Source organism: Simochromis diagramma, unplaced genomic scaffold (genome assembly GCF_900408965.1).
Source record: "Simochromis diagramma unplaced genomic scaffold, fSimDia1.1 OVJJ01000603.1, whole genome shotgun sequence".
Classification (NCBI taxonomy): domain Eukaryota; kingdom Metazoa; phylum Chordata; class Actinopteri; order Cichliformes; family Cichlidae; genus Simochromis; species Simochromis diagramma.
This window is the reverse complement of record NW_024387414.1, coordinates 9278902-9423080: the sequence shown is the minus strand read 5'-3', so window position 1 is coordinate 9423080 and position 144179 is coordinate 9278902. Positions and strand designations below refer to the sequence as shown.

General features: G+C 40.1%; 1 protein-coding gene and 2 long non-coding RNA genes across 3 annotated transcripts; 2 read left to right on the top strand and 1 right to left on the bottom strand.

Annotated features, from left to right (window-relative positions):
* The first annotated feature begins 30723 nt into the window (after positions 1 to 30723).
* Positions 30724 to 67184, top strand: LOC120721124. The gene is made up of 4 exons (XR_005693117.1): positions 30724 to 32290; positions 51843 to 51989; positions 57452 to 57528; positions 66101 to 67184. It is a non-coding gene; the product is annotated as an uncharacterized LOC120721124 (long non-coding RNA).
* On the bottom strand, positions 66966 to 70562 carry irx5a (iroquois homeobox 5a). Its single transcript, XM_040011210.1, has 3 exons — positions 69955 to 70562; positions 68615 to 69020; positions 66966 to 67979 (listed from the first exon to the last, which is right to left on the bottom strand). The coding sequence occupies exons 1-3, from the start codon at positions 70195 to 70197 to the stop codon at positions 67273 to 67275; spliced, it is 1356 nt and encodes a 451-aa protein (XP_039867144.1). The 5' UTR covers positions 70198 to 70562; the 3' UTR covers positions 66966 to 67272.
* Positions 70563 to 70770: 208 nt separating this feature from the next.
* Positions 70771 to 83863, top strand: LOC120721122. The gene is made up of 2 exons (XR_005693115.1): positions 70771 to 76694; positions 77239 to 83863. It is a non-coding gene; the product is annotated as an uncharacterized LOC120721122 (long non-coding RNA).
* Positions 83864 to 144179: the final 60316 nt, after the last annotated feature.

The window sequence follows — 144179 nt, the reverse complement described above, 5'->3', positions numbered from 1 at the left end:
AACCACTTTAACTCATATGCTCAAACCAACTTTAAGATGCTATAGTTCAGTGTCTGACTTCTGTGGTCTGCTACAGTTTTTCAGTTTTTGATTTTATATACTCGGGTCCTCCTTTGTTTTAGTCACTGCATCTTCTTTTAAAAAGTGATATTTATAGAAAAGCAAAGGAAAAAAATAAGTATTTTCTTAGTCTTTATTGAAAATAAAGATTTGTTTTTCATTCCAAAATCAAAAGTGTAAAACTTAAAAAAAAAAAAAAATGAAAAAAATAAGATAATGGGCCACTGACCACATTTAATTTTTATATTTTTATTTGAGTTGTAACACCAAAAACCAGGTGACATATTTGTGTGCTTTTGCTTTGGAGGCTTGTAGCAAATACAAACTTATACAAGCTTAGACATAAATAATTTCAAAAGTTACTGATTATTTTTTTTACATTTGTAATCAGTGAAGAAAAAGCATTTGAAAATGTCACAGTAAAAGTCTTTGGGGAGGGGTAATGTCCACATGCTTATGGTTTAGACTGTTCGCAAGAACATGAGCCTCATAGTAACATGGAACATTTTGGAAAATAGTTTTTTGTATTCTTGAAATATTAACATTTCCTGTATTTATTGAAATAAAATATTTGGAATTAAAAGATCCAGATGGACTCGTCTGTGTCTCATCCTGAGAGTGATATAGTTTTCTCATAATTAGGAGATCACCTTTAATAGACTGATGGAGCACAGATTGAAATACTTGCCTCAAAGTGTCAATGAAATTCTCACCAAGGAGACTTTCAGCATCCAACACTGATGTTTACCAAAATACATGAACATAGAAAAAAAGGTCTATAGCTTCCTTGTCACGCAAACTAAACAAATTAAATATCATATTTGAATTTGTGTCATTTTATTTTTTTGTTGGACAAAATTAAAATTACAGGAAACATCATTATCGTATTTCCATCTTATTTATAAATATAGTACATAGTAGCCACTTTTTTTTTTAAAGAAAATTGAATGACATGCAGCAATTGTAATTAGTGTTTTATTTTATTTTATTTTAATATTATTTTATTTTTAATTTTGTCTGGAAAACCAACAACAAACAATGTTTTCACAACAAAGAGATAACTGTACTTGATCTCTACGTGAAAGTTTACTTAATTAGTGCTGTAATCTGCTGTGTTAGTGGAGCCAGATAAATGCAGCCCCCATATCCTCATTAAAAAAGTACAAACCTACTTTTGAACAGTAAGTTAAAGAATTGATTAGAAAGCCTCATGCCTGTTGTGATATCCATTTCTTTCATTGTTCTTTGCTGGCTCAATACTGCAGGCATTTTCACTGTGCATTCCAATTACCTTGATGCAGACCAAGAAAGGTGCCAGATTAACTAGAGAAGCCTTGCTAACACAAAGAGAATTCCTAACTTAACAAGATGTCATTTCTCATTGATAAGCCCTGTCAGAATTTCCGTGGCTTCCCTTTCTGAATAATTAGGAGGTTTGGATTTGAATACATATACAGAAACTTCAGAAATTGTTAGATACAGTGTGCAATGCTCTGTTTAATATTTCACAAATGTCCTTTTTTTAAGCCCATGGATATGTGTAATGGGTTGCTTCAACATTCTTTTTTGAGCTCTTGCTCAAAAACATGTGCAGCTGAAGTGAAGGTTTATCTAGTTTTGATATAATATATAGGGTGTTTTAACTGGCAGAAGTCTTCATCACATGCAAGTTTATAATTAAGCCTTTTTTCCAAATGTCTCTGCTGTCCACTTATTTATAATACATTGAAATATTGTTGTTAATATTATTGATTTTGTTCATAAAGTTGCACAAAGTTTCTGCACACTGCACTACCTCTCATAGCCCCCTTTGTGTTAATCATTATACAGCACTTATTTCCTTAGTGGCAGCTAGTTTTGTCAGCTGAGTTTAGACCATTAATGGGCATCACAAGCCTGGAGAAGCAACGATCCATCTTTTTAGGTGTGACTTTCATAGCATTACATCCGCCAGGTTATGTTTTTCATAGTGTGTGTATGTCCTATTCTTTCTGTCTGGAAACATGATACTTTGAAAAGTTTTGAATTGATTTTAATAAAACTTTGTAGGGGTGTAGACTGGGGTCACGTTAACAATCCATTAAAATATTGCTTACATCCACCAAGGTCTTAAAGTTTAACTTGATGATTTATTGATAAAAAACCTTACAGCTTAGAAGCTATGATTTCTTACAAGTGTGGTGTGCATTGTCAACATATAGAAAGTACCTTATAAAGAATGTAAATATCATGTCTGACCTCTTTGTCAAGGTCAATAGATTGATCTGAACGGAAAAGTGATAATAATGCAATATAAATCTCTTTAAATCTCTTATTGCCTGTTCTAAAAACTGTTTCTTGTTGCCATTTTTGTTTTGTATTGAAAACCTGACGGCATATATGCAATGATGTATTGGGATTCTAAATACCACTTTATTTTGGACCTGTTATATAATATTACATAACAAGCTAAAAGCCGTTAATTTGCATATATTTAAAAATCAATTCCGTATTATACACTACATAATGTTTGCGTAATCAAAGTAAACACCTGACATGCTACCCTTATCCCATTTTTACTGCATGACAAATTTCATAAAGTATGTTTAAAGGCAACAAAGAAAACAAGATCAGTATGTACAAAATCGGCCTGCAGTACTATTCCCTTTAAAATAAGTACTGTCCACAGAGTGAGCTGCCTTGGCTGAGTTGTGCGCTTTCTAAATGTTTCTTCTGTGCCATATATTTGTAGGCATAGCAAATTTGGTTTCACACGGCAACTAAGTTCTATACAATTTCTGTTAGCATAATTTTTTACGGGGCTCTGGGGGCATTTTGCATGTTAACATTTAGAATTTAGAAACTTCATTTGAAATGAGGAGGGCCCTTATGATAATGACCATCACTTTTCCTGTAGGCTAAACGACATTACATATTTTCCCCTCAGTTTGAGATTTAAAAATAGATTAGTTTCGCCAAGTAATGTCTTTAGTAATGGAAACTCTTCAGAGGCTGGGCTGAAAATACACATTCACACATAAGGCCACACACACACACACATATATCATATTATTATTGCACTTCAGGGGAAGTCTTATTAATCTTCACAGATTTTTTTTTTTTTTTTTTTGCGCCCTTCTTCCTCATTTGGAGGCAGCTCATGAACAATTCAGCCACTGCCTGCTAATGGTGTTTCACAAGGCTCTGTGGGATATCTTTTATACATCAATAAGGGCAATTATCAGCTTAACTGAGAAAGGAGTGTCGCCAGCTCAGCCATGCCCTTCTCTCGTGTGCTCTACACCAATTTACTGTCTTGACACGCTTTAGTAAAGCTATGCGCTGGCACTGCAAGAATTAAATGTGAATAAATATCATAGTACAGTTTGATACCAGCAGTTAAAATGTGTAACAAATAGCAGACAATCTAAACATTTATGGAATTTGGACATTTGTACTATTTAGTTGATTTTTATTGTGGATAATCTTTGAAGTTTTTAATTATAACTTTATTTTTTTGGGTTTTTTTTAATTGATTATCTTATGCTTAAATGATATAAAAGGCCACTCTAACGTTGGCTTTGGTATTGGCGCAAGATGGCACTACAACCAAACGTACCCCCTAGGGGCTACTGCCCCACCCCAACTGTAGTGCCCCCATGCTGTTTTATTGTTCAAAGAGGATTGGTGTGCAGGGGGCAGCTATGCACAGCTGGCAGCATTAGCGGCTTAACCCTTGATGCTAATGCTAATATAGGATTGTGCAGGGACTGGGCATTTTTAGCCATGTGACTCCTGGCAGGCAGGGGTTGAAAAGGATAGGGAGTTGGTGGTGAGTTGGCCTAAGCTCTGACTAGTAGACAGCACGATAGAAATACTTCATTAGAAAGTTGTACTGGCTAGTCACTGCTGTTTTCATGCTAGGTTAAAAAAAAATTGATCTAAATTATCTTATAATGATTCTTAATAATCTTATTGAGTCTCAAGTAAGTAAGCCTATGAGAAGCTGTGTTTAGGTTTACATAATGCAGTGGGATCTCCCAGGTAATTCAAAGCTGTGTCCTCTGGCCTCACTTTGCTCCCTTACTCCTACCATCATATTTGTGCTACCATCGCTCCTGTGCCAACCTTTCTTTTTCTCTGCTGTTAAGTCCCCTCATTTGCTGCCCAGCTGTCCTCAGCTGGTGAGACAACACCAGCTGGCTAGACAAACCTGAGGTAGCATAGTGGCTATGGAGCTCAGTTGCCCTCAGAGGCCCACAGGCCTTTGTGCTTAGTTCCCACAGCAGCTCCAAACCTCTGTTTATGAACAAGCAGGATCAGACTTGGGCTTATATTTATAACACACCACCATGACCACCACTGCACCATCGCAGTAATCACCACTGTGCATTGAGCTTGAGTGGATCAGACACTTGGCCTGCTCCAGATGGGCACTGGCCAGCTTGGCCCCTCAGTCCAGCAGCTCTGAAATGAAATCATAGATGGGCTCTGCCCTTGCCAGCTCTCAACTGGTAAACCAGTTGTTCTGATCTAGGGAAAGGGGGGAAAAAAAGGAACATGATGATAATGTTTCAGCTTAATCATTTGAAAGGTCAGCTTTGCTTTGTTCCCTCTTGTGCTTTGTACGGTGATTTGTGAGTGCAAGGTTTCAAATTGCTGGACTAATGTTCTCATAGAGAGCAACTGTGTCATACATTTTGGCAGGCTGTATGATTTTGTTTTAGACTGATGAATTCAAACCACTGCCAAAAATGCTATTTCAAAACCAGAAAGATTTAAAGGCTTAGTGCCACTCAACTGCTTTTATTTTTTATCTCCGCCACGTACAACTACTGATCTCTTTTGTTGACTAATTCTGTTTTTTCTTACTTTCTGAAGATTATTCATCCAAGCCATATTTGAGGCAAACAAGTTGTCCTCAGACATGGGAATTGTGCAGGATCTTGGATGGATTTTTTTTCTCCTCTTAAACAGATTTCTTTTCCTGTCTTGACCCCTGGAAAGATGCACTTGTGGTTGCTAGAAGTGGAGGGAAAGTGGGGGTCAGTCTCACCACAGAGTCCCACCACAACAACCTGACAATGCTACATTTCGTTACAGTTGGTGATCTAGTAGACATATCTAGCCAAGACACACCAGCAAACACATCCCTTAAACTGTCTCTCTGCATGTCGAGGTCAGCTTCAGTGGTTCCGAGGTGCAGGAAAATACACTCCACTGTGCCAGTTTAAACTTAGCTTACACTGGCACTCCCATTTGTGGTTTTAGGTTGCGTTTCAATGGTTTTCTGTGGATGCCTTAAAAACTGCCCATGGGGAGAATTAATGGGGCTTTTGGCAGTACAGAGGAGCCACAAGTAGGTGAAAGGCAAACAGAGCTTGTGGATTTGTCATGTCAGTCAAATGGCTGTAGAGCATTAGGCATTAGTTCATTACCAGACTCTGGGATCCATAACATGCTACATGCTGGGTTTGGCTAGTGTGCATAAGTGGTGAGGAGATGTTCAGTGGTTGCTGTACAGACCATAGAAAGGAGGGAGAAAAAAAACAGTGAAAAAAATTGACTGTTTCAGTTCTTCTGGATAGTGCAGTTCATAATGATGTCATTTCATGGCTTTATTGCCTCGATTACATATATGAGTACAGTGATCTCAACTGTATTATCAATACTTAACCTTGCATTTGCTCAGAATTGGCATTTGTCCTGTTTAAAAGATGCCAGTACACAGGGTTTGATCGGCATGAGCCAGACAGTATTTCTGACTTCATGCATCTTGATGGATATGGTTCAATTTGACCACTGTGCATTTTCATGGGTGGTGCACATGTATGTAATTGTGTTCTGAAGAAAATTGGGAAGCTTGGGAATATAACTCGATTGATCTGGTATTTTGTAGGATTATTCCATTTTTAATATATATTAATAAAGGCACGTTGTTTTCTATATGCACTTGTTTTCATCTGAAGTTACATTTTGTATTCACAGTTTTCATGTGATATCAGAGCTACTGAGACATGCCCACCTGGAGGGTAAAAACAGTACCTGCAGTCCTTTGCCCTTCAGCCATCTTTTGAACATCTACAAGTTTAACTTGGTCAAAGTGCCAGATAGTTGCTGTACTATTGGATGCATTAATAATGTTTATTTACAGCTCCCAGAAGAGTGTAGAGTATGAGAGCACTTCTTCTAACCCTGCCTTACAGGCCAAATTGCACCAATCCCTGCTTCTCCGCAGCAATTCATATTTTGAAAGCTTTTGTCCTGTCAGCAGTGTAAGGTGAGCGATTCTCTACAAGATAGATAAAGATGTCCCTGAACTGGAGCTCTGGGAGTGACATCGCTACTTTCAGGGATTTAAATAAAGCTGCCAGGGCAGAAAATTCATAGTTTCTCTTCATATCTTCATTTTCCATCAATAGATGATCCAGGTACTCTTGGCTCGAGACAGGTTAAAAAAAGCAATATTTTTGTCCTGCGGTACTCTTAACTGTCCACTATTGGCCGTCACGATGGAGTGATGTTTTGCCCTGACTGAAAACAAAAGATTGGTAGTTTGTACGTTCTTACTCCTGATTATAATAACTTAAATAAAAATGTTTTACGCTTACATACGTGTGTTAGTAAACAATATTCGATGTCCGTAGTCTGCAGTTTTGAATGTACTTCATTGTTGTCTGTCTGGGAATGACAACGGCATGCACATGTATGCAGCCTAAGACCCAGTTGCCTTGTCATCTGTGTAGTGTCTGTTACGTGTGTGTGTGTGTGTGTGTGTGTGTGTGTGTGCACACGTGCATTTGTGAGTATAAGGTTTAGCAACACATGTAGTGTCAACTCCTGGATGTGTATGTGAGTTTGAATAGAAGAGAATGAGATCGGGTTACGCTAGGGATAATCCTACCAAAGCCGTTTTTTCAGGCCTAAATCAGTGGATATTACCCTGGCCATAAGTGATTTTAATTGGTTGTCTCATATAACATGCACTTCTGCCTAATGCTAATGCTACCCTGTAATTTGTTAAAAGCTGCCTCTGCCTGTTAAGTTCACTGGACAATAATGTTTTAGGTGGCAAAGTTACTGTATGTTGGAAGTGATCAAAGGATCAGACTGGTATCCATGTTATTTTTCAGTGTCTGGCTTTGTTGCTGTTTTTGGGCATAGGTCTATGCAGATAAATTAGTGTAGAAACACACACACACACACACACACACACACACACACACACACTGGGAGGTATTTTGTAGTTAAGAATAACAAGATTAGTAAGTAGTAGTTAAAATTTTAAAAAATACATCTATCAGTCTCAAGTAGGCTTCATCTACACAGGCCTAGAGATTTGTCATCAACCTCCTGCTTAATTTTTTTTTTTTTTTTAATGTATTTCTCAACCAGTTGAACTTGAAAGGAGATTTTCCATCTGGTCATTGACTAGTGATAGGGCTGTGTGAATGGGGCCTTAACAAGACTAAATATGCCAGGAAAATAAAATAGTTGCTAATAGACTTCCCATTATAAGATAATCAAAAAAAGCTTAGTCACACACTATTGGTTTTTAACACAAGTGACTTATGTTTAACAAAACCATATGGGATTTTTTTGGAATAAAGTGTTTCTTCTTTAGCATGAAAACCAGCAAAGGTCGTATCACTGAGGAAAAAAGCTGAAAAAGTTTGTGTTGGGTGATTTTTGTGGTCCCTTTATCATTCCTTCATAATGGCGTGGAATGTTTAGGAAATCGTGGTATTGTATGCATTTTTTTGCCCATACCATGTTAATAAATGGCCACAAGGTTTTCTTGAGCACACAAATGCTACCCTGCCAAACTAAGATCCAAAGTTAATTGCTTTTTATACTATAAAATATTCATTTTTTTTAAAGCTTACAGTATATCAAATCCTTCTCAGTGATTATTCTCTTGCATAGTTCATTTAGATCTCTTTGTCTGATCATATCAAGAAATATTCTGTTTGTCATTTGTTGCACACAAGTTCAGAAACATCAGATTCTTTGAACCCCCCATTTAAATGTGGTGCAGAATTTATTTTTGCAAGGTCATTTGTCCTCCACAGTAGGCTCTAAGAAGCAAGACTGTGTGTATTTTATACTGAAGCACTCACACATGCTCTCCAAGCCACCCACCCACAAAACCACCACTAACATCGGACAGGTGCATGTGTGCATGCCCTGACCTTGAGAGCAATGCAGAGCTTGTCTTTATGAGGCCTTGAGACATGGCATTTGTGGCATTTAACCCCCTCATCACTCTGTGACCCCCATTCACCCCCTCCCTCTGTTTTGTACTGTCATTCTCTTTCCACCCTCCTTCCTCTTTGCCCCTCTACCTCATATTCTACTCTTGCTGCATATTCACCCCCTTCTAACTCCTTGCTTCCTTATTAAATCTCCTTCTGTCACTGACTTCAGCCCTTTAACCTGGCAGGTAAACAGCCATGGTCCAGGTGTGTTTGTGTGTGTGTTAGGGGTAACCAGACAGCAGAATGTGCCCCCTCCCCTCATACACTGAGCTAGCTTGGAAAGGGTAGTGAGATCTTGACAAGGGCAGTGAGCTTTGTAGCTCATAATTACCCAGGCTGGGTCTACAGTAGATATGTCAGAGCAGCTCAACCGTGCAAGGTTCAGTCCAGGAAATAAACACATTGGATAAAAATGGAAAATAATTTTAGGTTTTGTTAATATTAGGGCAGTATATTGGTAATAATTTAATGTATGACATGGATTTTTCAAATACCACCATACCAGTAAACAGACATGATGCCAGCTGGGGTTTTCCAGTATTCTTTCCATCGTCCAAAGACATGCAGTTTGTGGGGATAGGTTAATTGATTAGTCTAAATTGCCCATAGGTATGAATTCTGTGTGTTAGCCCTGCGACAGACTGGCGGCCTGTCCAGGGTGTACCCCGCCTCTCGCCCTATGACAGCTGGGATAGGCTCCAGCGCCCCCCACGACCCTGAAAAGGATAAGTGGAAGCCAATGGATGGATGGAGGATGGCAGGGGTACTACCCAAAATAATCCAGTGCTAGCTTACTTCACTTAGCTCATGTCACAAATTTGTTTCTCTCCGAAGAGTAAAACAATTTAGATCAATAAAATAAGGATGAAAGAAAATCAATACGCTTTTGATATAGGAAACCTTTCTGCTAGAAATCGCTGGGCACTGTGCAAAAGGGTTCTGAGGATTAGCACTCAGGTGCAGCACAAGTATTATTCAGACCAGACCTGTATTATTATAAACTATTCCACCCTACAAACCTGAATTCTGTCTGGAACAGCTGACTTGTGCAAAGGGACACCAAATTTATTTAACATCAGACCACATGGCATCCCCAGTTACTCTGTTACTGTGGAACGTTGATAAGTTCATGCATCACTTTTTATTTTTAATACCACATTGCAACATTCAGGCGTTAATCTAAAACACTAACACAGATTCATTAATAGCTGCATTTTTACAGACATTTCAGTTTTTTTGTTGCAGATTCAAAAGAGAGAAATCACTCGCTGTGTGCGCACTGCTGAGAAAAATACAAAAAGACAAACAAGTTCAATTAATTTATGCTCTCTTGGTCATAACAATCTCAACATTGGAGAGCAGTAAGTGGAGCTTGCCTCTAAACACCCAACCTGAGTGAAGAGTTTTAGGACGAAGGCAAAGTTTTGGCAGTGCGCTCATAGCTTTGAGACATCCATGCAAAGTGCAAAGTTGGAGTTTTAAAGAAGAAGGAATATTAAAAATCAAATTAGCCTGAACAGATAATTTTTTCATAGGTCGCTCTTGTTTATATGATCTGAATAAAACAACAGGGTTAGAACATGTGGTGAAGTAAGATGCTTATTTTATAGTCTTCTGCATTGTACTTTCAACAGAACGGACATCCGACATCACAGTGTTAGGATGTTTTCCTATTAGGACTACATAATCTATAAGCATTTTCTATTACTTAAAACAAATTATCTATTGAATAAATCTAGGCCGAAACAACACTATGGGGAACAGTATTGTTTGAGTTGAAAGAACATAGTTTAGGGTTAAGTTGCCTTTTGTTGTCACTATGAAAACAATACCCAAGTTAATTGGTTTATACTTAAAAAGCATCAGCACTGTGTTCCCTACTTTGGCAATGCCTCTATAGTCCTGCTGTCATTAGATATGTCTATGATTGTGACATACACCATTACTGGCTCCTGTCTTTTGTACATTTCTGGAACTGTATTGATTATTAACATGATTTAAAATAGAGTAATTTATATTGGTTCTCATTGCCATGATAAATACATATTCCACTGTTACATTTTTTTTTTCATCCAGTTATCAATTTTTTTTATAGCATGAGAAAATGGTAGAAAGAGGATTGGTGGAGCACACAAAACAATGTAAGAGAAGGAGAGTTTAGAGAGTTTTGGGAATGCATACCTACCCTTCTCTTCTCTCCTTTTACACTGATTCCCAAGAGGCAATCTATCTCAGTTCTATGCATTCCTCTGTGGAACCTACAATTCCCAGTTGCTTCCCAACTCCAGTTCTCTTGGCTTGCCGTCCAGTTTTTACAGCAACTGCAATTATAGCTATCATCCACAGACACAACCATCAATGAGTTGTAAAACATTATTCTCATGCAGACACAATCTGACTGAATTAAAAAGCACACTAATATATTTTTATTTCATTATTGAATATACCGAGGAAACAGTTGTGGAGAAAATTGGACGTATGTGAGTGAACCTCCGCTAAAGAGTTTCAGAAGTTACCCGCCCTGTAAATAGATGCATACACCAACGAACCATGCCTTGTAGGGCTGGGCGATATATCGAGTTTTTTAAAAATATCGATATATTTTTATACGAGATATAAGATGTGACAATATCCTTTATATCGATATATACGTTATAATTATAGTTGTGGAGCCACAAGTTTGCCTCTCTTTCGTCCACTTTTGTCTCTACGCAACGTTACTCCGCCTTGCCTCTCCTTCACTGAACACAACTCCCCCTCCTCCCCCATAGCTTCACCTGCAGGCAGCGACAAGATGAACACGGCAAATCTCCGTTAACGAGTTACTGCGTATCGCTCCGTGCATGGGGCTGGACGGCCGTAGCTTACCAAAGTTAGTACAACTTTGGTAAGCTACGGAGCTGCACCGCTTGATGGATTGTCGGAGCATTACGGCTACCGAGGAGCCTCGCGTAGTAATACGCACTGTGCTTCAACGTAATATTACCGTATTGTGTGTGTATAAGGACCATAAATGGCACCTGAAGTGGATTTCAAACTCCAGGCTGTCAGTCACGCAGTAGAAGTTGGGAACAGAGCAGCTGTGAAATCTGTCTGTTATTATGCTCAGCGTCTTTTAGTTTACATTTTGACTGCACAATTGTGAGCTTTTTGTTATGGACAAAAACAACATACTTTTCTTTTATTTATGGAGCATTATTATTTAATAAATGCTGATAATTTATTTTTGAGTAGTTTTTTTTCATGTACATCTATGCTGTATGTTAATAAAAGTGCCTGTGTGACATCTGGGACACAGCTTTGACTAAGAACTCTATTTTTGTTCTTACTTTATGGCTTTAAAAAAAACATCGAGATATATATCTTATATCGCCATCCAGCTAAAAAATATCGAGATATGAATTTTGGGTCATATCGCCCAGCCCTAATGCCTTGAACCATACCTGCAACATAACACCTTTCAAATAATTTTACAAGAAGTGTTTTCAATATGTACACAGCTGAAAAATGGCTAAAAAAAAAAGGCTAAAACACTGTAACCTCACAGCAAGGAGGTCCTGGATTTGAATCCACTTGCTGACTGTGGCCTTTCTGTGTAGAGTTTCTGTGTTCTGCTTGCACTGTCTTGGGTTTTCTACAGGTACTTTAGCTTCCTCCCCCCTTCTAAATTGACCACAGGTGTGATTGCGTCTGTCAAGAGGGTGGGTGGGTCATGCTTCTTTCCCCCATGATATCCAGGTTTGCCTCCCCTGACCCTAAAAAGGGATAAGCGGTTAAGAAAATGGATGGCTATCTTTCTATGTGAACTGCAATAAAAACACAAAATATGAATGGTATTAAGGAAAAAAAAATACTAAAGCATACCTCAAGTTTGCCAAAGGCCACATGAATATATGTAACAAACGCTTTTTTCTGATGATTTGGTCATTCTATGTTCCTCAGATTGTTAACTCTAACCACTTCAAGTGAAGTAGTGGCAACTCAGGTTAGGTGAAGTCAATAAGTATAGCTGTCCCTTCTTAAGGGTTATATTAGCTGCTCCCTTGCCACAGTGGATAGCTCCACGTGTTTGTTTTGGCACAGTTTTACACCAGATGCCTTTCCTGATGCATCTCCAAAGGGATGTATTTCTTTGGCTGGAGTTAAACAAACAGCCTCTTGCTTGCCAAGAAAATGTGCTAACCGCTACACCTTCGAAGGCTAGCATTCTATCGCGATTTATGAAAATAAACTTTTATTTTATTTTTTCCAGTTGGGAGCAATCAAGGAATAGCAGTGCTCATCAGGGAAAGTCATAATTTAGATTGTCTTTCATCTAAAATGCATGCATCTAAAATTAAGATTTGATAGTGTTTGATGCTACTAAAGAAGGTTCTGTAAGTTGCTAAGGTCAGGAATGAACTTTTTTTTTCCAAGTATCCACAGTGAGTGATAACCAAAGACATGACAACTACAACCTTGGCATCTTATTAATTTAGCCAGGTTGTGTGTGTCTGTAAATGTGACTTAAATTGCATTTTATGATTAGTCAGTGTGGGACTAGCTTAGATTTCTCGTTCTACTCTGTACCTACAAAGTAATGAGCTTCTTAGTGAAGAAATGTTAATAATTTTTCATAGAAATTTTGATCTTTTGTTCATTTTTGTAGGTTTCTTTCATATATTTAATATATGACATACTTTCTGTATTTATCTGTTGGATACACCTGTATCTTTTTTTTAATCTTTGGGTATTTATAGACCTGTGTCCCCTTTGATTCTCACCTGGTCCCCACATGTTTCTATACCAGTTCTCCAGTTTTATTCCAGTCACGTTTTTTTAATATATATTATTTGGATCTTTTGGGCTCATCTATGTTTTTTAGGCTCTTGTTTCTATTTTTGTGCACATCCTGATGTTTCCAGTGTTCTGCAGATTTTGGAGACAAAATCTTCAAAGCGTGTGGAAAAAAGAAAAGGGTAAAGACCATGAAGTAATTAAAAAAACTGTTAGAGTTAGGAGTATTTATGAAGTTTAATTGCCACGGATTTTGTTTACATGTTTTAAAAATACTACTTTACATTGATTAAACTTTTCATAGCAACAGCTGCAAAGGAAAAGTTTTTTTTTTCAACTTTTTAAAAAGTAACTGCTGTTATAAATGATTTGAATGACTTTGCCCAGCATTTCTTTAGACTTCAGATTTCATGTGACAGTCCTGTAACTGTAACAGCACAATAGGGAACAGCTTGAACACGCTGACAAGAAAAAGTCTACTAACAGATGGGTGAAACAATAGAACTTTAATGACATGTGATACAGAGTATCCTGACTTCTTCTGTGATTTCACAAGATGCCACTTTTCCCATTTTCAAAGGGAATACTCAAAATGGTTATATCAGGATGAATCAAGACAAAGCTACGACATGACTCCTGTATCCACTGTGCAGTGTTCATAGACATGCCTAGTGTTTTGATCTCCACTTGTATCAATGTCTGGAAAAAATGGGAATGTGTTCTATTTCACTGTTGCTTATAGATTCGACAGACAACCCTCATTAGACCAGTCTTTTCAGTTTCAGGTCACACAGGAGTCAAGCTGCATAATTTTTTTGCAAATCCTTTGTCCTCTTTCAGGTCATCTAAAAAAAACTTTTCTTTCCCCCCAAAAAGAATATTAGAAGACAAAAAATAAAGTGATACTTAACCTGGGATGTCACATTTCCCTTTATACTTTCTTAATGATGCTCTTTGCAAAGGTAGAGCTCAGACTTGTGTGTATGTGCATTTGTGTGAGACACCAACAAAGTCATCACTCTAAGCTTCAAAATGACTTACAGCAGCAGTCGTGTCAGTCAATAGACCTGTAAAGACTTACTCACATTCCACATTTACAAGAACGGTCACTTAGTCTGTTGATGTTTCGAGTTCATTACATTGCGAGTTTCATCGTGTCACATTTCAGTAAAACAACCAGCCTTTCACACCGATGTTTAATGTTTTTGTCGCAATCTTTTTTATGGTTTATTGAAGAGACTAATAAACCGTAGAATAGATGGTCTCCTTCACCTATACTGGTAAAATGCAAACATTGAATCTCTTTGGGGGATGGGAAACCCTAAGGCTGCATCTTGTTTTGGCAGCTGTAAAGATATCTGTAAAGAGCCCTTTCTTTGCTCTTCTGGCACATTGCCTTCTGGGGGAAGAAGCTAGGGGACAGGTGGGGACCGCATGGCCCGTGCCAGCTGACCTGTCAACTCTAGACCCTGTGAGTTTGAATAAAAGCGTGGAGGTGATGGGGAGGGGGAATTTTGGTGAGGGGCCTGGTAGTGTATGGATTCTGTGTGTGTGTGTGTGTGTGTGTGTGTGTGTGTGTGTGTGTGAGAGAGAGAGAGAGAAAGAAAGGCGAAAAGAGATGGAGGAACAGATGATGACAAGACAGGGAGATAGAACAGGATGGTACTGCTGATGGAGATGAGATGTGACAGTTCTCCCTGGGATTGTGTGATTAATTGGGATCAGGTCACCTCTTCAATGTCTGGACAGTAATGCTATGCAGTCTCATATGGCTATTTACATACAGTCAGCTCTCTGGGCTCCCACCCACCCACCAACACACACACGCATGTGCTGGGGGAAACAAAACACACACTCCTCTATGTGGAATACTGTCATTATTTTTAGCTCAGATACAAGTCCAAGTTGTTGTAGTAGCAGCAGTGGAGCTTGTTGGGTTCCATGTTGTATTCAGATACAACTTTTTTCTTGTTTTTCTTTTTCATATTTCCTTGTGCTGGAACAAATATATGTACTTGACAAGAGCTCCTACTAAGAAAGTGGTTGTCGGTGCTGAAGTTCCTGTGTTACCTTTTGCAAACTCTGTCTCAAAGCACCAGCCCTTCTTTCAGAAGAAGGGATAAGATAGCAACCCAATGGAAAGCGCAGATACTAAGAAGACACATGGCACTGAATAATTTATGGCCCAGCAAAATAGAGACAGCCACTTGAAGTCCTGAGTAAGTAGGAGATATAGACAGTGGTGACATATCAAGCCACAATAAAGACACAGGGAACAGTGGGGAAGGCAGGGGGAAAACGTTCTGTGAATTTCCTGAGTTAAGAGTTTGTTTTGGTTTCCCTGCACTAGCTGCCTCTCTGTTTGAAAGTTGCATTGCTCTGCCTTGTTTACCAAGTCCTCTTGCTGCTCGCTCTGTCACACTGGGGATAGTACCCAGGTGAGCGTTGCTACATACAAGGAAGAGAGAAGCCAGTGGCCCTTTGATTCTGGGCTGCTGGTTCCCTCAGATTAGCTATTCTCTCTATACCCTGACGAATCCACTGGCAGAACAGCCAGTGTAACGGAGGGAGACACTTCCATCCCAATGGGTGGCAGAGGGATGATGGCTTTCTGGCTGGATGACTAGTAGTGTTGCTGGCTAGCTGACTGGCTGCCAGGTTGGGTGCTCACTACTTGTAGGATAGGTTTTTATTTAAAGCTTGGCCCCTGTTGGGCACTAAGGCAGACACCCTAGACGGCCACCGAAGCCTCCAGGCCCCTCCAGTCTCTCCCCATTAAGCTTCAGCAGCACTGATGATGGCAGGTCGCGGCGGAGAAGCTGTCCTCATGCTGCCCGTCACATCCTTACCACTTTCATCCCCTTGCTTACTTCAAAAGTGACATCTGTCATCTCTAAGAAGCTGGGAAGCGCTGTGTTCCTTCGATATGTTCCTTTGATGGTGATTTGGCCCCAGGCATTTGTCATACATAACTTAGGTGGAGAACAATGTGAAATCAGACTAAGATTTTAAAGGAGAAAAGGAGTCTAAGTACAATACAGACGGGTGAAATCAAAATCACTAACCACTGGAGGGAGCGAATCAAAGTGCAGCACAAGCCGGTAGAAGTATCTTTCCTTGCTTGTATCACAGTCTTGTCAGTTTTCTTCTTGTTCGCCTCGTTACTGTGTCCCCATCTGCAGCAAGAAGCAGCTGCAGATGGCAGCCTATCAGCTCGGTGGTAGAACTCCGCCATTTGGAGAACCGTTTGATTGTGGGCTTTTGGTCTACACCCGCAGCATTACAACAGCACACGACTGCAACCAACAACTATATTATCAACAACAACAACACTGCTTGTCAGCTGGGTTCATGAGGTACAGCCAGCAGTCAGACATGCCACAAGTTTATTTGTCTGGTTAAAGTGAAGTATTGGATACTTGGATCGGAATGTGGATTGTGTGCTATTGTGAGAAAGAAAGAAGGGGTTCTTGTGTAGTACTACATCATCACTGTGTTTGGTTGACGTTTTGAAGTAGTTCTGCAAATGTTTGTGGTTATTTGTGTGTGACTGTCTGAATAGGTGTGCAGCACAAAAAGGATTATGTGGCTATTGGTACAGAGGATAAATGAATGTCCCACAAGGCCTTTCTCAGCAAAGCTGTCAAATTGGCCTTTGTAACTGAACTTTTATTTGCATCAGGGATACTTGACCCCCACCCATTTTATTAGTGTTGAAATAAACCTCTGTATTGTTCATATTTGTCTGTAACCTTAAAACCCAACGTCTATCACTGTCTTTCTCAACCTCCGCCTCTCATTGTTTGCCCCATGTTTCTTGGCTGTGTGTCCTTCTCTTTCTTGCTCTTTCTCCTCCCGCCTTCTTTCCTCTCTCTAGGTTAACCCAGAGTTCAGCCATTCCTCTTTCTCACCTCTTCCTGACTGACAGGCCTGTCTTCCAGATGGTTGCCAGATTGCCAGGCTCCTTGTCAGTTCATATTAAGCTTTGTTTGATTAATGCATAATTTAAAGTCCTGTTAAGCTCTCCTCCTCAAATGTATCTGTATCCAATTAGTACTGTTATGCTACGCAACATCACCAACTAACTGTTTTTCTTTTGTTTGTTTGTTTTCTTTTTGTTCCATATTCTTTTTGTACCTATGCCTCAAATAGGGTAAAACCATTGTACTATTATGCATCACCCTTATCACCCCTTCCTGGTCTGTTAGCATAAGCTGTCAGTGGGATGGACACAGAGCAGGGTGGTTAAAATTGTTTACCTCACTTTCGATACATTTGTACACATTTTGAGAAGACTAAACATTCTGTGTGTATGTGTATTTATGTCTTCATTTGCCAAACCATAAGGAATTTGAAGAGAACGAGGGTCAAACATAGGGCTTTACTCACATCTCATAGTTTGTTTTATTTATTTATTGGGTTTTTTCTTCTTCTTTGATGTTGTTTCAGTATTGTAAAATTAATTTCTTTGGAAGTAAGAAATGCAAACTTGACTGGCTTACAAAGAAACTTTGGCAGACTTGTTCTACGTTAAGGTAAAAAGGGTTAACAAGATATGTGGTGGATGGATCAGAATCAATGTTTAATTTTTCAGCATATATACTTGATGTTAAAATTTATATTTCTAAAGGTCAGAAATGTCTTGGTTCCTCAGAGATCATTAACTTGAAAGGGTGAAAACCATAGCTTTCAAAGTTTTCATAGTCACACCCTTGTTGACATTGTGCATTTAAAATTGAAAATAAAAAAAATATCAATCTTTATTATTGATCTTTATCGTTAAAGATTGATTATTGAGTGAGCTGCTGGCAGTGTCTCGGTTTTCCAGGCTACCAACCTAGAGACACAATCGTACATTGTTTTTTTTAATCCTCCATTCACTTGTGTATCAATAGCCTGTTTTTAATTTGTATAGACTGGTCTAGCTTTATTTTTACACCGTTTAGTACTGTCAGTTATAATATAGCACATTTAAGCACTGTATCTAGTACAGTTGTGAGAATCTTGTGCTGTACTTGCATATTTCTATTTTATGGTAAGTTTCCAATTGTATTTTCCCTCAAAACATAAAGATTGTAAAAACTCTGTAAAAAGTTTATGCAGCCTTTGAAGTGTTTAAGTTGAATAATCATCAACCAATTAAGGAAAAGCTATTTACAACCAAAACCCTGCATAGATTTACAATAAAATGAGGTAAAACTTAAGTAATAGAGTTTCTGTTATTAATGTTATATAAATAACAATTGTCAGAATGTTCTTATCTGTAATCGCCACAGTTGGTTTCTTTAGTGTTGCCGAGTTTTGGTGAGAAACACCTTGTGCTTGTCTTACTCTCTCATACTGCTCAAACGAACGCGACTTTAAAAGAGTTCAGACTCTGGGTTCTCCTAACAATCAGTTTCTGCAGTTGCCAATATTTATGGTACTTTATACTTTAGTGGTATTAAAAAAATGGACTTAAAATTTGCAAAAAGATTGCATAGTACTGTGGCAAAGGCGGATTTTAGTAGGCATTATACAGAAGCTAAACGAATCTGAAATCTTTACTAGCACAGCAGCACTCAGTCCATAAAAATGACTGACCTGGCCAATACAGATTGGATTATATTTACGATGCTCTGGTAAAAAACACATTACACCTCACCAGCTTACGTAAAACCTATCCTGGGTTAGTAAGACTTTATTTTACTGTCATTAAGTGATGGTTGCCAGATGTTACTGTTGTGAAACTTCTGTTTATTTCTTTTAAAGGTATCGAAATTCAGTTCAGTCACACACAAGCCTATTTTAATTTTTAACTAACTTAGAATAACAAAACCGCTTTCCAACGGTGGAAAATAATCATAATAGTACTGTCTAAATGAAAATGTCAAATTCTCAAGTAGTAGCTCATCAACTTCAGTAAGCACAGCAGGCCACTTCAAACTGAGCCAGTCGAGTTATGATGAAAGCATCGACTCACACACGTCTATCAGTCATAAATATGTGGAGGAGGATGGAGGAGAGCAGAGAAAATGAAAGAATAACGGAGAGGAGAAAGATTGAGACCTTCACACATTTATAGCGCTGTGTGTGTGTGCTTTTGTCTTCATTAAAACAACATTACTTGTTCCTGAATCCATCAGTGTATTGCCAGTGACTGCTGCTGAGATATGACTGAGTGTAAGTTCCACATATACCCACTCTCATTCATTGCAACATTAATTTTATCATTTGTTACATGTAAAGAAATCTTCCATTCAAACATGCAAGTACACATAGGTACTCTGGCACACAATCATGGCAGCAACACAGATCAGAGTTCTGTGATTTTGATCATGCGCAGCATACATAAATCATTGTCTCGGGAGCAACATATTATTCAATGATAAAAACACACACACACATGCACACAAATCTTTTCACTAATCATCAGCACTGTTTGATCTACCTAGAGCTTTAATCTTGTCTTATGTGGACAGAGCTGTGCCTGCAGTTGAGCATGAGATGCATTGTTGTAGGTGCATCACAGCCCTCTTAGCTTTAGACAAGTTTACACTGATTGTTTCATGTATCTAGGCCTGGGCTCCTGACGCCTGCAATGCTTTTGAACCTGGCCTTTTGTGTTCTCCAACAGAGCTTTTGTTCTAGATGAAACAGACTATGTATGGTCAGCACTGAGCTCCTGTACAACCAAGTGTCAGCTCCTGCATGCACTCGCATATGTGGAGATGAATGCAAACAACCATACACAAACATCCCAGGCAAGTTCGAATGCAAAACCATACTTGTGTACAGCAACATGTATACCCATGTACACACACATGTATGTAGTATGTGAGAAAGTGTGTGCGTGTGTGTGTGTGTGTGTGGAGGGGAGTATCTAGTTTTTCTCAGCAGTACAAGATTTCTACAACAACAATTACAAAAGAGACTTTAGAATTAAAGTTTCTTCTTACTGTAACACCACGGCCTCTTCCAGGCACATCAGAGCTCTGCTGATTTCTTTTTAACAACATCAACATGTTTGTGTTCTCGAAAGATTAAGTTTACTTTTCTTAAAACGGAAATCTAAAGTAGTGAGAAACTTGCTGAATATCTACAAACAACAGAACTCAAATGTAATATTTACGGTCAAATCCTCTATTCGCATTACTGGACAAATAGTAATACAGTCCATTTTACAAAGAGTCTCAATCAAATGAGTTTTAATTCATATTTAATACAAATATGTTAGAGACACAGCAATGAGATGTGTGGGACACTAAAATAAAAGTGACTGTTAAAATATACATTTTATTTTAAGAAAGTAGAATACCTTTTTTTCACCTGTGCTTTCTGCAGCTTTGTGAAACTGGTGTACCAGTGCATGTTCATCTCAAATAGGAACACCAAGGCACAAACACTAGAGTATTTTCAGTTGTGTGTATTTCTGGATAAATCTGTGCTGTTTTAAATATGGTCAGCCTCTTATGTTTAAAATATATTCTTTATACTAGGGCTGCCGTGATTAGTCGACTAGTCACGATTACGTCGACTATCAAAATCGTCGATGACTGATTTAATAGTCGACGCGTCGTTTGAAGCAGGAATAGGTAGTAGGATTTAAGAGTGTAATAACGGACTGAAACAGAAGATGGCAGCACTGCATGTACATGGATGCCAGCTGCCGTTAAACCCCAAAGAAGAATAAGTAGCTCTGTCCCAGAATTAATAGCGCAGCCCAGCTCAGTTTCCAACAATGGCGGCAGCTACTTAGTTTTAATATTACTCTTATTATTCTTTCTGGGTCACAAAATAAACGTTTACCATATTTTCAGGCGAGAATTTAACTGTGTAAATCTCAAATATCTGTTCAGTTTATCAAGACACCACATATTTTCAAAAGCGCTCCGACATTTTCGGAGACGTCTGTTACCCACTAGCTCACTAGCTAGCCGGGGGCAAGGCTCACTAGAGCTGGTAAGAACACCGGATTCCCGGCAAATCGTTTTCAAACCCACCGCTGTCTTTCGCTACTCAGGTTAAACATGATATATAAGTCACTTAGATAACTTAAAAATGTTATTGTTTGGCTTTTTTTTTTTTTTGTATTTTATTTGTTCCTGAGTAAATCGGTTTGGCTGAGATTAAAGTTATAGTTTTTACACAGCTGAATAAACGTCAAGCAGACAACTGATTATCAGAAGTGTGAGATGCTCGAGAATATACTCCAGTGTCCTGTTATATTTTAGATAGCAAGGAGTTAATTAAACTTCACTGAAACGATCTGCAAATTTCATTAAAATTTAATAAACTATCATCTTGTCTTTATTTTTAGTTAGCACATACCTTAAACACTTAAAGCTGTAAGCTAATGATAGTTATATAAGAGCAGATGCATGCTGATGCAATAAGCTGTACGTTTCATGTCCAATGGATGATGATCTGATTAGTCGACTAATCGCAAAAATAATTGGTGACTAGTCGACTATCAAAATAATCGTTTGTGGCAGCCCTACTATATACAAATATTTAAATGACTACTTTAATATCTATTCAGGAGAAAATTCTACCATTTATTGTTTTAATACATTGAACATTGTATCGTGGAAACAGAATCGCATCTTAAACATTTGACACAGTTGCAAAACAAGGACACCTGTCGTCCTAAAAATGTGTAAAAGCAGCAATGCAAGCCTTTGGATCTTTTCACTTTAGCTGTGGCAGAATCTTGGTCTTGGTGTTCTGACGCTGGTGTAACAAAAGCTCATACCAGAAGTCTTTGTGCTGCGATGTGTTCGAAATAAAAGCAAAAAAAAAGAGGGGGTGCCAAGAGTCTATCCTCAAATATTAGGGGTGGTGCATGAAAAAGTAAATGAGCATCCTAATAACGGGGCCTCTTAATTTTTCAGTAGACGTGATGAAGTGAGGTTTGACTGATGTTTCCTGAAAGTGGCAACATGTGTCCCTCTTACCCGGCTGGCGCAGCCTTCTCGTCTACAGATGTGTCGCTTGATGTACCCATCGAATGGCACGCTGCCACTTAATAAAATATCACTCATGCTTTGACAGGGAAGCCTTAATTGAGTCCCTTGTCAGTTTTATCAAACTGTGTGTTATCATCGTTTGAAACTTTTTTTTCCTCGCTTTTCTCTAGTTCTTATGGAATGTGCTTGCAGTTGAATCCTCCTCAAGCAAAAAAGGAGAGAGAATGTGGGATCGAGAAAAAGAAATGTAATGAACAACACCATGGCTGAAAGAGAAACAAAGAACAAAAGTAAAAGTGAGAGACAGAAAGAGAGAGAGAGAGGAGAAATAGCCACGCAGTGAAAGAGCCTTTGCAGGGTATCTTGTGATTGGATTCATAATTCAGGTTCATGATTTTAATTTCCTTCTGTTCTTATCAAAGGCCTGTGGAGCAGCAGGGGGAAGTCTGGTAGTTTGCTGGATAACTGCATAAAGGATGTGCTGAAGCACTGTGCTACACTACCTGGACGACAATAGGGATAAAAATGTGCACAGTAGCCACAGTATGACTAACTCTCTAAAGAAGCAAAAGCCGCCAGCATGCGTTGTTTACACAAACCCTTCTTGACAACAGTTTATTTGATAATATTTTTGTCTAAGTCCCTAATAAAAATGTACTTCTATCAAAGTATTGCGTTGACTGCGGTGTTGGAACACAGTAAAAAAGAACAAATAAACAACAAAAAAACGGATAATTCTGTGGCAAGTGTTTCAGTTTGGTTGGACGCTTTTAGATACATACTAGGCAAACAGCTCTGTGAGATTTTTTAAGAGCGTAGTCCAGTTAGCATTTAAATAATAGAAAAGGAGTTAATTTAAGTGAAAGGTCCTTTAAGAAGCACCTAAATGCTGTAAGGTCTTTCTAAAGCACTAGAACAGACATGCACATTTGTTTTTGCTACTTTTAGTGTACTTTGTATGCTTGTATAGAAAAAGAATAATTATCAAACATCTGTGCCTCCTTGTCTTCTTAAAAATGTTGAAATTGCCATCTCACTCCAAGATAAACAAATTGATAACTAATCCGGTAAACATTACATACACATAGACATTATTAATGTGAATAAGGAGGCCTGGGATAGAGTTCTGGACTGAATTGTTTTTTCAGTCTGCTCCGTATGTTTATAGAAATTTGGTTAAAGCAGAGCTATGATCCAGCTTCTTTAAACCATTATAAAGTAGCATGGTAAGTGTACCTCTATTTTGTGCATAATTTACAAACTAGAGGGCACTATAGCTGTCCCTACTTCTTACTATTCATCTTTCTTTGAAAACATACACTCCACACTCTCCATTGAAGATGTTTTTGATGTCAGTTTCTTTTTTCTTTTTTTTCCCCTATTTTTTCTTACACTCTAATTTTCATATTTCCTACTTTGGTATTCTTCCTCGCCTCCTTTTTTTCTTTTGTCTCTCTATCTTTTTTCTCTTTATGTCTTCTCTTTTTCTTTCTTACTCATTCTTTCTGTCATTTTCACACCCTTTCCTTTTCACTCCATCTTTATTTCTATGGCTTTGGTGCATACAGGACTTGGTAATGTCACTGCACTTCTCAGTGAGTCATTTGATCATTAATTTATCACAGTTCCAGCAGTTTGTTTGACAGGTGCAAGGGCTTTCATCTGCCTAGCGCTAGGCATTGCTGAATTAACAAGCTAACCCAGACTTATATGTTGCGCGAACAGGTGAGCTTGGATTTGAACAAGGCAATGGGTCTGTTCACACAGAATGATCATGGAGCAACATACAAGGTGGCCACTGGCTAGCTCTTGCATCTGCCCTCTGAGCAGTTCACAATAAAGTGGAAATACTGCCGTCTTGACGACTGGTAAAAAATCCAAAACAAGTAACCAATAGGAGGCCACTCAGAGTCTCTTATCCTTAATCGTGTCATTTATCCTTTTATTCTCATCACCTCATCACAAACTTTACTAAGTGCACATGGTTGCATGCTGCAGGCTTACGAGAGGAAGACAAACCTTACATCTACATAACATGCACAATGTATAGCTGAGGAGTGTGCCATTTGGGGGGTTTCATATTCAAAGTAGAAAAAGTATTCAGAAAAACTACCTGGATTATTCCTACTACTACTCCGGTTCAACTAAATATATTCTCTGGATGTTGGTACCCGGTTATGTTGTTGGACTCTTCTTCTCTCTGCTCTCCCATTTTCATGTGTGACTTTTCTTAAAAAGCAGATTTCATCAGCTGGATAGTCAGCTATTTTAAATTCTAAATGTGCATGTGATATGCATTGCCTCATTTAAAAGCTAGTTTAAACCTCATACCCACTGTTTGTAATAAAGTTGGTGAATGTATAGAGAGGTAAATGTGTAATGTTTCTTTGCAAGTCTAGAATTGGATTTTACATGCCCTTAAGCTTTCACTCTGTCTCTCAGACCGTTCCTTCATCTCTCTCTCTCTCTCTCTCTCTCCACTGTCTGATTATTTCTTTCCGTCATCCCACTCTCTCTCACTTCAGCTGCGGATCATTAAAAACAGACCCTGTCCTCTCCAATATTCAACATTTCCTCGGCTCTATAAAATCACCACCAGTTCTATTATTAAAGCATTCTTTTCATTCAGATGTTATGAATAACATTGTTTATGTATTATTTAATAAATGTGGATGCTCTGAAATCTTTGGAAGCCAAGAGCCTCAGAGGAGAGCAGTGTTACTCTCCTGTAGGGGCCTTTCACACCTTTCTACTTCATCCAGGCCCCCAGTGACAAATCTATGGGAATTCTTTTAATGCAAACGCTGGTCAGACTGAATAGTATTACTTCTGTGTTTTGCAGTGCACTGCGATGTTGAGCAATCAAATATTTTTTTCTTTCTTTTTGTTTTCTTTCATTTCTTTCTTCTGGTAATACTGTAGTTCTCTTGTGTTTTCTCTCTTTCCAACCTCTTTCTTTCTTTTCCCTCCCTCTATCCCCAGAATCAAGGTCTGCTGGGGCATTTTTAAGACAGAGGCTTCCTGGACTATTTTGGTATCAAAGCTTTGAGGCAGCAAGAGGCATGCTGTCTGAAGTTGACATGTAAAGAGAGGCGGGCCTTCCTCTCTCACTGGTTCGCAGGGGCAATGGGATGGGGGTGGAGGGTGCTCAGTAGCCCTGCCAGGAGCAGCATCTACTGGGGATATGAGCCTCAAACACTCCCCTTCAAGTTCAGATGCTCCCCAGTCATTGGGGAGAGTTATGTTTCATATGTTTGGTACTGAGGTATCTAAATGTATGGATGTGGACAAGTCCTTATATACGTTTAAGTGTTCAGTGAATTGTTGCATTGGATGTACAGCTGTACAGTACAGCTGTGGTAGTACCACGTTTTCACCTGTGACAGTTGTTTCCATGTTTTATATTTTTTAACTTAAATTTCTTTAAAGTTCACTTAAGACTGAGAATGGGAGAACAGTTGAGAATAGAAGTTCAATTTTTCGGGTGATTAGATCGTACTATCACATAAAAATCTTTCCTGCAGCTTTGATGTGAATTTAACCAGATCCAGCCCTATGTGGTTCTATGGACTGTTGTCCAGATGACCTCCTCATTTTTTTTATTTTTTTTTTCGCTCCCTGCTGAGGAAGTCCAGCCTACAGAGGATCTGACTGTGAATCCATCTGACCTGGCTAGTCTGTCTACCAACACACTGCTCCCTGATTCATCTGCTGCCAAGCCCTTCAAGTTATTCATCTGGAAGAAATATGCATTCATCATTGTATTTTTAATCACACCAAATAGATAGACAAAGAGAATGCCTTGGGGAGTGAGGGAGCAATCTACAATTCCCACTGCTTAGATGATATTCCTGCCCTGCATCACCAAACATTCCCCAAATTGACTCTGAATGAATTTATTTTTAATGTGTGGAAGATGCTCTACCACAGAGAATAGAGATGGCGTGTGTGTGAGTTTGTGTGTGTTCTTATCTATCGTCACTGTTATAGAGTATTTATATGCCTGTTTGGCTGTAAACCGACATATCTGTTGGTTTCAGTAATGTGTCTGTGTTACATGTGCAGTTGATTTGTGAGATTACTAAGACAAAAAGAAGGCAAGACTACATAGTAGACTAAACAAAACACTTAATATACTATATTTTATATATATATATATATATATATATATATATATATATATATATATATAATTAAAGATCATTGTTTATGGAGTTGTTCCTCTCACAGAACCATCACAAAGCTATTAAAGGCTCCGTTGCATAATCCCGGTTTGACCTATCTCCTTCCCAATCAAAGCCTGGTATTGTAGTGGAGCTGTTTGGCCTAGCCAGCCCTGAACAAATGAGCAAGCTCATCCCTTCATCCTTCATTCCATTGTGTTCATTAATAAATTAATTTATCAGCTCGTCTTGGTTCCAGCCTAATTGAGTCCCATTGCAGCTTTCTAAGTAGGACACGTACATATCCGACAAATGGAATGGTATCCGGTCTTCTGTCCTTTGGGCTATGCCTTGGCTCTGTACTTTGGAACTCACTGCTTTGTTAGCTGTTCCGTGTGTGTGAGAGAGGTTGAGTGTAGCTAGATCTGATACCTCTTTCATTTGCTTTGAGCTATCTGTTGATTATATCAGTGCAGTGTGGTTGTGTTCTGTGTTAGCTGGGACAGATTGGAAGGTGGGGGTTGCTCTATGGAGATGGAATGAGAGAGAGGAGCAGTGGGAGGAAGGGGTCTTCCTGTCACCCCCATCAGAGATGAGTCCCCACAGTGTCTCTCTAAATACACATACAGAGATGCGCAAGTTTGTGCACATACGCACACAGTGCAAACAGATGTGGGCTCACAGAAAAGGGAGGGTGTTCAATAGCTTAATGCCATTACATTAAATTTTAAATAATGTTATGCAAATCAGAAATGACAGGAGATTATCTCCTTGGGACCTTGAAAGGGATTCGTCAGTTCTTATTCCAATAGCCTTGGAAAATAGCCCAGACGTCCTGAGTGGAGAAATATGGCAGGGCGTGACGGAGCCTGCCGCTGCTGAAAGAGGAGGCCGTGAGAAAAAGCCCCAAGTGTTGGCTATTAAAATCAATTTACCCAGGAAGTCAATGAAGAGAAATCCCTCAGTAAAGGCACCTCCCAGGACAGCTCAGGGGTCCTTAAAGATGTGTGCGGGTAATATATTTGATGCAGTTTCCACATGCCAAGGTGAAAGTATCACATACCATAAGGAGGAGACATGGTGGGTGAGGATCAAGAGTGAAGTGGTATATTCTTAAATCAGTGTCACAATGTTTTTAGGCATGCAATAAATGCAAAAATTCTGAATAAAAATCATACTAGCCTAACAATAGAGCTGTGGCTATGTGAAACATTGGCTGTGGGTTTCAGTTGTTAAAATATCACTTGTCAACATGCTTAGACTTGTTATAGGTGTTGTGGTAAAGGATTCATATCCCTATACTTAGAATGATGTAACCTAGCTGTTTTTATCAAATCAAGAAAATAATTCTTTCACTTCATCTTTCTTCACGGCTCATCGCCACCTGAGACAGAGGAGAATTGCTCCAACTTGACCTTAAATGAATCCCAAACACAGTAGAAAACAGTCAGCATAGTCGTGACACAATTATAAAGCTTCTACACTGTAATTATTATAATACAACAAAAAAATTCCATCTTAAATTTGATGAAGAAAAATTCCAGTATGGCTTACTCTTTACTTGACTTTAGTCAAGTATTGTAGACTTCACATTTAGTGAAGACTTAGTTCTTGTTTCCCCCTTTTGTGTGTGTGCAACAGTTTTGGTTGGAATTTGTTGTGTTGTTGTACTTGGGCACAGTGACATCCTTTGTTGTTATTGGTGGATGTGGATAAGAAACTATGGATAAAAATAAATTAAAAGATAATAGAATCATTAAAGGTTTTTTGATTTTTCTGTCCTTTTGCAAACTACAAAAATATACGGTATGCACTTAATATTGGATGATGTAATGGGTGTTCACTTGACTACATCACTTTTCTGCTTCTCCCTCTCCTTTTTCTACTTTCACTGCAGGCCACGAGTGTGTCAGACGTGCTTGCAAAACAGCCAGTCTCAATATTGTGTTAGGGACAGAGCCATCCATTACTGAGCAAACATGGTCTTGTCTGTCTCCAGTGCTTTGGGCCAGCAATTAAAGACATCACGCCAGCACAGAGGCACTGAAGGCGGGGGAGGCGGGGGCAAGTAGACCTTATCAGAGTCATTCCATCAAATATTGATGAACCTAATTGAGGTTTTTAGGCACTACAAAGCTTCCTGAAGAGTATATCTGTTTTTATAGAAAGACACAGTCTTGGTCTACTGGAGCACACAGTTAGAAGAGTGCAGTCTTGTGTGTAAATTGCATGTTATGTAGACTAACAGCAGGCAATTGCATGTTATTGAGGTGGAAGATGAAGGAGAAACTTGTACCAATCAGATTCTTCTCCCATGGATGGAAAGTATGTCAACACCAAGTCATTGTAATAGACACTATATAGTGCTATAACTCAAAGAGCAATGTACAAGGAACATTTGAAATTATGATCATGTTATGATATTTTTATTCATCTCTTCCTTTGAATATTATTTTCTATGTTGTCAAAAAACAGAAATAGAATCCAGCTCCCTTTTGGTGTATGTGTTTTCCTGTTTCTCTCTAACTTTCACTCATTTTGAGAGAAAGCAGGATTGCATTTCAATCTTTTTTTTTTTTTTTTTGCCTGAAATATAAAACTTTACTGCTGCAGTTCTTATTCCTCTCTTTTTCTCAGTGCTGGTCCCCCGTGACATCAGCCTGAGAATGGCAGCTTTAATTTGCAGGAAAACAAGTCAAGAATATTGATTTCAAAAAGTGCTTTCCCCCCCTTGGAAAAAAAACGAGAAAAAAAACTGTCTGCTATGTGAAAACCTGTAGCCTTCAATTAAGTGAGGCTTGTAGGTGTGTGTGTTTTCATTTGGGCCCTGTGTTCACTTGAAATGATACATTAAAGGCTGTGTTTTACTTCAATCAGACTGTGAAAATATACACACAGACCTAAGTGTCTCTTGAAGGGCTCCGAAGTTGGCATATACACACCGCCACCATACAGCACCAGACAGATGGGCGGTATTTATCTTAGAACAAGAACCATGTTCTCCTGCTCCAAAATGGAAAAACATTGCTTTTCCCACTTCTGAAGATGACACGTGTCCAGTAATTCGTGTCGGTTGATATTCACAGGTCTCAAATCTCACTTTCCCTCCCTAAGACTATTTTGTAAAGCACAATAATGTTTTAGAGCCTGTTTTTCCCTGGGCACAGAACAGAAGTTGGAGACATGCTCCTTGGCTTTGTCCACACACTCGACTGTTGAAGCATTCTTTTGACTCAGAGTAAACGTAGAGATTAATTTGATTGTATTTGGAGAATAGTCAGCCCCTGCGGTGAAGCTTCCACTTTAATGCAAGGCCTGAACTGAAGGTTCTGAACTGGTGCTCAGTGCCAGGCAGAGTTTGGATATCAACATAGGGACTGAGTACAGCTAGCGGTTGTAACACTCCATCCCAGAGGCTTTAGAAGTCATCCTGCTAATACAGACATGACTAAAGCTCCCTATCATCCCCCACAGAATGACACGGTACGGCTCCAAGACTTAACTCTTACAAAGAGCTTAAATATCTTAGATGTGTAATGCATAATGGAGGTGTGTTCTGTACTTTGGTGCACAGAGTATTCCCATTGCTATACTAGGCTTTACTACAATAGCATGCTGGTTTGTGCAACATGTCACAATGCCTTGTCAACTGTAAGAAGTACATGCAGATGGCTGGATACTAAAAGGCACAGTGATAATTACATTAGAAAACGAGAGAACATTATTCATTTTTATGGTAAAGTCCTTCTCTGTTGACTAAGAGGATCGCTTTCTTCATCTCCTCTGTTCCCCCTTTGTCTCATCCAATATCTGTGCATGAATGTATGTGCACGTTTCTCTGTGTTTGCATACACTGTGTGTTCATATTTGCTCAAAAGGAGGCTGGAAGCTCCCCTAGTGGCTCCTCTTGAGAATTACCTTAGAGAGTACAACTGTGCTCAGTAGCAAACCCAGTAATGGCAAGAAAAATAGCAAACACATTACTTTTTTGTTTCCATATCAGCAGTCCAACTGTTTTTTCTATTTTTGTTTGCTTACATACATATGTGGAGACAAAGGCTTGTTTGTGAAACATAGCGTAAGCTCAAAAAGTGTGTAGGTATTTAGTGTTTGCAATTCAAGTACAATGTTCTCATCAGCTACTACTAAATAAAATTGTTAAGGGAGGGAGTTGTTTATTTTCATTTACATGGTCTTCAACTTGAAAGATGTGTTTGTGTGCCACAGCTACCAATATAATTCAACCTAATATATTCGCTTTTGTACTGAGAAAAGTAGGCTGCAGGAAAATGGCTTGAGAGTTGCAAATAATAATGTGAAATACACTTTTTTAAACTTAATTTTTTACTGATTCTATATAGTTCTTATGTGAATGAAAAATACTAAAATCTAAGGTATGCAAAACTAATTACATACTCAGTAGGTGCTTAATTATTGACTTGTCTTTTAGGTTAAAGTACTGCAAACAATCATAACGACACATATGCCTGTTTGATCTTTAGTGGGACAGAGATATATATGCAGATAATATATGTATGCTGAAACACATAGGAGTGTGTGTGTCTGCTGCTGTGTTTTTTATGTGCAGCATTAAATGTATAAATGTGTTTTCTATGGGTGTGTGCATATAATATGCATGATTACTCCGCCTTCACTTAAATGCAAAGTGTCTAACATCTCTACCATTCATGTCATGAATAAGACACACCTTTGCAGGACACAGCTGATAAGTCCATGATGAGATCTACACTTCACCTTTCATTTGTTTTGATCTCTGTGTAGACCCAACATCCTGTGATGTTTGTGTGTATCTGAGAGGGCAGAGAGAGAATAGAACAGTGTGGGACATGCTGCCCTTATGTGTTTGTTCTAAATTGATTACCTGCTTCCTGTGTTTTTGTCATCTTGTTCTTCCTCTCTGCATGTGCTGTGCTGCTGGCTGACTGATTGTATCAGGACGCGGTCAGCAGCCCAGGATATTTCAATTTCATTGGATTTAAAGAGGACTTGCAGGAGGTGTGCACATTAGCGCCTCAATAAAATCGCATTTGTCAGCATGATCCTTTTTAAGTGCATTTCAATTAAGCTGTGATTCTTTGATTATATTATGCCCTGGCCTTGCCGGCAAAAGCTCACTGCTGGTTGAACAAGGCTCTCTCTGTCTAATGTACACAATTTAATTTTCTTAATTGAGCTAACATGCTTTTCATATCCTAATTCCTGGAATAATCTTTAATTCCTATCCGCAGCAGCAGACTTTTAATGAAAAAGGGCAGCCTAAAAACATCTGTTAGACCAGTGATTAAATCATTCGCATAACATCTGCATTTATGAGGGTGTTAGCGTGCTGCATGGCCCTTTATCTATTTGGGGCAATTATCTCGTGTCACTTTAGTAATACTAGATATTAATATAGATGTGATTGTGTGGTCCCCTTTGCACTGACAACTGTCATCCTGCTTTGTCTCCAGAGTGAGCTCTGGCTATTGATATAACATACCAGAAGTCTCCTTTAAGCAAAAGGAGGGAAAGATTGTTCTTTGTCTGAGCTGTGAGAATAAGCTATTTGTGTATCCTCTTATTTGAGAATGGTGGGAGACGTGATAAGCAAATCCTGTTTCCTTTATGGCAAGTGGTTAAGTAATTGATCAAGCTGTTAAATACACACACACAGGCACGCACACAATGCTCACACGGATCCTCGATCACACTAACACACCGATGTGTTACACAGTGTTTCCATACCTGCTGGCTTCGCACAGTGTCGCTGGAGTACCAGCAGAGAGCCCACTGCAGTGTAAAACACAGTAACTGCTCTTTCTGGTTTGTCCCTCATTCCCTCCCTTGCCACCTCCCATCAGACCCACTTTTATCAAGAATCACACAAAATGGAGTATCAGATGAAAGCCATTGCTCTGCCTCCTTAATCTCATCTACCTTTGCCTTCTCTTCTTCTGCCTTTTTTCTCCCCCCCTGCGTCTTCCTTGTGGCATGGTCATCTGTCCATTAAGAGTGGGTGAGTCAGTCACCTGCCGTTTGGCCCCCTCATCATATGACACACGGTGGCACAGCACGGCTGTCATCGACTCCGCGGAGCTTGGATCAGGTGACCAGATTATCTTCCTGCCAGCTTTCATTTACCACTTTCTCATGTGTTACAGTGACAACAGATCACACACAATCAGGATGAAACTAATCAAATGACCAACCTGTTTGCTGCCTGCAGTATCTACAATGTGTCAGAGAAATGCTTTGGTCAAACCTTTAAGTTGAAAGTCTGATAGACAATATTGTTATCAAGCATGCACTTCTCTAAACTGGAAAAAAAATGTAGTTTAAGATTTTAGCTATGTAACAATTTTACAAATTGTAATAAATTTGTTTATACAATATTTTATACAATATTCTTTATCTGCAGAACTTCTAATAATATTGAGTTGTATTTTATGCACTTTAGAATAAATCATACCCACACAAAATACATTTTAGAAAGATATTCTTGCACATTAGTAATAATTGTCTGTCACTGGCCAAAAGTAAATCGTGCTGCATATCATTAACTTAGTACTGTCACAAAGGCAAAGTAATGTTACACACAAAAGTCAGATTATGTACACAAAGATATATATATATATATATATATATATATATATATATATATATATATATAATGCATGTAATGCAAAATAATCCGTAAACAGTATGTTAGGAAGAATTCTTGAAACCATACACTGAAATGAGAAAATGTATTTTGTGCATTTTTGACAATTCCTGTTTGAAAAAACAATGAGTATATGAAAATCAACAGGTAACACTGACTTGGCACTTGACTGTGCTGATAAAATAAAACATGGTTTGACAACATTAACCTCCTAAGACCCGAACTCTTCCATGACATGCATTTTTAATTTCTCTTTGATATTTGGGCATATTGGGGCCCGATGAATGTAAAAACAAAGAATTACCAGATTATTTTTTTTTCCTTATTTTTGTTTTTAAGAAAAATGAGAGCCACATATGAGGATATTCGTTTAAAATTCTGATAGAACAGTAGCAGTATAATGTCCTCGTAAGTGGATATCAGGCCCATGTAGAGCAAAATTTAGTATTTTAGTCTAAATAACCCAAAATGTGATGTCCACACATGTGGATGCCAGGTCCTAGGAGGTTAATAGCAAAAAAAAGACAAGTTCTTTTTTCCTTTTTTAAATCAAACTTTACCAACTGTGATACCTACAGACCCAAGAAGTAATCTTTTTTTTGTCTTTTTTCATATAATATATAAATCAATTTTCTATCATTCTGATTTCTCACTACATCGGTTTGTACCTGATTACATCATAAGACTTTTTCCTCTGTTAAACCTTTTTAAGTAATAATTTTTCGTTCAAATTACTGAAAGCTACATTACCGGTATCAGAGATTGATAAGTAAGCTACTGATGATCTCATTTAAGGCAGATTTTGCATTTTGTAAAGGACATTATACTTTTAAATATAAATTGCATTTAACACATGCAAATGCATGCAAAACAACTACAAAGTACAGTTATGGGAAAAAGATATACTCTCAGTCAATTCTAGGCAGAGCTGATTTTTCTGTCTGTGTTCAGACAGCAGTATGTTGTCAATGCTTTATATTACTGTGATACATCGAATATCTCTGTAACATTTTCTTCTCCTCTTTCCAAACCATTTGAATTTTGTCTTTAGCACAAACTGCAACAGAGTTAAGGTCCCAAGAAGTTGATTCTGTTCATGTGGATGTAGTGTTTTCAGTGAGAGAAACGTTCCATCACTCATGTGGTAGGTTAAGGTCCAACCACAATGTTTCAGTGGAGTTGAGGCCCGGATGTGAGTGGGACATTGAACACATTTATTCTTTTCTTTTTCAGCTATTCTGTTGTTATTTGATGGTGTCCATGGAATTATCTTGACGTTTTCCACATGTGAATAATCTTTTATACCATAGAATGATGAACTCTTCCCAGGTTGATGGGCACCAGCAATTGTTTTTTCATATCTGAACATTGTGTTAGCACATATCTGAATGCTCCAGATAAACAAAGTGACAGAACTTGTTTTTTTTTTTTTTTCTCAATCGATTGATCAATGAATCCAGTCCTTTTTACCAGAGGTTCCAGCCTCCTGCTTAATTCCTATTGAAGAGGTAAGGCTGTACTTTGCGTGCACAGCTTCTGCATTTTGACTTTTTTTTTGTTCAGTCAATGACACTGTGTAATTGTCTGTGGTTCATCTGAGGTTTACCTAATTTTACGACATTCTAGGGACCAAATTATTTCATTATGGCCTGATGTATAAAGCTTAAGAGTTTAAAGAGGGTATACTTTCTTTTTTCCATGACTGTACCTATAACAATAATAATAATTATATTAATACTAAATTTAAAACAATAAGAATATTTAATACGACATTAATACGACAGTGTTTCACTGTTGAGGTTCTCTGAATTTTCCCATCCATCCATCCATCCATCCATCTTCAACCGCTTTATCCGGGGCCGGGTCGCGGGGGCAACAGCCTAAGCAGAGAAGCCCAGACCTCCCTCTCCCCAGCCACCTCCTCCAGCTTATCCGGGGGAACACCAAGGCGTTCCCAGGCCAGCCGAGAGATATAATCTCTCCAGCATGTCCTGGGTCTGCCCCGGGGCCTCCTCCCGGTGGGACATGGGCCTGGAACACCAACCCCAGGAGGCGCCCAGGAGGCATCCTTGTCAGATGCCCGAACCACCTCAGCTGGCTCCTTTCGATGTGGACGAGCAGCGGCTCTACTCTGAGCCCCTCCCGGATGGCCGAACTTCTCACCCTATCTCTAAGAGAGAGGCCAGCCACCCTTCGGAGGAAGCTCATTTCCGCCGCTTGTATCCGCGATCTCGTTCTTTCAGTCACTACCCACAGCTCGTGGTCATAGGTGAGGGTAGGGACCAACCACGACGGACCGGTGCAGCGTCCGCATCACTGCAGCCACCGCACCAATCTGTCTGTCGATCTCCGGCTCCCTTCTCCCATCACTTGCGAACAAGACCCCGAGGTACTTGAACTCCTCCACTTGGGGCAGGAACTCATCCCCGACCCGGAGTGGGCACTCCACCCTTTTCCAGCTGAGAACCATGGCCTCAGATTTGGAGGTGCTGATCCTCATTCCCGCTGCTTCACACTCGGCTGCGAACCGTTCCAGTGCGAGCTGGAGGCCCTCACCCGATGAAGCCAACAGAACCACATCATCCGCAAAAAGTAGAGATGAGATTCTGAGGCCACCGAAGTGAAAGCCCTCCGCCACTTGGCTGTGCCTAGAAATCCTGTCCATAAAAATTATGAACATAATCGGTGACAAAGGGCAGCCCTGGCGGAGCCCATCACCCACCGGGAACGAGTCCGACTTATTGCCGGCAATGCGAACCAAGCTCTTGCAACGGTTGTATAGGGATCGAATGGCCCGTAGCAATGGACCAGACACCCCATACTCCCGCAACACCTCCCACAGGACACCCCGAGGGACACGGTCGAATGCCTTCTCCAAGTCCACAAAACACATGTAGACTGGTTGGGCAATCTCCCATGCACCCTCAAGTATCCTTGAGAGGATAAAGAGCTGGTCCAGTGTTCTGCGACGAAAACCGCATTGTTCCTCCTGTATCCGAGGTTCGACTAGCGGACGAACTCTCCTTTCCAGCACCCTGGCATAGACTTTCCCAGGGAGGCTGAGGAGTGTGATCCCCCTGTAGTTGGAACACACCCTCCGGTCCCCCTTCTTAAAGATGGGGACCACCACCCCGGTCTGCCAGTCCAGGGGTACTTCCCCTGATTTCCACGCAACATTGTAGTGGCGTGTCAACCAGGACAGCCCTACAACATCCAGAGCCTTCAGGAACTCGGGGCGGGCCTCATCAACACCAGGGGCTCTGCCACCAAGGAGTTGTTTAACTGCCTCAGTGACCTCGCCTCCGGAAATTGACGGGTCATTCCCCTCATCCCCAGACTCTGCTTCCTCCTCGGAAGACATGTCAGTGGGATTAAGGAGGTCCTCGAAGTATTCCTTCCACTGCCTGACAATTTTCTCAGTCGAAGTCAGCAGCGCTCCGCCAGCACTATACACAGTGCAGGTAGAGCACCGCTTTCCCCTCCTGAGACGCCTGACGGTTTGACAGAATCTCTTCGAGGCAGTCCAAAAGTCTTTTTCCATGGCCTCTCCGAACTCCTCCCACACCCGAGTTTTTGCTTCAGCCACTGCCCGAGCCGCATTCTGCTTGGCCTGTCGATACCTGTTGGCTGCCTCCGGAGTCCCACAGGCTAACCAAGCCCGATTGGACTCCTTCTTCAGCCTGGTGTCTCTCCTCACCTCTGGTGTCCACCATTTGGTTCGGGGATTACCACCACGGCAGGCACCAACCACCTTGCGGCCACAGCTCAATGCAGCAGCTTCGGCAATGGAGACGCTGAACATGGTCCATTCGGACTCAATGTCCCCAGTCTCCCTCGGAATGCTGTTGAAGCTCTGCCGGAGGTGTGCGTTGAAGATCTCGCGGACTGGGGCCTCTGCTAGACGTTCCCAGCACACCCTCACTACGCGTTTAGGTGTACCAGTTCTGTCCAGCGTCCTCCCCCGCCACCTGATCCAACTCACCACCAGGTGGTGATCAGTTGACAGCTCAGCCCCTCTCTTTACCCGAGTGTCCCATTAAAAAAATATATCAAAAACATATTTAAATTGGGCCAGTCTAACCTTAAAGGTCGTCCTTGTATACCTTCGATAATGGTGACTATTTTTAGATTGCTTCCTGGAAGATCCAAATGCAGTTTTGCATCTGCAATTTGAATATTTTACTACCTCAAACTAACAAAAAATTTACTTCTTTGTTAAACTTTAAAGTCATTATTCTGTTATATCCTTAGGGAGAACCATCTGTGGAAATTTTGTGCTATGTGCTTTTTGACATTGCGCCATTGTACCATTGTTTTGCCCATACCAAAATGTCCTGCTGGGCAGTTTTGGTCTTCTGTATTCTAAAAACAGCAGATGCACTGAAAGCTGTGGAAGGCTCACAAAGGAGTCTTTCTATAAAGGGCGACCACCCAAATTTCAAATTTTTTTTCCCATATAAAACTGTATTTTGGATTAAAAGTTGCTTTATTACCCATGAGAGGTCAGTGGATGATTACAGAAGAAGTGAGTTGTCCTGTTCAGCCATTTTTTGTTAGTCTTTTTTTCTTGTGTTTCTTTGTTTTGTTTTGTTTTTTGTTTTGCTTTTTTACAGCAGTAAATCATTGTTCATTTTGTGTTTCTGTCACACAGGGAGAAGACTAATTGCTGTTACAGTGACATTGTCTTTAATGTTTACTTTGTGGTTGGGGTGCTAAGTGGTGTAGCAATAAGGGGCATGAAGGCAAATTGGCAGTGCCTTCATGTAGTGGGTACTAGTTTTATTTGTGATGATGTAACATGATTTTGTTTATTCCTTCTCTCATCTTGTTTTTGTTTTTTTTGTTTTTTTTGTTTTTTTTAACCGTCTGGATTTGGTTCTCCATGGGTGGTGCTGTGTCCCGAATGGTGGTGTGTATGTTCCGCTTGCCTCATTGCTGCCCACATTACAGGAAAAAAAACAAAAAAAACCCTTTCCCTACCCACTAAACCCACTCAGAATCTTTCTGGCTTAGATTCATTTTCCCCTCCGTGCTTGACTTTAATTCAGGGCCTAGAGTAAACTCCGACCCAAGTAATAATTGAGAGCTTGAGCTTGAAATTCAAAGATAAGAATAGTACAGCAATATCACCTCAAGGTAGAATGATTGACATGTTTAAACAACAGTATATCATTCAAAAGAATTCTCATTAAATGTGTTTGGCTCAGTGTCATTAGCACTGAAGAAAAGAAATCTGTCTGGCTGTGCTTGATGGTGCATATCCCCCAGGACCAAGCCTTGTGAGAACTTCTTGTCTAGATACTCTTCACTTTAATGTGTAAAATGTTTCTGGCAGATGCTCCAGTAAAAGTCCAGTGCCATCGACTCATCCTCCTTCTCCCCATAGACAAATCTCAGAACCTGTTTGAGTAGCAAGAGCTCAAATCCTTGACCTGCCCCTTTCTTGTGACCTCTCCCGGCGGAGTGGAGAGTTGTAATCTGACCAGTGCACTCCTTACAGACACAGCCAAGTCCCCTCTGTTGTGCTGTTATCAGCTGAGTGTTATTACCCCTCTTTGCACAGGAAAATATGCCTTGATTTCCATCGACCCATGCCTGAATCAATGCTTTTAAAAATCTTAGACACCTTTTACTTAAGAGCAAAAGCATGCATTTTATGTTTTGACATGGTCATATTGATTGGTGGAAGGGGGTGTGTTGGGGTGGTAGTGGTGGTGGATGTGGGGGGTGACCTCTTTCTCGTTCGTTCGCTCCACCAATCTTCACGCTTCTTTCTTTTGCACTCTCAGTCACTGCCAGTGTCTGGTAACACTACCATCCTTAATGGCTTTTCTGTGCTCCATCTACAACCCTCCTATCCCCTTGCAACCCCCACCCTCCTTCTCTTTCTTGCATCCCCTCCAACTCGTCTCTCTCTAGAGCTCCCCTTATTCTTTGCATTTTTTCCCCCACTAATCAATACTTAGTGCCCCCCCCCCTGTCCACACCCCACGTCACTCACATTTGGCTCGCTGATAAATTATGGATGGGGGCCTCTCACATCACATCTAAAATTTCTATTGTGTTTGTCAATGTATGATCGATACTTCACCTCGCCGAATCCTCAAAGCTATCCATGCCTCTGCTCTCTGTCCACTTTCATTCCGTCTCCACTACCATTTTTTGTTTGTTTATGATTTTGGTTTGCTAGAAGTGCTTCTAGTACTGGGGTCTCAAGGGCTGTAGCTAACAAACGGGTAATCATAAAAAAAAATGCATCCACCCCTGCACTTTGCTCACCTTCTTATTCTGCTGGTTTCAGTTCCTAAGCTTGACCTTTGTCATACTTTTCTTTCTTTACAAAATGTCGTTAAAATGTGACAACACTGAATTCACAAAAAAAACTAACAAAAAAACCCAATAAAACAATCTGTGCTTGATGCAAGTTTCTGGAAGAGCATTTCTGTTTGACAAAACCTCATAGGTTTCTATCTTTCATTCTTATTGGCAGCCTTTATCCACCCCCATATCCTCAACACTGAGGTGGATTTTTGAAGTGTAAAAAGAATTTGAAGAATCAGAGGGACCATAAACTGACAGACATACTCAAAGCTGTCAATCATAACTGGACTTTAAGTATTTGCACATACATGTGCACAGTTAAGCTTTTTTAAGGCCATGATGTTACCACAAAGGAAATTTTACATGTCTTAGTCATCCATGGTTGACCACATGATCAAATGTTACTTTGACTTTTGAAAAAGATCATAAGGTCATCTGTCTCCAGCTTCAGCTTTGCCTGTCTGCTCTTCCACAATATGTTCCTCACATTTCTATGCTCTCCATGTATTTTCCTTCTCCCTCATTCTTTACAAATGCGATGTTTGGCGATCTCTCTCTGATTCTCTGTTGTACATGAATAACTTGACGTAGTAGAAAATAACCTTACAACCATAAAAACCATTTGTCAAAAACTGAATGTCATAACCACAGATAGTAAACTATTTCTTCAAATTGAAGTGTTTAGGCTTTAAAGTTTTTCATGTTACAACCGTGCAAGTATTTTGCAATAAGAGTTTTATTAAGTAATGAAGATTTTTTTTCCAGTGAAACTCCGTAGCAGTTTATTTGGAAAAGATACAGGGAATGCTTAGTTTGTATACGCAGAGGAAAGCAGTAAATTTAGCAGATTAAAAGTACCCTACTAAGTAGGAAAATTTAGACTCCTATAGTATGAATTTGAAAAGGCTTTCTTCAACATTTGAATAAAGTGGTCATAAGAATGAATGAGAAACGAAATTGTTCCCAGTTTTAGTTAACCTTTACTCTTCTGAAGAGTCTGACTGGTACATCGGTGGAGCTGATGTGTTGGCTAATATTGGCCATTCGCTAAAAAACCTATATCATCTCTTGTTTAGTTTTTACATTATAAAAATGTAAAAACTAAACAAGAGGCTAGAAAAACACCCTTTAAACATGTTATTAGTGTTGATGTTGCGTACTATGTCCACTAAAGGCTACTGTCCAACTTCCCTGCTGACACCACCTGTTTAAAAGCAGTTGACATCTGTATTGTCAGGCTCAAGTCCTAGCTAGATTGACATGTTGCTGTTTTTTTTCATGTTCCTTAGTATTTGATGGCTTACTGTATGTTTGCAGTCACCCGTTGGCTAGCAGCAACTTTTTAAGATGCAGTGTTTAAATGCATCTTAAACTCATGCAGTGTGTTACTCAATACATGAGCAATGTTGTGAATCTAATCAAAACATCTTAAATACACTATATTGCCAAAAGTATTGACTCACCCATCCTACTAAATTCAGATGTTCCAATCATATCCATCACTGCAGGTATATAAAGTCAAGCGCAAAGGCATGCTGACTGCTTTCACAAACATTTGTGAAAGAAGGAGTTGCTCTAAGGTGCTCAGTGAATTCCAGCATGGTACCCTGATAGGATGCCACCTGTGCAACAAGTCCAGTCGTGAAATTTTCTCAGTTGTAAATATTCCACAGTCAACTATTATTGGTATTAAAACAAAGTGGAAAAGATTACAAATAACACCAACTCAGCCACGAAGTGGTAGACCATGTAAAATCACAGAGCGGGGTCAGCAGGTGCTGAGGCTCATAGTGCACAGAGGTTGCCAACTTTCTGCAGAGTCAATTGCTGCAGATCTTCAAACTTCATGTGGTCTTCAGATTAGTTCAAGAAGAGTGCTAGAAAGCCTTAAGGAATGGGTTTCCATGGCCGAACAACAGCATCCAAGCCGTACATCACCAAGTGCAATGCAAAGCATTGGCTGCAGTGGTGTAAACCATGCTGCTGATGGAGTCTAGAGTAGTGGCGACATGTTCTCTGGAGTGACGAATCACGCTTCTCCATCTGGCAATCGGATGGATGCATCTGGATTTGGCGAATTGCCAGGAGAACTGCATTGTGCCAAATGTAAAGTTTGGTGGAAGGGGAATTATGTGTGGGGTTATCTTTCAGGAGTTGGGCTCAGCCCCTTAGTTCCAGTGGAAGGAAGCCTTACTGCTTCAGCATACCATGACATTTTGGACAATTTCATGTTCCCAACAATGTGGGAACAGTTTGGGGATGAAGCTTTCCTGTTCCAACATGACTGTGCACCAATGCAAGGCCCATAAACACATGGATATGGGAGTCCGGTGTGGAACAACTTGATTGGCCTTCACAGAGATCTGACCTCCGCCCGATAGAAGACCTTAGGGAGGAATTAGAGTGGAGAATGTGAGTCAGGCCTTCTCGTCCAACAGCAGTGTCTGACTTCACAAATGCACTTCTGGAAGAATGGTCAAAAATTTCTCCTGAACACACCCAAACCTTGTGGAAAGCCTTCCCAGAAAAGCTGAAGGTGGTATAGCTGCAAAGGGTGAGCTGACATCATAATAAACCCTGTAGATCAAGAAAGTTCATATGAGTGTGGAGCCAGACGTGTGAATATTTTTGGCAGTATAGTGCATCAATACCATCAGTTTGCCTTTACTGGGAGTTTTGCATGAAATTGGTTTCTGTGATGATTTCATTTCAGCTAGATTATGCTTAGTGTGAATCTTTTATTTTCTCACTTGAAAATGTTTTTATTGCTTAATCTACACCAATAAAAGAAGAAAACCCATGCATCCATATTCATGTTTATCCACATATCTCAGCTTTTATTTCTCGCAGTTGTATCCTCAACTGTCTCACTTTCTCTCTCTCACACCATACAAACCATGCAGGGTCAAAGTGGTGCTGTGGGTGTAATTTAAGTGGCAGTGGGCTTATCACAGCCTAAGGTTCAGCTGTGATCACTGGCCCAGAGCAGCACCTGCTCCGCACACCACCTCCCACCTGCTGACAAGAGAAACTATGCTGGCTAATAACTATAGCAGCGGATCTCTGCCTCCTTTTCCATGACTACTTAACCTCTGACATGGCCTTTTAAGTGAAGGTCTGGTATGCGTCTGCCAGCTTCAGCTTGGTAGCCACGCCTTTATGCCATTACCTTAAATAACATGCAGTCCCTTGTCAGCAGCAAGGTAAGAAGGTGCTTTAAACTCATACTCTTGGAAATAATAGTTGAACAATTCCAGTAGCTTTGACCTTACAGTGGATACCATTTTAACATTTTGCTTTTTTTTCTCTTTGTTTATGTGTGCAATTGTGAAGTTAAAGTAGCAAAGGCAACAGAAAATTTAATAAAGCTAAAACAATGAGTACCTACTGTGGTATTTCATGTCATAATTTTAATGATTTGAGCAAATATCTTATACCAGGTCCAGGAGTAAAGGGGCTTGTTTCATGCTTTTTTACCATGCCCTACATTTTTTGTAAATACAAGTAAGAAGGCAAAATTTCATAGGTGTTAGCTGTCACACATTGTTTACACATTTTAGATAAAGATGTCCATGTTTTACTTTTATTTTTTAGATACTTAATAAATCTGAGTGTGGTCAGAGACCTCACAGAGTAGTGTGCAAAAGTTGTGAGTCACTTCTCATTTTTTTGCTCATTCATATTTTGCTTCCAATGAGCCAGTTTTTGCTGTAAAGTGGACCTTTAAAGTGGTCTTGAGCAGTAGTTCTCCAGGCTTTCTGAAGGTCTTTCAAAGTGGTTTTTTTTGCTGCTTTCATTTAAGCGTAAAAAGGCACCTAACTCAATGGATAAACCAGCGATACATCTACATATAACACATGTCACAAAAACACAAATTTTCTCCCCATTTATTAAGTTAAATGCCAAGGATAACACATAACATGTAGTGAAGAAATGGCAGGCCTAAATTTGAGCCATGTACTGTTCATCAAAACCTTATTAGAAATAACAAAAGTATAAAAAGCCAAAAAAGATTACTGTCCCTGAAACTACAAGAAATCTTGTTTAAGACAGTTCATACTGTATTGAAGGATGAACTAATTATACCAAATATCACTTTCAAACTCATTAGAAACTGCTGTCACCTTATATACTGCAATTTCATTTATGTTTGCACATGTTTCAGCAAGTTGCTTCACCAACTTCCCATTTTCTTAGAAAAATCTAGAGGTGAGAGGTGATTAAAGACTTTTGCACAGCACTGCATTTTATTTATAGTGTGTGGAGTTACATTTCAAGGTGGTCGCTAGTTTAAATCTGGGAACAAGTTCAAGTAACCTTGTGCTCACGCAAGGTCAAAATGTTTGGACGCAGTCTCTCAGTCTCTCAGACTGTGATCTGCTTCCTCTCTGTCTGCACCTCAGCAGTATCGGCATCGGTGGAAGGGCAACAGCCCAACCCTACTCATGCCCAGTTGTCCAGCAGCTCATTCCCAAATAAGATTCTTTAAGACCAATCCCCACGTCAAGACTGTGTGAGACAGATCTTCTGCAAAGACATAAATACACAAACATGGGGAAATTATGAGTAAATTGTGTAGATTTGATCACACACTGACACACAGTCCTATTGACAGACACAGAGGACTGTGGTATGCTAGGAAGGAAGAGAACTGCCCCCTGAGCAGAGTTCAGTGGCTTTAATCTATAGTGTGTTTAGTGTGAACCTAAGGGTCACATGAGAGAAACTGCTAGCAAATGCTGAATTGTGTGTATCTATTTCTTACTATAACAAAATCAAAAGGCAAGTGGGTGAGCCAGAGATTTAAAAAAGCAAACAGAAAAAAGGTAATTTCACACATTTGTTCACCAAAACATTAGGGAAGTTCACTGCTGAACTTCATGCCCACATCCCAGTATTCCTAAGTGATTCCTAATGAGTGATTCGACTTTTTATTTAGCAAACGAACCATTTTAAACCTTTGTAATAAATACTCCATTAAACTCTTCGTCTTGTCTGTTTTCTCTTTTCTATTTCAGTTTTGCATACGCACACACACTTTCTCTCCATCTGCTTCCTTCTTAGGCTTGAGTTCTGTGGAAATGGTGGTGTCATCCTCCTCTCTCAGCCATCGGTTCAGATTTGCCTCTGAGCGCAGCGAGACTTCCTGATTTGTGTGACAAACACAAATGCCTTTAAATTCCCAGAGCCCCGGCTCCTTACCAGCCTCATACCTTGTAATGCATAATTCACATCCGCTCTTGCATCAGGAGAGGGACAGCCACACACGACTTCCCTGGCAGAAAATCCATACCCCTTTGACGTCTTTACTTCAAGTGGGCAATTAGTAGAACCACAGTCTGGATCTATTTTCTCTCATAACTGTAGTTACAGATGAGCATGTACCTTAACAATTCCATGAAATGGCAATGTTGTGGTTTTTTTTTCTTTTTTTCATTCATACTTTCTTTATTTTTGTGGGCAAAGAAGTAGCAATTATGAATTCATATCTTTGGTGAATGTGCTGACACAGTTAAGAACATGCCCCATCACTGTGGGATAGTGATGGGTTGCATGGCATATGAAATAAAATTGCATTTATTGTGTCCATGTCAGTATTTGACTTGTGGTTGAGGGTTGAAAATTTTCACTTCTCGTCTTTAAGGAGAAGGATTGCACCCTTTAACAAACTTGTGGCAGCTTGTGTTAGGGGAGGTGCAAAAGTTTTAAAAGTTTAGATGCTTATTCTTCACCATCATTCAAGAAGATTACAGAGGCATTTTATCAGTTCTTAAACATACAGGTGGAGTTGAGAAGAACTAGACTGAGTGGCCAAACAGAGCATAAAATCTTGCAAATGGATATCATGAACATCCACAACAGAATTCTGGGGCCTAATTTCTAATCACACAAAACTGGTCGTGAGAAGTGGGTATGCCACTTTGAATGCGAAAATTGAGATCTATAAAAAAATGAGAATTTAGGCATCTGTTTGGAAACTGTTAATGGAAAGCATAAACATTTTGGAGATGCACGTGGTGGGGCAGTGAATGGATGCCTGTTCATCAATACAATCTTACAATTAGGGATTGTAAGATTGTGCCAGGGAGTAGGACTCAGGGAGGAACTTGCCTTTACTTGATATTAAACATGAATACGCAGAGTTATTTTAATCTCCATACTACCAAGCCTAAATGATAACATTTTTTAAGTCATATTTTAGTTTTCATATGGTTTTTGTTTGTAACATAGCAACAATAAACATGCCTGTGATGCTAGTGATGCTGGCATTCTGTGATGCTGTGAGCAGAGTGCAGTGATTAAATTGCCTGACTGGCTTCTCCACTCACTTCTCCTGGCACATTATACCACCTATGAGGCAGGACCAAGGTGCAAAAGGAGAGGACTTTACAGGGGACTTAATCTAATTTTAAAAAAAGAAAAACATTTTTATTCAATCTCAAACAATGGAACATGTTTTTGGCATCAAAGTCAAATTGAACTTGTCCCCCCACAAAGACATAAAAAGTTTTCACTTTCAGCATTTATGTTTTGTATTTGAAGAATATCCATCCATCCATTGTTTTCCACTCATCCTTGTCAGGGTTTATGGCAATTTACATTCTTTGGATTGTGGAAGGAAGCCGGAGTACCCGCAGAGAACCCACACAAACACGGGGAGAGGAATCGAACTCAGGACCTTCTTGCTGCCCGCACTTGAAAAATACATTCTTTAAATCTTTGGAACAGTAGACACTAGTTTTCTTTATCATGGCCGTTAGACTGTCTTAACAGACTTAGTTGTACCTCAGTGGACTGTTACGTTGTGTGATTGAATATGTACATGGACAGTAGAGCCAGGTGTACTGTATGTTATGGTTTAAGTCATTATTCATTGGTGTTAATTTAGAAGAAAAAGCATAACAGTAGTTTATCTATCCATGTGTGTGTGTGTGTGTGTGTGTGTGTGTGTGTGTATATATATATATACATATACAGATAGACAGATACAGATAGACAGATCTGTTTTACTGATGTTTGAGAAGTGGTAGATATCAGGTCAAGGCAATGACAACTATGAATGCCAAGCTTCCCTGCTGAATGCTTGACATACAGTCACTATTTCTCATAAATGTCTGCTGGGTTTACAATTACTTGTACTGCTGCTACTTCTCCTATTACCCTAATAACCATGAAGGACTGAAAAAATGACACTGACTCTTATTTTTGTAGCTTTTATGTAAGTGTACCTGAATAGTCACTTTGCTGTTCTTATTAACTGAACATGTTTTCAGCCATTTATATCCAGTTTCTTCAAGCTGGAAACATTTTTAACAGCGCCCTGTATCGTGCCAATATATGAGCAAGCTAAGCACCCCATGCTGCGGCCTCGGCCTTCGCTGTAGAACCTGTCTTCCTGCCGGCTCACTTCCATGTTCTGACACCCTGCTGCAGCTGAGCAAGGGCCCGTCTGCTTCTTAATGGTGAAAAACGAGAGCTGTCATGTCGTAATCGTGTAATAACCGTGCACGGTGTCACTTTCAGCAATTAATGGAGACGCTGTGACTGGGCTGCGTAAATCCTGGCTAAGTCGTCTGTGGTTGGGTACAGCAGTGGAGGAGAATCAGAGAGGCATGCATTAGTGTGTGTAAGTGTGTTTGTCCCAGCATGTGTCTGTGTAGTTTCAAATGTTTTGGTTTGTGACTGTCAGAAATGGAAGGATTGAAAGGTGATTTTGTAGACCTATGGGTGCTTTCACATTTATGTGGCTGTATGCAAATGTCGCATGAAGAAAGAGAAACAATTTTCAGCTGCAGTGTTTATGCGTCAGACTTTTTTTGCTGACCTCACTGTGCTGGATGCCTTCACTATGTACTGTGTTATCAGTCAACAAAACGATACAATGTTATCTTTACTGGGAATTATGTTAGATATGTTTGCACTTTTATTACTGTCACTGGCATGCAGGATTTTCTTTTTTTTTTTTTTATAGAATTGGGATGTGAACTTGCTCTGCTACTTCTGTAGAAGTTCAGTCTATCTAAATAATGTCATTGCATTACAAAAGATTTACATTTTGTGTGTCCTAAAATGTGTTGACTGTTTTATAATGTAAGTTGTTTTTCAAAGTTGTGTCAAAGTCTATCACCAGCCATAGTGATTTAGGATATAAGGCATCCATAAAAAAGGGCTCTAGGTGTGTCTGAGGAAGGGTGTGAAAAGAGGTCAGGGGCGGTCTGAGTTTGTCCAGAAGGCTAGTCTTTATAGAGGCCAGACAGATGAGGTGAGCAGGGCAAGCTGTCACTGAGACCAGAGTTATGACTACAGCAGTCTACTCCTGCCAAACCCTCTGATTGTTTTAAATTTGTTTGGGTGTGGGCAGTCTCTAACTTTATGAGGTGTTGCAATAGCATTGAGTTGTGTGTGTGTGTGTGTGTGCGTGTGTATCTGGGTGAATCTATAGATACACCTCAGCCTTTGCAAAAAAAAAAAAGGTTTAGATTTTATTTATTTATTTTTTGTATATGTTCTCTCCATAAAAACACATCATGCAAGCTTAATCTGAAACGAGAGCCAGCACCTATATCCCTTTCTTGAACCTTAAAATCATGTTAGCTGTTTGAGTTTGTGAGGACCAGTCAGTGCCTCATAATTTGCAAGTAGCCTCGTGGCTTTTAATTAAAATTTGTCCACATAAATCTACATGTATATGTGCACACATCTCGTGGTTGGCTTGCAACGTTGACAAAATTCCAATATTTTTTCTAGAACAATCTTTTTTCCCCTTCCGTGTCTAGCACACTAGCACACACTGAGACATGTGCATCCTGTGTTATACCCTTCTTGAGACTTATCACAATTTCTCTTTCTTCTTCTGGCTCATCTATTTAGTTACAAAATAGATTTTGTCAGAGTTATTGATGTATAATGCATTGGCGCCAGTGAGCTTATTTTCACTTTAATAATACTGGAAACTTTTTTTTAATATTAAGTGATTTTGCAAAGATCTGTGACAGAATGAAAGCAGTATGGAGATGATCAAACAGCCGCTTGTTTCAGGTCACGTCTCTTCTGTCTATCTGTCATAGTCACACCAGAGAGGGTTAGGGAATGAGAGAGCACAATGACTAGAGGGAATTTCTCCAAAACAACGCCAAATCACTCAGTTTTCCTGCTCCTCCCCATGTACCATGGAGATGTGTCAGAATCCAGTGTCTGTCACAGTATCCCTAGGCAGCCTCTAGATCCAACAACGAACTGGCGCCTCTTGTCTTGTCACCTGTTATCTTTACCATGTCTTGGAGTTCTGCGATGGATCACTCACAGCTTTGTTAAAGAAATGTAGAGTGTGAGTTTTACAACACGGAACGTGCTATGGCATCTATTCAGCTCTATTAAAGCCCATAATAACTGGAAACATGTTTAAGTAGAAATAAATCACTCACAATCATTCTTTTTTTTTAAATTTTATGAATAATCTTGCAAAAATGATGGTTTAGAGCATGCGTTTTTAGTTAAAAACTGGACATGCACCAGCTGCTTACAAAGAATGACAGATGACACCCACACAAAGCAACAGTGTTCATGAAATTATGTTCATGTGCGACTTATTTACAGCACTGCTTACACATTACATATTCAGTGCCAATGCAGTAAGTAGTGCGATATTCAGAAGGAAATGGAAAAGTGTGGAGAAGAGGTAAGTACATGATGCATTTATACAGACAAACGGAAAACTGAACTGTGTGTTCAACATGCACCATGCCTCACTCTGATCACGTAATACACCGAACACATCCTCCCAATTTGGTGACCTATTTTCGGCTGCAAAATTGCCTATCCCTCCCTCAACACCAGCACATGTCAGTACTGGTGTTGCCCTGTGCTGCTGCCTGCTGTTTCAACATTCACATGTAGGCTCTGGGGGGATATTTACTCGTCACTCCCGACTTTCTAAAGTGATGGGCTCAGGTTCTGCCAATTTATATCAATCTGCTACCATAATGAATCAGTTCAATTTTGAGATGTTGGAATTAGTCAAGTTAGTAATCCATATATAATATAAAAACATTCATAGTGAAGATTTTTCAGGCATATGTCGAACTGTTGTGTTGTTTGATATTTAATCTAAAAGTTTTAATCCATGTGGTTTGTATTTTTTTATAAATTATAACTGTAAAAAACAAACTTATAACTTATTGTTGTTTTATTTTTAACCACTAGAACTTTAACTTTCCAGTGTTTATTGTTAAATCGCAGTTTAACAAAAACAGAAAAGTTTAATTTACAAGTTAGTTATCAAAAGCCTTTGCAGAAGTTGTTGCCTCGTCGTGTTGTAGAGGTAAAAAAAAATTAAAAAAGCCTGGGTGCTGTCAAAGTTTCCTGCAGGGAAGGAGACATCTTTGCATAAGGGGTTTGTCCATGACTCCCTCGTGCTGCTTCCTCTTTTGGCATCCTGTCTGACAGGCAGATTACATTTGCTGCACAAAATCGTTGTAGGTACAAGCATACAGTATGTACTTTGGATTAATAGGGAGTGATATATATGTGTAAAGAGCAGTGTACTCCCTAAACCCCGAAAAGTCCTGTGGTGAGTGCATGGTGCTCAAGGTAAGGATTAGCAGAAAGCTTGTGGCAACATAACATCTCCTACAGGTGTGCTGTAGCTGGATTTTGCAGGTTTGTGACATTTAAGTATTATTAAATGCTCATTTAGAGAGTATTATTTCAATAATCATTAAATAATACAGTATCAAACAATTATATGTTAAAAACATGTTTCAAACGTGTTTTTTTTTTCTTTCTCTCAACATGTCCATGCCTTGCATGCATCTGAGGCTCTCTGGCAGACTGTCAGCATTTGTTTTCAGAGTTTTACACAATGTCACATTCCTAAAGTTGTCATATTGAGTCCACTGAGGTACACAGTAAAAACCCACAGGCATACCAGTGAGCATAGACAAACCACAAATATCCAGTGTGAGATATGACACAGCCCCAAAGTCAGGAAATAAAATGTCTACAGAGAGATATGATTGTTTCTTTCTTTGCTTCTTTGTCTGTCTTTTTCCATTCTTTCTTGCTTACTTGTTTTCTTTTTCCCACCTCCTGCTTTCAGTGTTCGTGCAGATTTCCCTGCTGTCGGCTCTCGTCACATTCCCCAATCTGTTAGCCTTCTGATACCGGGGCCAGACTTGAAAGGAAGTCTTAAGGACGAGAGCTTATACACTGTGCCAGATTTTGTTAAATAACTACGAGATGTTGGTGCCAATTCATCAGTAATTGTCCCTTCTGGCACAGTCTGTTGAAAGTCCTGAAGAAGCCTAAGCTCAAGATCACTGCAAGTGTTAATCTTCTTATACTTAAGGTATCAGGTTTTCTTTTGATGTCGCTAAACATGTTGACTCCTATCTCAGCGCAGAAGGCAATCCAGACATAGCTATGAGCAAGATGGGGGTTTGTCTGCTGCTTTCTTCCAAGAATCTCATGGTTTGTGTGTTCCTCTCTGAGTATTCATTATGGTGCTAAAATAAAGCGGTAACAAAATGAGAAGAGAAAAAAATGAAATGTGAAGAAAGGGATTGATTCTATGCTAATTGTACTTTCCTTACCACAATTTGGCTCGCTCTTGTTCAGTATAAAATAGGCTTATTTATTTTTAATGAGGCAAAAACCTATTTCTCAGGCGTAGTCACCATAATAGCCTAGGGTTATTTCCGAGACCTGCTTTATCAGTGGGCTTCTTTCAAGATCAACAGAAAAGACACTTGTCTCAAATTATAAATGATTTAGTGTCTAATTAATTTTCCTTAACCCCAGGTGTGCTGTATACATTTTAGTTTGGTATGATGAAGTTGGCAGTTGTAAGTATGCATACACATAGCTGTGGTGATGACCACACAGATTCTAGGGGAATCTGCCCCAGGGAACCAGGTGGACAAGTCTAGGAAAGGTGCACCTTCTTGGGGCCTATAGTTTTTGGCACGCTGGGCCCCCCGTAGGGACTCAGGTGAGCCTCGGTGATCAATCACTGATGCTTTTTGTCAGATGAAATTCTCCCATCAGTCAGTCAGGCAGGGCCTCAGGTGGTAGGTGATAGTGCAGACACTGTGGGATCAGGGCGAGCTCCCACATGTACAACTACACTGATCCCACACACAGGTGGAGATTTGTCATGGGCTGGTAAGAGCTCATCTGTGATTGAATACGGCGCTTGAATGTGACCCACGCACACACATGCGTAAATTAAGTCCATGTGAACTTGGGTGTATGTTTGTATGCATTTCAAAATCTGTGACAGCATTCCCACATGGGCTGTTTCTACATTTACCTTTTTGTGTTACTTTGTAACTTCAGCGCACAAATGCGCATGCACTGTGTATAACACTTATGACTTGTTCATAAAAATTCACACCCAGACACAAACCGCTGTCTTTTTTTCCCTCATACTGCAATCAAAAGCAAATGTATGTCTGCCTGAAGGGACTCTTTAAACATGCGTCCTGGAAGATTTATGGCGGAGTTTAGAACTTAATTGTGTTGGTTTGTTATTGGAAAAAGACAGGTGGGGACTGAGCTGAGACCTGTTTTATCAATTTGGCTGTGTGTCTTTCAGTGTATCTTAAGGTATTGGCGTAATACAACCCGTGTTTTACTGTAATTCCACTTTTGATTTAGAGGTGTCTGTTTCTGGCAGGGTCTGTGGTGAATGCTCCCTCTACAACCACGAGCTGTGGAGAAAGTGGCTGGAGGTGATTGGGTGTTACCTTGTGTGAATCCTGTGTCAGAGACGAGTCATCAAGAACGGTCAACAAGTTCATCAAGTAAAGAAGAAAGGTGAAGGGTGAGTCCTCTTTTATCACGTGGATCCAGTGCATAGAGCCATGTATTGAAAGATCAAATCCAATATATATTCTGTCCACTTTGCTAAAGTACTCTAAGACTATTTACTTTTGGTACCAGTGTCAGTTTACGGTTACTAAATCGTTGTTTTCAAACTTTTGGTGTTTAGTCCAGACACACGTATGAAGGTCCTGCTACCAAAAGCCAGTCTAGGCCAACTGAGCTGGACAAAACCCATTACAGAGCTCAAATGACGCTTGCTGGGTAGACTGGCATCAGTCAAACCCACAGGCTGCCCTGGGGTCACAGCAAAGCTGGCACTTAGAGTTTTAACACACAGACTGCACACACATTATCCAGCTAATGATGGAATTACAGCACTGACTCACCATGTAGCTACATGTAAGCGATGGGAGGACAGCAATAGATTATCGTCTGAGAAAAGAGGCACTTTCCCAGGAAAAGCAGCTGTCATGGAGAAAGAGAGAGGGAAAGAGTAAGAAAGGTGGAGATGGACATAAACTCCCGAGAATGGAGGTTTAGATGATTGTAATTATGGCTCTCTATAAAACACTCAATACTGTCATTAACATTGAGTCATATGTCCATGCAACAGAAAGGGGTGTTTAAAGGGATGTGTCATCAGTGTCTGAGGTTGGGATCGGTAGGAAAGGTTTATACTGGAAGGGGATAAGATATACGGACTGTCCTTTAAAATTGGCAAAGTCAATAAACAAGTATAACACATCCAAGAGGATGTAATGGATTACAGTAACTGTGTATTTGTGTGTGGTATTTGTGTGTGTGTGTGTGTGGGAGTACAGATATGTGCATGGTTCCATCTGCTAGTGAATGCTTATGCACTCATGGATCTTTATTAACTTTATTAAATATTGTAGGGTTTTAATGTTTATTTGAATATGCACTCATGCAGTTGGTGTATGAGTGTGTGGAGATCCTGAGGTGTCTGCCTTAATACGAAGAAACTATAAGGACGACTATAGGCTGTTGCGGTGACTCTGTATAAACTCAATGGTCGGCCTGTTTTCTTACTCTGGTTTCTGAGCAAATGTTTGAAAAAGTTCATATTTTTAATGGCAAATCTGACAAAACCATAAATTCACAGTGCGCTGTATTTTTATCCTTTTCACATAATGAAAGTTCCAGAGGACAAAACAGTCCCAGCGAGGGTGGGGTGAATTGCGAGAAAGCAATGTAGGGGTTGGAGGGCGGGGGTAGATTGTGGTTTTGAGGACATAAGAGGAAGGCTCAACTGCACTGGACATGTAGCCATTTGGGAAAAGCAGCTCCAAGAAGTGCTTCTCAGCCTTTACGGCCTGCTCAAAAAAATTGAGCCTTTGAGCAAACAGTGTGCAGGATCTCTGTCGGCTTTTCCAAGTGAAATCTAATCGAGCTGAGTCTAACTATTCTCAAGCAAAATGGCTCCAAGTTCAATTACACATTACAAGCCGCATGACAGTTTCCATTGTGCAATACTCACTCTAACAAGACTATGCTAAATTGTCCAGGCATCCCTGTTCACACTGGAGTCAGTGTGCCGAGACAGGAGGGAAGGGCCCTTGACAAGAGGCCCTCTTAACTACTCTATTATGGTAACACATACCTGTAGAGAAGCAGACACCTGAGACCCAAAGCCAAGCAGCTAGAGGCAACTAACTAACGTTGCTTCCATCTGGTTGCACCCTCTTGTACTTGACTGTTGTCAAACTGTTGTGGGTCTAATGCTTTTGTGTTGATTGTGGGAGTCTGAGTCATGAGGAGATTATCCAGTGGCCCTACAGCCTTAGGCTTTGTTCTTGTAATGAATACAAAAACACCCTTTTCTTTATGCTCTTCTTAGAAGATTGTCTATTCTATAGGCAAATAATATGTTTGCCATCTTCATAAATGTATTGATCAACTGCAGCAGTTTACACTTTTTTGATAGCGGGCCTTAGTCTATTCGCGGGTGTAATTCACAGCTCACCTATTTTACTTTCTTTCCCTCTGGTTGGCACAGAGAAGAGAAGAGAAGAGAAGCCCCTCTTCGCAGTTAGACTGCTGTGGTGGTGGGAATGCTGGAACCAACCCTGTTAAAACTCGAAAACATTCCCCTTCAAACCACCATGACTGAGGAGATTAGGTCCTCATCCGCTGGAAAACAGTCTTATTTCCTAAAGATATTTGGGGCGTTTAATTTAGAAACAATGCTGGCTGGTGCACTGAGCCCATTTATTGCATGCTTTTTTACAGCCATTCTAGAAGTTATTCAAAAAAGGTAAATTAGTGGCTCTGTAAAACGTGTTCAGATGCACACCAAATACATTGGTGTCAGGCTTAATTATTTCCCCAGATGAGCCTTTTCTTGTTTCTACACCCATTAAAGTCAAGGGAACAGAATCAGAGAAACATGCATTCCTGCGTACCCAGTATAGTCTTTGTAGAAGCCATGTCATTGATGACACCCAGCTATATACATATTTCATTGGGACATGCATATTTTACAGTGTAATCCTTGGCACACCACTGCTTTGTTCACAGTATGTGGAGAGGCCTGAAGAGTGGGAGGTTTTCTTTTTGTGGGTCGTGTTATATCAGCAAGGGAAAAATAAGGAAACTCTAAATGTGTTCTGACAGTCAGAATCATTTCACTGATACTTTGAAGCCTTTGATGATCATACAGGAGGCTGCCAGTGGGGAAAAAAGGGACACTGCCTGAACATCCTTAGATTGTTGTCCTTTTGGTCCTTATTTGTTACCAGAAGCCGACCGTTAATAAATTCTGACTAATTATCAAGGCAGAATGGATCTTTAATTTTCTATTGTTATCCATATTTTGCATTTAATTCCATCGCCTTCAAAAAGTTTGACAGCATTGGCATTACTACACAAAAACTCATGTTATTTCATTTAAAGGCACTACGTTCGGGAATGCACGGTGAAATTTAATGGCATCCCGAAGATCGCTTACTCACAATCCAACACAAAGTTATAGGCCTCTGCAGACTATACAGGAGCTGAGCGAAGCCAAATGTGCTTGTGCAGCAAACATGATTGCATGTGGTAATTTCCTGTGCTTTCTCTGCATGGCGTTGTGGTTGAAGGAGTGATTATACTGTTCCAGAGAAATGCTAATGTATGTGTTCACAAGAGACATAACATCCAGACACAATTAAAAGCACAAACAAGTGTCAGCCAGTGTTTGTGTTAATAACCGGGTTCGGTGGAGAGGGAGTTAGAGGGAGAAAGACAGAGAGGAGAGAAAGGGAGTGTGGTCACAAGCACGTGTAGCTTGCACTCAATGGAGGAAAGAATGGCAGCACTTATAAGCGGAATCCAACTGGAAACAAGGAGGGGAGTTGTGTGGTTGCTGGGATGAATATCGACGGTTAGGCCATACACCCTCCCCCACACCCCCAACTTAAGCGGTTCCTCCCAAGAACCCCCCCACCAACAGTACTAGGCGTCGAGTCACTGCAAAGTTCACAGGAGTAACTTCAACCGTATCACTCACAACTAATAGCTCTGTGTACTCTGGCTACTCATGCTACCAGCACTTGATCATTGTGCTGTGTTAGGTGCCTCTGGTCCTTCTCTCTTTAGATTCCGCCTCATTCATCCATACAGAGTGTGGAGACAGAATTCAGTAAAAGTTTTCCCTAACTGCTGGTCAAAAAATGCCTGCGGTCAGTGTCAGCTTGGGAGGAAACATGAGATTCTGAACAAGCTCATACGCAAATAACTCAGACTGGATAACATATATGCCTGACACAGAGATTAGGGAGACAGAAATACTTTTTTGTATCTTAAACGCAACTTAGAAATAATGTGTTTGATGGCTAAATATCCATAGCAGCAAGTGTTAATTTTAAATAACAGGCATGCGTGTTGTTGCAAAGTACACATGCAGATATGTGGACAGACACAAGAGGAGTTGCACACAGGAGATTTGAGTATATATCTTCATTAGCAGCAGATTGACCAGTGTTAAGATTTGCTAATACTAATGAGACTGGGGATTCTTCCTCACTGATGTTTTCTTTATTGATCGCAGGCAAGTACATCCTAGTTGGTGTAACTCCCTCAGAACCTATGACTGATTAGTACTTATTGCTTAGTGTTTACACTTGCCTAAACATGATCTGACATACATTCAGAAATGTGAAAAGACATATTTTAGTCTGAAAAAAGAGAAGATAGACAGACCTGAAATATATGCAAGAAATCCAGCTCTTTACCTGTGGTGTTTTTGATTTTTAGAGTCGTGTATTATCTTACAGTGACATTTTTTTCCTTTGGATTTGGGAGTGATCATGCCAGATGTTGGTTTCTGATCGCCTACGGTAAAAACATGACACAACACGAATCAAAAACAGATCCCTCTCTCTTAAAACACTATTGCTCATTCATTCAGGGGAAGATCACATATCGTGTTCGTCTGTTGCCAAAACACAAAGTGTCTCAAACTATTCCAAGATTACAGCCCGAGATAGCTCTGCTTATCCATCTGTCACCATACAAAGAGCTATCTTTTCTTGTTTAAGTCACTCAGGCTCAACGTCTAATCTGAAGCGTGTGTTTGTATATGTGTGTTTGTGTCAATCTCATACGCGGAAAAGCACTCCAAACAAGCACTTATTAAGAAAGAATGTATAAGCCAGAAAACCGGTCAGAATCTCAACCCCCCCACTCACCCATTCACAAACACACACACACACACACACAGTTACATTCTGCTTCCTGTCTGCATTCTTTGATTCTTTGTATTTGATCTCAGAATATTAATTATTCCAAAAGACACACTGTTTTACATCTAGCATACTTGGCTGCACGGAACCATATTTTGTGATCATATACACTCATGTGTGGTAGGTTAAATCTTTTAAATATATGAAATATATGAAAGTTTCTCCTTGATACCCACAGCGTAGGTGCGCTGTTTGATAATCTCAAGAACAAGGAAGGATCTTTTCCTCACAAGGTCAGCCACTTAACTACACAGTAGCAGACATTGCTACTGATGGCTGGTGACTTACAAATCATAAGTATTGATCATGGCAGAGATACTGAATGTAGGGCAGACGGTAAAATCACATCCACTTAGTCTTAATAGCCCACATTAAAGCAATTATGCACACAAACTAGGGCTGTGTAAAAGTATGCATATTATGACGGTCAATATATCTTTTTTTTTTTTTTTTAATTTCCATTTTTATTCATGCACTTTGGTAATGAATCACAGTTTTGCTTGATATTGACTGTTTCAGGTGGGACACCTGTAATTGGCTGAACAACCTATTATCAGCCTCATATTTTGTAACAGCCTTGTAGGCAAAACTGCTCTAGTCAATGACATAATGTGCGCAAGGTTTTTATATGTGTGTCAATACTCATGTATTTACTAATGACTGTTCGGGCACTGACTGGTGACCTGCTAATGAAGTCGGTGCATTTGTGTGTCAGTCAACAGGTCAAGGACGGTAGAGTCATCGTCTGCTAGTGCGCAGACTCGTAGGATACCATATTTTTGTTCAATTCAGGTAATTTCTTTTTAACATCTATAGCGGAGAAGCTTGAATTTCAATGCTTTTCTCAACATATTATTAATTTTGCTTAATGAGATCATTTTGATACGTTTGAATAAATATTTGCTGTATTAAAATTGGCTTCATGATGATTTTGGGACCCTTTGCTTCAAACTTGAATATTTATTGCATGCGGTCAAATAAGAGTTTGTGCTTTGTCAAGCAAAAAATAAAATAAAAAAAAATCCCCTAAAATCAACCATTAAATTTTTGCAAATATTATGTGAAAAAGCTCTGGTCCACACACAACCATCATTCCAGAGACCAGAGCTCATGCGTTTAAGGAAGCTGAAGCATCATTCATTAAAATTCCAGGATTCCCACAAGCAACAAACAGTATAATTATGACTTATCATTGATATATGTAAGTGAACCTGCTGACCGTTGGTTCAATGTGTTTCCAATAAAAGAAACTTTTATTTTTTTAACTTGCAAAGATGAGACTAAGATTACATTCTAAAAATACAACCAAGCTGCATAACAGGAGATCTGAAGTGTTCCCATCCAGCATAAAGTATACAGCACAATAAGTTGTAAGATATGCATACTTGTCAAAAAACTGAAATGGCTTGTGAAGCAAAACACCCACTTAGAAACTTCATTTTTAACGCCATTTTTCACTCTGTTGATTCCATCTTTTGTTTAATAACCTCTTTCCCCGTCGTTTTCATCTGCTTTAAGATGAAACATGCTCATGAAAAATTTATCGCTGTGATCTGCATATGCCGATTCCCCTGATTGGGTTGCCATCTCTTGTTTTGAGGAAAAGGAATGAAAGCAATAATAGGCAGCACTGAGCGAATCTCAATTTCTCCTTTTGACAAATGCATTTCATCTCCGCCATGCCAGCTAAAGGGGTTATCACAGCCCGAATAGCCTGTGCTTGAACCCCTCCATCCACTCCATCAAAAAGAGAGAGGAAGAAAAAGCAAGGGAGGTCCATGAATATTTAAAGAACTTTAACTGGTAACATTTAATGTGAAACACATGATAGGCAAGGCACCACTATATTTGCACTGGCTTCTCACTATACTTACAAGGACTTTATATTCTTCTAATTTTAACTACAAATTCTGGGGTTATGATATATGGGCAAATTACATGCATGTTATTTCAGGGGGAAACTGTGGCATGTGCTATTTTGCACCGCGTGCTTAGAAGTGCCAGCATCTGTGGAGGAGCAAGCACACTAGAAAGAGACAGAAAGTGAGTTTTCTCAGAAAACTTATGTCATCACGCTCTTTCATTATCTAACGTTGGCACCCAAGAGATCGGCATTGCCTAGAAGATATGGGTTATAATTGGTTTTATTGGTTTATTGTCAGTGCGAGGAAGCTCTTTGATGTATTTAAGGGACCAACCTAATGAATCAGTGAATGCAGAATCCAGTCTATCCAGGGAACTGATCTCATAGGGGGTGATGGTGGGGGTGGGGATGTATTTATGTGTAGTAGTGGTGGTGTTTAAGCAATGTATTATATAGTTGCAAGTAACGGTGAACAAGCCCAGACTCAATCAAGCCCAGTTGACCAAAGAACTGGGAATAGGAAGGCATGTGGTGTAATCAAGTGTAAACATCCCATACAACGTTGAGTCGAGAGATATGTGACCCCAGATTTATGGGAGCAGGCTGGGTGAAGGGGCTGGTCTTATTTAGCAAATATGTAGACGTGCTTTTGACCCCAGAGTGACCGCTTCACAAGCACAGTACCATTGCCATACACACTCACACACCCTCCCTGCCCTACTAGTCGTTAATCATCATTTGCGGTGAAAGCAGGCCTTGTTTCAACACAATAATGGTATATGCAAACACGTCTCTTTCATTTTTGTAACACAGTAGGTGCTTCCTTTTGTGTATTTGGTGACTGTTGTTGACTCATTGCTAATACTTCATAGCTTCTTGTATTCCTTTTTGCTTTTGTGCTTATTGAGGCTGGTGCATTGAGGTCTGTATGGGGTTACTGTGGTGGCGGTGGTAGTAGAGGGCAGAAGAAGTCGCAGGGATCTAGTTTCCCTCTGCTTTTCCCACAAAAGTGATCAGAGGCTGAAAGCTGAGAGCTCATGTCCCTTGCAGCAGGTTTACTTGTGTTTCCAGTTTAACCTTTTATTAAACTGTCCATTGTGCTCCCCAGTCTGCCCACAGACCATCCGTTACATTCTCATGCCCATCGGGTCAGTTAGGTTAACGGCCAAAAAGAGGTAGCAGGTAGGAGGACAAAACTATCTTCTCTCTGTCACTCTGGAGAAGGCACAATACACTGACAGAGAGAGAGAGAGAGAGAGAGAGTATATACAACTGTTTGATGAGCAGCAGGGCAATAAATTCATTAATCATCATTATATGCCTCATCAAACCCTTTGCCAGTCTCTCCATGGGAGTTACACAAATTAGCCAGTAAAATAGCAGTAATTTTAGAGGAGCTAGGTAAGTGCTTTTTGATTGCTTTCTTGAACAATGCTTCCCCTGACAAGCTAATAAATCAGATCTTTCTATACTTTAAGTGCAGCTACTATGAACCCAATCTGAGCTCCCTAAACAAAAAAAGGAGGCAGTGTGGGACAAGAGGTTTTACTACAGCCAAAGCTCTTTCACAGATTTGTTTTGGATTCCTCTTCTTTATTCTGCAACAAAGAGGCCCGGGTACAAAGCTTTTGATATCTGAATGAACTGCTGTTATGTCTCCAGATGCAACCGGGGATTTTCTCATATTGGCTCAATATAACCTAATGTTTGACTTGAGATGAAAAAGACCTGAGCCAACAGTGACCATATGGTGAAAAATTCAATTAGCTCTTTCTCCTTTTCTTTTTTTTACAGGTCTAGTTTTATACATAGTAGATTTAGTGAGATGCATAGGCAGATGCGTAGCTGCCAACTGCAAGCGTTTGTAGAGAGAATCCTAGCTGGCAGGTGATACATACCTACTACAGTGAGCATATCCTTTCATCCAGATGGTCATTCCATGCAAGACCAACAAATCATTCATCAGACTGGAAACGGCTCCTTTATTGAAAATGAGGTCAATAGATGATTTGAGCCTGGTTTGTGGCTGGCCATGTTAGCCTGCTCCAGGTATTAGCAACTCTCAGTTACTGTTTTAGATGGGACGTCTCAAGTGGGAAGGGATGCAGTTGGAGTAGTTAGCAGAGAGGGGGGTAGTTAGGGGTGGTCTTTATCTGTTAAAGCCCCTCTCTGATGAAATTACCTATTGAAGTTGGCTGTAAACCATGCTGTTAATCAGGGTGCTGCAGCCAGCACACTCCCACTGGCATGCAGCCACTGCTTGATTTATTTATTTATTTATTTATTTTTTGGATGGGTGATAGGGAAGAAAAAGGCCATTTTTAGCCCTTTTATCAACTTAATGTCTGGAACATTCAAGTGTCATGAAGCATGGACAAGAACTAAACTCATTTATTTTTCTTCATGTTTAGGTTTAGATTTGGTTGCCATCTAATTTGTCTTTTAAATTAAAAAATCCAGCTGCTACTTGTGTGTACCAAATTCAGGTCAGCCATTGTAGTTGTTCCTGATTGGACAGTTTGTGAGTTGCAGCACTAGCAGGCACTTTTGCTAAATTGGCACTGAGACACTGTCACACATGGGGTCCGTGCCGCTTGCTTCCTCTCATCGTGTGGGAGTGAGGGCCAGTCTGGAGCAGGGAGTTTTGGATGAGTCGAGCAGCAACGGCATCTCCTTGCCCCTTCTCATTAACGTTCTCTCCACACACCGCTGAATTGAGCACAGCTCAAAATAACTTGGGTGGGGGGTGGAGGGGGTTGGGGTGTTGGAGTCTGTGCCCCGTTTATCTCCATCTTGGGAACTGATCCAATTAAGTAAGTGCCCATTTACATCCATCAGACTACACCAAATTGGGAGGAAAAGTGGGAAGCTCACCACAAACAGAAAGAGCAGTGAGAAAAGGTCCATTTGTTGTGCAAGGTGGTTTGGAGAGGGTAAAGTGTCCCATATGAACAGTGGATAATGGTAATGTTACAGGCAGTCTATGTGTGTGTGTGCTTATGTTTGACTAAGTGTGTGTTCGCAGGCATTATAGCGGTCATTAGGACAGATATCTGTGTGGTAATGTGTAGCAGATGTTGCGAAGAAAGGGATCATTTAAAAGGGCAAATGTAAATAAACAGTCAGGCAGCTTGGTGCCCCTCCTCCCTTGTGGACCCTGTGAAGTCACTGAAAGAAAACAGTTCATCAATCTTCTTCAAAAACATGAATATTGTGGAAAAAGAAGGCCTTATCATAAGTAGACAGACTCCCCTTTGGCTTCCATTAATAGTCCCTTCCATTACTTTTATTTAAGAATATCTTTAATATTTGATTGATAAGAACTTCTCAGTGAGATGGTACACTTTGTAAAATAGCAACGTTTGACACAGAACACAAGCACTGGTGTTAGCTCACCTTTTTGACCAGAATGAGGGAGGAGCCATGTGAAGGTACAGACAGGACCTGTACTGAGTCACAGGAGGAAGAACCTGCCGGTGTCTCCACCTCCAGATTGGATGCACACATTTACTGCTCTGTGGCTGTGCATACCTGAGGGAGTTTGGCGTGAAGTACGCTCTAAGTCTGTGTGTGTGTGTGTGTGTGTGTGTGTGTGTGTGTGTGTGTGTGTGTGTGTGTGTGTGTGTGTGTGTGTCACCATCACCTCCTCTAGGGCAGACCCCCCTAGTGTGAGCACCAGTGAGCCCTTACATGGGCACTGAACACAGGCCCTTTGCAGTCAGAGGGTCAAAAGCTCACACCACACTGCTGTCAGAGCAGAGTGGTCAATGGCCAGGACCTGTCAAGGAGTTAAGGTGCTTTCAGAGAAGGGTATTTCAGTGTATGCATGTATTTGGGTGGTCATTAATATAAATTAAAATTAGACAACTCTGCATAACTGAAACATTACCCAGCACTTAATTTGAATGGGAACCTTTAAAAATGATTTTTTGGGGGGTAATCAACACATAATAATGCACCCATCTCTAAACAGATTTTTTATATTTTCTACTGGAACTGAATCCTTTAGTTCTCCTTACCTGAACTGCTGGCCTCCAAAAACTTCATAGGTCATCACTCTTCCTTAATGTTTTTTCCCTGCCTTGTAGATATGTTTTGTTAATATATATGTGTGTGTGTGTGTGTGTGTGTGTGTGTGTGTGTGTGTGTGTGTGTGTGTGTGTGTGTGTGTGTGTGTGTGTGTAGCGGTGGGGGTGGGTCACTTTAAACATCTCACAGCTGAAAATTACACGTGTAATCTCTCCCAGAGGAGTTCTATAGAGAAATAGAAAAACAGTCCGTGAAGTGCACGAAAATAGTGGTAAATCACTCTCTGCCACCTTATCGGGGCCGCCTTGCCATGTGTTCAAAAGCGTTTTATAACTTCACTTAACATGATCGCTGGAAGTGTAAGAGGCTCGAGAGTGACGCGAATTTGAGGCTTTTAAAGGTGAGCAAATATGCGCTCACGAAAAAATGAAGTCGTTTCACAAGCAGTTAGTCCCACACACGGCCCATGTGAACCTCGTCGACTTCGGACTCAAGTCCGCGCAGATTCTGTCCCTAATTAGCCTTCTCATAGAGGAAATCATGATGATTAAATAGCCGTGATTTTTTTTTTGAACATCACCTAAGGAAAAAAGAAAAACCGAATGCCCATTATGTTGTGACATGTTATGTAAGCATCACAACATAAAATAAATAAATAAAAACGTATTTTCTTTCTTTTAAGCATTATAGCAGCAAAATGAGGTTGCCACTGTGAGCTATTATAGGGTAAACGGAGTTTGAAGAGGTAACGTGAGAATCCGGTGAAATAAGTGTTTTTGCAGCCGTCTGCGAGTCACAGATAAGACCGCGTTTTCTTAAAAAAAAAACAAACCAAAACAAACAAAAAAAGTAAATAAATAGTAAATTAAAAAAAAAACAAACCCATCCTTTTATTTCAGCATTCTTTTAGACATTTGTATCTGGCAAAATTTGTGTTGCTAATCATACCCACTGCCACTAATCTGTGCAGGTCAAGTAAAGCGGGTGTCTATTTACACATTTGAGCTAAATTTGACCCCAGCTTTTATGTGTTGTATCAGTATGCTGTTTATAAGATGTACCGTTTGCTCAGTTGAGTAATCCTTCAGCGATATTGGGAATGTGTGTATCAACAGGTTTTGATTTCACCTTGTAGTCTGACATACAGTAGCATGTGATAGGCCTTCGCAGAACGGTCCAGTGGCAAGTGTGTAATCTGTTTGGGCCTCAGTGTCTTTGCCCCTGCAGCAAATCTCTTGCCAAACCGAGCAGCAGTTTCCAGCCGGTCCGTTCCAAATAGTGTCAAATTAAAGAAGGGTAAACTGATCTACACCAGATTATCCCAGAAACAGCATTCGATATACACGAAATTAAATGAAATTAAAGTTTTAAAAATACTTTACGTTAGTCTGTGCTGTAAAATTTCCCTACAGATTTTTTTTTCTTTTAAAACTTTTCTTTTATTTCGTTTTTTAACCTCCCTAAATATTCGACAAAAACTGGATATTTGGTAAACTGCTAAATTACGTGGATGTCCCAATGATAAACGTGCGCTTTTGGCTTCCCAGATAAGTACAGCAATGAAAAGCATGATACAAGGCCAGAGATGCCAGACTCTCACTTCATTGCACCCCGCCGTTCCCAAAAGTGTCGAAAACAAACAAGAAACCACGGTTTACTCTTGTTATTCATTAGACTTATAATAGCACTATTTTCAGTCACCAGTGAAAGTCTCCCTTATGACACTCAAGCACACACATAAACCTACTTTTAATATGCATAAATAAAACATAATGAGCGGCACATTTCAGGGTTACGTTTTTTTTTTTATGACAAAGGATATAAAATGTCAGTTTCCCCCAGTCTATATATACATATATATATTTACTGTCGGTAATACAAAATTCTAATTACGCAATAATTCGATTTTAGACGCTTGGGTAAATAATGAATTCACTTCTTCTCGTCTAAACAGGAAAATTTAAGAGTTCGTTCAGTACATTTTAATTAGGGGTCAGTTGCTACCCTTAAAATAGATGTAAAGCCGCGGGCCTTTATTTTCGGTTTGGGCGGGAAAAAAAAATACTTTAATTGATATGATGACGGTATGCGTAGACCGAAGTTTTTTTTTTTCCTCCCCTCAAAGCTGCTTTTAAACGCTCAACAACAACAAAGTCGGTGTGACTGCAAAGACCTTATCCAGCTCTTTCTCCCGTGTTTCTTCTCCTGTCGGATTATTTTCCCCATTTTCACACGTGGGAATGGTTTCACCCCTGCTTAGTATTCTCACATTGTAGCAATTCCAACAATGAACCGACACGCCATTCAAGTAGAGGGGTAAGCCAGGCAAAGTTGCAGAGCCTATCCTTCTAGGCTGCCATGCCTCTGATGAATGGCTGTAAATTCTGTGCTCTTCCTTCACCAGTCATAATTGATTGCATATATATACGTGTATAGCGTCATCACAGACGTTGGAATACACCCAAAACACGCATATATATATCTATATATGTATATATATATAGATATATATATATATATAGATATATTTACAAACGTGCATCTTGTATAATCTTAAAGTATTTACCTATCTGCACAGATGTTATTTATGCCGCAGAGATACTGTTTATATTGTCCCCCTGAAACATTTCAGTCAGATTCTGACAAAGCTGAGAAAACGGCGCGATTTCTAATAAAACTCTACTACTCTCTTAGGGGACATTGCATGGGACAGTCCAGTCCTCCTGGGGTCAGCAAAGAGATGGAGAGGGAAAAAAAAAAACCTAATTATGCTATTTATCCGGCTGATGTGTCGCAATCACTGTTCACACACACTCTGTCAGATTAAAAATAGAAGGCCCGAATAGAGGACATTAAGGCTAAGGGAATTATATAAACCTCAGGGGAGATTTCAAACTGAAGAAGGGGAAAGTAAACTATAGCGATTAATGGCAGCCATAAACAAGAGCAGCCTGTCCCACCCTATTAGAGGTCAACAGTATCCCCAATAATAATAATAATAATAATAATAAAGGTAATTATACATATATTATACATATATAAGAAATAGGGCCTTCTTATGTTTGGTATAGAACCGTTCCAATACATGACAATAATAATAATATTAGTAATAATAATAATGATATAATCATCATCACAAAAAAATAACTTTTTTCTTCTTATTAAGTTATTTTTTTCTTCTACACAGTTCCATCTTTGATTTCAAAAAAATAAAAAAGTGTTTGAAAAAATTGTATTGCATTTTATAAAAGTAATTTTTTCTTCATTTGTGTTCTTAATGTCGTTTAGGTATGCATGTATGTATTATTATTGTTGTTGTTGTTGTTATTGTTATTTTTTGTATAGCCGCTTGCCAAATTTCCTTCAAATTAGCTATAATCCTTATAATAACTGTGACAATTGTATGTGGCCATTGGCTTCACTTCTTTTTTTCCCCTTTCTTTTTTCTTTTCCTTTTTTTTCTTCCATCAGGCCATTTGATCGGGGATGGGTCTCTGTGACGGATTAGCCGAGTCTCCCCTGAAATTAGGAGCAAGTGTGACACCTACCTGCAGAAGTTGGAAGAGTTAGCGAGCAGTGCCTTGCTACAGGCTACGCGCTATCATAATATCCTTCTGCATCTGCTGTGTGCATGACAGCATTCTCGCTTTACTTCAAACTAATGTTTCACATCTAACGCGCTATTAAAGAGGCTCTCCATTAATGATATATAATAGGGCAGTATGTTCTAAATGCATCGCCGCGTCCCTTTTAACAGCTTTGCCACGCCTTTGGAAAATAGCAATGAGGTCTAAATTTGGCATAAAATCGAGCTCATTACGGAGTTCACCACCTGATTGCTCTGCATAAAACACGGGAGGTAATTGGGTTAAATGAGTGGTCCTTGGTATTGTTATTATATCAATGTCCACATTTAGAAGTCTGCTCAAGAAAAGGGGGAAAAAAATGAGGCCTTGTGAGCATTTCCAAGAAAAGAAAAAAAGACACAAGTCTCAGATTAAACTGTAAGTGTTTTGCTCGAATCGTTCTTTTTTTCATTCGTTGAAACTCCATGAAAATGTGCCAAAATAAAACGGCTCTTTATGTCAGATATTCCAACGTCCTCTTTTTTTCCTTTTTCTTTTTTTTCTTCTTTTTTTGCAGGCCCCTTTTTTGTTTCAAGTTCGCCAGAGTTCTCATTGCCATGTTTTTTTTTAATAATTACCGTTGAAACATCTGTCACGGTGATAAATTGAATTATATCTTCGCATAGATTAACTGACAGTTAAGCATTTTAGACACGTATCAGGCATTACCAACTTCATCCCCCCCAAAATAATCGCTGCACAAATATATATATATTTTTTATCCATAATTTACTTCAAAGATAGTGTGTTGTCCATTTTAAATACAAAAATGCTACATTAAATATACATGTTAGTCTTTAATACAAATAGACTCAGGCGGCTGCAGCGATTAAGACCATTCTTGTTACATTTTAAGATTAACCATTCAAAACTTAAAAAAAAAAACGAGGATAAGCATTTACTCAGAAAATAACTGTTCTCAGAATTTGCTTCACCGTTGCTCTTTTTTTCTTATCTTTTTTTTTTAATGCAACCAAAATAAATAAATGTCCGTAGTGAGTGGAAAATATTCAGGTATTAAATGTTCGACATACCTTTCTTTAGTTCATAAGGGGATTCTTTACAAAGATCTACCTGCGTTTGGCCTCTGACTTTCTGGCTCTCCCTTACCAAAGCCTCAGCTCTATTTAACACAGTCTGGTTTAATCCATTGAAATGTGCCGTGGAGCCCGTGGTTACCGAGCCGTGGTTACCGTGAAGGTGTCCAAAACTGCCACCATAGTTCGTGTAGCCAGGGTAGAAAGCGGAGGTGTAGTACAGAGGCCTGGATAGGACTGTGCTGTTGGGGAGCGGGCACTGAGGGGATGATCGTGATGGAGAAGCGCTAGTGCCTATTACAGTGCTCTGACCCAAACCAGGGCAAGACTGTGACACCTCGCCGCTGCCCTTACACCTGTCTGAGGACGTGGCGATTTCCGCAAGGGACCAGAGTTTGGGTTTAGGAGCAGAGGGGGGCGAGTGGATAACAGAGGTCACGTTGCTGGTGACCGTACCCGATGCATGGCTCAAATCTGACGGCTTGTCTTGTTGCGCAAGCTGGTTCCCCCGGGGCATCGCTGAAGGAGACGACGTGGTTGGTTTCGCAGAATCCGGCAACAACTCTGTAGTCCGCTCCTCCTGGTCTTTTAACTCCGTGTCACTCAGAAGGTGATCCGTGTCTTTGCTATGGTTTTCTTCTTTAAATCTGTCACAGCCTATGTCCCCTGGGTTAAGAAGTTTGTGATCTAAAGCACACACACACACACACACACACACACAAGGAGACCACAGTTACTTCCAAATAAGCATTAAAATGTTCGTAAAACTCTAGCATGTGTTTCAGATGATTATCAAGCAATTAAACACAGATGCAAACTGAAAGTGGGTGTGCAAAAAAATATTTGGGTACCTTTGCACGTTTCTCTTGCAAATTATAATTGTGCTATAAAATGTTCTCATAAACATGTAAAAGCCTAAAAAGGAAAATGACCCCCCCCCCCCATAATTATGACTTATGAGTTTATTAAAGTCTGAGCATTCACTACACCGATTAAATGTATTTCAAGTATCAAAATAGCTTTTGCGATGATAAGAAGCGTTTGTACAACTGTAGCCGAATACCAGCTCAATTCACCGGCTGCAGCCTTATTATGCAGTTAAAGATAAATTGACTGCTAAATACTTTGCGTCACCAGCAATTTCAGCCACTGAGAAGTCAAACGAGGGGAGTTCAAGGTGATTATTATTTAAAGCAATTGTCCCATTATAAATAATATACAACCATTAACCAGCAATCAATTTTGCACCCTGAGTGGAAAGACTGCGATGAAAAATTGATGATTTTTTTTTTTTGCTCCCTTTTTTTTCCTGCACCACCGACCTGCTTCCGTGTCTGTGGAGTCTCCCTTATCTGTGGGCTTGTTTGGCTCGTCGTCGTCGTTTTTCTCCAGATCGATATTTTCGTCCTCCTCCTCGTCCTCGCTCCGGTTCCGAGGAGTCCAGGTCATTTTGTTCTCCTTCTTTAGCCTCCTCCTGGCGTTGGCGAACCAGGTTGACACCTGGGTGAGGGTCATTTTGGTGATGATGGCCAGCATTATCTTTTCGCCCTTGGTAGGGTAGGGATTTTTGCGGTGCTCGTTGAGCCAGGCCTTCAGGGTGGCGGTGGCGTCCCGGGTTGCATTTTTACGGTATGCTGGATCACCGTAAGGGTAGGTGCCCAAGGGTGCTGCGTAAGGATGGTATCCTATTGAGCCCGCCATGCCCGTAGTGTGGTCATAGGGAGAACTCTGTAATAAAAACGAGAAAGTGTGCAAAAGTTCTGTTATTCTTTAAACTGCTGCAAAATACTTAGAAGGACTTGCGGCACACAAACGTAAACACACGTGCACGACTCCACACATAAACACGCGCACGAATGGTCACGCAAGCACATACTCGTAATCGCGCAAGGGTGCACTGGCTTTAATCCAGCGGTTCGAGTATGGAGTCAATGTTTATGGAATGGTTTTGAACTTAATTGGATATTTGAAATGGGATTCGTGCTTCGGTGTTATTTATTTATTTATTTTTATTCTATTTTAATTTTTGTTTTCTTCATGTTAACGCGATGTGATTATTGCTGTTGCTACTGAAATAGAACATTTTCCAATTAGAATAACATAAAAACATTATGCGCGGTGGCCCTAAAATTCTTTTTCCTTGCCTGTTAAACAGCGATCAATCTTTAAGCAGTAGCAAATGGGCCTATAAAACAAATATGAATTACTTACGTGGTAAGAGATCGCTCACAGGCAATATGAGACAATTAAATAAAATTGTTTTTAGCCTTTTCTTCCCCGCAAGTTTTACTATTTAAGTTTTATATTTGGACCAACTAATGGACTTACAAGAAAGAAACGCAGCGATGTAAGCTGCCGTCCGTTTCGTTCGGTCAGGAGCTTAGAAGCTTCGGCAAGACATTGCCTAATCTATTAAAAACTACTATTAATTTCAAAGCCACAACAGTACACGACCTTTTTTAGATTAGTTACATTTACTCAGAAGTATCTTTTCTGGACATGAAAATCTCTACTTTTCTATCCACGTACTTTTCTGTGACGCACATTTCTTCTCAATGGCTTGATTCCGACTGCGCAACACACACCTAAGGGTTCTATAACGAGTTAATTCCCCTCGCTTTTGCTACCTATTAGACTGAATAATCACCTTTAGTGTACTCACCACATATGAGGTGAACGTGGCAGCTGCCGCCGCGTCTGCATTATATGGCAAGTGGGAGTTGTAGCCTGGCGAGGCGCTGGTGAACGCGGTAGATCCGGCATATGGCGCAAACGCAGATCCCGAAGAGGATCTCCCAAGTTCCTCGGTTCTGGGTCCCGATATAACACTGGTGCTGTACGCGGGGCACGAATACAGGGCTAATGAAGCGGACGGCTGGTACAAGTAGCCCTGAGGATATGCCATGCTGGAGTCTGGAGAGTATAAGCCACCTAACTTGTGCACTTTCCCCCCTTTATTTTCTCATGCGCTGATGTCGGAGCGCATAGAGCTGTATCTGCAGCCCGCTGTCTCCCCCCCTTCTAAATGGCAATTGTCAAGGCAAAAAGTAATTTTTTAAATGAAAATAAGCTTGGATATTGGGTGGATTTTTTGGTCGCTGCCAGTCAGCCAGTCAGCCACTGTCCGCCGGAGGTTTGGTCTTGTTTTGTTTTCTGCTGCTCCCTTATCGGAGTTGAATCCTCGCTCTCATGCCCATGCAGAAGTTTTTATTATTTTTTTTTTCTTTGCCAGTCGGACGGGGGCTTTGCTTGGGAAAATGTCCTGCCAAGATGCTAAGTTGGAAATTGAGGATCCTGACGCCTACTACGCTGCACTCTACGCTCCTCCTCTCGGGGTGTAGTCACAGAAGGAAAAGGCAAGCTTATGCTGGGTAACCACAACTCTGCCCAAACCCATGGTCTCTCTCTCTCTCTCTCTCTCTCTCTCCCTCTCTCTCTTCTCTCTAACACCCCCTCCTTTCCGTTGCGTTAACTAACAACCCTTCTCATTCTCTATTTCTCTATTTTTTCTTCTTTAACAAGGCTTGTTGCTGTAAGTCTCAAGTGCGCCTTGCAGCCCCCCCTTTGGATGGCGACACCATGCGAGTCTGTCAACTCCCAACTTTCTTCTTTTTCTTCCAAATAGGAAGCCGTCACTTTCACACTTGATCAATAACAAGTCGGCTGTTGTATGCCAGGATATGGGCTCGCAAGATACCGGCAGGAATTAAAAAAGACGGTCCACCGCAGTGCTCTCTTTTTTGTTATTCTTTCTTTGTGCTTAAAAACGTCCTCATTTCACATATTTGCGTTAAATCAACAGACTGACGCCCCGCGATCTCCGTGCGCCTTGCATTAAAATCGGCAGTTGGGGTTTCAAATGGATTACTACAGTTGTGCAAGTCGACTTTCTAACGCACGACGATTGTTGCATTGGTAAGACAGTATAGCCTGTGACAAAAGTAAAAGTAAGGTGGCGCAAATTGTCCTCGAGCGACAACTGTGTGAGAATAGTTTTGTAGGTGAGAATTATTATTATTTTTTATCATGTCGACGGTTTTATGTTTTAATTGTGAACGCATGGTCGTCCACTCCGTGATCACGGCTATTTGCTTATTTTATTGTATTTTTTTGCAAATTATCCTGAAATGAACAAGTCGGATAAGCTACACTGCCAGAAACTCATGAACCTTCAAACCAGGGCAGAACAGTGCCAAGTGCACCGAATCTCACCGGACAAACTCATTTGATCGCTGTAGATGCATTTCTGTTCCTGAAAACAGATAAACGGCGTTAAATGTACCGCTTTTATCGTTAATTAGTTAAATATATTTAAATATATTTAATAAAGATAAGTCCAGGCATCATTATTAAATATAATAATTAACGGTCATTATTATTATTATAATTATTATTGGGACATAAATGTCGTTCTTTCACAAGTATGGAATACTAACTTGGATTCAAAATATGAGCTGAATTGTATTATTTTGTTTAGTATGTTTCAAACATCTAAAAGCCCATTCTCATTCTGGTGACTTTCCAGTTCAAGTCTCAGATAAGCCGAAAGGGATCGCTGTAGGCGCTGCTAAAGAGTGTGTGTGCACATATTGTCACGTGTTTCTTACGTTCCGAAAACCTCTAGAGAGCAAAGAATGATGACGGTGGTACAGTGGGAGAAGACTCAGACTTACGAGGGAGAGAAAGAGGGGAAAAAGAGAAAGATGGATACACAAAGCGATCCTACAGTATAGCCTAATCAGATGACAGCGATACCATGAGCCCTAGTTTCACAGCGCCCTGTAGTGATTAGACACTCAAGTAATTATTGAAACTTTTCTCATAATAACAGATGGTACTAATATACATATATATATATTTTCGTTTTTTAATTTACGTTAAAGTTCAAATAAAGCAGCAGTGTTAAACAGCCTCCTTATTAGAGACGTAAATGTATTTAATAGTGGAGTGATTGTGTGCCACGAGCTATAAAATTCCCATAACTGGAATATTGTGGGTTGTTTCATCCCGAAATATTTACTTATCTATTTATTTCATAAGATATAGGGGAAAAAAGTTTTGAGGGCCTAGGATGAAGGGTCTGTGTCATGTGTCCTCCTTAATGCGTTCTGGTTCAGTGTTGCTCTCTGAAGTAGGAGGAGGACCCATAATTTGAGATCACGGAGCCTATAATAGGAGTAGGGTTATGGCAACTGCTACCGCCTCTCAGCACTGCTCCGATAAAGGAGGAGGTATAGGTGAGTACAGTTTTGTCCATTTGTGTGTGTTTTTTAATGCGAAAAGGTATTTGAACTACGCAAATGTTCGCAATAGTCTGGGTTTAATCTTCATTTATATTTTAATTATTCTGATATTATCTGACTTTGTCTCTTCCTATTCGCTATCACTTCTTCTTCTTCCTCTTTCCCCCCTGAGTGAACTGCCTCCGTTTTGACGCATGGAAACGTTTTTAAGTGGCAAAGAAGAATTGAATGAAAGATGATGCATGCCACTTAAAATGCCTGAGGGAGCAAGCGTAATCTAAATTGGATATAGAAGCTATTATTACACAACATTATGCGTTGTGGCGGACTAATTGCGTGGCTGGGTGCGTTAAACAGTCAGTTAATGTCGAGTGGCAGACAGGTTTCTGGAGCGCACAAGGTCAGCTGTACTGCTCCCAAGCCTTTAGTGGTATACAGAAAAATGCTTGAAGTATTCATGGGATTTTTAACCATTCTAAATCTGTGTCCTAAACCGATTAGTTGACACCAATTTTTCTTTGATGTATTAGCTGAGGGCTTTTGCCACTTGGAAGCCAATTGAAATTCAAAACAGTTTTCGCTCCAAATGCTGTGGGGAGATCTGCTGCAAATAATGGATGTAATTTATTTTTGACCTTGCTTTTTTTTTTTTTCTCTCAAAAGGGAGGGTTGTTAAATGATTAAACATATGTGCACTAGCTCTTGACTAAACAACTAGCATTTGATTGGCTATTATTAGTTTTGCATTATAGAGCTGTAAATTTCCATATTTCTTAAAGTGTTATATAAGTGATAAGCATGACTAAAATTGTTATTCCTTTTTTTACTGCCCAATTCACTCTTAAAAAGTTGCTGTTCTTGGTGTTATTTTTCCTAAATGAATTAAAATAATAATAATTGACTCTTTGTTTTTGTTTTTGAATCCCAGATCCACGTTGATGAAGTCACCAAGCAGTCAGTGAAATGCACCCTAACCTTCAAACACACAAGCACACTTGCGAATACACCTTAAGTTAAATAACCTTTTTCACATTTTGAAACGATAATTAAAAAACACAGGTGGATATATACTCAAAAAGTCAGTTCTGTGTTTATAGAACTGTAATAATTTATCCATTTTTTAACTCTTTTATAGTTTTTAAATATGCTGCATTGCTGCTATTCCTGGTTTTTTTTTATTCGAGATAGAATCCCTTAATGTTTTACTTAGTATCACCACTTTTCCTCACACAAACTGATGCCCATGATTCGATGGGCTGATTTGACTTTAATAATCATACAATTTACATGAAGCACAATAATATGGCTTTCAGGGGAGAGAATCTATTTTTTGATCTCCTTTCTGTTCTTGTGATCTCTTTTTCTTTTATTGACCTGAATGAAGATGTATGGAGTGAGAGTGTGTGTGTGTCTTCGGTTTCCTCCTGATGGGGTATATCAGCTCCCCCCTCTTCTCCCTACTCCCCACGATCCCCGCAAGGCTGAATGGCAGGCCTCTGGATTGGCTAAGTGATGAAATGATGACCCTATTATGGGAAGCGATTCCAAAATGAGAGATATCAGACGAAGATTACACCCCTCTCTCACTGCCACGCCATCCTCCTGCAATACACTGCCAGCTGCGCAGATGATGATTGATTCGCTTGAGATGGATCACAGGAAGCACCCATTGATTTTTCTGTGTTTTATCAAAAATATTTATTTACAGTTGTATCCATAGGGTGTATCCAGACTCAACCCATACTTCGTTCTCCAAATGGGGGTTGGTATAAAAGAGATAATTCCCCCTGTTCCATGACAAGACGAATGACCTGAAGTATTACTTCAGAAATGAGTCAATAGGCTCAGTGAGTAAATGAATATTGATTGGATATAATGAAGCCTGAGTGTGAATATGAGCCCTGTTGCAGACTTCACTCCAGTGATGCTGAACCTCTCCAACTGAGTATTTTGCAGACCTGCATGCACAGCTGGGACTAAATACACCTCATTCAGATGGTGAATCAACACACTCAACATTCAACTTTTCCTGTGTATTTTGATTCATGATCTGAGAGTGTCCATACTTGACTCGCTTCTTATCAGATCTATGGCTAAATAGCATGTTTATGGTGAAGGTACTATAGGTGCCATATGGCAATAATCCAAGACTCATGTTACTTAAAAGCTCTGGAGACATGTAGGAGGCATTTCTGTGTCACCTTTACAAAGGTAAACTGATACAACATACAAATCAAATGACAACTAGAATGCTAAAACCACAGTGTGGGAGCTGTGCCCTAGATATTTGCACTGACTTAATCCAATTGAAATAGTATGAGTGAGTTGCAGGGGCTCCCAGGTCTGTTGCTTGCTTATGTATGTGATGCATAATAGAAGTTGACGAGGTTGGTGATAGATCACAGCCCAGGTAATGTAAACACATTAATCCCTCAGGGTTCATGTGCATGTTCTTTCTCTCCTTTTCTCTTATATCAGTTCCTCTCTCTCTATCTGTCTTTCTCTTTCTCTCTCTTCAAGCCCCCATCCTCCCCCCTCCACGTTCATCATCTTCCCTAAACGCGTTAGTGGAGCACAAACCAGAAGCAGCCTTAATCTGTCAACATGCCCTTTAATTGGAGGGAGAAAACAACACGTGCTTCTGGTTATGCCATTCCTAAGTGCACATGCCAAAGAAACACAGAGTTCATGGAAGAAGTGATCCCGGGAGAGCAGGGCATAATTAAAAGTATCTTTTAATAGGCTTGTAATGCTGAGCCTGACTCTTGTTGCTTTAAGTAGAGGGCGAACTCTGTGGCTGGAGACGGACATGCAAGGGGCTTCTGCTGAGGGAGCCTGTAAACGATACATTGCCTCGTCGTCATCAGACATGCAGTCTCTGCCTCAGTTACCACACTCGAGATGACAGCCACTTTCCACCCCTGCCGCGGACACCTTGGCTTACCCGTTGCCGTGTTCTTTTGTTCTCAGAATGAGAGATTCTCCTCCACAGCATCACCTCTCCTCATCTCCTTCGCAGCCACTTTGGCAAGTTGTGTTCTACCTCCTACTCACAGCACCAGCGGGGAGTGAGAACTGGGACTAAGAGGTTGATTTGGGGCCTGCTACACTGTAATCAAATGAGACTGCTTAGGGGAGAGGAGAAGGAGGAGGTGGAGTATTATGTTCTGTCGTGCATTCCACTGCAGCATTGTTGCTTTTTTGTTTTTGTCAGGGCAGGCTTTGATGCTGTATCCTCTTACCTTTGTAGTCCCGGTAGCCATGTTTCATAAACACGGAATGGGAAACATCCTCAGCATTAGAAATTTAGATTGCTGCTTTCCTCCTGCCACTCTGCATTCCGCACGTGCCCGGTCGCATTCTCCATCTCCCAATGCTGAGGTATTAAGTTTCCTCTCCCATGCCTCTGATACATTTAAACATCTTACAATCAGTCCCTTTTATTCGGTGTGTCATGTATAATCTGCGGAAACAACAATGCCAACATGGCTCTATGTTGCTCTCGCTCTCTTGGTACTTAAGGAGTCTGCTGTCACTGTTTTGTTTCAGGACAATTGCACTTGCAAAATGCTTACTTGCTTTAAATTGAGAAGTTGCTAGGTATTCAATTTAGAACTTGTCTTCATTATTAAGAATGTAATATTAATGTCAAGCTATCTTTCTTTGTATTTTCACACAGGGAATAGGCAGTGCACTGGTTGTCTTTGTAGTTAACCGAAAGTCTCAGTGGGATAACAGTGTATTATAATCTTTAATCTATCTTAACTCATTAAAATGCTGCTGCCCATATTTTATTGTCTCGTTGCAATTTTAGTGATATGAGAGAAATTTCATGCGTAATTGAATATTTAAATGTCAGACACTGACGAGAATCATTGCAAAGTCCTGAAATTACTGCCACATATAGGTATATAATATACTTAAGAAAAAAAGTTAGATAAGATGCAAATCTGTATTTGTCAGCAGAATCGTCCTCTGTAACACACTGTGCCTCAGTTCTCTCTTTTCTTCTACCTCTTCTTCTTCTTGGAAAGTAACCATTTTGTCCGACATCTGACACACTGCCCTGGGTTATTGAGCCAGACGTGGAAATCCAAAGCGGAGATGCTCTCCTTAATGCCTGACACCTGGTGCAGATTTGGAAGGGATTGCACTACAGGTACTGTCTTACCTCTTCACCAATCCCAGAAAGTCCCTTAGGTATTTCCTTTTCTTTCCACGGCTGTGTTTGTTTCTACTCTTCTTTGCCACCCAGGTATCAAGCCTCTGTTAGCTGGCCCCTGTGTTGGGATTAAGTTCAGAAGGTGTTGAAAAATGATACCTATCATCCCTTTGATAAATATGATTCTGATTTGTTCAGGTATTTTTAAGGCCTCAAAAAATATAAGTAGGATTAAAAACCTTTCTAAGTATACGTTACATTTTCAGTGGGATAAAATGAAAGAAAGATTTCCTGTCCAGGAGCCAGAGCTTTTTTTTTTTCTACTTTAAAAATAAAGTAAATGATAGCAATTGAAGAAAGGGAATAGTTTGCGCACAATGCTGTCACTGATAAGTTAAATCTGACAGTTCTTTCATTTGACAAAAAAGGAGTTCAGTTTTCTGGAATGATTACTGAAACATGTCTGATGCTAATATTATTAAACTGCTAATTCCACTTCTGATCCTGTTATTTGTTCTTCTCTTGCCACACCCTCTGTCAGGGTATGCTTTACAAGTGGACGCTACTCTGGAGTGTTGCAGCTCACCTTACCGCTTGCAGTCACATCTGCAGACTGTGCTGGAGCAGAATGGCTAGCGAACATAAACACAGCAAGGACATCAAAGGCCGGCAGGTTGGGCTATACCACCTGAGCATGCTGATTGCAGTGCAGTTCAGTATCATCTGACTGGTGAAAACAGAGGATTTTGTTGCACCAAGTTGAGACATTTAACAGAAGGTTCCAACCAGAATTTTTTGTTTATTTGTTTAAAAAAATAAAAATAAATGAATAAATAAAAGCTCAAAACACAAGCCTTTTGGCCTATGAATGGCAAATTATAATTCAGTCCTGGATAACTCAAGCAACACAGATAAACTGTGAGCTGTACGCCACAATAATGTAACAGTCTTTCCTGGATAATAATATAATAAGCAAGATAAGCAAGTGCACACTTGGTGAGCTTCATAGGCACACTGTTTATGTTGACACATGCAACTCTCTTCCTGATGCAAATGCAATCTAAACATTAAGCAAAGGGAAGGCAAGCGTAGCCCATAAAGGCTGTGAGCTCCAAACACTTTGAACAGACAACTATCACTAATCACTCCCAGAGCAGTGCGGCGTGTAATTACTCTGCCAAACGTTTGCCTTTCACAGCTTAGCACTAGGAGCCCTGACCCTGCGCTTCCCTGTCTTTCCTCACCACCGTGCATGTGGAAGGGGAGGACCCCCACCACCCCCCGCCTGCTCCTCTTTCCCCTTTCTCTTTAGCAAGGGGAAAGGCAAGCTGAGCTCCCTCTCAGTATTTAGAAAAAGAGGGGGGGAGAAGAGAGGGGGAAAAAGAGAGGGAGAAAGACAGGAAGGGAGAAGACTGAGGTTGGTGCTTCCGGCTTTGTGGGAGCCCATTTAAACAGGCTTTGAAACCCTAGCCATCCGGAGATCAGAAATAGCCTTATTGACTGCATGGGCCCAGAAGTGACTGAGCACACAGGGTTCTTAAGAGTTCACTCTTCCTCGCTGCTTGGAACAGGGGGGTGGGCACCACATGCTGAGGTCCTCTACAAAGATTTTGGACATAAATTTTACATCAGGGGAAAATATTATTTTTACAGCTATTTTTAGTGTCGCATGGTTGTATCTCAATTTTTGTGCTGTTGTAGGATTTGTGTGTGTGTGTGGTTTATTTTAGTTATTTTTTATTTTATTGTTTGGAGTGACAGACATCTAATTCTACTTTTTCCCCTCAGTCTTATTTATTGATATTAGTAATGCAGCTGTCATTCCGCAATGAGATCTGTCCTCTGTCTGGGTGAATGCTGATAAGATGACACAATGCAAATATGAAGTGTGATGGAGCCGCCTTGGCAAGCAGGTACAGAGTGTGCAGGGACCAGCATCCCATAATGACTATTAGCTGGATTTCACAGCCTGCTTCTGATCTCTTTCAGTGACAGGGGCCTTTATAAGAGGCTGGGTGTGTCACTGCCCCTCCTAATGGCTCTCATATACATGTGCATATGCACCGAAATGGCATATACACAAAGAGGAATATCATACTTTGTACAATAAGTGTAATTCTATTTGGCATCATTGTGAACTTAAAAAAAGACACTTTTTGTATCACAAAAATGGTGATAGATTTTCTCCTTTTTAATTTATTTATTTATTTTTAGTTTTTATGAATAAATGAAATCAGATTGCTATATATTCTAAGCTGGCCCACTGGCACAATGAAACTGAACTTCATAGTAGAAATGATCCTTTCAGCATATTATCGATACATAATGTATCGTTATCTTAATTTCACCACTAGTCATCTTTACCATATTGTCATATTCTTCACCACTGCTGTAAAGGCTCATTTAGATTCGCAGAAGCTTAAAGAGCTCTCTCAGTTGCTGCTTGTATAAGCTTTTGAGAGAGTCCCGTTTTATCACTGATGTAGTAATTTCACTTCATCAGTCAGTTGTGACTAAAAATACATCAGGGATTAGCTTCATGGCCAGACTATCTTCCACTGCTTTGATAACATAATGGGGGCTGGTGCTTGTGGTTACAATCATCTGATATAGGTTCATAACATTCGAAACTACACTTACAATACTACGGGCTTTTTGAAAGAGAAGAATAGAGTGTGATCTTCTTAAACTCTCATGAAAATTGTGTGTTTTCCCTTTTAATTCCTTTGTAGGAGCATTTTGCAAAGATGAAAATTCCTCCCACCCCCACTCGTTCCCCTTTCCAGTTTCTATTCTACACAAATTAGCTATGGTCCTGGAGGGCAAAATGACAAGAGGTTACTGGAAGACTATGTGTTTAATTAATTGAAAAATGCTTAAATTGCTTTTACAGTTGTTATGTGGAGTGAAAAAAGGGAATCCATGTTGCCAGTACTCAACCATAATTAGCACCCGCGGGAATTAAATATTTAGCATTAGCTGTGTTGCGGCACTTAGGACACAAATTTCTATTTTAACTATGAAAGCGAGCCTGTCTTAAGTGCATGAGTCTGTGTGGACAGCTGTGCAAAGGGGAACAGCACAGGATATTTCAGCGAGACACCCCAGTGGCATTTCGGGTCCTTCCACATCACATGTGTAAGAGATATGGCAGTTGTATTCCCAGGGGTTAGGCATTACTCAGAGTATTTAGTTTTCTAATTAGGCTGAGGGCCTTCGTCCATGCCTACCACCACCATGGGAGCCAATGAGAATTTCCTCTCTTATATGTCAACACTGAGACACAGAAAGAGGGGAAAAAACGGGAATGAAAAGAAGGAGATAATCAGGACGCATGTGTGAAAATGAGAGAGATGTACACATGGTTGAAGGAGAAATAAAAGACCCGCAGAAAAGCCTTTGTTTATTCCAACTTTAATTACACATTGCATTTAATGACTCCACTGGTGTGTTTGAGGCTGGAGAGGGAGAAGCTGTTGAGCCTTAATGATCTGTAGTAGTGGATGTCAGCCGAGCCATTGGAGGCTTAAAGCCCATTTTTAAAACTCCCTTTTTGTTTGGGCCTAGAGGCGACAGCGCAAATGGAGTTCATGCTAAGCCACACTAGGCTAGACTTAGGGACTACTTCACTGTCTGGTCAGCCAATTTCTCAAAGGGCCAGGCCATTTGGAGGCATCAGCAGCTGACCGCAGCAACTGTTAAACTTGTCAGCGTGCATCAGGTTACCCACTAATGAGAAGTAATAAAGGTTATCCCAACTTTTTAAGTGTTTGATCTTTGTGCACAGTGGGATTTAAACATAACGCGCGGAAGGTGAACCAAGATTGGAATTGGAATTTGACCCCTATGTTATGTGTGAATGAGGATTTAGAAATAGACACAAATAATTAAAAGCTCAAGCTCTGAAACTTGGATGAATAGTTTTGGAATGTAACATATTGTGCGCTTAACTGATATAGATATTGTGGATTATTATTTTTTGTGCAGGGATGCAGGATTACAGGATTACAACCAGGCTTGAAGATTGTCTAAAATCATAGTGGCCAACAATGGTTTCTGCCAGTATACAACAATCGGGCAGCACAAGCTGTATTTTTGAGAAATTGCATCTCGCTCTGGGGAAGCTGCATCTTTACTATAATGTACTAATGCTGGGTTGAATCACTGAATCATGTTCAATTAACACAACTGAATGTATGACCCTTTGAGATGCAGTGTTATTTGTTTTGACACACAGCTCTCAAAAAACGTACCCACCCCATCTTCAGTGCAGAACGTTAAAACCCCTTGTTCTGTAAAACAAATTCTCCGGATTATTCAAAGCTGTGAGAATTAAGATGGAAAAATCCATGCGTAAAATTACCGTCCATTCAACTTGAGGCAATATTTTCCTCTAGAGGCAAATATGTTAATTGAGCTTCCTAAAGTAGCTCAATCCTCAGGTTATTTAATTTCCCCAAAAGCCTTAGCTGTGCTGGGGTTGGTGGGGGGTGTAAAATTCTTTACACCAGCAATATTGTCATCAAGGGAAAAATAGCAGCAATGAGAAGAAATGGAAAAGAGCATACTGGTGGACGTTGAATAACTGTTAGGTCATGAGGTATATATATACACACATATACATAATAAAATGAATCATGAGATCATGCAAAAATTTCTTAGATGTTAATGTAAAAGCAAGCTGCTAAATCACTAGTTTTCTGCCAGAAAATACAGTTTTGAATAACTCTAAACTGAGCTTAACCTGCCAAAGAATCATCTTCATAACTGTCATGTCATCTAATTGCTTCTGTCTGTTTTCCCCAAAGGCTGCGTCCAGTTCTGTCACTGGTCCTTAGTGCTCCAGCAGCCTGGTCAAAAAGACATCCTGGCAGGGTCCCAGGGTGGATGCATCGCCCACGCACGCTGCTCTTGCCAGATCCCAGAAGTCTTTGTGGTGAACCACTGACCGTGCTGCTCCCTATTTTCTTCCAACCCAGCAAATAATGTGTCAGAAAAAGATTATTGATAGCCCATAAAAGAAGAGGCAGAATGTTGTTGCCGCTCTGCTCCAACTTTAAAGAACAATACAAGTGCTAAACCATCAGTTTCAATGGTGCACTGCTCCTGAAAGAGCACAGCATTTATTTTTCACATTGTTGTTCAGTTTGAATAAAAGGTGCTACAATTGGAACATGAACAGACAACAATTACTTCTATTTTTTAAATGCTGCTTCATTTTCCTTTACATTTGAAACCTTGTAGCGAAGTTGGCAACTTTGTACTGTGTCTATTCAAAAGAAAAATGAGATCCCTCGAAAGGAACATTGAAATTTTCTCCATGCTCCGTTGAGTCATTCACATTTTTTGCCAACTTTACCAGACACTGGCGAAGCTGTTGCTCATCTGGCCTAAATGTGGCCTGAGTGGGTGATTCTCAGACAGATGAGGGAAGGTATATTTACAGAATTAACGATGCACTCCATCGGCCACACAACAGCTGCCTGCTACACTTAGCTAATTGAGACTGCAGGCCCATTCCCATTTGCAGAGCACCGTGATTGAACAGTTGGGCAGCTTTATGTGTGTTTTTGCTCTCCTCGGGCTTGAAATCAACACTGACGCTCCCATGCAAAAACAAACACTTGTTCAAGCTGACTGTGTGTTGTGGCACCGCTTGTGAGAAATCTGCCTTTTTTGTTGTTCAGTGTTTCACTTTTAACGTTGTTCATCCGTCTTATCAACATGTTTGTTTTCAGGGAGGCAGCGGATGATGTGTTGGCGAGATAGAGCAAGGTTCATCTCAGCAGTAATGCTGTTAAATGAGAGAAGGAGCGGGTGTTTCAAGTCTGTGTGTGTATATACAACACTGTTTTGCTGTAAAATCTGTGTTTATGTTCACTGCAGGCATAATTCACAGTGTGTGTTAAAGGGCTCCGGGCCATGGAGGCACGCGACTGGCAGCTTTTTCTCCCCATTGTAAGAAAACAGAAAAAAAAAGAATGAAAAAGAGTTTGGATAAATAACACTTTAATATGTTATGCATGCAAAAAACAGATCACATTTAGATTTGTGACATATCTGAAATTTCACGTCACGGCTAATTTTTCTTTTCAGGCTCTGCCTCGTGTAGGTTATATATTCTCAGTCAAATCCAGATGTCAGTAACTTATACAAACCCAGACATAAGCAGGGTATCACAACGTATAATAGGAATCATGGGCCTTTGATTTTTGGTTTTCCTATTGGAACACCTGTCACTTTTTGGCAAGGGCACACCACAGCACCAGGTCTTCTTTGGTAGCACTGGGAGGAGTGTGTGTGTGTGTGAGAGAATGAGTGAGTGTGAGAGAGCTGAAGATGAAACAGCCGCCGAGGAGGCAGTGATCACATAGACAGACGGGGTGAGTGACAGACAATACCTGCTGTAAAATTCCCTCACATCTCCCCTGATCTGTATTCATAGATCTCGGCTGCTATGCACTGCAAACTGTAGCCCACACCAGCGGGCCCTTTCCGCGCACCGCCCCGCTCAGTTTCACTGTTGCAACTCGCTACACAGACCACTTTTTCTTTCCTTCCCCAAATATTTACCATCTTTTGTTCTTTGTTTAAATGATGCTCTGATCACAAGGTGAAAGCTCAAAGGAACTCTATAACAAATATGGAATTTTTCCAGCTCTTTCAATCCATCGAATTCTGTAGGACTCTCCTTTAGAGTGTGTTTTTACACTTGAAAATATTTTGTATGTGTGAGATTATTAGTATTATTTTTGGGGCAGGTGGGGGTGTATTATTTTAATTTTGAGTATAAAAGAAAACATTTAATGTATATTTTGCTCCTTCCACTCACATGCCCCCTTTTTTGGTAATTCATTCACAAATTTTACATCTCGTTCACACTCAGTGAAAGTTCTTCAAAGGGACTTGCTCATGATCATTATCAGTGCCGTCAGAGGCCATGTTTTTGTGCCCCCCCCAACCACCACCACCACCGCAAACCTTGATGACTGACTCCAGGCCTAAAACTTCCTGAAACCTAAGTCATGTTTCAAGAGAAACACACACACTCCGAGGACACCACAACACAGGGGCTGCTCAAAGTGGATTAGGTTTGTTGTGGCAGATCTAGGTTTCAGGTTTGACTTGAGTAATGTGTCGTTTAATTTCTTCGGGAATTGTTTTGACAAAACAAGTTAGCGTAAAGTCGGAAATGTCGTCTAAAACAAAAAGGGTGTGTGTGTAACGTGTAGGATTTTTTTTTGTTTTCCTTTTTTTTTTTCTCTTCACACTCATGTGAAGCATATGTCAGTCATCAGCGGAGTGTTACAGTGGAAGTGACATCAGAACCCTGGAGGGCCTGCACTGCGAGAGAAGCTTTTTGATATGATTTCTGAGAACAGAGAGTTTAGTGAAAAGAAAGGAGTTTCTTGTGTCTCTGTTGTCGGAGGGGGGAGTCTTTCTATACAAATAGTGGAAGTGAACTGGAAGGTGCTCTGCCATGCTTTTACTGAATCTTTATCATTTTAGCTGTCAGCAGAGGTAAAAGCCGTGATTTGTGTTGCCAAATTACACATTTAGCATGACAAGGGTAATTATTATGACGTTAGCACACACAGATGGAGAAATGTTTGTCAGCTGTGATTATAATTACAATCATTTTGTGATACTGAAGCTGAATAGTGCTGCGTTTGATTGACCTGCATGTTGAAACCAATTTACTGTGTTGCTTCGGATTTTGCCACTTTGATAAATAGTACCAGCTAGTGTACAGTCACTGAAAAAATGAGATAACTGGAACTCTGACGGTGCTATCTTCTCTCTGACCACAACTGGATAGTCAGGACAAAGCTGCAGATTGACTGGTGCCTGCTGATCTTTATCCTAGCTTGTCTCAGGCTTGGAGGTGATGATGCCCACAGCAGCCAGAGATTGATGGGGGCCAGCACAAGTGGCGAGAATGAGCTCTGGCCTTTGAAGTCGTCCACATGGAAGGAAATTGATATATCAGTTTAAGCCCTGGACCCTATTAAAGGAGCCCCCGTCAGGTTAATGTGATAGCCTCCATGTTACCCCCAGACCCATTCAGGTCAGACCTAATTCCTGCCCCTGCTCTCTGCAATCTCATTTTCAGTTCTCATCAGTAATGTTCTTCCCATCAGAGAAGCTCCACTAAGTAGTATATCACACAGTCAAACAGTGGGCCATCTATGTCCTGGAGTGATTTAAACCTCCAGCCAACATGTTAATCACCAGCCAGAAACTCCCATGGTTACTTGTACAGGTTAGATAGTCTTTAAAGTAGAGATACCAACCTTTCTAGACAGTACTCATGCATCCCATCTCTCCCTGAAGCTCCCCTCTTCTTGGCTTCTCTTCTTTCAAGTTTGTCCTTACTGAAATCTCACCCTCTTGTCCCCATGGTCAAACAGCTGAGCAAGAGCCCCAGGTCCACAGACATGAGCTCTGTGATCATTCATTTTTAATTGCATGCAGAAATACATTTGCATTAAAAATGTAGAACAGTGTCTTTTTAATTCAGACACAGTGTATTTATTATTAAACCGTTGTCTTGGAGGTCAGCTCACAAGAAATTATCTGTCCATCAGATTCAGGTCATTGTAAGCATTCCGGATGGCCAGATCATCCCCAGGTTTCAAATATGTCTTTTATTCACTTTGATTTCCTCCGTCTGTCATGAGTCGTCAGGGCGTTCTGAATACACAGCATCAAGGAGAAATGTCACCAGATTTAAACATGAATAAGATAAATGGCAGAAATCTATGTTTTAAAGAGACAAGTGACAGTGGTCAAAAGCTGCAGTCCATTAAAAATTCAGCTGGTGATAATTAATATGATCTTAGTTGGCAGTAAGTAGAGAACTTTGGCTCTCACTCCCTACAGTCCTGTGATTTGGTCCTCTTTGGCTGCGCTGTAACCACAACTCCACCGCCTGGCGCTGAATTCATTGGATGCCGGCAGAGTTCATTTAAAACCTGCAATAACGTTGCATATCTCAAGAATGTATTTTTTTTTATTCTCATGAAACTTGAATGGGATTTAGTGCAGAGATAAAGCAAGATCAAAGGAAGAACATATTACATACTGTGTTTGTCCAGACGCCCTAATCTTTTTCTTTAAAATGTGAAGTATACTGAGTAGGATGGTCTCTGTGCTTTCAGAGCGCTTTTCTATTATTTTGTTATCAAACTTTTTGGAATTTTGCATTAAATTTGGATATAAAAATAACACGAGGGACCTTTTATATTATTATATAAATCGCATTTTGGGAAATTAATTCCAGTTTAAATACAACTCATATATTCTTTTACTTGCCAAAAACTCAAATAAATCACCTGACAACTGGCATGCAGTCAGCAAGCACTGATCATAGACACATTAACAGGAACACACAGTGTATAAAGAAATTCAGAACTTCTTTGAAAGTTAAATTACTGAGTTTTATAATCTTAGTTGATGCTAGTTGCAGGAGCAGTGTGAGGGGTGGTATCGGACTATTTCCTTAGGAACATTTGAGTTTAAAATGAACAAAGCTTTTGCTCATCAGGGTCACGGTGTGTCCTCATCTTAAAAATATAATTCATTTCCATAACACAGGTACTTTGTCCCATTATATCATTTGTTTCTTTGGGCCTTATTGATACCTTTGCAAAGCATCATGCACTCCAAGCCTCTGTGTAAAAAGAAAGAAAAAAGAGAAAACTCTCAAACAAATTTGTTTATAACAGCATCTTTTTAGATCTGCGGGCCCATGCATATTTTGTCTCGTCTGAGTCAAGAGTGTTGAGATTAATCCCATGTTGTTCCTATTATTGGCCTCTCCTGAGACATCATGATGTGAATGACTGTCTAAGCGCCATCAGATCCATCAATTGGATTCAAAGAAATGTTATCCATTACTCTCTCCAACCCGGCAGATGTTGAGGTTTTTGTAAGGCGAATTCCTTTATTATGTTAATATGACTGTTTTGTCACATGCACCATTTCCATTTGAGTGGGGTGGAAAAATCATCAGATGGATTTGGCTCCCTCAATAAGAGATGTTTGACATTCAATGAGATGAGAAACATGAAAAACACATTTCAATGGCAAGTGGCAGATGACAATCACAACAAGATGGCCCTTTGAATAAGCAGAAGATCACAATATAATTGTGGCACCATGTTGTGATTTTAAGACACTGCCTTGTATAAATTTTGCATTGATTATGTGGTTTTGAAATGTATAGGATGCAAAGGACAGGGACATTTCGTGGTGAAAATTGCTGCTTTTTCTTACTTTCAGACAGAATTATATTAATCTTAAAAGGATATAAGCATCATGCAGCCCTATGGAAACAAGACTTTGATGAATCGGGAAAACAAAGCATGTCTCTGCTTTGTTTTATTGCTCAGCATTTATAAACTCATTGCAGGGTGTTAGCTTAAAGTTGATATTTGTTTGTTTTTTTCCATCTGAGAATTGACACAAAACTTTCAGTAATTTGTTTGATGTTATCAAAAAAACCTGTTTCAGTTTTATACATTGATTTTATTTTTATGGGGGAAACATAAATGGTGTGTATAATTTATGTCAGTTTTTATGTCATTCTCAAGGTATGAGACTAAGTGCATGTGTGTTGTGTATATACATGAACTATGTATCTGGATGTCTGCATATCTGCAAGTGTGTGTGTGTGTTAGTCATAGGCTCAGAGGCATAGCATGGGTCTGCATGAGGGAGTGTGGTGGCAGAGCACTCCTCTGATAGGCCAGATCCAGGGTGCACTGAAGCCTTTCGCATATATATGGAATTTTTGAATATCTAAACCATTATTTAGCATCCAAATCAGTTCTGCTTGTCTGACTGATGGACAATTTCAGTGTGACCCCAGTCTTTTTGCATGTGACCTATACTGTCGGGATTCTTGCATATTGTTTGGATGTTCACGTTGACTCTTCTCCCGTTTTTCTCTTTGATCCTTTTAGCATGCTCTTTGTGTTGGAATTCATGAAATATTCATAGCTGGACTGTGGCTTTCCCATATCTTTATGTACAATTATTGGCAGCCGTCCTGTTATGTTGAGCCATCTTAATAGTAGGTATTGGGCTCGGTTATGTGTGACTTCAGATTTTTCTGACAGTTTAGCTGGTCTGTGTTATGAATTGATAAGGTGGGACATTATATTTGCAGATTGTGCACCGTAGCAGCCCTTTTAGCCTGCCATTAATATTGATAAATGCAAATACTGTTTCTCACATGAGAGACTAAATATCAGCACTATAATGTAAAATGTGACCAAAATTATTATTATTATTATAATTATTATAATAATTATTATTATTATTATTATTATTATTATTATATATCCTTTGATTTCCCCTTTATCACCTTTGCCATCACCTTAATAGAGTCCTGATTTGAGGTATGCTGTTTGTGTCGATAATGCTAACAGGGTTAATAGTGTGTTCCTCTCCATCATGACCAGTACTATTGGCAGCAGGAGTAATTGGACACAGGATGTCATTATCATGCCCCCGTGTGCAGCCAAGGATTTGCAGGACCACAGAGGCCCATGGTGTGGCCCTTGCCAAACTCGCTGATGTCCTCGGGAGTTTCACATGTAAATACTGTCTATTCTCCCAGCTTTTAATATTTTTTTCCTGGAGGTTTATTAATGTGCAAATGGGTGAAAGTGCCTCCCACCCCCCACACCAGCACAACGTGTGCACAGAGGCACAGAGCAGTTTAAGGAGAAGAGATTCACAAACCAGCCGCCGTGGAGCTAAGCCTGTGGCTCTCTCCACTAGGGAGTCACTAGGAGTATTTAATTCTCTCTCTTACCATTTTTTTCTCATTCTGTATGCGTGCATGAGAGGCGTGTGTGTGTGTGCATTTGTGTTCATGAGAGTCCATTACCCAACCAAAAGTTTCCATGTTATTTTTACCATTCTCCAATATGTTCTCCTGGTCCCCCTTCAACCAGTGAATGGCAGTGGCTGCATGAGTGAAATAGGGTGAAAGATGTGAGATACATCCTGATACTGGTATTGTGCATAGAGTTCCTGCACTCACAGGGGCATACAAATGGGCAAATCTAGGGATAAAGGCTCCCAGGATCCAGCAATAGTCATATGAATGCAAATAGGATTAAAGTGCCAGCTTTAGAGGCTAATATACAATTCACAGTTCTTATAGGAGTCTGGCTGCGGCCAGACCCTGTACACCATACTGTAAAATGAGGATATGTTTATGAAGATGGCTTTCTTGTCCCTGGTCCCCCCCCGCCCGCCCCCCTGAAAATAGTCTCTCTATGATTAACAGCTAGGAAGGCCCTTCTCATTAGCATTCACTGTCTCATCCCTCAGGTGTTTTTCAGTCAATATTAGTTTGATCTTTGTCTGGGGGATAAATGATTGGCTTGATGTAGTGTGCATTTGTTTTTACAAACCCAACAGAGTGAACTACAAAGGGCTTTTCATTCAGGTTTAGACAGCAGTCGAAAGCTTTTTTTTAAACTTGGCTGATTTAACAAGTGTTTAAACCGACTGATCTCAAAAAAAAAAAGAAAAAAAGAAAAATGTGTTTCATGCTGCGGCTGGCTGCGGCACTCACTAACAAAATACTTAGTGAGTGCAGTCGGGGCCTCTGTGTCCATAACCTCTCAATGGCTGTTGGTCGCAATAAATATTACTTGACGTTTAGCTGCCGTTTTTCTTGTCGGGGGAGAGAATAACAAGAGGCATTCTGCTTCATATATTTTAATTCATTAGATTCTCTTTTAGAAGCTAAGCCTCGTCTTCCTTTCTTTCTGTATTGTGTTCGTTCTCTCTACTCCCCCTCCCTGTGTACTTGCTGAGGCTCTGTCAAAACCAAGACCTGCTTTGTCTCCATCCATGAAGTTAAGAAAGCTGGCAAAGCTGTAAATTTGGACGCCCTTCGTTAAAGGAGCTCCCCCGGCTGTAATTCATCTCAATCCCCAGTGGTCTTTAGCTCTTTTTCAGAGGCTGTAAAGTACTGCCTAACACTCACTGGCAGTCAGGGGAAACTGGTCCACAGAGGGCCCAGGGGTTACCAGAGAAGGGCTTGTGTTTGAGGGGACAGTCTAGGGTCTGTGACACATCAGGGTCAAGTGACAGACAGGGATGATATATGGATGCTCATGTGACACAGTGCTAACAAGCACAGGCATTTACAATAAGAGTCATTTTTACCTTTCTCATTTCCCCCTTCGTTTCTCTCTCATACTCTTGTTTCTTTACCTTGTTCTCAATTTTCTCTGTCTATCTCAATTTTTTTCTATGTCTCTCTTTAAGTTTTGTCATGATCTTGTTTTAAAATGATTGTTTTAAGACTTCTGATCATAATCTTCTTAATTCTTTAGAGAGTCCAAGGAAAAAAATGAACAGAAATTATTATCAAAATCAGTGCATAAAACAGGGGACTGCCTGTTTACAAACTGTACATATTGTGGAAAGAAATTTGCACCCTTTAATTTTTTTAAGTTAAGAAATTGCCTTAATCTTATGTCTGTTTTAAATGTGCTATTATCATTATTATTATCCATAATAATGTTAATAATTATTATTATTTGTTTTATTATCATTATCCTGGATTTGCTTTACAAATTGGAGCGTTAGTATTTAAAAATGTATAAATCACAGGACTAGGTTGTGCATTAAGAGCAGCGTAGTTTAAGAGGAAATGGCCAGCTAGTATGTGGGTAAGATCAGACGCAGAGGACAAACATCCAGTAAAAATAACTTGGCTTGACTGCAGACTTCGTCTAATGAAGTAATTAAATGAGTTGTGTCGTGAAGAGTTTAGTGCTCATCTGATTTGAAGTCAGGGAAACAGTTGGATCGTTGTGGTAGAAGGGTGTTCCTGGGTGTTGGCAGGGCTAGAAATAGAACTCCAAGCTAGGTCCTTACACCCAGAGTATCCATCCAACACCAGCCAGCAAGGCAGGAAGAGGGGCCTTCCTCCAACCCACATTCTAGCTCAGATCTGATTGCAAGGCAAACATGGCATCTCTCCCCAGATCCCTTGGTAAACATTTCCTGAAGCAGGGGAAATGGGAAGACTGTGAAAGGCTAATGATTTAATTATGACAATATTGGAAACAGTTTGTTGATCAGAGCGCAAGTAAGTTAATCATATTGTTACAATGCTTTTCATCTATTAATATAAAATAAAAATAAGTTGTCTTAGGTCTGTGTATTTAGATGACAGAGCAACGTATCTGTCCCATAAACGTAAGGCCTTGTCACTGTCATCTCTCCAAATGAGTCAGAGACCATATCATTAAATGGCCACTTTGGTAGATGGGTTTATGCTTTTATTGTATTGGCAACATCTTGAGGTTAAAAGAGAGGGTTGCTGCTTTAGGTCAGAGCCTTAAAATAGGACAGTCCTCAGAAGCTGTGCCAGGCAGCCAGGAAATGCTTTGATTTTGTCTTCCTCCTTTTTTTGATTTTATAAGAATATTCAATAGAGCCGCTGGATCTGGCGAACAGGTGGCAGAGCTTAGTTTCTCCACACAGTGCTAAAGCAAACTTCCCCAACATATATTTGCATCACAAAAGCTCTGTAACACATGCACAATATTGCTTCTCTTCTTTGTACTGTATAGTGAAAATAAACCCTTTTTTTCTGGTTAAAATTGAAAGTAATGTGAAAAAAGGACATAACAACTTCTTGTTTTAAAGTAACCTATTTGCAGAATATGTCTATAAAGGCCAGAGTAAATGAATCAAGATTTCTGCAGTTCACAAATCTGCAGCGTGTAGTATTAACGTGTGTGTTTGTGAGAACGTGACGCACATTGTGGCTTGGTTCAGTAACCTGAAGCCAGGCTTAAGGGCCCACCTGTCTCTAGTTGTGGACAGATGAGGCCTGGCTGCCACGAGTTCCATTTATCTCTATTGCTAATGCTAATGCTAATGCTAACATCAGTGCTAACATTAGCTACTGTTCTTGTTTCACTCTGTCAGCCCCATGCCATTCCCTTGGCTTGAGCCAAAAGTGAGACTGATAGCCTACTTATGCTGATGGCTTTGCTACAAATTCATTATATTTGGTCATGGGAATTATTTATGTATTTGCTTATTTGTTAAATTATGTATTGGAAATGACAGTTGTAACTTGCTCCAGCCTGAGGTTATAATTACTGTATTTCAGGAATTTTTCTTTTTTTTCGTGAGACATGGTTAAATTTTAGTGATCAATCTTTTTAGCTGTATCAGAGTTGGTTTGATTATCACAGCAGAAATAACATGGGTTTACTGTAGATAAGAATACTGTAATTGTTATAATGGTCTTAAGTGTCATTTTTAGCAAACTGGCCTATTTTTATATCAAAAGTAAAAGTAAAATTCTCCTAGGCCTACAGTATAAAATAATAACAACAACAAAAAAAAGATCTTTGGTTACAATTGCATTATATGAGGAAAATCTGCTGAAATGTAATTAACAGTGCAGCTACAATGCCAGCCTAGTGTTTTAAAAGTAGATCTTTTAATTGGAATGATAAAAAATAAATAAATTAATAATTAAAAAAACAATGCAAAAACATATCTTTGAATGTAAGCTCAACATAGCCGGGGTTAAAAACCTAAGGTCTCATCAGTTTATAGGCAAATTTGATACATTTATTGTTCGGTGCACCAACATATGCTTTAATTTGCCGAGAAAATGGTTTGCACAGTGAGATCCATGGTTATGTCTAAGAGTGTTACTGTAGCTTGTTCTCTTTTTTTCCCTGTGTAATTACAGCATGTTTTCTTTTGGCAACATGCATCCTGGAATTAGCAAATGAATGTTTTAACCCTGGTGAACTTCTACAGTGTTTTATGCACTCTTCTCCCCATTACATAGTATAGCTTTGGAAATTAACACAGCCACTAATGACCTTTAGCATCACTGGCAGGTTTTAAGTGTGATCAGTGGGTATATGTTTAAACGTGTTGTCCTGTGCCTCAGGAGATTACAGTAACGATACCAATTAGCCCAATCTCATTAGCCAGCGAAACTCCACTGAGTCACACAAATTAAGGACCTTCTCTAATCTGACAGTCCCAGATGTGAGCCCATGCCCTCTGTGTGTGTATGGGAAAATGTAAAAGAGACAAAGAGTGTGGTCTTTTATTTTAGTGTGAGTTTATGTATGACCTATTTCCAAATGTGTGTGTGTGTGCGCCTGTGCATGTGGCTGACTAACTGTATCTATGTGCAAGAGTATGGGCATGCAACTGTGTAACGCTATAAACTTAATTACATGTCAGGGATCAGACATGTTCTATATGTACAACTTTCCTGCTCGCGCACACACACACACACACAGAACATCATCTAACTTTCATGTGTTTGTTTGGACATATTCACTGCCTTTTGATTAATTTATGAATTCTTGAAAGACGGAGGCTGTGCTCAATCTCAGGTTTTAAAGCTTCATGTTTTGCTCACTGTCTCGCACTCAGCCCTCTCTTTATGTTTGTCTGTTTTTTGTCAGCTTAAAACATACGGAAAAATATGACTGAAAAAAAAATCTACTTGAAATCTATTGTTAACACACACAATATATCCAGTAATAGACAAGGTCAAAAGTCGAGGTGACCTGCTGATCTTGATAGTCAGAGCTGTGTTACCTTTGGATGAGGCAGGCCACACATTGGTGTGTCTCGTTCCTGTGTTATTAGAGCACCCACAGTTTGGCTTTAAACTAAAGCAAAAATCTATTCTAAAAGGAGAAAACATTTTATAATTGACTAGGAAAATAATGTGTAATTTAATCAGATGCTTTTTTTTCTTACTCTGGTTTACAAAGTACATTTATTGATTTTTTCTTAAGTATAAAGTAGAAATGCCTTGTGCTGTATAAACTGCTCTTAATTGAAAAACAAATAGCAATAAGACTTTTTCCCACAGTGTTTACAGTTATAAATATTAAATTTCAAGAAGTTCTGTGAAAGAATTTTGCTTATTTTTCTCTTAATTTCATATAATGTTGGCTACCTATTGCGGTTTTGCAACTTTTTGACCATCAAGTCTTGTTTTAAATAAGTTCAGTGCTACATCACATGGCAATACTGTCTGACATATTACATTCCGGTGCAAAGAACCTGCATTTTCAGTTACATTTCATGGGAAACATATTTTGTCCTGGAAAGAAGAAATGTAGTAGCATTTAATTTCCTCCAGTGATTTTCAGATATGAAATACTATGAGACTGTAGAATTTCCAATTTGTTTGGTGTTTTTTGTTATTTGGGTAAAATGAATTGGTTAGCTTTAAGCAAAGCTCATGATTGGATTTAATATACTCACTTTCATTATCTTTACCATATTAGAAGCAACCAAGCTGCCCATGTTTCATTGCTCTGATTGAGTGTAGTTCTATCCTGTTGCATCCAGAGGCATTTTGGTCTGTGCTCAATGATAAATGAAACTGAACTGGGAGTTTCCACACTAACTTGCAGCTCTATGTTGTTTGGCAATGCCAAAGTGTCCATAACTGTTTTAGACGGTTACACGGAAATTTGAACTGATATCATTGTACAAGTATATGGGACATAAAAAGACTGGTGACATGAGCTTGTCACCATCTTATTTTGATGCTGTTGTAATAGCGTAATAGATCTTGTTTTCTGGCAGACTATAACATAATTTTCAGCATGGCTGGCTAACACAAATACAATACTTATACTTTAATATGCTATTTTAATTATGTTTGTGTTTATTAGTTTCTTACTTATACTCCATATGTCCATATCAATACAACTAGGATGATACAAATGAAAGAATAATTAAATTATGAATGTTATTAAGATCAAACACATAACAGCGCTTGATATTTTCATCTAATAGTTCATTTTGATGATCTGTTTTTTGCTTTTCTGTTTTTTTTATGTTACAAGACTATTTCACGTTTACCAATTTAGTATATTCTTAGCATAGTGTTGTTGTGTAATTCACGCTTGAAGAAAGCTTATGCCACACCAGTAAGTCCCACTAATGCCGTTTAACCCTGTGTTTCCCCTTCTCTTATGCTTGGTCTCATTAGGTCAGGATTAACAGGGGATTACTGTAGCCATGGGCTACTTGCTCTTTAACACTAATATCTCGAAGTGATGCTCTATAATTTCATTTTGAACGCCTCAAATGACTTGAAACAGGAGGGGTATCTGGGCCTTGGCAGCTAATCAAAGAAAATAACTCGGGGATGGCTTGGATAGCAGAGCACTTTCCAGTTGCGCCTTCATAGATGCCATGTTTATTTACTATCCTCAGAGGCAGGAAATTAAAGCTGGCATGTTTAGTGTAATTGGTCATTTTGTGTTATTCACATATCATCAGGCCTCTGCAGATTAGCATTACCTGTTATTGCAGACAAATAATTTGTTCGAGCCAAACAACTTGGGATTAAGGGTTTGATTGTGTCTTCTCATTATTTTTTACTCTTTACTTCGCTGTATTTACAGCTTTTCCTGGATGAATATAGAGGATGAGTGAACTCCAGTGTTTACAAGGTGTGTATAAAAGTGTATGCGTCTGTATAAGAGAGACGCATCAAACTGAATTGACAAACACACAGGCCACTCACTTTAAGGGTGTATGACAATCATGATATCAGATCTGAGAATCCTATGACACACACACACACACACACACACACACACACACACACACACACACACACACACACACACACACACACAGAAAGTCTGTCACACAAGCTCAATATCCTGTACTCAGGAATCATTTTAGTGCTGTTGTAGATCCAGCTGCTGCTGCAGCTGTTGCTGGTTGTGCTCTTGTTTTTGGTGAGATCTGTATCTGTAGAGAACAGAGCAACCTCTGCGATCTGTTTATGATTGATCACTGTATTCTGCCATCATAATCTGTCACCTTGTGTGCTTGGCAAAAATCAAAACACTTTGCTTTCAAAATTCTCAAAAATGGAGAACAGTGTACGGAAGTAAATTGGCATCCTTTTGGTTTGTTTGTGTGCCTTGTAACTCTGCCTAACAGCCACTAGGCCACAAGACAACAGAGGAGTGATTTCAGTTACGTATCTGAAGTCAAGCAGCGATATAACACTGCCTGCCAAAATGACACTCAAGTGAGCTGTAATGACTACATTGTTTTTACTGCCTCTCTCCACCCTTCTTCTAAGCAGCAGGCAAACACACCATCGTAAGCTAGCGGCACACTGAAGTCTGTGTGCTCTGAGAACTTAAGGAGTTTTGAAAGTTAAAAGAGGGCTTTTCTTCTCCCTGATCCTGTTGTGATGTTTCCTTGCCTGTCTTTTGTGTTGGAGTGCACTAGACGATGCTATTATGTTAGAGGTAAAGTAATATGACTGTGACAGGCTTCAGTATCCATTTGAAAAGCGTGTTTGGTAGACAGCCTCGTGTAGTGCAACTCCTTCCTTTAAGAAATGCACTTTTCCCTCATGCACACTTTCAAGAATCTTGTTAAACACAAAAGGAGCAGCACCTGCTTCTGTGGGACGAAGTGGGGGGAAAAAAGGGAAAGGAGAAAATAACTTTCAAAAAAATATTATAAATGTGCTTGCCAGGTATATGAATGTCGACTTGAATTTGGTGCAAAGCCTGAAAGAGTGCAGTTAAAGAGCTTAAAGGCTGACCTTGAAAAGTCTGCCGTCAGAATCGTGTTAGTAGACCTGCTTCTCGCCTGTCAAGGTACGGTAGAATCACAACATTGTTTATTCACTTTGATTTGTCAGAGATGCATGCAAGAGTATTGACAAAAGATCTCTCCTAACTGCACCTCCTGCCTGTATGTACCTTCTATAGTTCCATCTCACCATAAGTGTGCCTGGTGCCATGTGTGCCGCAGTTGTGCCCACGCCTAGGCTTTTATAGATGTCCCACCCTAATTATGTACCTCTGCTAGTGGCAGTTAGGATAACACTGATGTGCTTTTTTTAAAGGGTCAGCAACACCCATTAGAATTAGCACCGACACAGGCTGAAGCGTTTGTCATGCGTGTCACACAGTGCTTTCTCTTCAAGCCTTGCCTCCCCCCATGTGCACTCCATCTGGGGGGTTGGCAGTGGTGGTGAAGGGGTTGATGGGGGGTGCTGTCCATACGGGGGCTGTGGTACTCTCAGTGTGGCACATCAAACTCTATAAAGGGAATCATTTATGTGCCACTCCCTATTACTGAACAGCATGGAGACAGCTAATGAGGGCCAAGGCAAAAGGAATATATCCACCACTTTGCTGTTAGACAGACACTGGCAGGGAAAGAAAACCAAGAGTCTTCGGGGAATCATTGTTTTCAGGAAAAAAAAGGAAAGAACAAAAGGAATGTGTGTGTGTGTGTGTGTGCGCGTGTGTGTATGTATGTGTTTTTCTCAGACCCACTTTATCCATCAGTTTATTTATTTATTTCTTTACCCACTAGCATTGTACTTAAGCTACAGTAACAGCTTGAGGCGAGGAGTCGGCAAAACACACATCGTTTTGCGTGTGCTGCGTGTGCATTTTTTTCTCTCCCGCCATTGAATTTATGATTGGCAATGATAAAAGTAAGTATCTGAGTGTTAATGTGTAAATAAATGTATCCCTGGGTGTGCGTGCGTGCGCTAATGGACACCGAGGTATAATCATGTATGTTTGCAGTGCGTGTGTATATGCGCACATGTACGTGTACGTGAATTCACACGTGCACAAAGGGGTCTAGTGGTGCTGATAAAAAGGTAGCTGTGACATTTCCAATTTGCCATGCACCAGCCCACTCCATTTTCTTCCCTGCTGCCTCTTACATGGTAGAGTAAGCCTCTAGGATTGACAATAATTACAGCCTGCATAAAATGAAGAGGGTAATATGAACACAGCTTTGCCATAATTGCCTTTTCATTATTTGCTAACAGTGAGCTATTCAGTCATAAGAAAGAGATTGCATAGTAATTGGCTGACAATGGGAGGCTGAGGCTCTGTTCAGAGGCTGTGGTAATTTTTGTGTTGCTGTGAAGGTTTTTTGAGGGGCTTTTTTTTATTAAAAATCTGAAGCATTAAACTGTAATTTAAAACTACAATTTCCAGCATGAATGAAAATCTGGGTATTAACATGAGCTCCTATTTAGAGTGGAACATCCTATTAGCAGTATTAGCACTATTTGGTAACTTTCCATATGGGCCGCCTCTCAGCCCAAATGGGATTTGAGACAGCTTTGTTTCCCTCTAAGTCAGTCTCACACGTCAACAACACAACATTGTTTACACTGGTGGGAAATTCTTGTGTAAGGTGTGTATATGCCTGTGTTTGTGGCAATTGAGGGTCAGGAAAAAGTTTGACAATCTCTGACATGCACATAAACACACTCAAACAGAATAACGATATGTTTTATGTCTCCGCATTACATAAGCTCGCACACACACACACACACACACACACACACACACCTCATCACATGATATACACACCATACTTTTGAGGAACAAGTGGACCACAATAGCTCCTCTGTTAATACGAGCAGCATTCTTTTGCACCCGGGGAGAAAAAGGGGTATTACATAGGCTGTACGTCTGTTATTTTTTCACATCAGTCCATGTCATATATTACATCATAATGGATTTGCTGTATTGTGAAGAGAGTCATAATGTTAATTTGGCTGAACAGGATTTTGAGGTTATGCCTGGGTCTCTTGAGATGCTGTTACTAATTTCAAGGACGGTGAAAATAGGCAATCGGGTCTTTGTCCCTTTTTTATGTGTCTGTGTGCATGCTGCACCAGTGATCCTTTGTCACGGAGAATCCAGGTCATCTCAGAGTGTTTCATTGCTTTTTTTGATAACACATTTTGATAAATTGTATTTAATGATGGAGTGTGTTCCGTATAAGTTAAAAAATGTTGGGTTTTTTTTGTTTTTTATGAGGGGGTGGGGGTTAATATAATAAGTAAAATTATATTAAGCAATCTTCTTAATCCCATCCAGTTGTATTGCTTACTGATGATGCTGTATCAGTTAACCTCCCTGCTCAGAGAACAGAAAAGTTGCAAAATTAGCAATGAAATAATGAGTGGGAAGAGGGAGAGAGAAAATAAGGATCTGTTTGGTATTGGATCTGAAAGTCTTTCATGTGAAATTATTTTTTGTTTCCAAGCCAGGTCAAACAACCTGGTCTTTATTACCATTCCTGGTTGGAACAGGACAGCTCAACACCAACCCCACCCCATTTTTATCGTTATCTGCGTTTTCTCTCCAGACCTTATACCTCACTGTAGCTAACAAACCATCCAGCCAATCAATATTTATCTTATAGAGTGTGCTGCTCCTCAGTAGCCATAATCGTTTAGCTCAAGTGCTTGCATGAGTGAGAAATAAATTACATTTACAGTGCTATCGTTGAGGGCCTGATGTTTCACAGGCATTAGCGGATATTTAGAGATGGCCAAACGTGGTAGGACATTAAAGAACAAGCCTGAAGGAGATTAAATAGATGAGCAAACAACAGACCAAGCAGATGTAGAGAGTAAGTGGAGGTTAATATGATTGCCGATGTGAAGAATTATCCATCTCAGTCATCTATGTTAATACTGACTCTGAAGTTGCTATTTCACTTAAAAATGATCAAGTTAATGAACTCAGGATGTTGTCCTGCCTATTCAGCTTCCAGAATACTACCTAAATGTAATGTAAGTGTAACTCAATTCTAATGTTTCAAGTACCTAAGTACTTGTAGAGACATTTTTCTTTATTTTTCTTGGTTTTAATAGCTTATAAAATGATTGCTACAGGAGATTTTTTTCAAACAAGGAACATTGGAGTTAAAAAAAAAAATGAGAGTAGGCAAATTTTGGTGGACTTCGATGACCTGAGTATTAGAGGCAAACATATTCTCTTGGAACTGTTTGGTTAGTAACGCCAATAAGTCTCAGCTCGATTCTGTGTTATTTTAGAGCCATGGCACTCCAGCCAGCCAGGGGCTCAATGTGTTTGAGGTGCAAGTTGGTGTCATAAATATCTAACACAACGGGGTTGCTGCTCTTATTAGTAATTAGCTCCTACCAAAACTGATTGGTATGGGTTCCTCCGCTCATCCCTTTTAATGTTTAAACATTTACTTTGTGCTTGAAGGATTTGTTTGTATATATCTTGTGTGTGATGAGCGCTTTTCAAGTAATTGGCTCCTAGGGGACAACACTTTCTAACAGTTATAGAATAATTACAGCCCTATGAAATGTTAAACTGCCCTGACTGTCTTTTCGCAGGGGCTTAATTGCGTGCAACAAGTAAGGCAGGCTTTTCATTTTGTTCCATCACAGGAATGGACTGAACTCTCATGGAAACACACAGAAATTTTGTCGAGTTGTAAATAGCTTCTCATATGGTAATTTTGTAGGACACCAAAGCAGTTTGAAAGGCGTAGCTCTCATTGAAAGCGATGTTGGTAGCTTGCTTTTTTATGTTATGGAAAGGCGAAAGCAAGGGCTCGTCTGTGTTTTTATGCTCTAATGGACTTTTGCATATATTCATTAGAACAGAGTCTTTAAAGGAGGAAAGGCAGCATCAAAAATACCTAAAACGAATGGGCTTTGCGATCCGTGGATGTATAGCTGAGTAAGGTGTGATTATATCTGTCCATCAATAATATTTTATCTAGCACACATATGTAGCACACTTGCTCTTTCACATCATAACCTTAAACAGAGTTCAACTTTATTTAAAAAAAATGTTTAATAAACAAATAATAGTGTATTATCAGTTCTGTTTTATTTATTCGCATGTGAACTTTAAAAATGTGACGTGAATGCAAATTAAAATTTTGTATTTTCAATTTTACTCTCATACTTTGGCTAAATACTATATATGTGGTGTCATACTGTTTGTTCAGAATGAAGGAAGAAGGTTAAATACGTTTTCCTGGAATTACCATGATGGTTATTCAGCCCAGCAGACAAATGCTGTGCTTCTTTCAAACCCCGAGGGTACAATAGGTCAGCTTGTAGGTGCCCATAGGTGATATTTTCACACTTGCATAAAGTGGAGATTATTCAGATAAGCTGTTGGGTCGTAGAAACAATGAATATGAATCGACCCATATATTTTCATGCAGTATATTGTATGATCACCCATTCTTTGCATTTCATATGAATATACTAGCATACTTTAAAGCTTGTATTGTGGCTGTACAGTTTATGTATATTTTAGCATTGCTTGGACAGCAATCCATAAAACTTGTATTTACCAAAAATATTTTTTCTTACTGCACATATGCACAGTCATGCAGTTGCTGAGCATGTTGTCACCATCAATGATAGTTTACTTTTTTATATACTGGCTGTCACTCAAAATGCCAATTATTTGTTGTTTTGTGTGTGCTTGGTTTTTCCTACTGTATGCTGAAATAGTGTTTTTTATTGGTTTTGATCCAGTGGGTTTTCTGGCTAAATGCACCATTGATTTAAGAGGAGTTGATGGGGGTTGTGGTTTGCATGCCTCACATTCCTCCCTAAAACACATTACTGCTTCAGGCCCTGCTGCCGAGGTGATACAGGTTTTGCTAGATACAAATAAAAGTATTTGGATAAAGTGGGACCTTCCTGTGTGCTCTTCATCTCATCGTATCTTCCTGCTTTTTAGGGTGCCCTGATATGCTGAGGTAAGTGTTGGATTAGGTTTCGCTTACAGGTATCTGTCGGCTCTCACCCTCTAATAGCACAATGTGACTAACACCGTTCCCCTTTCCTTTCCCCAGCTGGATTGCCAAGGTAATATGTTATATTCAAGTGAACTGCACTAGGCTCGGTTTGGCAGTGCTGGCATGCATTGTGCCCAGTGGGCCCTTTGTAAATAAAATGTTATTACACGCCTGGATATTTCATGCCCTGCGTGAACATAGGGCTCAGTGGTGCCATACTTCCAAGAGATCACACGCAGATGTTAATCAGAGATTAACACACACTCAGCACAGGACTCAATCAGACTCTCAATTGCCATGCTTCCTAAAACACTGATTAAGAGAGGAGCCTACCATGCAGAGCTCTTCTGTAGGTTTTTATGCAAAGATCTTAGCTGCTTATAATTATTTTTCTAATTAGTGGGTAGGAGTATGATGCAGTGAGTAATGCGCTGTATTGATGCAGCTGGAATGTTCTGGGGCAAATTTTGTGTGTTTAATTTTATCCACTTGTTTAATTATAGAGGCATGTGAAAGGAAGCTTTCACTATTCTGTTAGCCATTTTCAAAGAAATACATCATCAGATTAAAACCCTTATCTGTACAAGTCTGGTGGTTATAGTTCCTCATTACTTGACTTGATAGTCAATGTCTCCAGAAAAGGAGGAATGCAGACAGTATTACAATTTTTTGTTCTTTCACCAAGTAGTCATGGCAAGACAGGACATCCAGATGTGGGCTGCAAAGCCCTCCAGATCGCTCTTGGTTTGGGGAAGTTTGCCGTGACTGATTTAATCTAGCTGAACCTAGCCAATAGATAAACAACAAAATATTTTACTTTTGATAACATTTAAGTTCAGGTGTCCTTTGGGGAATTAGGTATACTGCATATAGTGTTTAGAGTTCAATCTCAATGTGTGCTTGTAAGCCAGTGTATATTTGGAGATCCCATGGTAGCAGTGATGAATTTGGGAGATAGTGCTTACAGCCTGTGCCTGCTAGACTGAGCCCTATGATCCAGAGGGGAAGAAACACAGCCCATGGCTAAACAAATCCTCCTTTGTTTTGGGGTGTGCTGAGTGATCTCCATTGAGAGGAGGGGATGGGTAAACAGTGCTAGCTCTATAGAGCTACACATTGTAAACACACAGCGCTCATTAACTATAATGAGATGTTATGAGGAACCCTTGAGCTCATTGTGTGGCTTCTACAGAAGAACCTGCCTGCTATTGTTGTTGTTTTTGTTTATGCAAAGCAAATCATGGCTTTAGGTAGAAGAATAAAAAAACACTGCACATTCCTCACACAGTTTTCACCCACTAATCATCAACGGCAAGGGAGATGGTTTAGAAACATTTTTTTCTTACCTTCCATGCCCCATGTTTGCCCTACCTTTCAAGTGATGTTTTCTGCTTTTGTGCCGGTCTGGATGTTTAAATCAAGTGTTAGCAAATGTTTCCTTGGCCTTCCAAGAGGTGGTACTCACACTTACTTGGTGTGGTCTTATATAGCTCTGTAACTAACAGCATCTTCTCCTTTCTATAAAGCTTGTGTTTTAATTAAATTGGCACTAGACTCACACTAGGTTAGTATGACCTTTCTCTTGGTTTCACCCACATTGCCATTCCAGACCTGCCCACTTATCTACTCCCTTAAAAACTGAAGACCTAGTTTGCTATGTGGATGTGTGCTTACAGTGCTACCAAATTGTCTTCATGTGTCATTAAAGCAACCAACCTCCGTGCAGCACTGCTCGAGCCTACTTACTTTCGAGCCTAATTACAAATGTGCCAGTGGTTGCTGGCAAAAGTAGCGGGGAGGGTTGGAGTCTAACATGCATGGCTAGCATAGTCTCTTTGACGACAATGAGTGGCTTCACCTTGGCTGTTAATTGCCCCCCACCCGGGTCCCTGGTTCCCAGTTGCTGGTTCTTCTCTTTCCTTTTCTTCCCCTTTCGTTTCCCCGCTGATTGGGAGCGATCTGAATCGGCTGACAGTTGGCTGAGATTTCTCAGCCACATGCAGCCTGACACCCCTAATTAGATGCTCCTATATGGCGGTTTACATTAGACAAACATTTGTGCAGGCCACGGGAGATGCCAGCTTTTGTTTGGAGAGCTCCTTGCACACACGCGCACATCCATACACACACATGCACACACATATATATGTACACACACACACACACACACACAGAAATCTTGCTAGAGAAACGAGCAAGCTTGCTCATTTGTGCTTGTTTCCAGAATTCGTGTGTGTTGTGTGTCTGTCTGAACCGTAGCATGGATTTTGATAACTATGCAGATAATGAATTTTAAATCCTATCTCAGAGATGGCACATTGGTGAGAAACCCTTAAAGTTAATTTGCTTCCTGAAAATCATTAACATATTCTTAGTTATTGGCATAAAGGCTGCTCAGAATCTTCTCTGGTTGTTTTTATTTTGTGACTACAGCTTGCCAGCAACGGCGTATGGATTCACAGCTACTGTCTGCCCTTTTCTTTTGCCGTAGAGATGTTCACTTGATAAGCATCCTGCAACTATATGCTTAATGCAAGTGCCGACATATTTCCATCAGGCCTGCCTTTTAATTTGCCGAATAAAAGGCACCCCTTCACACCCCTTCCAGTTATCAGCTCCACAATCGCTGGCCCATTCAAAGCCAACAAACCAGGTTTCAAATGGCCTGTTCTGTCTGTGACAAGATGTAGCTCATTTCCCTCACAGACCCACAGCAAGGTCACCAGTCTTTCAGATTCATTCTGTGGGAGGAAGAAAGAGAGGAGGGAAAGGGGAGGGAGCAGCAGAACAAGGCCTTGTCCTCTGCCTGGAGGTCATTCCAAAAGCCACTCATCATATTCAGCTGGATAAGGGAATTGGATAGATAAGTGTGTGTGTCTATGAGTGAGTGAGTGTGCGTGTGTGTCTGTCACACTAACACATATATTGTATAATATATATGTATATATCTGTGGATGTGTGTTTGTTTTTGTTCTGTGAGGCTACTTTAAGCCACAGATACTATGTGAATGTCTATAGGTATTGAAATGTGCAGGTGTGTGTGTCTGTGTGTATTGTAAATCTGATGGAGAGGTACTACATCATTACCATATCCTCACCGTTGGCTATTCTAGGGGATTTTCTGTAATAAGAGGGCCTTTGTACTTTTGCCTGTCCTCTTGTGTGACTGCTGGGCTTGTCAGCCTGATAGTTTAATCAGCCAACCTGTCATAACCAGTGCTGGAGTGGGACTTTGCCCTGTAAATGCAGATTTATATCTAAGTTACATCATTGAATTACATTTTCTGTCTAAATAGCACAGAAGCTGGTTGAGGGATGTAATAATGCTAATCTACATACAGCCCTGGGTGGATAATCACATCTAATAAGTGGGACTCACGCCCCTATTAGCAGGGAAACGATGGGGGGAGGACGGAGAACAATTCAAGGAGTCAGCTGTGCTTGCTAATTATCGCTTTGCAGTCCTGATGTGTGTTTTCTGAGTACTGTTGTGACATGTGAATGCGTGGATTTAAATTCCACTGCATTTGCAAGCAGGTCTTCTTGCCATGCAGATGTTTGTACATCCACCAGGCGGTTTTTGATCACTGACTGTGTTTACAGAAAGTTACCAGAGGTTACAGGCATTTCATGTGAAAGATACACTTTTATCCTACTTATAATGGGTTTCCTTAAATAGGCCTACACATAATACATGTTTCTGTCCAACACTGTCCTTCGTAGTTTTGTACAAGTCACTCTGCAAAGTGCATGCTGCTCCATAAATGCATGGTGAAACCACATTAGCTTCTTGTGTGTAAAGCCTTGTTCACAATCTCATTTTTCTTTCGCTTTTGCTCAGTATGACAGGAAGGCACGAAAGAAAAGAGAGGGAAAGTCTTTTAGTTTGAGGCTTCTGGGTTTGGGTCCAAATCCACTGTGGTTTGGCTAAATTATAAGCGTACATGCTTAATAACTAGTCTAACCAGGGCCTGCCAGAGGCTGCATCCCCAAAATAAGCCCTGACACATAAAAAATGCCATCTGCTTTGAATGATGGCAGGGCCTGGTCACAGCATCTTCTCCTTGTGTGGGTGGAGGCCCTGAGGTGACAAACTCAACACTTCTCTTCCTTAATCTGCCTGTTCCTCTGACCCCCGGCACTACCCTGTGCTGTGGCCCTCTGGGCACTATTATCCAAAACTAAGGTCTTGTGTCAGGCTGGACCCTGTAGCCATGTGTTCTCTCACCTCACATCAAAGAGTGATTAGTGACAAATAATAAGGTAAGATTTGTTGAAGTTAGAGCAAGTCATCACACATTTTTGTTTAGATTTTAGGAGTGAAAAAGTAGAAGTCTTTTTTCAGAGGTAACCACGCTCCTCTCTGCTCCCCTAGGTGGAGCTGCTGTGAGTAGACAAAGATGTTCATCTCTCTGATGCACCCCCTCCTGCGCCTCTTTAGATAGCAGGTTGATCGTTACAGCTCAGACGGTAATCAAAACATTGTTCCAGGTAATACCTTTTTCTTTTTACACAAGTCACAAACGTTCTGCAGGAATGACTTGCATAGCAATGCACTTTTTTGCACTTAGAAGAATATAAGGAGATCATATGTAACCTTTGCTGTGAAGTTACTCTGCTTTATCTCGTTGACATTTAATTTGCACACCAGAGCCCGCTCACATCATTGTACATTAATAAAAGTATGATATGAAATGAATGAGGCATTAGGCATTTATAATTTCCACCTTACTTATTAAAAGTAGATCACATGCAAACGTTGACTATTAATTGCTGAACAAGTATTTCGAACAGACCTCTTTATAACTGCTGCATTTGATTCCTCATAAATAACTGATTGCTGTGTTAAATGAAGATATTTCCGCCTATACCAAAAACCATTCCCTCACGTATTACCCCTCTTGTGTGGGGAAAGAGAAAAAGAGCAGGAACTGAAAACAACAGGTTATGACACTTAACACAGCCCTGTGCAGAGCCTTATTTTAAAATGACATGTTTGGGTGAAATTCACAAAGACATTATCATCATCTCCCTTAACTGTGCAATCTTGGGACTCTTGTGTGTACTGCTGGCTGTTGTTAGCCAAGCGGTTAAATGAACGTTGTTTTACCCTGATTGAACTGTCTGCACAGCACGGAGCAGTAAGGCCGTTCAGCCAGCCTATTTAGAGGAGAGGCTGAACCTGTCTCGCTGTCGCTGCACGCCAAAGTATTACCTTCCTAACTGGAGACTCCTGTTTCACCAGAGAGCTATCACATTTCATAACATGAAAAAATAACACTTTAGCAGGGGGGTCAGGTGGGGAAATGGCACCTCTAAATGAGGGTTAAGGCCATATCATTGTCTTCTCTGGCAGAGCCACCCCCGCCTCCAATAATTCTGCTGACCTTCGGTGCCATGCGGCTGGTTCGACATGGAAGGGTGAGCTGCCGGGGAGACGATCCTTTTCACGCAGCCCGTTCCCCTCAAAATGGCTTTTTCTTCTCCCAGACAATCATCTGATACGGAGGCTGAATGAAATCACAGATTACATAAGAAAGGTCCTCTCTCTGCCGCCGATAAGGGCTGCACCTGAAGTGACTGCTCTCAACGCTTTCCTCTCATCTTCTCCGTCCTCATCTTCCTTCCTCTCTATACTTATCTGCTCTTTTTTGCTCTCCACCTTTCTGTGCTCTGCACTTTTGCTTTTAAACTCAAGTTCCTGATTTCTAATATGTCAATTATCGTATGCAGAGAAGATTAATATGTAAATGTCTGTTCGCTTTTTAATTATACGAGATTAACTGCATTGTGGTATAATGCTTGAGTGAGCTGGTGAAATCAACGTAGTCTATTGCCATTTCTCAGTAATGTAAAGTAGCGTAATGTTTATTTTTTCTCATACCTTCTAACCTAATGTTTCCACTTTTATACCTTCTTCCTGTAATAAAAGGACATCACCAGAAAAAATATTTCCCCTTTGCGGCACATGTGGAATTGAACTAAGTATTAAATAAAGAATGATATCCATTATACATTTGAGGATGAAAAATAATACTTTATTTCCCTTGTGTACATACACTATATATGAGAAGAGAGAACAGTTCTATTGATCTTGGGTTTCATTAGGTGAAAATGCCTCCCTCGGTGTACAAGTGCAACTTTTCAAGCGCACTGGAATCTGGATAAACCTATAAGAGGGACACTCTGAAAATATATCCCCACCACCTGAGATTTTCTTCAAATTAGGCCCAAGGAATGTAAATGAAGTGGCATCTGTGATGAAGGGATTGCAATAGATTCACAGGCATCGGCAGCAATGGGGGCTGCTAGACAGAGCTTAATCAAACACATGCACACACAGGCTTTCTCTCTCTCTCACACACACACACGCGCACACACACACACACACACACAAACACACCCGTGCTCATGTGCACAGACGTTTAATAGTGTGAAAAGTGTGGGGACAGATGGTTAGTGCCAAATTGAGGCTCATTTCAATCTGTTTTGACTCAGTGCAACAGACAGAGAGCAGAGCGCCACACTGTGGACTGGAGGGATATTGGAGTGTGTTGAATTTGGCGATCCTTTTTAAAAGCGATCATCAAATTGCCTTATCAATATGTAACAGCTCTTTGTCTTACAGAGGCAATCATGAAGCTGCAGTTTAACCCTTAACACACGCGCACGCGCATTGTTATCCAGATTTGTTTCTCATTCCCAGCACTTCTCTCCATCTTGCTCTTTTTTTATTCTTACGGTTGACGCAGATATGGGGCTGGAGGGTTGAGACTAGGTTTAAATCAGCAATCAGTAATTAAACTTGAACATGGACCTGATGGTTTTCCTTCATGTCCTGGGGATCTACTCAGTAAAATTAAATATTTTAGCGCTGGGGGGTAGTGGGGGTGGATGTGTCACTAAATCCATCAGGAATGGAAATGGGCTTAGAGCTGTTGCATAGATTATCCAAATGCAGTTTTGTCTCTAGTTTTTTAATATTGTCTTGCTTTAAATTAATGTTAATAATAATCTTTAAAACGAAAATGAAAATATTACAATAGATTAGCATAGATTAAAACACACCAGTGCAATGGGTATATGACTGAGAGCTATGCGATCACAGAACCATAAGTGGGAAGTATGGATAAGAAAAATATTTGTGATACTACTGCAAGCAAAGGAACATTTTTACAATGTTGTTTGGGGGGTGGTAGCACTAGTTGTTGCAGTTTTCCTTGTTGTGATTAATCGGATATATTTACATCACAATCTTGAAAGACTTATTCATGCACAGAGTTTCTGGTATCAAGTGTTTGTGAGATAAGAGGAGGAAGCCAGGTCTTGTCAATGGCTGTACTTATCTTGAGAAGAAGTGAGAGGCAGATTGCATTTCAATCCACATGTATTATCTTAGACGCTTTGAGGTATTTTGTATAAGAGCAACTTAGCTACTTAAGAATGCTTTCAGTGTTCATCTGGGGATGCACTTCAGAAAGTTTTCTGAAAACAAACATCTGCATGGATTAAAAAATTAAAAGATTTCTTGGGAGAAGTGACCTGAATATATAATCTACAGACAATACTCCCCAACAATTTCATTTATTTACTGGCAACACAAGAGTCTGATTGGCTCCTATAAATACAAATTGTAAACTATTTTACAAAGCAATGGCAGTTCTTCCATATAGCTTAAGGTTTCACTTTTCTTTACTCTTTGTGTAAAAATGTTTAAATCAGGCGTTGTTATCTTAAGCAGCTCTTCCTGATTACAGAATGAGTTTGTGAAACTCTTTCCAACTTATTTAGTCTGATTTGTTTATCTCTGAGTAAAGGGGTAATTTTTCAGATAAGTATTCCCCTGTTGAAATCCTCTTTAATTCATTGGTTAAAAAGCACAAAGGAATGCAGAGGGCTCTAATGCCGGGACAAACCCGGGCGACGGCAGAGTGCACATCCAAGACAATCCCAGTGCTACCTGTGCCATGAAGATTAGACCATTGTGTGGGGGGAATGTTATCGTCTGCGTGCCAAGCTCCAACTGCACTGTAAAAGTCGCCAGTAAGGTGCTTAAGATATGGAGTTTTGTCCCTGGATTTATTGATACTGTTGCAAGAAAAAAGGTGACCTGGTATCTTGGATATAGTCTTCAGTAGAGTCCCGTTGTGGCTTTTATGCTCACATATATATTTTTACTCCTCCTCAGCAATGTTTAGGGACACTATCATATTCAGCAAAGGCCTGACACTGTTCACTGGTAAAATTTTATCTGTATTCTACAGAGATCAAGAGCCTCAGCTCGGTGCTTTGCAAGTTGACTACTGCTGCCAGGGGAAGTGCAGGGCTCAGGGAACCATGAACATCCCTTAGCCCCCCCACCCATTTAGTCCCTGAAACTACTAAACCTCATCTGACTGCCACCAGCACTACTTCCTCGACTGAGTCATACCACAGTAAAGCTGTGTGAACTAACAAAAAAAAAACAAAATCGAGTTAAAAGACTTTGAGCTTACTATGTAAAAACACAGCAACCTAAAAGTAATGACTTGCGGGACTATGAAAAAGTATTACGATCATATAACAATAGTCATATATTACAAACAAACCTTATTAAAAAGACAAATAACCATGCAATGAACATAAAGGCTTGGAGCCATCTGTAGACCACTGAGTGGACTCTAAACGCCACAGTCCCTGAGGCTGCTGGGACTGGTGAGAGCAATAAACAAATGAAGAGAATAGGAGTGGAGTGGCAGAACGCTGTGTATCAGAGCTCTGCTGTGTCGGCACTCTGATTTCGTTTGTGCTATTACATAATTAAATTTGGACTTGGATCATGCTTTTTAAGAGATTATGTGAGCATATGTTGCTTGAACATGTGCCAGCCTGTGAAATGGGCTTCCTTTCATGAGTACGGTATTAGGTTTAGAGAGTTTATTGAAAATCAGAATTAGTTTGCTGCCAGCAGTTAATGAATTGATGTTATGATCTCGGTCCAAGTGATGCCATTGCGCTATAACTTAGACTTGACATCAAAATAAAGGAGAGAGAAGCCTTCTAAACAAATATTGTAAATTAAGATTATTTTACTTTGTTCTTGTAAAGACATTTATATACTTCAAATACAGTGTGCTACGGAAAGTGCGTTACTGGGTCTGTGCATTTATTTATCATTTGATGTTAAGTGTGTGTGTGTGTGTGTGTGTTATGGTTTTTCTTTATTTTTACTACTTTCTGCATAGTAGGTACGTACTGAACACATCAAATATATGAAGCAAGTTATATGGAAAGAAAAGAAAGAGCAAAGAAAAAATTGATAAATAACTCTAAATATATTTTATATTTCAGATTCCCAGCCTTTGCTTTGTTGACAGTGCTGCAAACCCTTGGCCTTCTCTCAGTGAGTTTCATGATGTTGTCATCTGAATTGGTTTCACTTCACAGGTGTGCCTTCTTAGGGTTCATTTATGGAATTTCTTGCCTTCTTAATGGGGTTGGGACCATCAGTTGTGTTGTGCAGAAGTCAGGTTGGTGCACAGCTGACAGCCCTATTTGACCACTGTTAGAATTCATATTATGGCAAGAACCATCATTACTTTAAGAACCAAAGGTCAGTTACTTGTGAAAATTGCTAAAATTTTGAATGTGTCCCCAAGTGCAGTCACAAAAACCATCAAGTGCTATGACGAAACAGGCTTATATGAGGATCGCTCCGGGAAAGAAAGCCCAAGAGTCACCTCTGCTGCTGAGGATAAATTTATCCGAGCCACCAGCCTCAGAAATCGCAAGTTAACAGCACCTCAGATTAGAGCCCAGATAAATGCCACACAGAGTTTCAGTAGCAGACACATCTCTACATCATGTTCAGAGGAGGCAGCACGAATCAGGCCTTTATGGTCAAATAGCTGCTAAGAAACCATTATTAAAGAAAAGCAACAAGCAGAAAAGATTTGTTTGGGTCAAGAAACACAAGGAATGGACATTAGACCAGTGGAAATCAGTGCTTTGGTCTGATGAGTCCAAATTTGAGATCTTTGGTTCCACCTGCCGTGTCTTTGTGCGGCGCAGAAAAGGTGAACGGATGGTCTCTACATGCATGGTTCCCACCGTGAAGCATGGAGGAGCAGGTGTGATGGTGTGGGGGTGCTTTGCTGGTGACACTGTTGGGGATTTATTCAAAATTGAAGGCACACTGAACCGGCATAGCTACCACAGCATCCTGCATCGTCATGGCGTCCCATCCAGTTTGCATTTAGTTGGACCATCATTTGTTTTTCAACAGGAAAATGATCCCAAACACACCTCCAGGCTGTGTAAGGGCTATCTGACCAAGAAGAAGAGTGAGTGGAGTGCAGATGGCGCAGTCACCTGACCTAAGCCCAATCGAAATGGTTTGGGATGAGAAGGACCGCAGAGTGAAGGCAAAAGGGCCAAAAAGTGCTCAGCATCTCTGGGAACTCCTACAAAACTGTTGGAAAACCATTTCAGGTGACAACCTCATGAAGCCAAGAGTATGCAAAGCAGTGATCAAAGCAAAGGGTGACTTTTTGAAGAATCCATTTCACACTTTTTTGTTTACTGCATAATTCCAGACATGCTCATAGTTTTGATGCCTTTAGTGAGAACCTACAATGTAAATACCATTAAATGAGAAGGTGTGTCCAAGACTTTGACTGGTAGTGTGTATATATATGTGTGTGTTTATATGTATGTATGCAGATATATACCATGATATACCATGTAATACCAGAAATGTTATTTTATTGCTTTTGTTTAGAGTACTTTATATTATTTTTATTTTTTTAATGTTCAAATTCAAAGCTATTAATATCTGAATTATCAAATAACCAATTGTATATTATATATATACAAGGTTTTAAAGTGATTTATTTATGCTAATCTTACACACAAAATAGCTCAAACTGCACTCTCTTTTTGCATTTTTTTTGTTTGTTCTCACCCACATCTCTAGTCCCATGCATCACTTCTGTCCGCACCGTTTTTTTTTTCTTCTGTCTTCTCCTGCTTCCACTTCTTTCTCCAGCTCTCCCTGTTGTGCATTCATCAGGATGAGAATGGACAAGCCAGTTGGCTCTACTTAAAGAGACACACATATCAGCCTCCCACCCCCATCTGTCATTTTCCTTTCGATTGAAACATGGCCCCTGTCAGTGCACTGGCTGAATATATCATTCTCTCTCGCTTTATTCGTGTCTGGCTCTGCTGTCATAGCTACCATGCGGCTGCGCGGGTCCGTAAAGGTTTAAGCGGTTATTCCAGTCATTATTGGCTGTTAAATCTGGTGATGGTCGTAAAGGCCCTGCCTGTTCCCTTTGCCTCAGAGGTCAGCTGATGGCCTGCTTTATGAGCTTGCAGCACCGTGCATCGCTGCCGGGGCACCATTCACGTCCCCTTCCCTTCCATGTTATACCCCAGAGGAATGATGACTGGATAGTCAGGTCACAGACCATCATCTATTGGTTTCCTATCAGCTGGCTCACCTGACTCACCAAAAGAAAAAAAACAACTCCAAAATACAATATTACATCTTATGACACAGGGGAGGTTTGTGACTTCAGATTACATTAAGTGACTAGACTTGCATGGCCCACAAAGTGAAAGCAACAATCATCATGGGGATGGCAAGAGCATGCATTTCAGCAAATTTATGAGACATTTCAAGAAATTGTCATTTTTTACAATCCTGTAAGTGTGAGAGTGAGTTACTTGCCCTCGTAAGTTGTGTCATTTTCCCATGCCGTTTGTTGGAGTGTAATTCCCCAGATCATCATTGAGTTTCAGAAAGTGAATGACATCAATTTTATTTGACTTGTTTAAAGGCCTTTGGCTCATAATAAGCATTGTTATATGAGAGTACTGCTTTAAACGGCTATGCCACATCAGTTATTACTCAAGGAGAGGAGAGGACAACTTCTGTCATTATCACTGGTTTTATTGAATACTCATTCATCACATTGACACATTATTCTCTATAAAAACTATGAACATTTTCAAATAGAATAGAAAGTAGCGAGAGTCAAAGGGAAAAAGGAACATCCAAGTCTATTTACTCATGTGAAACTCTATTCTTTTAAAGGAAAGTCACATTTAATGGCACCTCAATGCACGAATATAGGAGATTGTTCTTTCTGTAGTGACTGTGTGCACTAATAATTCATTGGCCTGCCAATTATTATTTCTCTTACAATGGGAAACAGGAAGGAGAAGAAAAGGCCGGAGTGAGAGGAAGTACAGTCTGCTTGCCTCTTGCTCAAGGACTGCTGCACTGAAGCCAAAGACACTTGGATGTTTTCCTCTTTTTCACCCTGTTCTTTCTTGAAGGAGTTTTTTCTTTTTTTGGAGAGCTGCACACAGGCATGCTGTCTTTACTGTGAAGTGCAGCCCCTTTATTACCAGGCCTCTGGTGACCTCACCCTGCTGAATGAAGTCATTGACTGAACTGCAGGAAGACAAACCAGCGTTCCGGGGAATTAATCAGGTCCATCAGCAGCAGAGCTTCTGGGCGCTGGACGACCATCCTGGCTTGGCTAGCTCTGCTGCCCCTGGGAGCGATGCAGGGTAGTTACTGAGTTGACAGCTAGCTGATAGCCCTGCGTCCTTCATATTATGAGCACATCAAAGGCAGGCCTCCCGGATAACGCGTCAGGGTTGAGAAGTGGAGAATGAGGCCTCTCACCACTGTCTGGATGAGTGCAGCATGACCTCATCCGTAACATACTCAGTCAGAGTTGGGATGATGGAATGGACAGAGAGGCCATTGGTAGGGAAGCAATTTGGTTGTTAAGCCACCTGAATCTTCGTTTTCTTAACATGCTGTTTCCCAGCGGTGAATAAAATACTGATAATGATAACCTTCCTCTCGCCAATGCTCTCTGCACTCACTTTTTCTCTGTTGCTGTAATTTTTGCGTACTCTGTTGTGTTCCAGACCATCTATGTAATTTACCTTATGTGTTGGCATGCCGCTCTGTCCAAAAATAAAGAGAAGACACTCTATAGACACCACCAATTAGAGAGACAATTGGACAGAGCCAAGCCGCTTGAGGGCTGCTGCACATTCACTAGACTGTCCTGTTTGCTTACTCTGTCTATTGGTGTGGTTTGTGTCGTTCCTTTGGCAATATACTAATACTCTTTGTGTCATGTTTATTATTTTTACCTCACCCTGTGCCTGTCTGTGGATATGTATAGACTTCGAGCTTGACATTGGGATTTCCTGTGTTTGAATGTAGGAAGGTCAGGAGCATAAGTAAGGTGTTGTTTCAGGCCACTTTATGAGGAGCGCAACAGTGAAAAGCTAGTGAGCTCCTTGTCATAGATGAAGAGCCATTAGCTCGCCAGCCTGGGCTTTGTTATGCTAACAGTTCAGCACTCTATGCAGAAAATGACCTCCTTTTACCCCTTTTGAACAAAATAGAGTTTATTATATCATTTTATTGCCGCCTTTCTTGTCTGCGAAAAGCAGTCATTTGGTGATGTTTGATGGTGCAAGTGTGTTTGTGTGCGACTGAAGAGAGGCGGGGGTGTTTTGCGTCTGAATTCCTGAGCTGTGTGAAAAGGATCGCTTTCTTTGGGTCTGAATTTAATGAGATGATCAATGACCCTCAAGATTCACATTCACAACAGGGAGAGAAAAAGAATGAGGGAGCTGAAGACTCAATAGGTTTACTGCGATTGTATGTCAGCTGTGGTCCTCCTTTGAAAATGTGAATTGTTTTTGAAACATGAAATCCTTCTTTTTGATTGCCGAGGGTTGGATTTCCTTTGATGTAGCTGAGGCAGACAGAAGCAGGTCTAGGATTCTTTTTCAAGTTACTTTCTGTATTAGACGAGACATTGGTCAATGATAAGTATGAGAGGCTGATTAGACAACAGGGGGTTTTATGCATGTTACTGGAGTGCATGGGTCACAGTAAAAGGGTCATTGCACCATCAGCAAATGGACTCTGATGTCTTAGCATAGTGTGGTGCTGTTGGACAATTTGTTCTGACTGATTTCAGCTAATTGTACTCACCTTCCCCTCTCCTTCCCTTTGAACTGTAAAGGTAAGAAGGGAATCAGAGAGGTAGCCTGGAAACAGTACTGACAGATAGCACTGTGTTCTCACTTTGAATTATGGAGCACACAGTTAGATGTCAAAATGTATTGCTTTTGAAATCGCACAACTCTAATATTTACCAACACTACATGTGCACTTGTTGTTTTTTTGCATATTAATTAGCCTACATTCTATTTTAATTGTGATATGTAATCTTATGCCAGTTCTTTACGCTAGTATCTCGACTTTTAAAAAAAGAAAAAAAAAACATGCACTGCTCAAACGCCATCTGCTTGACTAAATCTGAACTCTTGTCACTTTGTGTTTACATATATTTTATATACACATTTGCAGCATGCGTGCACTTTTGATATTGATGTGGTCCACATGTCATGACAGCGGAAGGACACTATCCTCTGGTATGTTTTGTTGTGCCCTCTTCCTTAATTTGCCTATTGTGAGTGTGAAGGGGAGCCAGGGAGATGACATCATGCAGCAGGCAGTGTTTGAAGTGCCAGTCCTGAAGGAACCACTTATAGCAATTAGGATATCCTTGAACAAGCGTTTGCGAAACATTGGCTGGTTTTTGGCATTTGCCTCCCGTTCCTGCCTACTAACTAGCGAGGTTTGATCTCCCATAATTATCTACCCACCGGCTCCTCACTCCTGACAGCTCTCTCCCTGGAGAGGGCTGAATGCCGGGGCTACTCACTGATTGCATCAAAGTGTCAGAAATTGCAACATCAAAAATAATAACTGATATTCCGGCGGCAGGCTGCTCTTTGAATATTTCCTTTAAAACGCTCTCTAATTTGTGTCTCGCATGGTGCCAATGTGTGTGTGACTGTGAGAGCTTAAAGCAAATAAAAGCAGGGGAAGTGCATTCATTATTGAACCCCTATTTACATATGGCACACTATTCTGTCTGAACTGGCATGAAATAGATATGCGTTTATTCTAGTGCTGCTTTTACCCCATCCTGCACTTCTTTCAGGACTTGCTCAGCATCTGTCCCTTTTGCCTCCTTCCTACTGACTTTGAAATATTTTTGCAGTGCCCCACAACACATATCTGGCATCAACATCTTAGTTGTCACCTCAGCAGAACTAACAAAAAACTGACTAGGTGGTGCATTGCTAGGAATGTCCATCCCATATTTGATCCAGGCCAAAGGCAAAAAGCTGTGTGATAATGAATTGCCGCAAAACATTACTGCAGCTAGAATAAAAGTGGCTGCCAGAATTCATTTAAGTGTAAAAATGTGAAATTAAAGAATGGAAATACCCAAATTTTGTGATTTTCACTGCTTTTCATGTTTGGCCACAGGGTAAATATGGCAGGAAAAAAGAAATTTAGACACAATGAACGATAAACTGACTTTAGATGAAAGCTTGATGGAATTTTTATTTCACATAAAAAGTGCAGTTAAAGATATTCTCTAACCTTTTATTTTGTTCACATCTGAAGGCTCGCAGTAGTATTACCAGGACTACGCCATCCTTAGATAATACTCTCAGAAATGTAAGTCATTGTGCAGACAAACACATAAATATTCGGTCAGGCAGTGTGTCCAGAGGGTCCACTTGCAGCAATGTTAGCGGGCTCTTTGAGGGTGACATCCATATTTCAACACCTAGCTTGACTTCCCCGACCTTGCCGAGTTACACATTAATAACACATTTATAATACATAATCTCTCGCTTGTTCTTACCGTGTACATCTTTGTGTTCGGTCCTGATGGCAATAGTTTTTAATTGTGGACATCAGACGAATAATTTTCAATGTCTCACACTTTTTATTGTTTCACTAAAGACCATTTGCATCACCTGCCCAGCATCTAAGGATAGGGCTTAGCCTTGTTAGCGGTGAGTTTTACTTCAGTGAATTGAAGGGGACAATTGTGTGTTAAAGCAATGAATTGAGATAGACAGTCAGCCAAGGTTTTTGCAAGGATGAAATTAAAATCAGCGCAGCAGCGAATGGGGCTGCTTTACCAGAATAAATTAATGCCTGAAGAGAGGGGAGAGGCAGGTTTGCTTTGCAATGACAAATGTTGATTTCCCCCGAGGTATTTAAAGTGATTTGACCCAGTCATTCTTTTAAATCACAGACAGGAGATGATAAATGTGCTACTAATGAGGCCTCTGCATTTTATCTCTCACTCTACCTCCTGCAGGATCACCCAGGCTCTTAGAGCTGCCTGCTATGCCTTCACAAGCTTTTAAAAAGCACCCTTAGCCTCTCTAAATCCCAACAATGCAAAGTACAGGAAAAACATCTACATGTATCTCTTACATGCTGTGAAAGATTGTCAGAAAATTAAAATCAAACACGCAATCACATTGTTCTGCAAATGCACCTTTTTTAAGAGCCCCGTTAATCTGAAAAAGAGTCACTGAAATTCAACCCTGTCAGCGTTTGTAGACATTATGATAATCCTCCTACCACGGGCCGCTTTATTTTTTTTCTTTCTCTCTGTCTTCCCTCCATCTAAAAGGTAAGCATTTGGCCTATATACAATGACAAAAACCAGAGCTCCAGGAGCTGTTAACAGCGTTGCTCTCATTATCTGCAGCATGGAGCATGTTGTGGAAGGAGACGAAGACTCTTTTCAGGTGCAGATGTAGCGCATCATTGATAGGGTGTGCTGCTTTCCTCCTTTACAGCTGGCCTCTGATCAATCAGTGCTGACAGGGCAGGGGCTTTGTGTGCCCCATAGCGGGACAAATGTCTGCCAGGGAGCGGGGCACACCTGAAAAGAGGAAGCGACACACACCACCCAGAGCCTCGCCTGCAGATTAGCCCCAGCCCGCTTTGATGGATTAGCATGTAGAAAAATTGCTTGATTATTGATATGAAAATGGTTTGGGGGTCTTAAAGGGAAGGATGAGGGTCCCGAATTGGTGTGTTTCTAAGGAATGTGTGTGCAGAGTAGTAGTGATTATCTACCTCACTTTCCCTTCGCCCACCTGCCCCCCTTCACCCTCACTCTCAGGGAAGACTGGTACAAAGGAAAGATGAGGACATGGGGAGGAGGTAGAATGTGCCTGGGCTCTCTCCAGGAGAGACACAGTCAGCCGTCCTTCATGAAATATTGTTCATCATCATATTAACAGGGCTGAACGTGTGGAGATAAGGCCTGTCTAAAAAAGTAAGCAGAATGTCCCTGTGAGATATTTCAATCCTCATCCCCCCTACTTTACCTTTTTCATTCTTTCAGAGTGAATATGAAATGTAGCAGGACCATTTTCTCAGCCAACCCAAGAAAATGATGACATAATCACCTCCTCTTTAATTGCTTGATTTGTCAATCCCTCACAATCCTGTGGTGCTGTCACAAATGTCTCCTGTCTCCAGAATTCTTTTACTGTCAAACCTTACTGTCAGCAACATTGCAAGGCCTGGAATTTGCATAGTTCTCAATTATGGTTATTTTACAGTACACATTAGACACAACCCTTGCAAAAATGTAGCAAGTTATAGCATATAAATGCACATGTAAAAGGGCTCAGTGAACAGCATGTCTTTTATGGCGTAAACCTAATCAGCCCCAGAGAGTGGCAATAGGGTGACATGGAGAAAGCTGTTAAACTGGTGGCATCTCCTCTGTGCTCTCTCCTCTGGTGATTTCGCCCTCAGAAGGGTATTTTCAAAGGTATAATTCTAAGTGCTGTAGAAAATCTGCAGAGCTTGTAAACTGAACAAAGATTCCCTTTCAGAGCTCCAGTTATTATTAGCAGGTCTTACGAAGGCACAAGGTGCAAACCCTATAAATATGATTGATGTAATTATGGTGAACTCAATCAGTAAAGGAGGTAAGTAAAATTAACGCTTGTCATATAACTTTATTTATCCAGTGCCGCTGATGCAGATTAAACTACTCTAAATAAATTCAAAAAGAGCTTTGTTTTTCTTATATTTGACATACTTTTCAAGTTTGCATCAGAAAGAAAAAAACAAGGTTTGTGACACTGACGAATACCTCCTTTTTATTCACTTCCACTCAGTGTAGTCTGTGGGCATTCCACTTTTAAGGTGATTTAAATGAAAACAACTGACCAAATACTTTATTATTTTGAGTAGTGAAGTGAATTTGAGTTTAAATCTGGGTGTTAACACAATTGATTATTGTTCCTGAGCTATAAGATGTGGTTCATCTCTGAGCAAACAAAGATGAGGTATTTGCGAGAGCCATAGATTAACTTCTTGGTTACTGGCATTCTGATCACCGGAAATTTGGCCCTGTCTGTTAAATGTCATCCATGTCCGATGGACGGGATGTCGTTCTCCCACAGCTCTGCCCTATTACTGCATATGGAGCCCTCTCGGAGGAGCAGTCCCTGACTAATGGAAACAGTGTGTGCACAGTCTGAACTGTAGAACTCTGGTGACCAACACAAGTAACGCAAAAAGCGTGTGTTTTACAACCCCTCATGTAAAGGTGCAGTCGTAAACTGAGAATTTACGCCCTTCATTAGGGGTAATACAATGCACATAACTCTAACGTATAACAATTTGGGAGAGCTATAAAGTAACCATTTTATACCTTCTCAAATCTGTGACTTGGAGGTGACCCTGGTAGAAGGAGTGTTAGGGCAGGTAAATTTACAATGACAGCATATTCACTCTGATAGGCCGCTGCATTTTTAAGGGAATTAAAAGTGCCAAAATACAAAATGACTTAAATATTATGTTTATGGTCCCCATCAGAAATATTAGTCTCTAAAGCATAATTTACAACTTGTAACTCGAGTTTTTTTGTTCAAGGAGACTTTACATTGATTCAAGTCTTTACTTTTATAGCCAGTCAGGGAAGGCTAGAAACCTACATCAAGTTTCCTGGTTGTTTCTTATTCTAAAACCTCATCCAGTGTGTCCATTAACACAGTATATAAAGTGTAAAGTAAGTCCAGGTAAAGGTATTCAAAATTAACAAACTTTTCATAGAACTCAATGGTATTGGGACATGATAGTAGGTGTCCAAGACCTTTTATTTTACTTTGACCTCATCTGTTAAAAAGTCACAATTAATCACAGTAACCATGTGTAGAACAGGTACTCAGTTTGCTGCTCTCTGTCTGAGACAAAGTACATTGCAGGAAGAGAGAGTTCAAGTTTGGTAAATTTGTTAATTTCATTGCATTTTAAAGAATGGATATGTTTGCTTGAGTGTGATAGTACAGTTGTGAAAAAAACCCCCACTCTGGCTGCAGTTCATTATTCTTCTGTGCAGCATGACACAGTCAGTCACCTGACTACCATCAGTGTCAAAGGGTGGCACACACTCAGCGGGGGTTCCTGAGTGGAGCCCATTGATGAGATGAAACAGGTTGACTTCTCCCTTGGTCTGAAGTGGAATGAAAAACAAATGTCATGGAGGGTGACAGAGAGCGTCTGTGTCTTATCAGCCTGGCCAATGTGAGTGATGGCTCTTATCTGCCCCCCCTGCTCTGCGGCTGTTTATTATCCTAAGGTGGCAGGGCGGTGCTGGGAAGAGAAGAGGACTGGGAGCCCCTTCGTGATCCATCACTCTGGAGGTCTCCTTACCCTCTTATCTGACCGCTACATGGATAACTGCAGCTCTTGTTTACAGACATCAGCCCATTTGAATGAGTAGCAGGCGCAGGAAACGATTCCTTTGCACTCTTTATCAGTCCAGGTGAGTTATAGGGTGGATGGAGTGTGCCGCATCATTTTCATTGCACATTCACATTCGCAATCAGACATGAGATGTGCACAAACACACAGATGCTTACACACACTCAAATCAGCCAATATGGACACAACAAACTATGCTGGTATGCACATATAAACACACACAGACACATGCTTTCACATCTTAGTGAGGACATCAAATGAACACAATGCTTTCCCTAGCCCCTTACCTTGAAACCCTAACAATCAGAAATAAATTCCTAACCCGTACCCTAACCTAATTACAACCCTAATCCTAAAACCATATTTTGTGCCTCAAAACTTCCTTCAAATTCATCAGGACTGGCATTTGGTCCCCACAAGTGAATGTTGTTTCCCACAAGTATAGTGGCAGGCCAATTTTTGGTCCTCACAAAGATGTGCAAACAAGTACACACACTCACACATCCATAAAAACACACACTATTCTTCTCTTGTGTGAAATAAATGGAGGTTGAAAGAAAAAAAAGATGCAATAGTTGGTGAATGCAAGTCAGCACTCCACACACAAGAGGATAAGCTTGTGTGTGGCCCAGTTTATCTCTTTTCATGAATTACATTCATTTCTGTTATCATGTTTTTTTCTTGGTTATCTTAGCCAGCATGTGTTGTCAGTGTATACAAGAGTGAGTGTTGATATGAAAAAAAAGGAAATTATCTACGTCTGTGGTGGTCAGTGGGCGCTCCATTGAGGTTATAGCATTACAGAGCGTCATATCCTGAATGGGAAGTGTTGTTCCTATATTTACTTGTGTTTTTGAAAGGAAAACCTCAATAAAGATGAATGTTTTTTCACTTGTTCCATTTCCTTTCACCATCTCTGTTGGGATATTCCTGGATCTCCCTGGCAGGGCAGAATGTGTAGGTTTCCATTTCAAACAGGGCTCTCATGTCCATCACATCACCAGGGGTCTCTCCTAAAATACATACCTTCTGTCAGAGCTTGGGGATAGAGGGTAGATGGAATGAAGTAATGGCAGGAGGGGGGGTATGGAGTGAGGAAAATGTGTTTAAGGCTACTGAGCATCCATTCCCTTGGGGTTCAGTGCCAGGCAGGATTTCTCCTCAGATCCAAGTCAACTCTCACTGAAGCTAAGTTTGTTTGAATATACGGAAGGGAAAGAGATGCCTGGAGGCCATCCCCGGTGAACTTACATACTAAATCCCAGTGAAATCTCTGCTGCTGCCACCCTTTCCAACTAAAAGTGACATGGTCTAACGCAGGCACCATTCTGGTTCTAGCTTACAGTCAACAAAAAAAGAGCGCCATGAAAAATGCTAATTACAAAACCAAGACAGCCAGCCATCATGAGCTGGAATTGCCAAGGTGCCAGAGTTGGGAGTGGGTATGGCGAGGTGGTAAGTGAGGGAAAGGGAGAAGAGAATGTAAACATAAAATACTGTGCTCTCATTAAAGAGACGTGAAAAGGCCTTGAGCTCAGTGCAGCATGCAAAGCTGTGCCAGTGGAGATGCCATTGTAACAATGAACAGGGCTCTTTAGCCATGAGCCAAGTCATCTGCTAAGACTCGACTAAAAAAAGAAGGGGTAATAAGACAGATAACAGTGTAGTGGTTAAAGTAATGACTTCATAACAGTAAATGACTCCGTACCCTCTCTACACACAATGACTTCACATGTTACTGTATCTTCCCTCTGCGTTTATAGCATGACCCAGCATCAAAATTCATATTAAATACTTTATTTGATAAGGGCAGAAAACTGTTCATCTTTTTCACAAGTCCTGTTGCTTACCAGAAGCCCTTGAATAAACGTCTACATCCAGAACATAAAATCCAATACTGTCCCATAAAACCCAGACTGTCCAGTTAAGGTCTCAATTTCTATGTGATACTATCCGATTAGTTTGAGCAGTAGTTTGTACTTTCAGGGACTGCAGTACGACTTCTGGAACACAGAAAAAAAATTGCTAATTATATTTTCAAATTCATTAGAAAACATTCCTTAGTCTCATGTATTTTAAAGCAAATGCTGACTTCATACCCTGCATCGAACAGGTCTAAAAAATGAGGTTTATGACTGAGGTTACGTGCTGGAGGGGAAACATGACTAAGAGTTCAGCCTTCCTACTCCAAGAGCAAGAAAAAGCCCAATGCTTCAGCCTGATGCTTACCAGAGCATGATCTGTTGTTTCTCCAATGTCTGTAGAAAACGCACACACCATAATGCTTACGTGTCCACTCTGACATTGGCCAACCCTTTAAATCATTCTTTATTAAAGTGTCACCAGAAAATGAATGAATAATATGTTTCTGTCTTTCTTGTCTTTCTATTATTGTGAATCTTTGAAATGAAACGCTTAGTGCCACCAAACAGTAATTTATTGTAATTTGTCTGTGATTAATTTATAATGTAAAAGCACCATTTATACACAGGCATGATCCTCCTCAACTTAATAGTATTCAATTAATCATAGGCTGGGCCCAGTTGCCGCCAAAATAATGGCAATTTAATAACAGTGCTCATAGCACTGCAGATTACAGAGTATTTATAAATGTCATTGGCTAGCCTGTAATACACAGTGACAGGGAAACATGTGCAGGGCCCAGCACTGTCTGCTTCTATGTAATGCAACAAATGTACCATCCACATAGCAAAGAGGCTATGAATAACTGTGATAATCACTGCACAATGGATTCATTTATCAATGTATGAGGAGCACAAATGTTGAGGTGATTAGCCTGCCTCTATTTTCTGTAGTGAAGGTTTGGTTTTGCCGGAGTGTTGGACAGGCATGTCTGCAAAATGATGTCACAGATGAGTGTTAAGCTTACTGACTGTGTGTTCTCTCTAGCTTTTTTTTTTATCGTCTATGACATATAAAGAGCTGAACAAGTCCTTGTGATTTTGACTTACAGTTACAAGTTAACAATTTGCTTGCTTGTTTGCTGAAAGAAAGTACCTTACTTCTTACACAGCAGAAAGCTTAAATATCAGCTGTAAATTTTTTTGCTGTCATTGAAATAGAATAAAAATGCAATAGTCTGTGAAAAATAACTATCTTCATAAAGGAATCGTGAAGATAATGAAGAATTATAAATGTATTATTAATTTTGTATTCCTATAACAATGGAATACAAAAGCAACAATTACAAATGTAAACTATTAAAATTAAATATTGTTAAAAAATAATTTCTACAAAGTATTTTGCTAATAAAATTAATTCATCGAAGTTTGGAAAATTGATACAGATTCAATCACATCTTTTTTTTTAAATACAAAACACAGCTGCATCAAGTATGTGAAAAGACTCATCAAAGAATTCAGTGCAATACAAATTCCATCTCTCCAATACACACATACACACACATACACGCTCTCGCTTTATCAGCTGGAATTAATATTTCAATAAGGTATGCCATGTGGATTTTCTTTTTCCACCGCAGAAGTCCTTTAATATAGCTGTGTAAATTTGTACTGCTTTATGTAAAAGTGACCCCTTACAAATGAAGTGAACCTTTGGAATTTAGGTGGAATTTCCAATTAACCACAGTTGTTATGTATCCTCCTCTTATTTGCCTTTCTTTGGCTTCATGAGCAAAAAGAAATGTACCAGTGAGATAATGCTGAATTTGCCTCACATGACACAAACATTTTAATAATCCAAAACCAGAACTCTGAAAGAAAAATGTAAAAGAAAAAAAGGAGGAAGAAATAGATCAAAATCAGTATAAATAGTTCAACAAAATGTATCTGTTTTGAAGTGCGGAGCCGATTCTTGACTCTGGGGGAGAAAAAAAACCAAAACACTTAACAAAACGCAATCTTCACTACCCAATTTGTTTAATAAAATTGTTGCTTTATAAATGCTAGTGTTTAATGATTATTAAAGTTTGTTGTCAAAACGGACTCAAAAGAGGATATTTCTGTCTATTAACAAAATAGATGGCGATATTTATATAAGGGAAGTGTTGATTACAGATGACAGTCATAGGTGAACCTCTTTAATGTTTTTTTCCGCAGTTGGTACATCTGCAGATGGACCCAAAGTTGTGACTGAGATAGTACTGATGCATTTTGTCTTAAAAAAAAGTTTTTTGGAAACAGTCATTAAAGTTTGTTACACATTCAATGCTTGCTACAAGTTTGTGTTACTAGTGTTTTCCTGTCACATGGCGCAAAAGCAAATTATTTAAAAATAAGTGAAAAAGGTACGATAAGACTCCAGAAAGAATAAAGGGTGTGGCCAAAGTGTGTCAGTTTGTGCAGTTAGGCGAGTGACAAACAGCTTCCCGGCATTGTTGGCATAAGAGAAAGTCATCACAAACGTTTTAATATGAAAGTAGCGTTTGGTGGGGGAAAACAATACTAACAGACACTAAGAATAGCTTGGGTGTTGGAAAGAGATGACTCCCATCCTGAGGGGAAAATTCACTGCAATTATAGCTTCGTTTAGAAGTAGTCGGTGGTCCTTAATTTGATATGGAGTTGTTTAGATGTAATTTTCTTAGTATTCATCAGTTGCATATTAGTTACGCACTTGCACTGTGTGCAATGCTAACATTTAAATCTGTGTAAACAGCTGATGAGAAGACAGATGGTCTATGGGAATTTGATCTCTTTGTTGGAGGGTGGGGTGTGTGTGTGTGTGTGTTTTGGGGGGGGGGGGGGGGGGGAACATTTCTTTCCTAACCAAGTAAAAGTGTGAGATGGCTAGGGTGACAAATGAAAAAAAAAAGAAAGAGAGAGCACTGGAGCGAAAGTTGCTCAGTGGGGATGTGAAAGGAAGGAGGTAGTGGTGGAACTGACCACCACTGGGACCAGATAAAAGGTCATGGTGAAATGGAAACTGATTCTCCACCCTAGATCCCTAGGTAATATCCAGTAACTCTGCCTTTCTATCCCCCTGTATGACGGTGTTACACTGCCTCTACAACCTAAACTGTGTGTAACACAGACCAGAGACTATTGAGTGATGGAGACAGTCAGTCACCAAATCTGTTGGGCTGCGTCCTTTATCTTAACCAATGGAGGGGCTATGTCAGGCTGGGGGTGCATTTGCTGAACAAAGTGATCATTTCTGACAGCCCTTACGCTACAAGAAGTAAGTCTGTCAGAGGTTCTGACCCGAGTTGCATGACAGGAATGCAGTTTTCTGCTTCTCATGGCCTGATTTCTTGCTAGTCTCTTCAAAAGTGTTCTCTTCAGTGTTGAATTGAGCAGAAACTTTACATTAGCTACCCTGAAGAAAATCAACCAGCAGCTTGGTATTGCAGGTGAAGAAAATGTTTCACTGTTAAGTGCAGAAATACATGAGGAACAAAGATACTGTTGATAGTACAAGGTTATCTTTTGTTTTAGTTTGTTTGTTTGTTTGTTTTCCAACAGTCAAATTCACACCATATTTACTAAATAACATATGAAAATATTCATTTAATTTTTATTTTATTTATATGACATATCAAATCATAACATACGTTATCCTAAGGCTTATACATATTAATGCCCACATGACTTTTACTTGGTCATGAATAGTCTTAAAATCACCAGTAAACCTGACTTCGAATTGTGGGAACCTGGATCATCAGCTATCTAGCATTAGCTGATAAATGGGCACTCCAAACTTTATATGTCTATATGGTATTTATAGTGGTTATAGACCACTATAGACCAGGGTGAAACTGCAGCTGTGCTTTCTGTTATTTCTGGTTTATCATAGTTTAGGATAACTTAAAAATTAAACTAAACTTTAAAAAAAATAAAAATAAAAATAAAATAAATAGAAAATTACAGTTGGGAGCCTTATTTCTTCATTTCGAAAAGTTTTCCAGTTTCCAGGGCACCACAATGTCATGTACTCCCTTTTTTTTAACCAGGGGTTAAAGTATGGCAATAAGATATGTATTTAATTACTAGTCACAAAGGCCTGGATCCAGGGAAAACTGCATAGTGGAAACTGTTACAGAGTGCAAAGTTACAGACAGTTCATCTGGCCCATCCAGATGAATCACAATCTATATTAATGCTTATTCTTAGCCAGCAGTAGAAAAATACTATTTATTTATACTAATACTAGTTATTTAAATATTATGCATGGTTGTAAAAATTAGGTACTACAAATATATTACATAAGTTATTGAAGTTATTGATCATTATTGAATACTCAATCGTCTAAAAGAGAAACAATAACATTTAAATTCAATCCCATCTAACCTGAGATCTATCACAATTTACAAAGTACAGAAAGTAGTACAGAAAGTGATGTTATGATAAGTTCTTGTCATTGGTTGGCTTTGCGGCACAAACAAATGAAATTTAAAGTCCACTGTGAAAGACAAACGTGACATTTGCCTTGACCTCGAGCAAAAATTGGTAAAACTCCATTAAGCAAACATTGTATGTAAGTGTTGTTAAATTCTGACCAATATTGTAAGAGGAGTAGTGATTCTTATGAATGAATGGACAGATAATGGACACCTCATCATGAGCTCACTGGCTCTTTGGCCGAATAAACTAAAAATAAACACAGATGGTTTAGCTACAACAACAACAACAACAACAACAATAATAATAATAATAATAATAATAATAATAACAACTTGCACAAAATCTTAAATATTTGTCTTCAGAAGTTATACACTCATCGTGGGCGTGAATGCCACAGTGATTTGGATGTCACAGTCAGTTGCTAATTGAAAGGCTGGTGGTTCGATCCCTGGATGCTCCAGTCTGCATGCTAAATATCCTTGGGCAAGATGCTAACCCCAAGTTGCTCTCTGATACATACATTGCAGTTTGAATGTGTGTGAATGTTAGATAGAAACAAGATTAGAAAAAGTGCTTGTATGAATATGGGGGAATGGGACAAGTTCTGCAAAGTGTTTTGAGTGCTCAGATAGAGTAGAAAAGCGCTATACAAAAACCAGTCCATTTACCATGATTTAGGGCTTTTAATGATTTCTTTAAATTGTTCTTTTTCCAGTGTGGAATGATTGTACAGTGTACATTTTTTAGTGACTTGAAAAAACACAAGAATTTAATTAAACCAAAATTTGAATTGATTTTGGATCTTTTTTTAAAGCACACTTGGTCAAAATATATCCACAGGTTCGAATATATACATTTAATCATGTAAATCTTTTAATAAGTGGTGCTAAAGGTTCTAAGTCTATTAACCTCTCATCATGGATGGATTGACCAATACTCAAACCATTGGGAATGTCCAAGGAACTGAAGAACTGAAGAAAGTGAAGATCTAAGAAAAAAAAATATTGAAGATTTACATCTTTTGGGATGGTCTCTTGGCTCTGTTTCTAAACATCTGCAGATTCCAAGATCATCAGTTCAAACAACTGAATGCAAGTGCAGTTTCTTCAGATGTATAACCATTTTGCCAAGATCTCCAAAATGTCATCCTCAGATAAGAGAAAATTGGCTAGGATATTCAATAACAACCCAGAAACCACCTGCCTTGAACTGGAAACTGCTGAAACACCAGCATCTTTGCCCACACTGAACAACCACAGACACTTTGACAAATATCAAGCATGGTGTTGGTGGCATCATGCTCTGGGGCTGTTTTACTGCCAGTGGCACTGGTACGTTGCACGACCCGGATTAAATAATAAAGAACGAGGTTTACCATTAAATTCTTCAACTTTACCCTAAATCAACAGATAAACAATTTACACTTGGACATTATTTGGTGTTCAAACAAGACCATGATTTCAAACATACATCAAAACTGGTTTGGGAAAGAATAGGCTGCGTTATTAAGCTTTCAAAATGTCCTTTCCAAAGCCATTACCTCAACCCAATTAGAAATTTGTGGATTATACATAATATGCCATTAATCCATCCATCCATCCATCCGTCCATCCATCCATCCATCCATCTTCCTTTTATCTGGAACCAGGTTCCGGGGCAGGCAGCCTAAATAGAGAAGCCCAGGGCCAAGCCCAGGGCAGACTGGCCAGTAAACTGACAGCTTCACTTTTGTGCAGGGCACACCATCCTTTGCCAGCTGAAGATCACCGCCTCACACTTGGAAGTGCTTCTCATTCCTGCTGCTTCACACTCTGCTGTGAACTGCTCCAACTGGAAGCCACTTCCTGATAAACCGAACAGGACAACATTTTCCACAAAAAAAGACATGAGATTCTGAAGAAACACTGGAAGAAAGTAGAAGCCTTCCAGCACTTAAGCAAATGCCCGCACATACTTGAATATCCTAAAGAGTATAAAGACCTGGTTCACTGCCAAGCATGAAACAGGATGAAAATGGCATTGTTCCTCCTGGATCGGAGGTTCGACTAATGAACTAACTAATGGAAAGTCGACTGATTGTCCCCAGACTCCACTTCCTCTATAGAAGGTATGTCAGTGGGATTAAGAAGGTCCTTGTGGCATTTCTTCCACCGACCAACTATATCATCAGTTGAAGTCAGCACCACACCACACACACTATACAGCAAGTTAGTAGAGGGACACTTTCCCTTCTTAAATTGCTTAGAGGTAGACCAAAAGTCCTTATCCTCATGAGCTACAACCACCAATGAGTTTTTGTTTCAGCTATTGCCAAAGTGTTGTTCCAGTTGGTCTGGCAGTACCCATCAGATATCTCTAAGTCCCACAGACCAACCAAGCCAATGCCTGCGAGGACTCCCTCAGTTTGATGGCTTCCTTCACCTCCGGTGTCGGCCATCTGGTTCAGCAATTACCACCACAACAGGCATCAACCACCTTGCACCCATACCTTTGCGCAGTAGCCTGACAAATTGATGCAATGGGTTCAAAATGACTCAATGTTCCCAGCCTCCCTCGGAATGTTGTCAAAGTTGTGCCAGAGGTGGGAGGTAATTATCTACAGCCAGGTGGTTTTGTGCTCCTCCTCAACTCAGCTCCTCTTTCACCTGATTGTCTAGAGCTTACAGCTGCAGATCTGATGATATGATTACAAAATCCATCGTCAACTGCAACCTAGGGTATCCTTGTGGCACATGGACTTATTATTGGACACAGGAGTCATATAAGAGAACACATTTGCATTCTGATCAGTCAGACTGTTCCTCCCAATCCTGCCCATCCATGCTTCACTGTCTTTGCCCACATGAACATGGACGTCTCCCAGTAGGAAAATAGAATCACCAGATGGAGCACTCTCAAACACACCACCCAGTGTTGATGCATAAGTACAAACAACAGCCAGGATACATTCTCAACCCAACTGTGCAGGAAAGCAACCATCTTGTCCCCGAAAAATTCCAATATAAGCAGTAAGCCATGGGCAACTCCAAACTCAGACACTTCTTTGACAAATCATAAAATAGAAAAAGAACTGTGAACAAAGCACAAACTTCCACCATGCCTAATTCTGTTACTCATCCCAAATACACACATTAGGACAATGTTTGGTTTTGAACTGGTTACAAGTGCAGTTATGAAACAATCTATTCAGTAGAATTATTTCTAAAACGTTTTATTATTTAGACTGCCTACTTTACCAATATGTCAGTTAAACAAATGGAAAGCTAAGGAACTAGCCTAATAGTGGAATATTTGAGATGTTCAGCAAATATACAATATGATCTAACCCAGATGTTGTTACTTAATAGCATCTCAGCTAGCAGATGGCTTCTTCATTTTTACAACCATCCATTCTCTTCCACCTAGCCTTATCAAGGTTGTAGAGGGGCAAACACGCTCACCTGTCTAGGTCTACCTGCTAGAATTCATGACTTAAATTTCCTCAGCTGCATACTTATTCCAACCTGGCCTGATGTTACACATCTTATTTTTATGTTTGCAATAGGGCTTCCTGCTGGCATACAAAACATTTAATAAATCATCATATGTGGTGCAAATCTTTTTTGTTTGTTTATCTTTTGTTTGTTTGTTTGATTTGTTTTTCCAGAGAATAGCCACACCCCCTGACATCCTACCCCTGACTTTCCCCTTACCAAAATCATTAGTAGACTCACCAGCTCAAGGGTTTTGATTTAAAAGAGTTCACTACGCTAATTTTTTTTCCTTGTAGCCATAATATGTTATAGTTTTCCAGAGATGTCTGCACAATCTGAAAGTATTTCAAAAGTCAGTATTATCCACTCACTCGCCCAAATGTAGACCACAACAGCTGCACAAGAAAACACAATTGATCATTTAGCAAAACTAGTGTGAGGCTGTAGCACCAGCAGTCACAGACCTTACTCCAGAAGATGACTCATTAATGCCAGTCCTATGCAAATTATAACACCGGACATGTGCACCTTCTAAGTTCTGGATCATACATTTAGCTAATTGTTCTGCATGCAGTGGATACTTCAAAGCAGCTGTATCTACTGTATACAGTGTGAATATTCTCACATGTCTAATCATGACCAAGTTGTAAATGTTGTTCATGATAGGTTCTGGGCTTAAGCTTCAAAAGACTGGGTTTTTATATACTCTACATAGGCACTTTCCATTTTACTTTAACTCTCTGAACAATCAATAGCTCTGTAATGTCCTGATTCCTGAGTGAATGACACAACTTTAAAAAGCCACAAGCAATGTCAGCTTTGTCCTCCTTTCAACCCTCTAACATCGCTCACTTGGGAACGCGGTAAAGAATTCAGTGAACTGTAAAAGAGGCGAGATTACTTTGTGAGACATTTAAAGGTCCACCCTTTACAGTTACAACGATGTGGTAAATAGCCATCATAATGAGTAGTGTTTTACAGAATTGCTTCTCATTTTAACTTTCACGCATGGTTTGAGGATCTCCTGCAGCAGTAAATGCCCCTTTGTCAGCTGTTAATCAGTGTTTGGGAATGTTTTAGATACGTAAAATATTGTTAAGCAAGTGTAAAGGGCAGACTCAGCAAGAACATTACCAAGTAACATATTTCCTCGATAGTTTTGGGGACTTTTTAAGACATCCTTTTATGTATATATGATAATAGAAAGAGTTTACAACTGCTGACCTACTGCTATTTTTGTGCATAAATACAAAACGGTTTGCAGCATGTTTAATTTGGTTGTCTGGATACATTTGTGTGGGCTGGGTTTCATGGCACCACATCTGCTCTCTCTGTTCTTTTTTACATACATGACACAGAACACCATCATAGGGTTTTCAATGTGTATGTGCATTTGTCAACCAGGCGTTCGACCCCCTTCACTTTAGACCCCACAATAAAAATAACATTTAGAAAGTTACCCAGACCAGACCATTATGGGACATTTGCTGCCAACTATCCAGAAAATGTGTTTCTGGTTCCTTAGACTATTATATGGTTTTCACCAGCAAGGGGCAGAGAGGTTGGCTGGCTTCCTGATAGAGATTTATACAGGCTTCATGGTTCTTTCTTGTGTGTATGTGTGCTGGGGTGTATTTCAACATGCACATGTGGACATTAAATATACAGTTAATTTTCCACTGGGGAAAATGTGAGGTCAAGTTGTTCTGTAGCTCTAAATCCTGGCATGTCTTGATGATTCGACCATTGTTTTAGTTGCTATAGTTCTTGTATTGTCTTCACTATAATTGAGAGCTGAACACTGGTTGAGAAGTATTCATTGACTCCTGGATTTAAACACAGATTGCACCAGCAAGGTGTTGATAATGCTCAAGATTAATGGCTCAGCCATGGATAATCACCCTCATCCCCCACTTTACTGCACAGCAGTAGCAGATAGAATTGTTCAACTCCTTACACTTGTGCTCATAAAGATGAATGGCACACATGGTCTTGTCAAAGAAGACACACTCTTGCTCACTCACAAAAACCGATCATCCACATGTAATCACACACACAGACAAATACACAAGGCATGTGAATGAGGCCCACCAGGCTGTGTTATGTAGAAATCATGAGAGTCGACTGTTCACTATGAAGGAGGCACACACACTTTGAAAACAGCCTTCACTCAAATCTATTTCATCCTGCTGTTTCTCCCATCATCTCCATTATCCTCCCCTGTGTTGCAGATCTCTTGCACTTCTTTCAGACTATTCCCACTTTGTGGCCATATTTTACTCTGGTCTGGCTTTTTGACATGCGTGCAAATTGGCAAATTACAGGATGCCGAGCTGTCACTAGTCAAATTCATGCGGTCACAAGGGGTTTGTGAAAAGTGGAGAGTTAGGGAAGTATTGCTGAGGGGGTTGGGTGGATCAAAGATGACATTAGCCCTCCCTGCACTGGCCTTACATTGTTAATTCTGACCGCTTGATTGACACTCACTACTGTCGTGTATTGAAAAGGCCTTCACTTTTGTGGTGCTTTAGGAGGCCTCCTCCCCTCCCATTCCTCTTTTCAATCTGCTTTTCCCTTCATGTTTTCCCTTGTTTTCACTCTTTGCTTCCACCACCTTATTTGCATCAGAGACTGGGAGGTTTCATATTGTATGGAAGGGAAACAGGGACTCCAGACTGCCCTCCTTCATTCCATCTACCCACCCTCTATCAAAAACTCTTTGTCTCATCCACCCAAGCCAAACCATGGTTGCAGCATGCCTCCTGCCTGGTGCTCCTGGCTGGGATGGAACTGGTGTTTCAGGGCGGGCTGTTGAGATGAACAGCGTGAATGTGTTTTCGTAACTGGGCATGGCCAGGCTAAAGCAGCATCCTCATATCTGTGTCTGGTTCATCCAGTTGATCCCCCAGGAAAGGATGTCTCACTTCAAGGGAACAGGAAGCCGCTGTGTAGGATGGGATTTCTGGGTAAATAGCCAAACTAGAGACAATATCTTCTGTCTCTTTGACATAGGCTGAGGGGCAGGGATAAAGAGAAATTAAAGGATGAAGGCAGTTCCACCAACATCCTTTGTACAGTCTTTGTAATATATATATATATATATTTCACTCTCCCTTTATGTTATCCCTCCTAAAAGACTTCATAAAATAACCTCCAACTACACATTTCACATGTAAACTAGAACAGACCTGTTTCCCCTGTAGATAAATGCCCCCCTCTTGCTTTTAAGTGGTTAGAACATGATCTTAGTCTGATTAATTACACCCCTTGCTGTTTCCCCCTCTCTTTGCACTCTTAGCTAATGGATAGTGTTTATGCTGAAAGTATAGTCGTGGTTTCAGGGGGCGGGTTGGTGGTAGCAACACCAAGTCCTCGCGTGAGGGGAGCAGTTTTAATTAACGTGGAGACAACACCTCTCTCCCTGCTCATCTTTCACCTGAGAGACATGGGGGAACTCTGACACCAGCCCCGCATGCCTCTGATTAAAGTGGGGCCTCATTTACCGTTGCCTGCTGTCAACAAAACACCACTAATGGCAATATGCCTAAGCCTGTGGGGGTAGGCCCAGGGACTATCCCCACCCTGGTTCAAATGAGAGAAAACAAACTTTGCCTAATCTCTGATACATGAGCTTAATCTCTCTGTGATCTTATCTAGGAAAGGTTTCACATGTTAGTAGACGTGACCCTACTGAGATGGACAGGACTGTTGCAGGTAAAAGGTACCTTGTTATTTTTCTTGGGAATGTGGGACTTGATTGAGAGACACTGTTTAAAGGTGACTTAGCCTTCTTAGTAGTTTAGCTGAGGCGATATTCAGAAGTCAGTTACTGACCCTGTACTGGCAGGGAGGAAGTATTTGCACTTCTTTCATCACCTGATGGATGTTGGCATGGGTGTTTCTTGTATTCTGACAGTGACCTCATACATGCCCGAATCTTCGTTCATCACTTCTTCTATATATAGATGAGAGTCATTGTTCAAATAGCTCGGGTTGTCCCTTTGATGTTCTGGCAGAACAAAGCTGCTCTGTCCTTACACTCTTAGAGAACACTCCAACCTGGAATCCTGAACACGATGCGTGTGTCAGCCAGTCCATTAACTCCTCCACACGCCACATGTTCTACATGTTAAGTGGATCTACTACATATGACAGGTTTCAGTCTAATATATCAAAAAATTAAAAAAAATCCATTTCTTATCCACTTATATTCTTAAAGTCCTGTCATTATAAAGTACTTCAATTTTATATTACCCCACTCCACATTTAACACTGTCTCCACTCTTTATTCTCTTTATTTTTAATGGTTCTAATGATCATCAGTGAGCTATACCACTGACACTCCCTGTGCTGCTGCCCCCATTGTACATTTCGACAAGTTACATATTTTAACACGAGTGGAAGGGCAGTATAAAATTTAATGCTAAAAGCTAGGTCACTTTTCTTTGGTGTGCATTGTACTTTTACAGTCTTCTTATTAGCTGCCCCAGAAAGGAAACTTTAATAGCAGGTTTTTTACTGATTTATGACAAAAGCCATTAATTTGGAGTTTGACTTCACTTTCACCTTTAATAGCAACATGCATTAGACCTGAAGCCCATTAAAGTATCGGGGTTATTAGTGTAATGATTAATTAGGAAAGTTTGTTTCTTGTAAAGTGACAGCTCTTCTTTAGCAGTCCTGTAAACTTTTATAGAACCGTACAACTGACCTCAAATTGGAAATTTGTGTTGGAAGCCTTCTGGCTCACCATTATAGCTCCTGACTGTTGTTAATTTTATATTTGTCCAATAAAAGGCAGTGGGGGATTACAGTATGTTGCCCCATGAACTCCATTTCTCTTGACTACCTCTCTTTCATGTGTTTAGAGTTAATAAAAAAAAAAAGACATAAAACTATTTTTCTTTGCATTCAAGTTTTTAATCTAAAACCTTTACTTAGAAAGTAGTAGATAAAATTAAGTTTGTTGTTTATCACTTAATATAATAATTTGTAATTTAAAATATTCAAATGGGACACAACAGCACTGCACATCTCACAATGATATCAAGTTATGCTGGCCATATCTTACTATTTGACTTTTCAGTTGTGCAAATACAAGTTGAAATAATGTTGTTTTCTGCTTTTAATCAAAGAAACTCATGACTTATTTAATCAGACATAAAAACTTGTAATGACCTAGTGATGAAAATAAGCATTATATTTGTGTACGTCTGATAGAGCAGGCCAACATAAAGGCTTCTGTCTGTCTGCCGTTTCTCAGCTGTTTATACTGAAGTCAGCGTAACGTGAAGAGGCAGAAGAGGAAGTCGACAATGAAGCATCTTGATTACCGCCCTGGGGAGACTAAACTGTGGAACCGCTTAAAAGATAATGCCCGAATGATGTTTTTTAAACTCTGGCTGCCTATTTTGTGAGCTGAAACAATATCAATGATGTAAAGGAAATGGGACCTGAATGGCACTGTTTACAGTTGTTGGATGTTCACACATAAGCAGCAAGTTCCAATATAAACATCCACTTAGTGCATGTAAATCTAAGGGCTATTAATAAGCTCTTTTATCTTCTCTTCTGGAGAGTGGCTCTACAGGCCTTAGGGTAATCTGGCCTTCACCGAGGAGCTCTCCAATGTGTTTCTTTTCTCTCTGTTTCTCTTTAGCAAAGCCTGTGCCTTTGGGCAAAGAAACTCATTACCAAGCTTTAAACACCTCCATTTCATAGTGCCTACTTAAGCAAAGTTTGTTGTAGTCTTGTATTTACACTTCTGTCTAATCCACAGACTGTTGTGTATACCTGTATTCTAGATACCTCTAGATATTCTAGACATATTTAAACCTTGCCAACCTGCCAATGTCTCTGTTGAAGTTGTTTTTTAGTTTTTTTTTTGACTGAAGGTTTCGCTGGCTCTCCACCAACCGATCCCTTCTGTCTTGTGTTACGGAGAGGACAGTGACAGCGTTCATATGGTTGCATCTCCCTTACATATTTTTTCCCTCTGCAGACTGATGAGTTCTGACGGAGCGAATGCCTTTGTCTCGCATTCCTTCTCTCAAGCAGTCCCGCTTTCAACTGTTGTTTTTCTTATTCTTGTCGACAGAAAGTTGTTTTTGCTGCCTCCCTTCCCTGCGTGTCCGTGACAGGCATACTTCCTGCATAGTGTGTGTGTGGGGTTGTGTGCACAGGTGTGCGGGCATGCACGTATATGTGTGTGTGCATGTGTGTCTTTGTCCCTATGTATGTGTGTATGTACGTATGTGTGCATACTTCAGTAAAGCAGAAGCTGCTTTCATGTCAGTGCCAAGTGTGGAGAATGGTTCCGCTAGTGAAGGACAGCTTCTCTCACTGCACTGGGCTTCCCACTCTGTTCCGAAGAGCCAAATGCCTTTATCTGATGTTGGATCTTTGTTATTTGTCCATGAAACTACAACTGAGAACATCTTATACCTTTGGGACTGGCTGAGTGATCTCCTCCATACCACCATGTGGACATGAACATAAATGGAGCGGTTTAGTCCTTTGCCATCCTATATTGTCATTAACTTGCTACCAACCTCCTCCATAAGCTATCTTTGAAATGCACGAAAAGTCTTAGTTGGCCAAACAGGCAATATCCTGTTTGGCCTGAGGCTCAGTGTCATCCTCCCAAAACTTCAAATTTTTGTGTCACCATGTCACACCTAAAGCAGTTCCATATTTCACTCCTATATCCTTGAGATTCAGTGTAGCTTGGTGGCTTGTGTTTGCAATCGTAGCTGCCATCTTGAGTTGTGTTTTTCAGCTACTGTCTTGCGGTTTGTTCTGGTCCCAGGTCTCGAAGCAGATGGTGCCACAGTTTAGCATGTGCAGCACACTGGTGGCACCAATTTACCTATCAGTGACTAGTAAAGTGCAAGCTTCTAAGCATTGTTTCCTTACTAGGTTGTTATTGAAGCTCCTCTGATCTCTCAAATTCAATAAAGTACAATATCTTTCTGACTGTTTCTTCTTACTTCTTAATCATATCTGTACAGTAGTTATAAAATATTTGATTTAAGCAAAGAATAAAAGAGCAAGTGTTACACCCCTGAAAACAGGGGGAAAAGAATCACGAGAGTGATTATGACTTGCGTCTCTCATGCAGTAGTTTATTGCAGTGAAAATGAGCAGGAACGTTTCACATTCTGTACTGCTAAATGTCACATGGTGGAAGAAAAACACTAAATAATAAACCGAAATACTAAAGTGCTTACTATACATATACTTGAGCAGGTTTCCTGACAAAATGGCTGACAATCGCGGTGTTTTTAGCTCCTGCCGTTATCTTAATGGCCATTACACAGTACAAAACTGAGGCTCAAAACCGCCACATATATGTGCACAAAACTGTAATATAATGCTTCTAAAGCTTACAAAACAATGAAGGATTACCTCTTAAATATCTTAACAGGGTACACATTGGAAATATATCAACTTTTAAACACTTTTACCTGAAAACAAGGGGAAAAGAATCACGAGAGTGATTATGACTTGCGTCTCTCATGCAGTAGTTTATTGCAGTGAGGAGAACGCGCGAAAGCCCCCTAGTGGAGAATAGAGACACTACTAATCGATCCCAGAAAAGGCTTACTAGCCGATCACTGATGTATAGATTGTAGTTCTCTTAAGTAACATGAAAGCCATTAATACAACATGAAAAATAATAAACTCTTAACCATTTTCTTACCATATTTACATTATTTTCGTCCTTATATCAACTGATATGAATTAGTATTAACTGAACAGTTTTATATGCAATAGTCATTCAACCTGTCACACAAGGTGGTTACATTCATGTATTCTGTAAAAGTAGATGCTTTAATTTGCAATCAAAAAGAAAAAAAAAATGTTATCTTCACAGTGGAAAATTGCAAATATTCCACCAGATCTTAGAAAAACAAAAACAGGATGGCCATCTTAGTCAGGAGCTGCTAAAAGGTTTGCTGTCTCATTTCTTTCTACACAGAAACTCTGCTTCACACTTGAGATGGAAAGTACAGTCTAGCTGCCAAGGATAGATGATCCAGGAGCATGCTTTGATATCTGCTCACATACCTTTGATGCTCACAACACTAGAAGTGCAGACATATTTACTAAATCAAAGTAACTTTTCTTTTAACAGCTGCATTGAATTTGAGATGAATGGAAACAGTTGTATACCAATGAAAAACAGCACCTTAAGGAAAAATTGATGTTTCTGGTGTCTGGTGGCATGCAACCCCCCCCCACACACACACACTTTTATTTAGTGAAAAACTTCAGTGAAAAATTAAAAACAAATTAAATATAATGAAATTAAGGAATTTCACCTTGTGCAAACGGTTATTATTGCAACAGTGACCGTAATACAGTGATCAAGTGAAAGTAAACTGTAGCATTGCAAATGTAATATTATAATGTTGTAGATGTCTATGTCTAATGTATTAATCTATCTTTGAAAATTAAATGTCCCGTGCAGTGTTTGCAGATGTCCACAATAGGCTAGGAGTGGCATTGTTAATTGTACGAACCATCAAGTTTTTAAGGCTTCTACTCAGGATGCACGGTGAATTTCTAGAAATATTTCATGTGGAAATGTGGAGGTGGTACAGCACACCTAGAACATGTGCGGTACATAAAGTGTTGTCACATTGTTCTGTTAGCAAAATCCTAGTGATGGAAAAATATGGAAATTGCAAAAACCATAGTCAACTTAAAATACTATTATTTTTCTTTTTCTCTCTTTCCAATACATATGTTGTGGGGGGGTTTTCTGGACTTTAGCTGAAATCCTTTCAGTCACCTTACACAAGTGTTGAAAACAACCCCGGAGAGAGTTTGAGTGACAGCAGTGGCATTGGAACAGAGCTGCCTAGACAGCCCATATCCCTTTCACTAGCTGGAAGTAGAGACTGGCTGAAAATGGCATCTCCTAGGGAAAGCCAACAACTGGCTATCACCCTGGCCGTTTGTCTTCATCAATCAACTTGCGTTTGTTGACCAAGCAACATGATGTCACTATTAATTTCATGCATTCCCTTAATGGGATCCAGAGGGGCATCCTATCCTCACAGTAGGCATTTCCTGCCCTGTTGCATTATGGGATATGTCCTCTTCCTTTGAGGAGATCAGTTGGACTTTTTCAAAGTTTTACATCTTCTCATGTTGTTTTTTTCTCTCTCTTTTTAATCTCTCCTTCATTCCTGTCTGCCGTTTCCCCCCTCATGGTGTTATTTGCTTTGCTTTGTCATAGCTCTTCTCGTTGGAAACAGCTCCACTGTGTTTGTATCCTTGTTATGTGAGTACTTGTGATGATTTCCACTTATTTGCCGAGGTATACACTGAACTGGATGTACCAAACCTTTTGATCAACCCTCAGATTTCATGAACAGATACTGGCGCTGTGTGCTCAGATCAGCGCATTAGCGTTTCATTTGAAAGAATGGTGTCACTGTGTTGACAAGCTCATGATAAGTTGGTGGCTTCTAAGGGAAAATGTTTAAAGCAGATAAATGCCTCAGGACTCCATCTGTCTGTCTTATTGTCCTGATTGTAGTTTATTTTCGGTGATTATGAAAACCTGCTTTAAACAGGCTTTAGGGATGTTGGTTTACTAGCTTTAGATGAAGTTTGCCCCTCGCGCAATGATTCCGCACAAGGTATTTAATGTTATCTCTTCAGACTTCTGTGCAACTGTATTTACTGTCTACATGACTGGCTTTTTTCACTCCTTTGATTATCACAGAGGAGGAGGGAGTTGTGAATGATATTCCTTACTCCTAGTCTCACTTACTCCCTTCCTTCCTTCTCAGCCCCCCTCCTCGCCTTGCTCTCCCTGTTACTGCACCTCTCCTCTGGCTTTAAGAGGCTTAGCAGCAGCTTAGCGCCCAGGTCAAACTGGCCTTTGCCCTTCATCTGTCAGCCTTTTGATGTGGTGCCAGCCTGGGCTGCTTGCTACGCTCTGCCTTTAACAGCACGTCCAGAGGTCATAGGAGGGCTCTAACTTCAAGACCCCACCCCACCTTAACGCTCTACCACCACCCCCAATCCACAACCACCATGAACACCACCTCCTTTGCAGATGTGTCTGTCTCTGATACCCCCTTTCCACCTCCCTTCGGCCCTCCCTTGCCTCTTCTCTGCCCTAGTGCCCATTATTATTTTATAGTTTGGTTCTGCATTCCTTTCACTCAGGCTGTAGTGGAAGGCAGACCTTTCATTTTATTGCTTACACATGTCCATGGCTTTCTTCCTCAGCAGGAAGAAACAAAACAGCAAGAGGGAGATGGCCAACATTAGGACCAGCCATCTAAACTCGCTCCACCTTGAACTAATAGTTGGGGGCCAGGGTACGGGTCTACCTCAGCCTTGTGCCAGTGGGGTTTCAATTTGTAGAGACATAAACAGATACTAAAGCCAAGGTTACAACACAGTGATTTATCAAGGTAGTTCACATCAAATTATCACAGTGCCCCCCTACTATCAGGCACCATAATAACCCCCGAAGCAAGCCCCTGCTTCAGAGGTGCACAGTGGTCACACTTAATTTAGAAGTGCACAAACATGTGTCCCTCTGTCTGTTTTCCCTCTGACCGTGACGCTTCACACTAGTGAAAGATCATCCTGGGCAGGCCGTCAAGACTTTAAAGAGGATGTGAATGTCTGCAGTTGTATGCACATGTGTGTGTTGAAAAAGGTGACTGCACTGATAGACTATGAGCAGCAATCCCAGTGACTGCAACTGAAGAATGCAGATCTGGGCATGCGTCTTTGGATATTATAAGAATAAATGTAAATCTTCAAGGTAAATTTTTACAGTACTAACAGTCCACGTGTATTATGTCCAACATATGTTGTCCCCATTTCTTCATTCTATCACCTGGAACAGAAAACAATAGAGTAGTTCTTGGCTGAAAAGCACTAAAGTCAAGATGAATTATGTGTGATTTCACAAGCCAGGTATGTAACAGAATCTAACTTGAAATAAACAGATTATTTTTCTGTAGCAAAATTGTGTTTCACTTTAATATGGTGCCTGAACAGAGTGGTGCCTTTGATCTCTACTAGCAGAGCCCAGCACATGGATAATATATCTTTCCGAGATAAAAGTAAAAATGCGCACAAGATGATGATGTCATTCAAATATGGCCGCAAGCCTGGGAGAAAAGCAAACTTTCACAGGCAAGGCTATCCCGGGGATCATTCAGGGTGCTCTCTAAGCCTTCGGGGAAATCAATTACACATTTTCCAAACTGTGATTCCTGCTGTAGGAACTTAATCGCAGAGGCCTTCTGCAGAGGATCATCCCGATGAGTTTAGACACTGTTTTTGCTCCCTAGTGTCTCCTGTCCTCTCTCTCTGTCCCCCACCCCCAGCTTCAACCTTTGCAACTCGCTACATTTGTGTGCAGCTTACAATTCTGCACAGTCATTCATCATCATTTGCTGGCGTATCTGTCTTGAGTGCCTTAGCTTTGATCATGTTGTAGTTTATGCTTTACATCTGTTCTACATTTAACCTTCTCTAATGCTGCTGCTCAAAAACTATTACCCTGGCATAACTGGAGAAGTTTACCTGGTGACTTTGTAGCCATTATAAATCTTCCATATTTGTCATGGCCCGGTAAATAAATGATCCACCAGTTGAAACATTGTGATAAGCAGATCTCCCCTTGCTATTTCCTGCCTTATGGGGCAGGACTCAGAGAAATCCTCTGCTTCCTCTTACGTGATCTTCTCTTCTTTCAAAAGCTTATCTACTCCTAAATCATTCCCTTTGAATTGAGAGGACAGTGCATTTTCTGTATTTTCTCTAACTCTTTCCAGCTCTGCTATTTCCAGTTTTTCTTCCAGGCTTTGCTCCCTGTGTATATGGGCTGCCACTGCACCTATGCCCCTCCAACCCCACTCCCTTCCACGATTGCTTGCTCTGTCTTTTTCTCTGTCCTCAGGAACCAAGGAGCATAAGGCCCTGACCCCCTCCTCCTCCACCAGCACACTAATCATCCCTAATCAGAAGTGAAATGCATTTTTCTAAGGAAGTAGCTGGAAAATTTCACAATCTGCATTTCTCCGACCAAGCTGATTAGGGAAACATTATCCTGCTTTCACAGTCACTTCCAATCTGCCTTTAATCTGTCACTTCAATCGCCTAATTATTTAGTCAATGACCTGGGGACGCAATCTTACAAAAGAATGAAATGCATGCCATATCATTTTCCCTTTCATTTATGCATGATATCGCTGGTTACATGTTATGTTCCCTTGAGCTAAATATGCAAGCCTTGTTCATGTACACGTATTTGTGTGTTGCTGAGTGTGTGCAGGTTGGTGTGTATACACTGTTTAGGCATTTATTGTCCTTCCCTATCACATCCAGGGGTTTGTGGATGTGTGTTTTTCACTGTGTTTCACGAGTAGCTTGTTTAGAAGCTGCTGAGCTGTGAATGCTGGCTGGTGGTAATGCAGTTTAGGCCTAAGTTGGAAAAGCCTTTAGGGAATGAGACTCTGTGGGGGAGTTGTGTTATTGGAAAGGTCATGATTACAGTAGGGGGTCAAAATAACTCGCTGACACTCTTTATACACAAGTGACTGCTATTGGGCCTCAGGGTGTCAAGAACTATATTGAGTATTGACTATATGTCACAGCAATAAAAAGGAAACCTGTTCTCCACTGGTGAATGTTATACCTTCAAAGAGTGTGATGTCAGGACAAAAGGTAAAAATATCTTCAATGTCAATAAGACTGTCATGTTGACATGCTAATTTTTCTGCAGAGGTGGAAAGAGCAGTGTTTTTTCCTGGGTGAAAGTGTAAACAGAAAAAAATATATAGATTGCAAAACGTAAAAATTGCTTTTTTACTTTTTATTCATCAAACTTTTTGCACAACGTCAAGAAAATATAGCTGCTTGGAAGTACGTAGGGTAGTAGTGCAAGACCTCTTCAGGTCATTTTAACATTAAACTATGCCATGTAATGAAGACTAAACAAAAACATAACATTTGAGTTTATGTGTATGTGAAAGAGCTTTAGAAGTTCTACCCCACAATTAAAAGCATGAACTTTCAACACTTATAATACTCTCACTCTGTCACAGCTAGCTCGATAAGGACACAGGCCTGCCCAGGGCATCTGTCTTTCTTTCATCTTTGCCTTCACTTGATGGCAGCCCCTTCCTCTAGTTGTGGGTGCTTCACCTCTCTTATCAAATGGGGATTCTGGAGAGCAATCATGCTTATTTGTTCCTGTCACCCATCCTACTAATAAACCTCTTTAGAAATACGCTTTTAAAAGAGTCTAAGAAAACATTCCACAGTCTGGCCATGGGGCACGTCCAAAGTCCCATCAGGCCTTTGCTAAAACCAGTGCTTAGCACCTCCATCCAGCGCTGCAAAACAGATT

What these genes read in the sequence shown, in the direction of transcription:
- irx5a (XM_040011210.1), bottom strand. Translation starts at nt 70,197, where the DNA reads ATGGCATATCCTCAGGGCTACTTGTACCAGCCGTCCGCTTCATTAGCC. An exon ending in CCACGTTCACCTCATATGTG is followed by an intron (nt 69,021 to 69,954) that starts GTGAGTACACTA and finishes TTTTTATTACAG; the next exon opens with AGTTCTCCCTATGACCACAC. An exon ending in CTCCACAGACACGGAAGCAG is followed by an intron (nt 67,980 to 68,614) that starts GTCGGTGGTGCA and finishes TGTGTGCTTTAG; the next exon opens with ATCACAAACTTCTTAACCCA.